The sequence below is a fragment of the Hyaena hyaena genome, unplaced genomic scaffold (genome assembly GCF_003009895.1).
Source record: "Hyaena hyaena isolate Hyena2069 unplaced genomic scaffold, ASM300989v1 scaffold_171, whole genome shotgun sequence".
Lineage (NCBI taxonomy): Eukaryota > Metazoa > Chordata > Mammalia > Carnivora > Hyaenidae > Hyaena > Hyaena hyaena.
In genome coordinates, this window is record NW_024080803.1 from 1,538,414 (window position 1) to 1,682,592 (window position 144,179).

At 43.2% G+C, this 144,179-nt stretch overlaps 1 protein-coding gene across 1 annotated transcript; it reads left to right on the forward strand.

Annotated features, from left to right (window-relative positions):
• Nucleotides 1–42,587: 42,587 nt before the first annotated feature.
• Nucleotides 42,588–119,502, forward strand: BARX2 (BARX homeobox 2). The gene is made up of 4 exons (XM_039240240.1): nt 42,588–43,140; nt 105,224–105,524; nt 110,178–110,262; nt 118,495–119,502. Exons 1-4 carry the CDS (start codon nt 42,954–42,956, stop codon nt 118,759–118,761), a joined length of 840 nt encoding a protein of 279 aa, XP_039096171.1. The 5' UTR covers nt 42,588–42,953; the 3' UTR covers nt 118,762–119,502.
• Nucleotides 119,503–144,179: the final 24,677 nt, after the last annotated feature.

Here is a 144,179-nt window from a genome sequence, read left to right on the forward strand (position 1 = left end):
TTGTGTGAAACTGATGGAAGGAAGACTCATTTTACAGGGAGTCAGAGGGGCACCTGGGTGGCTCAGGCGCTTCAGTTAAGCATCTGGCTCTTGCTCTAAGCTCAGCTGTTGGTCTCAGGATTGTGAGTCAAGGCCCACATTGGGCTCCACGCTGGGCATGAAGGCTACTTAAAAAAAGAAAAAAAGTATTGTGGTGTTTGGGTGGCTCAATAGGTTAAGTCTCCGACTCTTGAGTTCAGCTGAGGTCAAGATCTCACCATCGTGGGGTCGAGCCCATGTCAGGCTCCATGCTGGGCATGGAACCTGCTTAAGATTCTCTCTCTGCCCCTTCCTCCTCTTGCACTCGCTCTGGAATGTTCTCTCTCTCTCTTTCTCTCTTTCTCAAAAAAAAAAAAGTTTTAAAAAAAAGCAAGACTTGGAAAGTCAGAAGTGGGAACCCTCACACCCAATTTGGCCACTGCAGAGCCCAAGAGAAGCATACCTTTCATTTTTTCAGTAAGAAAATGCTTATTTTACTACCCCAGCAGGAGGAAGATTTTCTCCCTTTGGCCCAGCCAATGAGAAACTGACACAGCTCAGCCACTGGGAATCATCACCACCTTGGATTCTCATTTTCCTCCCACAGACTTTCATTCAAAGCAGCACCTCCCAGCTTCCTCCTTTTCTCTATAACATAGTGATTCTTTCCTTTGTTCTCCTGACTTGCCTATGATTTTGCCATGGCTTGCATGTCTCAGATTGCAATTCCTCTGCAATTCCCAAATAAACCCACTTTCTTGGTAAAATAACTGGTTCTTTTATTTTAAGTTTAGCAGCTGCATCTATTCAGCCACTAAAATCAGACTCTGTTTTTCCAGCCTCCAAGTCTCCTGTTTGGCTTCATCCAGTAGTCTCCAATCCTAAACCAAATTCCAAAACAGTTTCCGATCCCAGCTGTGATTATAATTCTGTAGTTCATTCTGTAATGATTGCCATGATTTTCTGTCCTTAAGCCTCTCCTTTTGCTTGTTGGCCAGATAAGAAGACTTTATTCTAGGAGACTGAGAAATAACTGGAGAGGCACTTTAAAGGAAGCTAATTTCTGGAACATACACAGGTAGGGGTTGGTATTGAAATAATTTTACTGTGTAAAGAGTAAGTGTAGCCTTGCAGAAGATATGACAAAGGTAAGATGTCAAATCACTAGTACACTTGAAACTAATGTAACAATGTGTGTCAACTCTACTACTAAGAAGTCAAAGAGTAAGTGGAGTCTTTATTCTTTTGCTGGTGACGCCAGTGACATGAAAGTTACTTGCAATGTTACTTGTTGATATCTTTTTCCTTTTCTACTAAAACCACACCTTAGTCAGCTTTACAGCCCCAGAACCTAGGCCAGTGCTTAACAACAGAAAGTGTTCAATGGATGGTCATTGGACAAATTTCCCTCTTCAAGAATAATTCCTCAGTGGGACTAGTTATCCTTGACTTGATTATTTTCAGCAAAGTGCAAGCTTCTGACCTCACAGCCTAATAGTTTCCACCAATTGACACTACTGACTTTTTAGGAGATTTTTCTTACATGAAGTTGAAATCTGCCTTTCTGTTACTCAAATAGTCTTCCTACTTCACTCAGTAGGGTCAAAACCTTGTGGCAAATACCTCTGCCTGTGTGATATTTGGTTTCTTAAGTCTCTTCTTTTCCACGTTAAACATTGCTAATTCCCTGAATTTTCTTAGATGACAGTTTTCTTAATGCTCATTGCCCTAGTGACTATTTTTAAATATTTGTTCATATTAATGAGCATATGTCAGAGTTCTCTGCCCTGAAGCCACTCCTGTTTATTAATAACCCTTTAAAGGTGAGCTGCAGGAATTGCCCTCCAAGCTTTGAGGGCAGTTTCATTGAGACAGAGTAGCCTGGGGCCATTTCCTCCTTTGTCACCTGCTTTCTTTTTCTCTCCTTACACAAGTAGAGCATTTAGTTTTAGGAGGCCATCACAACAGACTGCAGATTCTCAGGAATGTAGCTCTCAGGAAATGGAGACTATAGCAGCCTAGTTTTGATGAAAGCAGGATGGAGAAATATCCGGGGAATTGGAGGCTTGGGGGAAAGGCCAAGTCAAGCTGGGAGCAGGTAGTGAAATGAGGAAAGGGTCCAGGAACATAAGGAGAGCAAAGGTGCCGAGAGAGAGACACCTCAGTCACCAGGGGATTGAGAGGAAAGGCATGGGGTGTGGTAGAGAAGGGAGAGGGTGCAGAAGATGACCTTTCCTTAGCTCACAATTCTTCAATTGACCTATAATCCAGAGCTTACAAATTCTTTGCAATGGCAGCTTCTAAACTAAATCCAAGACTGAAGTTATTGAATTTAGCTGTCAAGGAGAAATGATTCCATTTAAATTTCATTTTCATCTCCTTCTATTCGATGAATTTTGCGTTGAAATGTTTTACATTTGCACTTATACAAAATGTATGATTAAATTCAGAATAAAAAATGAGAAATTATAGAGATACATGATAGATCTTTTATCCTAATGCAAGCCTATTAAACAAATTCAGTGGTGAAGCAAATTCAGTCTTCAATTTAATTAAAATAGACAAGAATTTTCACTCATAAAAAGCTGAAATATAAATAATCGTTTCACATCTATACTTCTTTTCTTAGTCATTTGGGAGGATAATTTGCTGTGAATTTGATCTCTTTTCATCAAGAGAAAGTAGTTAGGCTGCAATTCCCTACCTAATGCTCTTTCCTCTCCTTTCCCTTGAAAATTTCTCTTTCTTCAAAAAAGCCTCCCTGGGATGGATTAGCAGAATCAGGCTTCCGAAGTAGATGAGTATCTTGGAGATCATGGAATTCAACCCTTCTTTTGTTGCAGATTAAAAAACAAGAGAGGTTCCTGATTTGCTTGTGGTCACACAGCTGGTTGCTGGCCAATTGTTAGTCCTTTCGAGAATGTTCTACTGCCTTTTTTTTTTTTTTTTGGACTTCTGCTGCTGAACTTTGAGTAATTTTTCTTTTTCACCAGAACTCAGTCCTTCTCTCCTCCAGAACTCCAGTGTTGTCTTTCCTAATTATAACAAATGTCCACACTTGGAATGAATAGCCGCTTTCCTAAGAAAAGACTCCACAGACCCCAGACTTAAGGCCAATTTCTAACCCATCATCTAAATCAGGTGGAGAATATTGTGTAGAGGATGCTCGAAAGAAACATACAGGATGAGTATGGAGTAGCCTGGTTTGCAACTAGGAATTGCTTTATGTCTCTGATTAGTCTCTAGGTATATCTTTGGTGTGCGTGCAGGGAGAGGAAAGAGCTGAGAGAGGGTGAATGAGACCATTTTTAAAACATTTTGTAAGTTTATTTATTTTGAGAGAGACAGAGACAGTGTGAGGAGGGAAGGGGTAGAGGAGATGGAGAGAGAGAGAATCTCAAGCAGGTTTTGCACTGTCAGCACAGAGTCCGACACAGGGCTCGAACTCAGGAAACCGTGAGATCATGACCTGAGCCAAAGCTGACAGTCAGGCGCTTAGGCGACTGAGCCACCCAGGTGCCCCGAGACTGTTATGTTTTTAATTTGACCACTGGATGACTGATAATGAATGTAGTGCTGACCCCATCTACCTTGTGGTATCCTTTGGAGAAGGGGCATTTGGGAATATTGTCCTACCTTTAAAGTAACCTCCTTGGCACATTCTGAAGTAAAACAAGGTTAGCCTCTGAGACAGAATGGAAACATGGAGCCCTGAGTAATAATTTAGAGTTCTTTGTGACTGAGGCCAGGTCCTGAGTGGATATATTGCATTGGTTTAGATTTCCCAAGGCGGAGTATAGTTGCTGTTGGGGTCCTGCTAAGTGAATGAATACAGGAGATCTATGAGGAACAACTAACTTGACCTTGCTGGTTGGTATTTCCATCCAGTATTCTAAGAGTCTAACGTCTTTTAGCTGCCCACAGAACATGTCTGGATGGACAGCCTTAAGCTCATCTGGGACATGGCCTTACAGACTACATTTACCGAATTTTTTTTAAAGTTGTATTTATTTAAGTAAGCTCTACATCCAACATGGGGCTCAAATTCATGCCCTTGAGATCAAGAGTCACACACTCTTCCAACTGAGCCACTCAGACACCCCCAGAATTTTGTTATTTAAAACAAATGGAAAAGGACTTGCTCAATGGCTGTATGCTTGACATTGAAATTCACTACAAACATGAGGTGCAGCAATGTTCCAGTGCCCACTTTCTGTCTGCTCTCCCTCCTACCACGTGTTTTCCCTGTCTCCCATTCTTTCTCTTCCATCTTAATCTGCTTTGCTTTCTTTGATGCTATTCTCCCCATTCCTCTTTTTCTGTTTCTTTCTGTTTTAGGTGAGATGACAGGCAGAAAAGCTGGGAGCCAGGTGAAAGTAATATAGGAAACTATGGAGAGGAGTGCTAAGTATTCTGGCTCTGGACTAAGGTTCAAATCCTGACTTTGACCTTTAATGGCTACAGAATCCTAAGCCAATTATTTAAACTCTCTGAGCTTATTATTTCTCTTCAGCAAAATGAAGACAAAAAGGCAGCCTGCTTTATTAGTTTTTGTGAAAATTAGAGAAGATATTGCACATGAAGGCCTTAATATAGTCGGTAGCTACTTACTAATAGTAAGAGAAACAGAATATGTATTATCAAAGTTATGTTTGTAGCCTCTGTGTATAGAGAGTGGAGCATTTAATTCTTAACAAACCTGAATGTCTCAAATGTGAACTTTTAGGCCTATAGGACAAGACCTTCCATTTGTGTGGAGTTCTTTCATTAGAATGGTTCCTAGGATAACTGTCCCATTTATCTATCTGCTCCTTTCCTCTATTTCCTGAAACGAATTGGATTAAAGACCAAAAAGAACACAGGAGGAAGGGCACTTCTAAACCTGAAGCTGAGATATGCATGTTAGTTACTATAAGTCTTAGGAGTCATCTGGACCAATCTCTTCTGTCATTCAGAATCCCCAATGATTGACCTGTGCACTTGATACTTTGTTTGTGCTTGAGGACTACAGGCTGGAGAAAGGATGCAACAGGGGATATAATGGTGAAGAGAGGAATGGAAAGGGGAGACATTGCTAGAAGGGAAGATTCAATAAAAGTCCTGTGTTAGGCTGAAGAAATAAGATGGATAAGAAGTGGTCCCCGTGGAGGTGACTTGTGCCTGTGTGGCTCAGTTGGTTAAGCATCTGACTCTTGATTTTGGCTTAGGTCATGATCTCAGGGTCATGAGATCGAGCCCCACATGGGGCTCAATGCTGACAGCATGGAATCTACTTGGGATTCTCTCTCCCTGTCTCTCCCCTGCTCACTCACATGCACTTGCTCTTTCTAGAAATAAATACATAAACTTAAAAAAAAGAAAAGAAATGGTCCTTGTCATCAAGAAGTTTGTTGTCTTGTGAGATACAGACATGAAGACAAATACTAATTATAAAACAATGGTGTAGAAGTTACTGTGTAATGTTTGCTTCAACTTCTGCAGTTGGACTGTGTGGCTTTGCATCCTTGTTCTATCACTTTTAGAGTAAACTCAGACATGTTAATTGACCTCTTTGTGCCTCAGTTTCTTAATCTGTTAAATGGGACTAATAACAGTATCTCTCTCCCTCAAAGAGTAGATGTGAGGATTTCATGAGCTGTTACACATAAAGCATGTAGACCTCTGCCTGGCACAGAGTAAGTGCTATGTACATGTTGGCAGCTATTACTATTATTACAGAAAGTAAACCATGTGCTATACAGCCACAGAGGAAGGAGCAGATGACTCTCTCTCAGGAGGTCGGGGAGAGAAGAGGACATTTGAGTTGAGCTCTGATATGGTTCTTTGCCCAGAAGAACTAGAGTAAGAGTAAGTGCAAGGGAGTATAATCTACACAGAGAGAATATCACTCACATGGACAGGGACTCTTGAAAGAGGTTGGGATAAATGGCAAACTAACAGGAGACTGATAGCTTGTGAGGTCCTTAAATAGATTTTTTTCTTTCAAAGATGCAATAAAGGGGAAATTACCAACTAACTTGGAGAAAATATATTCTTTTTTTTTTTTTAATGTTTTATTTATTTCTAGGAGAGAGAGAGAGAGAGAGAGCGTGAGCAGGGGAGGGTCAGAGAGAGAGGGAGTCACAGACTGAAACAGGCTCCAGGCTCTGAGCTGGCAGTCAGCACAGAGCCCGACGCGGGGCTCGAACCCACGAACCGCGAGATCATGACCTAAGCGAAAGTCGGACACTTAACCGACTAAGCCACCCAGGCGCCCCAAAACATATTCTTTTTTTAAAAGGCATTTATTTATTTAATTTTATTTTTTAAATGCTTATTCTTGAGAGAGAGAGAGAGAGAGAGAGAGTGAGCTCATGCAAGCACGTGCGTGAGTGGGGGAGAGGCAGAAAGAGAGAGCTGTCAGCACAGAGTGGATTGCAGGCTCAAACCCACGAACCTTTAGATCATGACCTGAGTGGAAGCTGAACACTTAACCGACTGAGCCACCCAGGTGCCCCATTATTTCTTTCTTTCTCAAGTTTATTTATTTCGAGAGGGAGAAAGAGATGTTAAACAGTGGGGGGAGGGTGGGGTGGAGAGAGAGAGAGAGAGAGAGAGAGAGAATCCTGAGCAGGTTCATGCTGTCAGCTCAGAGCCCAACTTGAGGCTCCATCCTACTAACCGTGAGATTGTGACCTGTGTTGCAATCGAAAGTCGGATGCTTAACCGACTGAACCACCCAGACGCCCCGGAGAAAATATATTCTTACTGTGTTTTGTTCTGAGATGTCCTGAAAGCACTGAGTACATGTGCATACGTGGAAGATGGCCTCTGTAAGTTAACGAAAGCTGTTTTTGTATTTATAAGAGTACACAGACACACCTGTGTGCATGTACATGTTCATTTCCCTGTGTAGACGTGACTGTCCTTTGTGGCTGTTTGGAGCCCATTCTATTCTTAGTCTTGCAAAATTCAACTTGTATTGGTTATAATAATCATAGACTTTTAGACCACAGAGATGACATAATCTAACAACTGCATTTTATAGCCAATAAGCCTGAGGTCCAGAGTTGCTTGGTGTTACTACATCACCGAGTTAGTGGGAAAGCCAGTACACAAATTTGGGCGTGTTAAAGGCTGAGTTTTATGCCCACCAAATTCACATGTTGAAGTCCCAACCTTCGGTACCTCAGGATGTGACCATATTTGGAAAGAGAGCCATTAAAGAGGTAATTAGATTAAAGTGAGGTCACTAGGGTGGGCCTTGATCCAATCTGACTGATGTTTATAAGAAGGGGACACTAGATACAGATACCTGGAGAGGGAAGACCATGTGAAGACACAGGGAGAGGATGGCCATCTAGGAATCCAAGCAGAGGCAGAAGAAACCAACCTGTTGACATCTCACACTTGGACTTTTAATCTCCAGAATTGTGAGAAAACTAAATTCTGTTGTCACCTAGTCTGTGGCAGGTTGTAAACAGCAGCTCTAGCAAACGGCTACAGATGTCCTGACCGCAAGACCCGTGCTCTTGTAACTGCCTCCACTGGTTAGTAGGAGGCTGTGATGTCAGACAGGAGCTCCTGCAAGTTCTCAGCTGCTGATGGGAGGTTGGGGCTTGTGCTTGGCACAAACAGAGGCCTCTGTCTCCACAGCACTTCTCCAGCCCTCTCCCTACACAATTTACAGCCTCACCCACTGAATTAATTTCCATTCACAAGACTCAAAAGTCTTTCACCAGTGTGAGCTCAAAGAAGAGTCAATACCAATGCTATTTTGTAATTGATAATAAAGATGATGATAATTTAATTTGTATATGGTGACAATAAATATGGCTGGTTTATCTGCATGTCTTAACGACCTGACTGTAGTCTTACTGGGGGCAATGACAATAATAATGTCCTCATTTTGTATTCTTTGCTGTGGATGACAAAAATCCTCATTAGACGAGAAGAAAAATTATCAGCGTTAATCCAAACAGACAATACCCCTGCTTTGGCATCAAGACAAGTTCATTTAATTGGGGCCTCGTAGAAACGCTCTTGCCGGCTCCCCGTTGACATACTGCCATCTGGTGGAGTGGGGCCTGTGGCTTGGCTTTCACAGTCTGATGTTGCCTGTGTCCTGACATATGTTTGTTCCCATTTCCTGCTGGTATTCTTGACAGCTGTCCAAATTCAGGGGCGAGAACGATGCAGGCCCAGGTCTTTGCAAACTATTGCAGGAGGCGCAAATTGTCTTTGATCTTTCTCTTGCTTTGCCTTCTGATGGTGCTCGTAGCCTGGCATTTCCCCCACTTCTGGATGACATCTTGACTTCCACTCACCAAATTAATATCTCTCTTCCTCTTCCAAATCTCTTTTATTTGCCTAGAATTCGAAGTTCAGAAATTGCTTCAGACACTACCCTCTCATTTGATTCTCAAACAACTTTTTGGAGTAGGCTGGTCTAGAATATTAACCACATTCAACAAAAATTTATTGCATATTGGTTGTGCTCATACTAGAGAACCAAGGATATGAAGATGGAAAGACTAGGGACAAATTAATTCAATGGGCACAGAAGGCCTAGGTTTAGAGTCCACAGTACCTTCAGGAACCCACGAAAATGTTTTAATTTATTTTAATACCAGAAGAAAAAATAAACGTTAGATGGAAGAAAATGTGTTACCCAGTAACATTAATATACTCATCATTATGCCAATGAGAATTTTAAGTACAATTTTACTACTTGTAAAATACAATTTTTCTGGATGAAAAAGTCCAAGCAAGAAGGCAAATTGCCTAGGACCCACTACGACCATAATGCAGTCCTAGAAAAGACAGGAATAAAATTAGTCAGCGACACAAACAAAAGTTATATGAGTAGAGATCTTAGTTTGTGTCAAAATAAGATTGAATGTGTCTGACTGAACACAATAAGAAAGCCAGAAAGTAATTTGTATGTGAGTTTAGAAAATGCCAGCGAGGTAACCAGAGGTATGGCCGGGGTCCATATGTGCTGAGGGTAGCTGGTGAACGGGTTGTAAGGCCTAGAGGAGATTCATTATTCCAGGGATACCATGCAGGGGAATTATGAGGAGGTCTGGAAAAGAAGCCATCCCAAGACGAGACAACAACCACAATGTGCCTGACCCTCCATGGAAGTTCCCATTTACCCTCCTGAAGGGAGAAATGATTGAAAGGATGCCTGTCACTTGGATTTCTTGCTTGCCTGGTTCTATGGGGAGAATTAAGATGATCAGTCTATTGGTGAGCACTTGTGAAATCCTGTTAGCGCCCTCACAAGCACTTTGGATGGGGAGACCTTATAGGGCAGGGCTGATCTCCTAGTGGGTGTGATGTGGTATCTCACTGATTAAAAATTTTAAAAAATTTTAAACATTTATTTATTTTTGAGAGAGAGAGACAGAGCAGAAGCATGGGAAGGGCAGAGAGTGAGAGAGACACAGAATCGGAAGCAGGCTCTTGGCTGTTAGCACAGAGCCTGATGCAGGGCTCCAACCCACCGACCACAAGATCATGACCTGAGTTAAGCTGGACACTTAACTGACTGAGCTACCCAGGCGCCACTCCCATTTCTTTTTTTTTTTCAAAAGAGAGAGGGAGTGTGAGCTGGAGATGAGCAGAGGGAAAGGGAGAGACAATCCCAAGCAGGTTCTATCCCCAGCGCAGAGCCCAATGAGGGACTTGATCCCATGACTGTGAGATCATGACCCAAGCTGAAAACAAGAGTCAGATGCTTAACCAACTGAGCCAGCAGGTGCCCCTCACTGTAATCTTAATTTCCATTTCCCTGATGACTAATGATATTGAGCATCTTTTCATGTGGTTGTCACTTGTGTATCTTCCTTGGCTAAATGTCTAGTCAGATCCTTTATTTTTTTTAAGTTTATTTATTTTAAGAGAGAGAACCAGCAGGCTTGGAGCAGAGAGAGAGAGAGACAGAAGATTCACAGCAGATTCTGTGCTGACAACTCGGGTTCGAACTCATAAACCATGAGATCATGACCTGAGCCTAAGTCGAATGTTCAACTGGCTGAGCCACTCAGGTGCCCCTCAAATATTTATTCTTTTTTCTTGTTGTTGTGTGTGTAAAAACACTTAAGTCCGCTAGCAAATTTCGATTTTACAATACAGTGTTATCAATTATAGTCACCATGTTTTACATTGAATTCTCACAACATTTTCGTCTCCTAGCTGAAAGTTTATATCCTTTACCAGTCTCCCTATTCTCTACCACTTCCCCTTCCCCAGTCCCTTGGCAACCACTTACCTTCTCTCTGTTTCTATGAGTCTGAATTTTCTTGTTTTCAGATTCCACGTGTAAATGGCTTATTTCACTTACCAGAATGCTGTCAAGGTCCATCCGTGTTGTCACAAATGGCAGGTTCTTGGGTGCCTAGGTGGCTCAGTTCGTTGAGCAACTGACTTCAGCTCAGGTCGTGATCTTGAAGTTCGTGAGTTCAAGCCCCATCCAGTTCTGTGCTGACAGCTCAGAACCTGGAGTCTGCTTTGGATTCTGTGTCTCCCTCTTGCTCTGCCCCTACCCCGCTCATGGTCTGTCTCTCTCTTTCTCAAAAATAAATAAACATTTAAAAAACAGCAGGTTTTTCCTTATGGCTGACTACCCCCTTATACACACACGTCACATTTTTATCCATGCATCCATTGATGAACACTCAGGTTGTTTTCTTATATCTTGGAATTTGTGAATAATGCAGCAACAAACATGGGTGTGTTCATATCTCTTTGCTATCCTATTTTCATTTCCTCTGGAGAAATATCCAGAAGTGAGATTGCTGGATTATCGAGGGGTTTTAAACATTTGTCGAGGAAATCCCATAATGTTTTATACATTGTGCCAACAGGATTCTTTTTTTTCTCCACATCATCAGCAAAATTTATCTCTTATCTTTCTGATGATAGCCATTCTGACAGGCGTGAGGTGATATCTGATTATGGTTTTGATTTGTATTTCTCTAAACATTAGTGGTTTTTTTTAATGTTTTATTTTTGAGAGAGAGAGAGAGGGTGACAGAGAGAGAGACAGAGAGAGAGAAGAAGCGTGAGCCGAGGAGGGGCGGAGAGAGAGGAAGCCATAGAATCTGAAGCAGGCTCCAGGCTCTGAGCTGTCAGCACACAGCCTGAGGCCAGAATCAAACTCAAGAAACACAAGATCACGACCTGAGCTGAAGTTGGATCCTTAACCACCTGAGCCACCTAGGCACCCTTCTGAATATTAGTGTTGTTGCCCACCTGATTTATACCTGTTGGCTTTATGTATATCCTCTTAGGGAAAATTTTGATTTACCTCCTCTGCCAATTTTATTTATCTATTTATTTATCTATTATTTTCATTTTTGTATTTTTGAGAGAGAGATAGACAGACAGAGCATGAGCAGAGGAGGGTCAGAGAGAGAAGGAGACACAGAATCTGAAGCAGGCTCCAGGCTCTGAGCTGTCAGCACAGAGACTGACGTGGGGCTCAAACTCACGAACCATGAGATCATGACCTAAATTGGAATCAAGAGTTGGATGGTTAACCAACTGAGCCTCCTAGGCATTCCTCCTCTACCCATTTTAAAATCAGATTGTTTGTTGGGGCGCCTGGGTGGCTCAGTAGGTTAAGTGTCCGACTTTAGCTCAGGTCATGATCTCATGGTTTGTGGGTTCAAGCCCTGCATCGGGCTCTGTGCTGACAGCTAGCCCAGAGCCTGGAGCCTGCTTCAGATTCTGTGTCTCCCTCTCTCTCTGACCCTCCCCTGCTCACACTGTCTCTCTCTCAGAAATAAATTTAAAAAATTTTTTAAAAAGTATAAAAAGAATCAGATTGTTACTCATTTGTATTTGTATATATTTTAGATATTAACTCCTTATCAGATATATGATTTGTAAATATTTTCTAACATCCTGTGAATTGCCTTGTCATTTTGTCAACGGTTCTCATGCAGAAGGTTTTCAGTTTGATGTAATGCCATTTATTTATTTTTGCTTTCGGTGCCAAAGCCAAAAACCATTGTCTTAATTTCTCTTTCTGATAGTTCATTGTTAATGTGTGTTGGAAGTCTTTGAAAGGATGTGACCATCATTGACCCATGAGTTGGACCCATGCAAACAGAAGATCCTCACCCCCTTTCCTGCACTTGAAATGTGTGTTCTGTTTGCCTTCCCCACACTAGAAGCTGCCTCAGAGATATAGCCTTGAGATGGTATTGTGTTGTTGCGCCCATATGGATGGTATACATGAATGAACCCAGTTAAAGGCTCTATATACACTTAAGATTCTGGTGGGTGGGGTGGGAATCTACCCTTCTTGTGACTAAGGTAAGTCTCATATTAAAGTTCCCTTGCTTATTAAACGTGCTACCCACCAATCTGGAGTGGTCTGCTTTCCTTGGGTCTGTCCTTGCCCTCCACGCAGGGGGGCCAGTTTGCAAACCAACAAGTATTTAGAAACGCAACTGATTTTTCTGTATTGCCTTTATATTCTGTAACATTACTGAACTCATTTAATAATCCTAAGAATTTTTTGGTGGAGTTTTTATAGTTTTCTATATATAAGATCATGTCATCTGCGAACACGGACAATTTTACTTTTTCCTTTCTGATTTGGATGCCTTACATTTTTTTTCTTTTTCTTTTTTTTGCTAATTGGTCTGGCTAGGACTTCTGGTACTATGTTAAATAAAGAGGCAAGAGTAGGTATCCTTAGATGAAAAGCTTTCAGCTTTATATCATCGAGTAGGATGTTACCTACAGGCTTATTATATTTGCCCTTTATTATGTTGAGATATATTTGCCTTACACCTAGTTTGTTGAGAGTTTTTATCATGAATGTATATTGAATTTTGTCAAATGTTTTTTCTTTGTCTGTTGAGATGATCATATGATAATTTGTATCCTTCGATTTGTTAATGTGGTGTCAATTGATTTGCAGATGTTGAACCATCCTTGCATCCCTGCAATTAATTCCACTTGATTGTGTTGTATGACCTTTTTAATGTACTGTTAAAATCAGTTTGCTAATATTTTGCTAAGGATTTTTGCATCTATGTTCATCAGGGACGTTGGCCTATAATTTTCTTGTAGTGTCCTTGTCTGGTTTTGGTATTACGGTAAACCTGGTCTTGTAAAATTAATTGGATAATATTCTTCCACGTTCTGTTTTTTGTAAGAGTTTAAAAAAGATTGGTATTGGGGTCCCTGGGTGGCTCAGTCAGTTGAGGCTCTGACTTTAGTTCAGGTCATGATCTCGTGGTTTGTGAGTTTGAGCCCCACATCGGGCTCTGTGCTGATGGCTCAGAGCCTGGAACCTGCTTCAGATTCTGTGTTTCACTCTTTCTCTGCCCTTCCTCCACTCACGCTCTCTCTCTCTCTTTCTAAAAAATAAACATTAGAAAAATTTTTTTTTAAAGATTGATGTTAATTCTTCTTTAAGTGTTTGCTAGAATTCATCAGTGAAGCCATTCATCCCTGGACCTGTGCTTGTTGGGAAATTTTTGTTCATTTGTTTGTTTTTAATATAACTTATTGTCAAATTGGCTTACATACAACAGCCAGTGCTCATCCCAACAAGCGCCCTCCTCAATGCTGATCACCCACTTTCCTCTCTCCCCCACCTCCCATCAACTCTCTGTTTGTTCTCTGTATATAAGGGTTTCTTATGGTTTGACCCCCTCCTTCTTTGTTTTGTAACTTTTTTTCCCCTTCCCTTCCTCCATGGTCTTCTGTTAAGTTTCTCAAGATCCACATGAGTGAAAACCTATGGCATCTGTCTTTCTCTAACTTATTTCACTTAGCATAATACCCTCCAGTTCCATCCACATTGCTGCAATTGGCAGGATTTCATTCTTGTTCATTGCCAAGTAGTATTCTATTGTATATATAAATCACATCTTCTTTATCTATTCGTCAGTTCATGGACATTTAGCCTCTCTCCATGATTTGGCTATTGTTGAAAAGGCTGCTATAAACATTGGGGCACATGTGCCCTTATGCATCAGCACTCCTGTATCCCTTGTATAAATTCCTAGCAGTGCTATTCCTGAATCATAGGGTAGATGTATTTTCAACTTTTTAAGGAACCTCCATCCTGTTTTCCAGAGCGGCTGCACCAGTTTGCATTCCCACCAACAGTGTCAGAGGCTTCCCATTTCTCCACATCCTTGTCAGCATCTATAGTCTCCTGATTTGTTAAATTCAGCCACTCTGACTGGTGTGAGGTGGTATCTCAGTGGCTTTGATTTGTATTTCCCTGATGATGAGTGATGTTGAACACATGATGTTTCATGTGTTGTGTTGGCCATCTGGGAGTCCTCTTTGGGAAAGTGTCTGTGCATGTCTTCTGCCCATTTCTTCACTGGATTATTTGTTTTTTGGGTGTGCAGTTTGGTGAACTCTTTATAGATTTTGGATACTAGCCATTTATCTGATATGTCAATTGCAAATATTTTTTTCTTGGGAGGTTTTTGATTACTTATTCAATCTCCTTACTAGTAACTGGTCTGTCCAGATTTTCTATTTCTTCCTAATTCAGTCTTCATAGGTTGTATGATTCTTAGCATTTATCCATTTTTTTCTAAACTCTCTAATTTGTTGGCAGTCTCTTATAATCCTTTGTATTTGTATCTTACCAGTAGTTATGTCTCCTCTTTCATTTCTAATATTACTTATTTGAGTTATTTTTCTTTTTTCTTGGTAAGTCTAGCTAAAGGTTTGTTTACTTTGTTTATCTTTTAAAAGCCAGCTCTTAGGGGTGCCTGTTTGGCTCAGTTGGTAGAGCATGCAACTTGATCTCAGGGTCATGAATTCAAGCCCCATGTTGGATGTAGAGCTTACTTGAAAATAAATTATTAAATAAAAAGAAACCTGACCCTTGGTTTCATTGATCTTTTCTATTGTATTATAAATTTTCATTTAATTCATTTCCTCTCTGATCTTTGTTATTTCTTTCCTTCCACTAACTTTGGGCTTAGGTTTTTTTTTTTTGTTTTTTTTTTTAATTTGTTTAATTCCTTGAAATGTAAAGTTAGGTTGTTTATTGAGCTCTTTCTTTTTTTAAAATTTTTTAACTTTTAGAGAGGAAGGGAGAGTGTGTGCATGAGTGGGAGAAAGGAGCAGAGGGAAAGAGAGAGAGAGGATCTTAAGCTCCACACGGAGCATGGAGTCTGACATTGGGCTTGATCCCACAACCCTGGGATCATGACCTGAGAGTCACTGACTGACTCTTTCTTTTTAATTAATGAGGTATTTATTGCTCTGAACTTCCCTCTTAGGACTAGTTTTTCTGCATCCAATACATTTGTTATGTTGGTATATTGTATTTCCATTTTTATTTGTCTCAAGGCCTTTTTTTAAAATTTCTCTTGCTTCTTCGACTCATTGGTTTTTCACCACGTATTTGTTTGTGTGTGTTTTTTTTAGTTTTCTAGAATTGATTTCTAGTTTTATATCACTGTGCTGAAAAAGATGTTTAATACAATATCAATATTCTTAAATTTATTAAGACTTGTTTTGTGACCTAACATATGACATGTCCTTCAAAATGTTCCATGTGTACTTGAGAAGAGTGTGATTCTGCTACTTTTGGATGGAATGTTCTGGACGTATCTAACCCCATCTAGTTTAATATGTCATTTAAGTCCACTGTGTTCTTGTTAATTTTATGTCTGTATTATCTACCTATTGTTGACAATGGGATATTGAAGTCCCCTAACATTATTGTATTGCTGACAATTATGTGCTGGGTGCAAAAATGTTTACAAATATCATATCCTCTTGTTGGATCGAACCTTTTATCATTTTGCAATGACCTTTGTGTCTTATTACAGTGTTCGATTTGTTTTTTGTTTTTTAAGAGTTTATTTTTAAGTAATCTCTACATCCAACATGGAGCTCAAACTTAACAGCCCTAAGAGAAGAGTTATATGCTATACCAACTGAGCCAGCCAGAGCCCCTACAGTGTTTGTTTTAAATACTGTATATTTTTTAATATATAGACATAGCTACCCCTGCTTTCTTTTGTCTTCAATTTGCATGAAAAGTCTTTTTCCATCACTTCGCTTTCATTCTGTATGTGTCCTTAGAGCTGAAATGAGTCTCTGGCAGTATATAGATGGTCTTGTTTTTCAATACTTTCAGCCACTCTATGTCTTTTTTATTACAGAACTGAGTCCCTTTACATTTGAGGTCATCATTGATGGGTATGGACTTACCTGTTAGATTTTGCTACATGTTTTCTGGCTGTTTTGGAATTCTTTTAATCCTTTTTTCTACTGTTGCTCTGTTATTTTTCGAATTGATGATTTTTCATAGAGGCATGTTTAGATTCCTTTCTATCTTTTGTGTATCTACCAAGGGTTTTTGGTTTCTGGGTGTTTTGTTTTTTTTTAATGTTTTATTTATTTCTAGGAGAGAGAGAGAGAGAGAGAGACAGCGTGAGCAGGGGAGGGTCAGAGAGAGAGGGAGATACAGACTCAGAAAAAGGCTCCAGGCTCTGAGCTGGCAGTCAGCACAGAGCCCAACGCAGGGCTCGAACCCAAAAACAGCGAGATCATGACCTAAGCGAAAGTCAGACGCTTAACCGACTAAGCCACCCAGGCGCCCCATGGTTTCTGGTTATTATGAGGCTTACGTAAAACATCTTATATTTATAACAGTTTATTTTAAGCTAATAACAACTTTATTTTTTATTTTTGCTTTTTTTTTTGAGAGAGAGAGAGGGAGAGTGTGTGTGTGCACGAGTGGGGTAAAAGCAGAGGGACAGAGAGAGAGAAGTCTAAGCAGGCTCCATATTTAGTGCAGAGCCCAATGTGGGGCTATCTCACGACTGTGAGATCAGGACTTGAGCTGAAATCAAAAGTCAGACACTTAACCGACTGAGCCACCCAGCCACCCCGACAACTTAACATTGAATGCGTACTGTAAGTCTTCAGTTTTACTCTTTCCTCTGACATTTTATGGTTTTGGTGTCACTATTTACATCTTTTTACCCTGCATTCATTAACAAATTATTGGCAACATAGTTATTTTTAACTGTCTTTTAACTTGTGTCTTTTAACTTTCATACTAGATTTATAAATGATTTACCCGATACGAATACACTATTAGAGTAATCCAACTTAACTACATTTTTACCTTTATCAGTGAAATTTATACTTTCAGATGTTTTCCTGTTACTAATTAGAGATTTGTTTCAGCTCAAAGGAGTCTCTTTAACATTTCTTGTGATACCAAAACTCCTTTGGTTTTTGCTTGTCTAGAAAACTCTTCATTTCTCTTTTAGTTCTGAAGGGCAATCTTGCCTTGTAGAGCTCTGGTTATAAGTTTTTCTCTTTCAGCACTTTGAATATATCATGACACTCCCTTCAGGACTCTGGAATTTCTTCTTTAAAAAAATTTTTTTTTAACTTTTATTTATTTATGAGAGATAGAGAGAGACAAAGCGTGAGCATGGGAAGGGGAGAGAGAGAGGGAGATTGAATCCAAAGCAGGCTCCAGGCTCTGAGCTTTCAACACAGAGTCTGACCTGGGGCTTGAAGCCATGAATAGTGAGATCATAACCTGAGCTGAAGTTGGATGCTCAACTAACTTTGCCCCTTGTCCTCTAAAGTTTCTGATAAAACATCTGCTGATAGACACTCTGCATTGGTTTCTGTACATCAGATAATACTAGCTGTCAGTCTGATGGAATGGTCAGAGTAGGAGATAAACTTATTATTTAGGTTGGCCTGGGGCAGGAGGAGGGAGGGATCTTTGTTTTCTCTACCTTTGTGATTTTCCAAACTGCTCTCTTTGTTCTTAGCTGGGGCTTCTAATAGTTGTGGGTGTGTCAAGGCCTGTCAGCCTGGGGGGGGGGGTGTCTCAGTCAGCACCTGTATGCTGGCTGATTTAAACCAGACATTTAGGCAACAGCTTTTAAAATATGCATATAAGCCTTTTTCAAGGGAAGATGGGCATTTCTGTCTGCTCTTTCTGTGCTAATCCCTGGTGGGGGGGGGGGGCGGGGAGGGTCAGAGGAGAGCCAGTTAGCAACTGTTTCTTTGTTTGCTAAAGTCCTGTGAAACTTGGAAACACTACCTCCTGCTGACCACCAGAACCAGCTGATCTAGGAGTGCTACTTTGGGCAGGAGCCCCAAGGCCCAGCCCAGGGACCAGATGTGTGCACTAGTTCTTTCTAGTTCTTTCCAGGGAGGCACCTGCATCCTGGAGCGGGGCACGGGGAGAATGTGGTGATAGCAGCTACTAACTTTGACATTCCCCCGGGGAAGATCCCAGGCAGCCTTTAAATGTGTCCCACTCCCCTGCCCTCTGGCAACCATTAATAGTTATGGGTCTGTTTCTGCTTTTAAGTCGGTTTGTTTGCTTGTTTTGTTTTTTAGATTCCACAGATGAGAGAAATGGTATGGTACATGTCTTCCTTTGTCTGACTTATTTCACTTAGCATAATACCTTGTAAGTCCATCATGTTGCAAATGGCAAGAGCTCATTCTCTTTTATGGCTGAATAACAGTACATTGTATAGATAAACCACATCTTTATCCATTCACCTATCTTAGCTATTGTAAATAATGCTGCAATAAACACAGGACTGCATGTCTTTTCAAGTTAATGTTTTTGTCTTCTTTGCATGAATACACAAGAGTGGAATTACTGGATCATACATTTCTATTTCATTTGTATGTATTTATTTTAATTTTTTAAACGTTTATTTATTTTTGAGAGAGAGACAGAGTGTGAGCAGGGGAGGGGCGGAGAGAGACTGGGACACAGAATCTCCAGATAGCAATCTCCACAGAGGCTCCAGGCTCTGAGCTGCCAGCACAGAGCTTGAGGTAGGGCTCGAATACCAACTGTAAGATGACCTGAGCTGAAGTCAGATGCTTAACTGACTGAGCCACCCAGGTGCCTTATTTCTATTTTTAATTTTTTGAGGAAACTCCATACTATTTTCCACAGTGGTGGCACCAGTATTCTGTGTAGCCTTGAATGTTGAGGACAGATATATCACACACGTCATCGATGCTGTGTTCATCTCCTACTGGAATTCCATCAGGGGCTGATTTGTTCTATCATTGGTGATGTTACTTTGGCCACATAACTAAAGTGCTGTCTACCAGGCTTCTCCACTGTAAAATTACACTTTCCCCCTTTATAATTAATGTTAATTAATTAATTTGTAGCAAGGTATTTTGAAACTATGTAAATATTCCATTACTTATCCAACTTTATTCCAGTAGTTTAGGATATATTCATATTTCTTGCTTGAATTATTACTATGATGTTTTCTAAACAGTGATTTTCTTATTTCGCCATTTCTTCTATATTTACTACTTAGCATTGGCTATGGGGAAAGGTTATTTTTCTCTCTTCTCATTTATTTATTCATTTATATTTACTTTATTATTGGTTCATGGAATCCTTTTTTTACTCAGTGGGATATAATTGCTTATTTTCATTATTTTGGTTCTTAGTTTGCCCCAAGTTTGGCCGGTGGAAGCCACTTCATACTATCTTTTTTGTCCTTTTGACATGTCCCCATTGGTCTTTTAACTCCCTTACTTTTGGTCACAATAAGATGTTCCAGGCTCATCTTGAATTTTTCTGCTCCAATCCTAGAATTAACCATTTCTCCTTTTAGTGGAGAATGGTATTTGGAAACCAACGTCTGGATGTACAAGTTACACTCATTGCTATGGAGGCATTGCTGCTCCAACGCAGACTTAGGCCTAAGAATTATATGCACACCTATGTACACACACTGCTATGGACTGAATTGCATCCATCCCAAATTCACATGTTGAAGCCCTACTCCCCAATAAGTCAGTATTTAAAGATGGAGCCTTTGGACACTTCTCCAAAGGGGACATCCAGATGGCCAACAGACACATGAAACGATGCTCAGCATCCCTCCTCATCAGGGAAATACAAATCAAAACCACACTGAGATACCACCTCACGCCAGTCAGAGTGGCTAAAATGAGCAAATCAGAGAACTCTAGATGCTGGCGAGGATGTGGAGAAACGGGCACCCTCCTACACTGTTGGTGGGAATGTAAACTGGTGGAGACCCTCTGGAAAACAGTGTGGAGGTTCCTCAGGAAACTAACAATAGAACTCCCCTATGACCCAGCAATAGCACTGCTAGGAATTTACCCAAGGGTTACAGAAATGCTGATGCATAGGAACACATGTACCCCAATGTTCATAGCAGCACTCTCCACAATAGCTAAAACATGGAAAGAGCCTAAGTGTCCATCAATGGACGAATGGATCAAGAAGATGTGGTTTATCTATACGATGGAATACTACATGGCAGTGAGAAATAATGAAATCTGGCCATTTGTAGCAACATGGACGGACCTTGAGGGCGTTATGCTGAGCGAAATAAGTCAGGCAGAGAAGGACAAATATCACATGTTTGCATGTATAGGAGGATTAGGAGGAACTTAACGGAGGACCATGGGGGAGAAGAAGGGGGGAAATGGTGGGGGAAAGGGAGAGAGGCAAATCATGAGAGACTCTTGAATGCTGAGAAACAAACTGAGGACTGATGAATGTGGGGGGGAGGGGAGAGATGGTCATGGAGGAGGGCACTTGTGGGGATGAGCACTGGGATCTTTATGGAAACCAATTTGACAATAAACTATTTGTAAAATAAAATTTTAAAAAATCAGAAAAAAAAATAAAGATGGAGCCTTTGGGAGGTAGTTAGGGTTAGATGGAGTCATGATGGTGGGGCCCTCATAATGAGATCAGTGGTTTTATAAGAAGAGGAAGAGAGAGAAGATCTCTTTCTCCACCAAGAAGACAGTTAGATGTTTGCAAGCCAGGAAGAGGGCTTTCACCAGGAAATGAATTGGCCAGCATTGATCTTAGACTTCCCAGCGCTAGAACTGTATAAAATAAATGTGTGCTGATTAAGGCACCTAGCCTATGGTATTTTGGGTTTTTTTTTTAAATGTCTATTTATTTTGAGAGAGAGAAAGAGAAGTAGCATAAGTGGGGAAGGGGCAGAGAGAGTGGAGAGAGAGAGAGAGACAGAGAGGGAGATAGAGAGAGAGAGACAGAGAGAATTCCAAAAAGGCTCCATGTGCTTTCAGCACAGAGTCCAATGCAGGGCTTGATCTCATAAACCATGAGATCATGACCTGAGCTGAAATCAAGAGTCGGATGCTTAACCGACTGAGCCACCTAAGTGCCCCTATGGTATTTTGTTATAGCAGCTTGAGCAGACTAATACTCACATAAACACACGCACACACACACACACACACACACACACACACACACGTACATATCTGTATTTAATTCTTCTGTCCATATGGAAGACCCTAAGTTTATACCAACATCTCTAATTCCATTCCAACAACACCATGTTCCCTATTGATTTCTATCTTTTCAAATTTATGATTCCCTTCTCTCTGACAGTGAAAAACCTGGTTCCCACTGTCTTTGATATTTTTATGTATTTACTCAATCACCCTATATAACCAATCTTTTGACTCCACTGGATCTCACTTCTCTCTCTCTCTCTCTGTCTACAATCTCCTGCTAAGCCACCTTTCTGCTCAATCCTCCTCTTTGCATGAGCCTGCTTAATGGTTCTGTGGCTGAATTATTTAAGAAGGAATAAAGCTTGTGTCGTTTTAAAAATGTAAGTTAAGAAACTTATTTTGAAATTGAAGTTCAGTTCCCTTCTGTGAATTAGATGTTGACATGTTTTATTATCCAGTAAAGATGTTATTTTGTTTCCTATTCTTTTTCTTCTTGTGAGAATTTCCATGGGGTTTGACTTGGATATTTTTTTTATTGGTAATTTTTATGTGAAGTTGGTTTTCCCGAATTTTTAGAAGGAAGCATAGTTCAGAGTGGTTCTTGTAACTTCACAGTAGTGTTAAAAAATATAGTGGTTTTCTTTCTGAGATTTCCTTTCCCCCTACTTTATCTGGGTCTTTTTTCCCTTTGTATTTATTATCCTTGCCCTATGAAATTTTGATTTCACTGTTAGGACTTTCTCCTCTGTATGGGCCCTATTCTGGAAGGGAGTCTTTGAAGGTCAGTTTTGAGAGTTAGAGAGGCTAGGCTTTCCAGACCTTTCTGTCTTTACCTTGGGCTCCTTGTGGTCGCTTACCTTGGGGTTAGGCAAAACTGCTCCATTTCAGCTGCCATTCTTAAGTTAGATCATCACACTTTCCAGGGAATACTGCTTGCTATTTTGGGGTTCACCTGTTGTTGGCTTGTCAGATAAGCCACTGCTGCTCTCTGCATTCTCTCACACATACACCAATGCCCTGCTCGTCTTGTACTGTTGGTAAAATGCTCACTGCTTGCATTTTACAGTTCATAGGGACACTTGTCATTTGGTGTTCCCTGTAAATATCGTCCATGGGTCTTTGGCTCTTCTATTAGTCATTTTATTCTATTAGAAAGAGTGAGAAATTATACGATCATTACATAATCTTTTTCTTGTTTCTGAATTCTTTTCAAATATTCCTATTTAGTTTGTGCAAGAATCAGATGAATAGTTGCAAGCGATTATAGAGGAGGGTAAACAGAATCAGGTAGTGATGTTCATCACGGCTGCATTTCTGGAAAGAGCATCCTTACTGGAGCACAGTAACAGGCCTTTTGGCTCCTGTTCTGCAACTATTGGCCAAACACATTTCCTGGCCTGCCACTCTTATCAGAGAAGGTAGTCAGAAGCAGTTTGCCTTCACATGGCAGGAATAATCGTATTGCCTTTACTTTCTTGTCTCAGAGCCATGTCATATCTCCTGTTCTCTGGCATCATATGGTCTGGAGGAACTTGATTATTCTGTTATGCCACAGAATATCACACTGGCTCTTGACATTGATGTTGCTTTTCGGTTTGTATCTGGAAGAAGGCATTAGAACACTCTAGGTGCCTTACTATGACCCAAATAAGCTAAAGTGCAGGAGCTCAAACATGCTTGCTACAGCAATGAACTCACTAGGGTCCTGTGGTCTGAGGCATGTCAGGATATCCACTTCTAGGTGAGGCACAAGCTTCTCCCACAAAGGAAGGGCACAGGCTGTGGGCCTCTTTGGATTTTGGAAGATTGTGTGTGATGTTTGGCTGTGCTGGTCTGACTCACGCATTGGGAAACCCATAAGGTTGCATATTTTGGGTGGGGCCCAGGATGAGAAGTCTTGGCAGGGCTCCAGGCTTTATTTCAAAACCGCCCCCCCCCCCCCAATTTTACTTATAAAACCCAGTAGACTTAAAACTATTATAAGTATCTCTGGCCGACAGAGATGCTATGAAACTTCTGGCAAGCTCCAATAGGAGACCCCAGGGCATGGCCATGCCCTCTTCTCTGGACAACTATTCTCCATTTGCCTGCTTGCTACTGGGCCTTAGCAGAGACAGCACATCTGGCTACGGGACACCAAGTAATTATGCAACCTGAATCACTCTCCCTGAACTGAATCTTTTTTTTTTTTTTTACAAATAGTTTATTGTCAAGTTGGTTTCCATATAACACCCAGTGCTCATCCCCACAAGTGCCCTCTTCCATGCCCATCTCCCTCTCCCCCCCACATCCATCAGTCCTCAGTTTGTTCTCAGCTTTCAAGAGTCTCTCATGGTTTGTCTCTCTCCCTTTCTCCCACCATTTCTCCCCTTCTTCTCCCCCATGGTCCTCCGTTAAGTTCCTCCTAATCCTCCTATACGTGCAAACGTATGATATTTGTCCTTCTCTGCCTGACTTATTTCGCTCAGCATAACACCCTCAAGGTCCATCCATGTGGCTACACATGGCCAGATTTCATTATTTCTCATTGCCATGAAGTATTCCATGGTATAGATAAACCACATCTTCTTGATCAATTCATCAGTTGATGGACACTTAGGCTCTTTCCATGTTTTAGCTATTTTTGAGAGTGCTGCTATGAATATTGGGGTACATGTGCTCCTATGCATCCCTGAATTGAATCTTAACTGCTTGGCTAAACTATGACACTGGGCCTACAGAGCAGTATGTCATTGTAGGATGTCCAAGGCCAGATCTGAACTTGTCCAGAAGGCACAAGTGCTTCAGTTATTTATTGCTGTGAAACGAACCATCCTAGACTCAGTGGTTCAGAACAATGACTTGTAATATCTAATAATTCTGTGGGTCAGGAATTTGGGAAGGACTTAGGTGGGCAGTTCACCTGCCACCCGCCTGAGCTCCATGTTGTGAGGTCACCCACTTGACTGGACCGGATAGTCCAAGAGGGTTTCACTCACAATACCTGACTCCTTGGGGCTCCTCTTCGTGGTGACTGTCTTGCCACAGGGCTGGATTGGGTTTCCTCACAGCAGCGTGGCTTCTCAGGGCAGCTAGACTTCTTACGTGACAGCCAGTTCCCAAGAGGGACAAGTGGACCTGCTAGTCCTCCTAAGTTCCAGGCCCAGAGCCGTTCCAGGGTCACCCATGCTGCAGTCTACTGGTTGAAGTCAGGCAGAAGGCCAGGTCAGAGCCCCCCCCCACCTCTCTCTCTTTTTAAGAGGGGAGCAGGGGGCCTGACACAGGGCTCGATCTCAGAACCTCAAGATCATGACCCAAGCTGAAATCAAGAGTCAGACAACCGACTGAGCCACGCAGGCACCTGTTGACTCCACTTTTTTTTTTTTTTTTTTAACTTTCTTCTTAATGTTTATTTAGTTTTGAGAGAGAGAGAGACAGAGCGCAAGTGGGATAGGGGCAGAGAGAGAGGGAGGCACAGAATCTGAAGCAGGTTTCAGGCTCTGAGCTGTCAGCACAGAGCCCCATGCTGGGCTCGAACTCACGAACTGTGAGATCATGACCTGAGCCGAAGTTGGATGCTTAACCAACTGAGCCACCTAGGCGCCCCTTGAGTCCACTTCTTGATGACAGAAAACGGCATAGAATTGTGGCCACTATAGCAAGTAAATTCTATGAACAGGTGTCTCAGATTCCCATGTTTTTTGTTTTTCTTTTAATCATCAGCCATTGTCACAATTAGCTTCAAAACACTCCGAAGCTTGAACCAGCCATGGTTTATACATGTGGGTTAGCAGCTTGGCCGAGGGTTGACTGATTTGGGCTGACCCTGGCTAGAGTGATTTTGTTTTCCTACGCATGTCTCTCATCTTCCTTCTTGGGGAAGTGACCAACCAGGTATATTGTTCTTATGGTGACTTCAGAAGTGAAACAGTGTGAGTACATACAGAAAAGGTCTCAAGTCCACACAGACACAGAACAGACACATCACTTCTGCCTCATTCTATTGGCCAAACGAGTCACGTTGTTGAGTGGAAAGGTGCTGATAGATTACATGACAAATGGATGGATACAGGGAAGGATGGAGAATTGGGGTAAACAATACAATCTATGACAGCACTTGAAGAGAACAGTAATAGAATGTGAGGTATGAGATGTAGGTACAAAGACCTAAGGGGGTTGAAATTTACTCCATATAAAGAGTTTACATTTTTTAAATGCCTGTTTATCTGTTTTTAATGTTTTTTTTAAATTTATTTTTTAATGTTCTTTTTTTAATGTTTTTATTTATTTCTGAGAGAGAGACAGTGTGAGCAGGGGAGGGGCAGAGAGAGAGGGAGACACAGAATCCGAAACAGGCTCCAGGCTCTGAGCAGGCAGTCAGCACAGAGCCCGATGCAGGGCTCGAACCCATGAACCATGAGATCATGACCTGAGCTGAAGTCAGACGCTTAACCGATTGAGCCACCCAGGCACCTCTGTTTATTTTTATTTTTGAGAGAGAGAGAGAGAGAATGAGTGGGGGAGGGCTAAGAGAGAGGGGACAGACGATCTGAAGCAGATTCAGTGCTGACCTCAGTTCAAGCCTTATGTGCGGCTTGAACTCACAAACTATGAAGTCACAACTTGAGTCAAAGTCAGATGCTCAACCAACAGAACCACCCAGGTGCCCCTGCCTCAGTTTATCTTTAAAAGCATTTTTAAAAAAGTAATCTCTGTACACATTGTGGGGCTGGAACTCACAACCCCAAGATCAAGAGTCGCATGGTTTACTGGCTGAGCCAGCCAAGCATCCCCCAATAATGAAGGTTTTAAGCAGGAAAGAACTGGACCCTGAAGACCTGACCATCTCTATCTCCTATTTGCTCTTCATTGACAACACTCTTCACTTGAAGCTCTTTGAACATGGACCTTGCTGTTCTCTGCTTCTCACTGGTGACTCAGGCTGAGGTAACTTTCAAACTGATTCATCAGTGTCAACTCAGAGTCTACTTTCTCGGAGGAACTTTTCATGAATCCCTCAGAGAGATTTAGAATTGCCTTCTCCCAGGGCACCTGGTAGAAACATCTTCATTATAGTCATTATCTTGTAATTGTTAGTTTACATGGTAGTAATAGCCACCATTGGTTGAGTACCTTCACTGTATTGGTGTTCTGTGTATATAATTTCTAAACCTATGACAGCTTTCCTAATTAGTTTTCTTTCGCTGTGTAGCAAATTACCACAAACAGCTTTCATGTGTTAGCAGCTCACAGTTCTGTAGGTCAGAAGTCCAGGGTGCCAAAGATAGATGATCTACTCAAGGTTAAAATCAAGGTGGTAACTGAATTCATTTTTTTCAAGTTTATTTATTTATTTTGGAGAGAAAAAGAAAGAGTGTGCACTCCATAAGCAGGGGAGGGGCAGAGAGAGGGAGAGAGAGAGAATCCTAAGCAGGCTCTGCACCATTAGGGCGCAGAACCTAATGTGGGGCTCGAACTCACAAACTGTGAAATCATGACCTGAGCCAAAATCAAGAGTCAGACAATTCTTTTTTCCTTTATTTTTTTTTAAGCCTTTATTTCTTTATTTGAGAGAGAGAAAGCAAGTCAGGGAGGGGCAGAGAGAGAGAGGGAGAGAGAAAGTCCCAAGCACAGAGTGTGATGCGGGGCTCTGTCTCACAAACTGTGAGATCATGATTTGAGCCAAAATCAAAAATTGGATGCTTAACTGACTGAGCCGCCCGGGTGTCCCACAACTGAATTCTTTTCTGAGAGTTCTGATGAAAGTTTTGCTTCCAGGCTTAATTAATCTCATCAATGCCAGAATTGAGTTCCTTGCAGTTTTTTAAAAAATATTTTTTAAAAATTTATTTCTAAGAGAGAGAGAGAGAGAGAGTGAACAGGGGAGACACAGAATCTGAAGCAGGCTCCAGGCTCTGAGCTGGCTGTCAGCACAGAGCCCATCGCAGGACCTGAACCCACAAACCGTGAGATCATGACCTGAGCCCAAGTCGGACGCTTAACCGACTGAGCCACCCAGGCGCCCCTCCTTGCAGTTTGAGACCTGAGACCCCAGTCTCCTCGCTGACTATCAGCCGGGAGCCGCTCTCTGCCTGCAGAGGCTGCCCGCATTCCTCACTAGGGGTCCTTTCAATCCTCCAGCCAGCAACGGTGCATTGAACCTTTTTGTGCCTTAAGTCTGTCTCTGACCTCTACGCCCCAATTTAAAGGCTCATGTGATTAAGCCAGATTATCTCCTTACCTTAAGGTCAGCTGACTGGAAACTTAATTTCATCCGCAAAATCCCTTTTGCCATATCATCCCAGGAGTGACATTTTATCATAATCACAGTGCAGAACATGAACGCTATCACTGTCCAGAACATGTATATCAGGGGACAGGGATCTTGGGACATCTCAGAATTCTCCCACACCTGCTAAGGATTATTTTACTTTCTTGTGTCATCTTGTAAATATCCCTGAATTTATATGAAATGGATCATTTGGTTCTTTCATTTTTCCCCAGGCTGTTTTTAGATTTCTCTAAATTCAGAACCTAGCACCACTGCCAAGGACTAAACTGTATTCCCTCTCAAATTCATCTGCTGAAGTCCTAACACCCAATGAGTTGGGATTTGGAGATGGGGCCTTCAGAGGGTAATTAGCTTTAGATAGGGTCATAAGGGTAGGTCCTTATGATGAATTAGTATCCTATTAAGAAGAGACAACTGGGCTGGGGCGCCTGGGTGGCTTAGTCGGTTAAGCGTCCGACTTTCGCTTAGGTCATGATCTCGTGGTTCGTGGGTTCGAGCCCCGCGTCGGGCTCTGTGCTGACTGCCAGCTCGGAGCCTGGAGCCTATTTCAGAGTCTGTGTCTCCCTCTCTCTCTGACCCTCCCCTGCTCACTCTGTCTCTATCTCTCTCTCTCTCTCCTAGAAATAAATAAAAAAAAAAAAAAAAAAAAGAAGAGACAACTGGGCATCTGCATGGCTCAGTCAGTTAAGAATCCGACTTCAACTCAGGTCATGATCTCCCGGTCTGTGGGTTTGAGCCCACAGGGGCTATGCTGACAGCTCAGAGCCTGAAGCCTTCCTTGGATTCTGTGTCTCCCTCTCTCTGCCCCTCCTCCACTCATGCTCTATCTCTCTTGCTCTCTCTCTCTCAAAAAAAAAAAAAAAGAGAGAGAGAGACAACCAAAGGAGACAGCTCTCACCTGCTAACACAAACGTACCATGGTGTTGAACTTCCAGTCTCTAGAATTGCGAGAATAAATTCCCATTGTTTAAGTTACCCCGCCTACAGTATTTTGTTATGGGGGCCTGCACTGCCTACAACAACAATTTACAGTGAGCATCAGCAAGGTCAACTGTCGATAAAATTAACGCTGCTTTCCCTTTCTAGGATATTTTGCTCATTCTAAATTATTTGTCTAAATAATCCAGTCATTAACTTTAAAGGGCATTTTAAAACATTTTTAAAAATTGAGATAAAACACACACAAAGTACACAGTTCTTATGTTGACAGCTACAGGAATTTTTATAAAAGTATAAATCTATGTAGCTCCCATGCAGGTCAGGGCATAGAACATTTCCAGCACCTCAGAAGGCTCCCTCGGGCACTGCCCAATCACTACCTTCCGCCAAAGGTAGACCTCATTCTGATTTACTTCCCTGAGGATTAGTTTGGCTGTTCTTAAAAATAATAGAAATGGAATCATATTTTATTAATCTATTGTGTCCAGCTGCTATCACTCAAAGTTTTTGTCTATGGAATTCATGAACGCTGTGTGTCTAGCAGTTGTAATTTATTTGTAATTGCTGTGGTAGTATTCCACTGTATGAATCAAACACCATTTATCCACTCTCTGCTTGAGGAACATTTGACAGTTTCCATTTTTTAGCTATTATGAATAATGCTGCTATGAACATTTGTACATAAGATTTTGTATGATTGAATATTTTCAATTCTCTTAGGTATATACTCTGTTTAAACCCCTGTTTTGAATTATTTATGGTATATGTATCTAGGATCTGAACTGCTGGGCCATATGGGAATGCTATGTTTAGATTTCTGAGGAACTGTTTTCCACAGCAGCTGTACTATTGTATATTTCCACCAGCAATGTACAAGGGCTCTAATTTCTCCACCTCCCTGCCAACACTTGTTATTTTCCATTTTCTTTGATTATTGCCATCCTAGGAGGTGTGAAGTGATAACTCATCGTGGTTTTGATTTGCATTTTTCTAGTTGCATTTTGCGACTAATTTTCTCTCGGCCACTTGTATATTGCTTCTTAGCCACTTGTATATTGTCTTTGGAGAAATATCTATTCATGTCCCTTCCCTAGTCTTTAACTAGGTCATCTGTGTTTTTGTTGTTGTGGGAGTGCTTTTTATTCTGGATATTAAATGGATCTCATTCTTTACTTTGACTTCCTTACTTTCCCCCATCTAAATAATCCTTGAGTCTCATGGATTCTATTTTCTGAAAACCACTTCAATCTCTCTCTTTTTGTTTCCACATCACCATTGCTTTGGAAGTCCACTACCTCTCACTTGGGTTAATATCGTAACTTCTGACTCAGTTTTCCTGCCTCCAGTTGAATGTTCCTGCTCTGCTCTGGTCTGCACTCTGCAAAGGTTGTGGCCAGGGGCTTTCAGAATCACAAGTGTGGTCATTCTCCTGCCATAAACCCTTCAGTGACTCTCACTGTTTTCAGAATAAAATGTCAATCAATAACATAGCTTAAGAGATGCTTTGTGATCTGGCCCCACTTCTCTTCTCTCACTTCCTCTTAACACGCAATCTCCCCTCTCAGTCTGCTTCAGCCACACTCAGATCTCAACAAGACACTTCCACTTGTCTCTAGGTCTTAGATGTTTTCCCCACCTGCCGTGCATACTCTCCCCCATTCCTTTACCCCTTGCCAACTCATACTCTGTCTTCAGGCCTTAGCTAGGATGACAGTTCCTCTTGAAATCCTTCCCTGATCCCTCTTGACATTGAACCAGGTACCTCTCTTTTGTGCTCTCATAGTTCCCAGTACATGATCTTGGGTATCAGTCTGCCTCTGTTATGGGTATATTACTCTGAGGACCAGGAATGTGTATTTCTTTATACAAACACGATGCCTGGGGCAAAGTGGATGCTTAAATATCCATAGGATAGATGATCTCTATGTTCAATTTGCATACATTAGATATATCACAAAACCACAGTGCACTGCCACAATTAAGACAGTGCAGTGCAATGCAAAGAAGGAAATGCTGCCATTTAAGGCTGGGTTATTAAATATATTGAAATATAACAAAATCTTGTCTCCAAACTCAGTTATCTGATTGGCTGAACAATCATTACGAACACAGCCCTTCAGCCAGTTCTTAATCACTCTCTATGGTGTCATGGTAATTTAGGCAAGTCACACGAACTGAAGTCTTGTTTTGAAAATTTGCTTGCGGACAGGGGGAGTTGCTGTAGTTATGTACAAACTCATTTTTCATGCCTGGCAAGACTGATTTGCTCAGGATGATCCATTCCAAGAAGAGAGAGGATAAAGAAATATGGGTTTTTGTTAATACATAGCAAAATCAGCTTTGAATTTACAATTTTTGGGGTCAGGGCTTTTTCTCCTGGCAGGAAATATTGAGTTCTTTCTACTTCTATTCTTTCATATTTATCTTGTTATTAATATTTTACTTTTTACATTTTTCCTCAACCAGACCTTCTTTTTTTCAAAAGGGTCTATGAGCAGAGTTAAAGGAGACCAGGTGTTATCTATGAATTCGGAGTACTGTTAGTGCACCAGACCAATAATTAAAATGTAAAAGTATGTACACATTGCTGGATACATGAGAGATCGACCAACATCAGCTAATTAGATCTTGAGACAAACAAATTTGGGAGAGCGAGCCTTTCCTTAGGGTTGAGGCCCCCAAACCTATATCTTAGGGGAGCCGCATCTCACACGCTGGTGTGGGAGCACAGTCGGGGATATTGTAGCTGTGTGCTTCAGACTTTATCCTTGTATTATGTGCTTTCTTCGTATCCTCCCTTGTTAAATGGGCTTATTAAATAGAAGTAGAATTAAGTTGTATAAAATTATTTTAGATGGAGAGTTTAAATCTTTGATAGTGAGAATATTAGGACTAAGACTAGGGTTTAGGACCAGCCAAGGTAAACGGTGTCCCTTGATCTGCTTCACTATTTGAGGAAATAATAGCAACTCCTGACACTTCTGGCACAGAACTGGGGTTAAGGGGACCCCAGAGCAGTGAAGAAGAGAACCGAACTCTGTGCCGTTGGCAGTTATTTAAATATCTGCACTGAGCACCTATCGAATGATAGCTGCTAAATTCCGCCTGAGCTTGTCTGCGTCGAGATAATGCTTAGAAACTGGGAGATAACGGTGAGCACCAATTCACCTCTCTAGGGCTGGTCTTCGGTGTAGTAATTTATTCTGCCAGTAGAGGGAGACGGGATTCCACAGCACAGACGCTGCACTTCCTCTTCATCCAGGAGAGGGCAGTGTCAGCCACACCGCAGCCCAGAATCAAAGCAGCTCCCTTCGAATATTCCCCCGATTTCAGGCGCGGTGGAAAGCCCAACTTGCTAGGCTGTGAAGCTCCGTCAGACGGATAGCTAGGAGCTGAGAAACCACTGAGAACTCAGAGAAACCCCAACAACAGTCTACAGTCTGTATAACTGTCAACTTATTTTCTTTGCTCATGAAATTTCTGTTAACTTTTAGCAGGTGCCTGGGACTATCTCTAGGGGATTTCTTGTGTCCTCCAAAAGCTGCAGGGTGCATGGAATGGTGAGGTTTGTATCAGACACCCGACTTTGATATTTGTTTACTTTAATGTTTCTGTGTCAGAATTATTGGTATTAGACTTATCTCAGTTTTATTGGGTGCTTAGCATTCTTTTTAATGCAGAGGATAAGAAAAATACACATTCATAAAACTAAAATCTTATTAAAATATTTTTATATTATTTTTAAATTAATTAATTAACTAATGAGAGAGCGAGTGCGAACCAGGGAGGGGCAGAAAGAGAGGGGGACAGAAGATATGAAGCAGGCTCTGTGCTGAGAGCAAAGAGCCCCACGCAGGGCTCAAACCCACAAACAGGGAAACCATGACCTGAGCAGAAGTCCATGACCTGAGCCAAAATTGGATGCTCAATGACTGAGCCACCCAGGTACCCCCCCCCCTTTTAAAATATTAACTGGGATCAGTGAGGGAGCATTGTCCCCTAGAAGGTATGCTGTTGGGCTCAAAAGACCTGAGTTTGAGGGTCTCCTGGATGGTTTAGTTGATCAAATGTGGGATTCTTTTGGCTCAGGTCATAATCCCAGGGTCCTGAGATTGAACCCCATTGGGCTCCATACTGGGCATGGAATCTGCTAAGATTCTCTCTCTCTCTCTCTCTCTCTCTCTCTCTTTCTTAAAAAAAAAAAAAAGAAGAAGAAGAAGAAGACCTGGATTTGAGACTAGGATTTGCAAAGTTAGCAGTATGTGGGTATAAGTAAACGACTTACCTTTGGTTTCCTTATCTATAAAAAGGAAATATGACATGCCCATTTTCATTCACAGGGGCTATGTGAGGTTCACATGAAGTAACATTATTGGAGATTTTCTGTGAAGGGAAGTGTTATACAAATGTAAGACATTAGTAGAGTACAATTTATTTTTTGAACTTAATGTAATGATCTTTAACAAGGTGTCAACCATTGTCTGGCTTTTATGTGCAATCTTTATTTAATCTCACAGCAATGGCAGGGAGTATGTATTTTTACTGTTAAAGACAGAGGACTGAGGTTCAGAGATGGAAAGAGACTTTCCCATTCTTGCAGGTTTAAGGATTTTTACAATTAACACATTTGCTTCTGCATACAGCTTTTCCTGCTTTTATTATTATCTCATTCTCACCCGTTTGTTAGATGGTAGCAAAATTAAGAAGGCTGCTTGTTTAAAAATATCAGTTCTCACACCTCCAGATTTCTGTCTGAGAAAAGAGACATAGTCGTCCAGGATTCTTAAACAAGCTCTCTTACAAGGTTGTTGTGTGTACAATCATGTCTGAGAGCCACAACCTTGGTTTACATTCCTAGGTTGGGCTTTACCGGATTGATTCTGAGTTTGAGACAGAATGCCAAACGGCCTTCCAGAAATGTCATACCAACTTTACGTTCCCACGAACAGTGTGTGACTAATTTGGCCGCTTTTGTTTGGATCTCTCTGTGTTCCATAATACTACCTTGTAAATTACTTTTTAGTTTGTCATCAAGACAGTCCCCTACTTGTAGGCTACTGTGTGTGTGTGTGTGTGTGTGTGTGTGTGTGTGTGTGTGCGTGAGTGTGAGTGTGTGCGTGCCTGCACGCACACACTCACGTGTGTGTTCTAAAGCTTGAATTCAAGGTCCAGCACTACTCTTCAGGCATGCTATTCATTTTGCAGTCCTCAGGAACATATCTGCATATTCTGTTCACAAGACCCAATCTGTGTCTCAGCTCTTCACCACCCTCCCTTCTGCCCCCCTCCTTTTCTGGTCTCCAAGGCAGTAAAACCTACTTTTCCAAAATTATACCAGATAGATGAAGGCACAAACGCTGCATAATTAGTCCTTACGGATGGAAAACAAAGTCTGGTTCTTTCCACAAGAAGTCAACTAGAATCTACACTCCTCCTCATGTTTGATCTTCCTCATCCATCCCATTCTTAGCTCCAAAGTCTTTCTGCCTAATTCTCCAAAAGGTCCTGATCCTACCAACCTCCAGCCTCCCTGTGTCAGAACTAAAATCCTCCCCCTTGGCCACATGAACATCATTCCTTCACTGGACCCCGGATTTTATTAAGCAAGATTCAGTTTGAACTTCTAAATACAACTTCAGATTGTAGTTCCAAATACAAGTCTTTTTCTCTTTCAAAAATTATCTTCCTCCTACCTGGGAAATTAGATTTCTTTTAATGTCTTCATCCTTGAAGTAAAGATCTATTTTCTCCTTTAGGAGACATAAAGCCCCTCCCTTTTTTAAAAAACTAATTCATTGACAATTAACCCTTAACAATTAAGCTACAGACATTTAACAAGTTATACACAGACATCACCCTAAGAGATCATGTACTCTGGAATATTCAGTGGGTGGGTGAGTCATCTCAGACTATTCAGTTATAACAATAATTATTTCTAATTGTCCATGGCTTTAAAAAGACTTCAAATAAATGCACAGAGAACAAAGCCATATAAAATTGGACATGGGTAGGGTATCTGTGCTTAATGTTGCCCAAATCGAATGTAAAAAATGTTCTTCCAATGCATTTATATGAGCAGGAGTTTGCATTCTCATACCGATTTCTGAACTAAATCATTCCATAGGACGTTTCAGATCAGAGGATTTTTAGTCCATAAGTGAGAACCCCAATGTGAAAGGAAAATGGAATACTATGGGCAGAATGTTGGGCTGGGATCCCGAAGTGAGCTCACATCATAGAAACACAAATAAATTCCAGGGGAATACACACTATTCTGTGATTTCTAGTATTGCTACTTTTGTTTTTCAAAATTTAGGAAACACTAGTCTGGCTTACTTCTGGCATGGTCCCAACCTTGAAAACATAGAAATCAAATGAGCACAGAATTGCCTCCGAAATGTGGCTAAGTCATCTTCATACCCATGACATTTTGGACAGAAATTCTGTCAGAACACCTCCCAAACATTTTCTTGATAAAATCACAACCTCCCTCAAGAACTCTGGACTGTATTCTGGTTTCAGAAGAGAAAACCAAAAACTTTTGAGCTGTATCCATTAACTGTCTTCCCTGAGAAAAGAATCCATTGTTCTGACTATACAAAGGACTAATTTGGCTAATTTTTTCCCCTGGCTTGGCAGAACCTTTTATCGAACTGATTGAAATGACCAGATGTTTTGGCAGCTTATGTAGACATAATCTAAGAGACTCAATAATTGACTTAAGTAGACGTATCAGGATGCGGATTGGCAATCATATCGGGGATTCTCTGTTCTGTGATGACTTCAAATCCCTTTTAAAAAGCCAGGCGGCTTGTGTAATTGAAATACACAGAGATTGGCATCATCCCATTCATTTACTTCGGTAATTTATAGCTTACTTATTTAGATCTTAGCATCCCTGTAACTTTTGAAAGTAAGCAAGGAAAAGCATTAGAAATCTATAAAGTTTGTCCCTGAGGCTGTCTGTTCAAAATGACATGAACTATTTCTCTGCATAAAAGTCTCCTGATGAAAAAATTGAAGCAAGATTTCATTAGACTCAGATTATCTAAAAAATGATGTTTGCATTTTTTCTTAGTTTCTGGATGTTTCAGATGACAGTGTTTTTAATACCAGAACTTTCAATATTCTTTTTTGATGCTCCATTTTGCTTGAGCACATTTACCGCATTGTAATCTCTACTGATAATGAAAACATTCACTCTAAATAGCTCACAGAAGTCAATTTTCTCCTACAAGGCTGTCTTCATAAGAAATATTTCAAATTGGGATTTATTTCTTTAAAAAGGAAATGGTCTACATGCTGTTCCATGCATGAAGGCCTGCGTTATAACCTAGGCTGAACCCAGGACAGAAGGGTACTAAAAATGTGAAGTTTTAGCCGGGCAACTTGGCTCCTTTTTCTTTTTTCTCCTAAGATTATGGATTTCTCTTGAATTAGTTTAGCCAACAAGTTTTTAAATGTCTCTCCTTTCCCACTTAAAAAAAAAATTTTTTTTAACCTTTATTTATTTTTGAAAGAAAGGCAGAGGCAGAGAGAGAGCAGGGGAGGAGCAGAGAGAGACACACACAGAATCTGAAGCAGGTTCCAGGCTCTGAGCTGTCAGCACAGAGCCCGACACGAGGCTTGAACCCATGAACTGTGAGATCAAGACCTGAGCTGAAGTCGGATGCCTAATTGACTGAGACACCCAGGCACCCCGTCTCCATTCCCTTTTTTAAAAATTTCTTTCTTACCCATCTCTTCATTCCTCTTAAAAAAACATGTTTACAGACTGTGAGCCCAGGCAGGCATGTACGCAAACTCTCACACCCTCTCTGCGTAGACCTAAGTGGGTGATTAGCACCTATGTCCACGAGTTTGTACAAGCTTCCTCTTTCTTCAGAACCTGGAGCGCACAAACCATTACGATCTCTGACTGGCACACTGCACCCGGTGTCCTCAGTAAATGTTTTTCTGTATTCACAAATGACAATCATACCAGCCAATGTCTCTAACCATTCAAAACTCTCAGGAGTGTTGTTTTACCTTCATGGGTTCAGAAGGCCGACTGGCCCCACGAGACTTTCCCTCTGCTGGCTGACACAGGAGCCTGCTCGTCCCCGATAACAGGCGATGTGAATGTCCGACTGCTAACTGCTTGTTAGCTCTGAAATCCTGCCTTGCTGGGGTTGCTGACCAGCCCTGCGTCAGGGAACGTGACAAAGAATTCATGAGAAACCCAACTGAGGCCTGCTTGAGGCAAAGGAGAGAATAAAAATACTTTACGAGATGATCTGAATGGGATGTCACTCCGTGGGTGCAGGATCATGTTTTGTTTGTTTGTTTGTGTGTTGTTGTTGTTGTTGTTGTGGGATTTTTTGCTTTTTGTTTTTTTGGCAGACAAGAAAACGTAACAACTACAAATGAGTCAGTCTCTTGTGAAGTGCTGGTTAGAATGATTGACGCCTGCAGATGTGCTGAGTCTGTGGCTATAGGTGCCAGATGTTAAGTAGCACTTGGGGACTCTTGGTGGCCAGGCCATTTCCTTTAGTGAACAATAGTCGCACGGTCCTATGCTTCCTCCTCCCACTTTTTATCTCTCGGTGGATCCTGGGTTTGGAACATTGAGCAAAACCCAAACTGAAACACAAGTAAAATAGCAAAGGCTCTGATGCTTTTTAAAAAGCAGGGTTTCTAGGTGATGGTTTTTGGTAGCCAATTGCTTATTTTATTGAACTCAAGGTAAAGGTGGTGGGAAGATTGGCATTGCACGGCTGAGTGCAGTGCACACCATCTTCCATGGAATCCTCCAGCAAACCTCTGAGCCGTCTATCATCACCCACACGTTACGGTTGGAGACCAGAGGTCAGGGGGATTACTAAGTGATTGGCCAGGGAGGGAACCCAGATTTGCCTGGCTCAAAGTTCTTTCCATTTACCCTAGGGGGCTGCCCCACTACACATTGAGAATTGCCTTTTCTCTCTGGTTGAAGCTCTCTTCTTGGTGAAGGGTTATCATGTGGATAAAAATGATGTCAAAGCCAGGGATGCTCCAAACTTCCATACTTATTTTCACCACATTATGACAAAGATAGGAGAGATTGAATTTATGTTCCTGGCTATGTCACTCAGTTGAGATAATCGAGGCACACAGGCTAATGGCAGGAATAGGGCTGTTTGAGGTCAGGATAACACCAGTAAAAAAAGGGAAAGGAGTAGCAAAACAAGTGATTTTATTTAAACATTTTTTTTTAATTTTTAATGTTTTATTTATTTCTGAGAGAGAGAGAGAGAGAGAGAGAGCAGGGGAGAGTCAGAGAGAGAGGGAGACACAGAATCTGAAGCAGACTTCAGGCTCTGAGCTAGCTGTCAGCACAGAGCCCGATGCGGGGCTCGAACCTACAAACCGTGAGATCATGATCTGAGCTGAAGTCGGACGCTTAACCGACGGAGCCACCCAGGCGCCCCTTAAAAATTGTTTTTAAAGTTTATTTATCTTGAGAGAAAGACAGTACGATTGGGGGAGGGCCACAGAGAGAGGAGAGAAAAAGAGAATCCCTAGTAGGCTCTGAGCTGCCAGCGCAGAGCTCAACTCAGGACTCTTACCCACGAAGCCATGAGATCGTGACCTGAGCAGAAACTAAGTCAGGCGCTCAACCAACTGAGCCACCCAGGCGCCCCACAAAACAAATTATTTTAACCTGTATACCGAACTATTAAAAATTTGGAAACATTTGGCTGATTAACTGCATTTCCACTCTTCATGTAAACATTCAGTGCTCTGCAGATAGTTAATGGTCTTAGTTTTGGGGGGTTTGTTTTTGTTTTTTTTTTTTCTTAGTTTAAACTTTTCCTCCAGAAAACTGTTTTGAGAAAGGACAGAAAGACTTACTCAGATCTTCCCAAACCCATTTGTCAAGTGGATTACATTTGTGCCCTCTCTTAAAAAGATGCCTTACAGGGTATGAGAGCAGTTTTTGTAAATGAATTAATCATCATTACAAATAAGCTAGCCTCCTTGCACACCACCTTTAACTTCTTGTTGTGCAAGGCTGCCGTGCTGGGCTCCACAAAGAGCACTTTGGGCATGGCCCTGGAGCCCAGGGGAATATTCACTTACAAGGCTTTCCCTATTTTGCTTTTACGTGTCTGAAATGATTTCAAAACCCAGCAACTGAAATACAAGTTATTAAATACACTTTACTAGAATATAAAAAGTTCTTTTGTCCCCCTTCCCTTCTCTGGAGAAACGAGATCGGGAAGGTACTCCTAAGGCCTTTGGTGTGGCTGCTTCTGACGATCTACGTTGACACATAGCCCAAGATTATAAAAGGATAAACTAAAAACCAAGCCGAGTTCATCTGGGGTTAGAGCCTGCATGCAATTTAAATGCTGCCCTAGAATTTTTAAAAACCATTTTGTTTTATTAAATTTTATGAGTTCTAGTTGAGTGGAGACACCAGGTATGAACTGAAGTCGGAAAGAGGGATTTCTTGGGTTTTGACTGGTCAGAGGCTCCTAACACTGCAAAGATGTCTCTGTCCCCTTCTTTCTGGCTGGGCTCTATCCCCAGGAATCAGGTGCCAGATGGAAGGGGGGGGGCTGATTTCCTGCATTTATATCCCCTTCCATGCCTGCCCAGGTGTGGCTCAGTGCAGACGGGCCTGTTCCTCTCTGTGTGTGTCCCCCTCCCTGGGCACCAGGGCAGACACTGCCTGGGTAGAGTCACAGGAGGCTGGGAAGTGCCTGTGTGTCTCCAGCAGCTGGAAAAGGTTTGAGTCTCTTTGGCAGATGTTTGCTGTTCCAGCCACTTCATTAATGTTGGAAACTAAACCCCTGGCTATTCCTGACCAAAGCCCCACTTCGTGATTGACAGCTGGGGTGTGCTTCCTCCCACAGAAGCCCTTTACAGTCTGAGAGAAGGAGAGAGGGAGGGAGAAGAGAGAGATGGGAGCAAAATGGGAATTGGGCTAGATGCCATTGCTAAAAAACCAAAAATATCGAGGAAAGAGAAAGGCAAAGACTCATTTGAGGAGAAAGACCAATTCAGTACGACAAGTTAAGATTTCAAGTCCCATTATGTGCTTGGGTCTTTCACACGCATTATGTAATTATCCCAGCTTTCATGCATTCATTTATTCACCACACGCTTACTGAGAACCTACTATGTGCCAGTTGCTATGCTGCTATTGGTTATGTAAGAACAGTAACACACCAGGAGTTCACTGTCCAGTGAGTGAAATAAACATGTAAAAGATAATGCAGAGGTAGGAATCAACAGCCCTGGGGAGTGGGGAAACGTTTCAGAGGAGGTGACATTTGAGATAGGTCTTGAACTAGTTTTTCAGGCAGTGATGGAGGGAGGGGGTGGGCTGCGGAGGGCATTCCCATAAAGCGAAGGGCTTGCGTAAAGGCATGGATTATGAAAGGGCAACCTTGTGAAGTAGGTAGGTATTACGATTACCATTTATAAATGAGAAAACGGAGGCTCAGCTTTGAATATAAGCGACAGAGAGCTCGAGAGGCTCCAGACTCCGGGATCTGGAATCTCTCTCTCTCCACTACATCTGGGTCTTCTGCCCTCAGACCCCCTCTGAGAGGTGGGATAAGTGGAAAAGCCAAGGAGTTGAAATTCTTTAGCTAGTTAAAAGGCTTTAGATTTCAAATCAAAGGACAATGTGCGGGAGAGTGTGAGCAACTTTTGAGCCCGAGCGGCGAGCGGGGGTCCGGGGGGGGGGGGGCGCGGCCAGCACCGGCCAGGGCTTTGCACGCTGTCCCCTCCGCGCGCTGCCCGCAGCCCCCAGCGCGGCAGCGCCGCGACGCAGGGACACGCGAGCGCGCTGCCGATCCGGGTTTGAAGAGAGGAAGGAAGAAAAGGGCAGAAAGAGAGAGAAACCAGGATGGAAGATGGGGTGAAGAAGAGAAGGAGGGCCGAAGAGGAAAGAGAAGGGAGACGTTACACAGGGGAGGAGATGCAGAAGTGCTGGGAAGAGCGAGGAAAGGGAGGAATGAGAAGAAGAAGAGAAAGGAGTTGAGGCGGCTAAACGGACGGAGAGAGCTAGACCGGGGTGGGGGTGGGGCGGAGAATACGTCTGGAAAACGAGACAAGAGTTGCAGGGGAAAAGGGTCTGGTGTCCTGCAAAGACAGGCCCCGGAAAAGTAACTCGGAGTCAGCGCTTCCCCAAAGCGTCCGGCAGGACCGGACTGTCCCCACGGGTAATGCTCAGTCCGTCTCCAGGGTCGCCGGTCACAGGAGAGGCTACCACTCAGGTGCAGCCCCCCAGGCGCTGGAGTCCGCCTGGCGGTCCACGCTGCCCGGGGGGTCGTCCCCGCGCCGCGCGCTCTCCAATCCCACCAAACTCTCGGTTTCTCGGCGCCGGCCAACAACTTGGCGCTCGCCAGGGGGAAAGTATACCCCCCCACACACACCTAAAATTGTCCTCGGCGCGAGCGCCGCGCCCCTGGGACTCGTCCCCAGCTCGTGGGGCAGCTGGGCCCCGATGCGCCCAAGCCCTGGAGAACCCCTCTGGGCTGGCACCGGACGACGGGGCCCGAGTCGAGCCGGGAGCGGTCCTCCGCCCGGCGCCGGGCAGGGGACAGGCGACGGGGACTACCGGCCTCCGGGGCCCGGGGCGCTCCGGGGCCCAGCGCGACGACCTACATACAGTCCGTGCGGCGGGAGGCGCGCCGCCGCCGGGACACCCAGCCGCAGTCGTGGCGCGCCCTCGAGCCGCCTGTGCGTGGAGAAGCAGAATGAACGGAAGCCATTGTAAATGGAGAGGAGGGGGCGAGTGGGGATCCCGGCACACGTGAACACCTCGGGAATGAAGGTCCTCAAAGTCGCCGTGCGCGCTCTGATACTAGGCTCTGATTCGGTTTCTTGCTCTCTATGTTCTCGAAGCGCCTACTTAGGAGTCCTCTGGGTGTGTCCCCTCCGTCCGACCTGATCCACCCGCCCGGGGGTGCGCGTCCACTTGCCGCCGCGGCGACCCGGACTCCTCGGCGAGCAGCTCCGCAGCGAGCCCGCCGCCACTCCGGGCCGCTTCCCGGTTCCGAGCGGGACGTCGCGAGCCCCAAACTCGCGGTCTGGGAGAAGCCGTCCGCTTCTGTAACTCGCCGTCTCCCTCTCGTGCGTTTTCCTTCTGGCCCCACGCACACCAGTTCGCAGACAGAACCGTGGGAGACCCGTGCCCCCGGGCTGCTTCGGCCGCCCGCCGGGCGCGGTGCGAGGGCGCAGGCGGTGGGAGCCGTCCCCGGCGCGGAGACTGCTTGGGGGCCCCTCGCCCACCAATTCCAATGGAACACGAAGTTCCGACAGATACCGGTTGGAACAGGCTTGGAGGTTAGGAGCCCAGCAGGAAGAAGGCAACCTCCCACCCCCCAAGAAGCACGTGTCCTCTCGGCTCTTCGAACGCTAAGCGTCTCGAGGGAGCCGCGAACGAAAGCCGCGCCGCCGCGAGTGGGGCCCGAGGGTCCGCCGGCACCGCGGGACCGCGCCGCCCGGGTTCTTCCGGCGGCCAAAGCGGATTATACCCGTTAAAACCTAAAAAATAAAAAAAACAAAAAAATAAATAAATAGAAAAGCACGCCTTTTGGGGATTACTTTTTTTTACAATGGATTTTTACAATTCATTATTGGGATAACGGTCAGAGCGAGGGTCATTTACAAGGTTTGGGATCTCTTGTGGGCGGTCCAGTTTGCGGCTCCGCGAGGGGCAAGCGCGTAGAGGGAACTCGAGGAAGGGCCGAGGGTCCTTGGGAAACAGGGGAGGGGGGGGGAGAAGGACACACGGGTCCTCGGGGCGCCAGCCCTGGGGCCCGCAGGCTCAGGAGCCTCAGTAAGGACTCGACTTCTTTCTAGCGGGAGACCTAGCCGCGCCCGCCCCCTCCCTCTCCCCACCCCCCGCTCCCGGGTGGCGGGTGGAGAGTACGGGACCTCCATGGAGGTGCGCGGGGTCGCGTCCCGCAGGGGCGGCCGAGGTCTGGCCCGCGGGCGGGGGCGGCGCGCGCTCCCCGCACCGCGCGCACACCCGAGCGCGCACACCCGGCACACACACCTGGAGCTCGTCCCAGGAGGGGGGCGGGGTGGAGAGCCAAAGCGAGTGTCTTAAAATAGAGAGGCTGGCAGAGGAGCGCGAGACGCCGCGAGGCGGGAGGAGGCGAGCGAGAGAGGCGGGCTCGAGGCGGGCAGGTCCGCGGCCGGCTCGCAAGGGCGGGGTGGGCGCCGACGCCCCTCGGCGGCTGGCCCTCTGCGCGGCTCCGCACCGGGCGCCGCAGGAAGCACGCGCTGATTGACAGCTGCGCTGTCCCAAAAAGGCTCGGCGAAGATGCTGATCTAGACGCGCGGCCGGCGCGCCCGGTGCCCGCTCCCCTCCGCGCGCCTCCCGAGCCCGCCGCCTCCCCGGAGGCCGAGGAGCCGGGCTGAGGTCCCCGCCGGCGCGCCAGCCCCCGCGGCCCCGGCCGGCCGGCGCTCGCCCCGGCTCACCATGCACTGCCACGCGGAGCTGAGGCTGAGCTCGCCCGGCCAACTCAAAGCAGCCAGGCGGCGCTACAAGACTTTCATGATCGACGAGATCCTTTCCAAGGAGACCTGCGACTACTTTGAGAAACTTTCCCTCTACTCCGTGTGCCCGTCGCTGGTCGTGCGACCCAAGCCCCTGCATTCTTGTACCGGTAAGACGCGCCGCTGCGGAGGTGGGGGGGGGGGAGGTTAGTGGGGGTGAGGTAGCTTTCGCGAGGGTGTCGGGAGCCTTCCCGCCTCCTACCTCCTGCCGGAGGGCGAGAGGAGGGGTCGCGGGTATTCTCCGGTGCGCGGGCCGGGGGGCTGGCGCGGCATCGGCGGGCATCGCGAAGGCGTCGGCGACCTGGGAAGGGCCGGGCAAGCCGTGGATCGCGAGGTTGGAAGTGGAGGGGAGGTGGCGGGCCCCCAGGAGCGGCCGGCAGCTCGTGCAGCGCGGGCGATCCTGCTCGCGGGAGAAAAGCTTCCCCCTTCCCAGCGCCGCTGTGGTTTTCGGTCGTAACGTTCAAACACTTGACCCGGTTCAACGCCGAAATCGTTGTTTCGGGACGTGGTGTTGCTGCTCCCCTGCAGTTAACACGTCCAGCCTCCTCTTGTCACCCCTGGGAATTTTACGAGCAAATCAGTATCCTGAGGTTCTCCACAAAATCCTGAAATCCTTGAACTTCACTTAAAAGGATCTCCCTCGGGGGCGGTAGTTCTGGAATATGTCGCCTTGTGGTGCATGCAAATTGAGGAAGTCACCCCTTTTTGTTTTCAGTGACTAAGAAAACAACAGTCATAACAATAAAAACGTTCTTCACGTCTGGTTTCCTCTATCCACAAGAGTTAACTCAGGACAATAAAAAAGAAAAAAGAACATTTAATAAATACATTGAGAAAGTCGTAGATTTGTGTGGAAAGTAAATCCAAAGGCTTTGAGTGCATTAAGGGAAGTTCCAAGTTTCAGAGTGCCCCCTGGCATTATAAGGATTTAGGCTATCGAAAAGCAGGCATAGGGGGAAAAATGGGGGGGGAGGGGGGAAGAAAAGTTGAAGTGATTTTTGTAAAAAAAATAAGTTGTGGTTTCAACTAGAGGTGAAAATTTAGTATTTCCCAACGAAAAGGAACTTTGAGGTTATGTTTGTGTCATGGGGGCCATGAAACAAATAATTTAATTATACTTATATTGAAAAAGTAAAGCAAAGAGCTAGCAGTGTTTTTATTTACCTATTTATTTATTTATTTGCTAGCAGGGTTTTTAGGACTTTGTTTTAGTTTGTTTGTTTGTTTTTAACTTTAAGGCCAGAAGCTTCTAGTACCCAATGCTAGGAATCCTGTACTTGGTTTTGTGGATTGTCCCTATAGGACATACGTACAGCAAAGTTGTTCCCCCGTGTATTTGATTCTAAAATGAATACTATATTGAGTTGTACCTTCATAAAATAAATTTCATGTGTAAGGTGGAATTGGGCCTGATAGCCCATCACAAGACTTGCAATCCTGAATTTTAAAAGACTCAAGAAGTATATGAGACAAGATACAAATAAGAAACTTTAGAAAGAAGGTAGATATCCTTGATGTTTATATTTTTACATTTATGTGTCTGTCACGTAAAAACCCTCCAATGAATAGTCTACGTATATATGGGATAGGGGAGGTAGGCAGAATCACGTATTGAGCATAAATAATCACGTGTTGTAATAACTCAAACCCCTTTGAGGAGAAAAAAGATTTAACCACAAATTTCAATGCACCCTGCGAAGACACTGCCTTCCTGCAGGACCCTAGGACAAAAGCGAACGAATCTGAACACCTAGGTATGACGCAGAGCCGGCACGGTTTCTATTGACTTTGTGCTGTGCATTGTCCTGAAGGCAGTTTTCCAGGCTTTTCGCAGTCACAGAATTGGATCATAGTAAAAACATGCTAAAAAATGATAATAAATAGCCTCAGAAAAACAGTGATCCAGTCATTAATAGGGGCTGAGTGAATTCTGTATTTCACTAAACCTTGTATGGGAAATAAGTCAGAGGGAAATAAGATGATTCATATGTAGTTTTGAGACTGTTAAGGGTGAATTGTACATATGTCACGAGCTAAAAGTTTTCTTAGTCTTGTGCTTTTGAAGTTCATTGTCATTTGTATGAGAAGGTGGTTGTCGGTAAGGGTTTTCTTGTCTTGTCATTTCAGTGTTTACTTTCTTTAGACTGTTCTTTTGAAAATGTCGTGATTTTGCTCTTGTTGAGATTTAAAATCTAGAAACTGGGATTTGCCAGTGGAATTAAACCCATAAAGACTGGCTACAATAGTCCATACTTTCAGATCATAAGCCTTTAGTGGGTTTACAATTACAGTTAAAGCCTTACATGTATTAGATCATGGGAATCCCATTAGTGACTTCTCAAGGGTTTTGCAAATATCACACTTTCAAAGCATTTTTGTTGTTTTCAACAGTTATGTTCAAGATCAAAAATCTTTGACTGGATAAACCTAATCTTTTTTTTATTAATTAAAAAACTGGAAATAAGTTGCTGGCATTCATAATACAACTATACATATAAATATGTGTTTGCTGGATAGAACTAATTATTTAGTGCTTTTGATAGAACTGATGTATAAAAAGTTCAAATCAAGTGAAAGGCACCAATTGGAATTAAAATTACTGAACTTTCTCATCCTTTGGTTTGCTGTTCTTAAGATTTAACTAACAGAAGTGAACCTTGCCCAGTAAAATAATGAAGTAAGATTAAAAAAAATTACCACCCTGCACAATAAGTATATAAAATTGGGTTGGAAAAAAAAGCTACAGCATTTAAAAAGCCTCTGCATAATTAAGTAGTCTTTTGTTGTTTAGATTTAGTAATCCAAATGCCAATTTATGATCCTGAATCTCCTCAGGCAGAAGAACAAGTAAACTGAGAAATGGAAACATTTTTCATCGGGCAGATCACCACCTGACAGTAATTTATTATTAGACACTCTAACCTTGATGGAATACTCACCTCCAAAAAAATTGTTTGTTTTAACAGGCCCTTTCTTATTGCAAATGCAGTAATTTTAGGCTTAGGAGGCCGTCTCTAAATTTATTTTAAGCTTCCCAAAAGATGTTCTACATCACATAATAGGCAGTGAGAAAGGGAATCCTATCCTTTGAGGCCAAGCTAAAGGAACATTTGTCATTAAATTTAAAATAAAATTAAAAAACAAAACCAACTAAGCCCAAAGAGAGACTCCATTTGAATAAAAGTTTGTTATTCAGACCATCCAGGAGGGGGTGAAATATATTTAGAATTTATTTAATGTGTAACATTAAAAAATAATCTGGTAACAACAATCCCCAATTAGAATGGTACTACATTGCCATTTAGAAATCAGTTAACAGTCTCTCATACATGTTAGAACATTGACAGATTAAAAGTAAAAAATGATTTTACATCTGCAGTGGAGGATGTCATAAATACTATTTAACTCTCTAGTACATTATTTCACCTTTCTGGTTGTGATTAGCGTTTCTTGGTAGAAGAGTAACTTGAAATCTGGCTTCTCAGGCTGGAGTCCATTGCAGAGACACTGGCAGAGGCGTTTTTGAAGGCTCTCTCTTTCAGTTTGAACTTTAGAAACAGGCAGTTTCTAAATTTGAGGATTGTTTAGAAAAGATGAATAGCCTGCTTCACAAAAACAAGACACAACAGTGTATCCTAAGGGTTTTCATGGGGATAGGGAGAAACCAAGCTACGGAGAAACCAACCTCCTGCACTAATTACTTAGAGTTTTATTATAATTATCTATTCTTATAAGCTAGAATTGCCATAGACGTGCACAGGCACATTTTGAGGGGAAGGTAAATGTAGGTATTTGGACATTTTACAGCCTGTGACCAGCATAAGACTTTTAAATAATCCACCAAAACCTATAGGCTAATTCCCTTTCTCCTTCCCCGGTGGAATGGTTCTGTCTGATTTTCCCGTGACCTTCAGTGGCCAGTCTTGTAGACCTGACTGTTGAGGGTACAGAGCTGGAAGGAATCGCAGAGGTCACAGTTAGAATTATAACCTAATCTCCGCAGTTAGAATATAGTTTTTGTTTTGTTTTGTTTTGTCTTGTGAAGTGCTGGGGTCACATCAGCTCTTTGTCCACGTTGTGCACTGCTGTCCTTCTCGTTAGGGGACTCAGAAATCAGAAAGACTTTTCTAGCTTGGTTACACACCCAGGGTAAATCCGTGCAGTCACACCCAAGGGACAGTCAAACAGCCAATTAAAAGGGGCATTTGGGGAAGGGTGTTTAGCCTAAGAAATGGCATTGAGAACATTTTATCCTTTGGTGGGCCCAAGAGAAACAAGTTCTTTGGGGTGGTGTCCTTGGGTTCATTTTTATCACAAAGATTGGGTGTCATCCCAGTGAAAAATGAAATGAGGTGGGGACATGTGTAATGACTTCTTTGGGAGTTAGGCAGCCAACTATTGCTTCATGGAGTTGGCTCCCATGATTCCCTAAATCTCAGCGTGGTCTGTTAGTCTAAGACCAAAACCCATAGGATCTTGGGAACCTGAGCATTCGGGATTGACATGTTAGTGGAAAAATGTAAACTGGGTTTGGGAGAATGATCATTATCAACAAGCATTTGTATTTCTGCCAGAGGCAAATAGGCTTTTATTAGCAATTACTCATAACTGCTTCTCCTGTTCCCATTCTAAAGGTAAATAAAATGAGGGGTGCGCAGGATATAGGATTCATCCAGTCCTCAGCCGTTGTCTCATTTACTCCATAAATTTTGTAACTCCTTTGTTAAACAGAGAGGCTCAGGGGACCCTTATGAGTCCATTTGAACTAGTGAATAGAGTTCATTAGCAGTTTTGATTTTCCTAATAACCCATGGGAGAGTGTTTAGTTCACATGTTAAAATGCTTCTCCAAGTGTCCACAGTGTTTTGTATCATTTAATTTCATTCAACAGATATTTACACTTACTTGGTGATGGCATAGTTAACTGAGTCCATTGTGTTTAAGTGTGTTCTAAATCTTGACTCACAGTTGGGATACTTTGTAGACTGGCTCTTCTTTGTTCTTCTGTAGAACATATGATGGATAGTTTGGAATTGGGAAAGGGGAACATTATGACAATTTAATACTTTGCTTCCCATGTGGAATTTCATCTTTGAACTACACCTAAAGGGTGTTTATCACCAGTCAAACTGTCATATTAACCCCGTTAAATACAACCAAAATGAAATGGTGTAGACGGTAACTCTTTAAGAAAGCCAATCTGCTCAAGTCTTGTTGGTTATACCTCTGGATTCAAACTGCATTTGGATACAAGTGCGGACTGCAAAGTTGCTAGCTTTATTCAACCCACCTCGGGAATCTGAGTGAAAAGACTGTTAGCTTGAATAGATCTATCCCAGGAATCTATAGGAAAGCAGTAAGATTGTTTAAATTGTAAGGAGGGATTAAAATGAAAAACAAACAAACAAACAAACAAACCTAAAAGGAAGGTGTAGGGAAAAAGAAAAAGCAGATCTCCCTGGAACTCCTGATGCTTCTGCATTCAGCCTTGCAGGAAGCCCCGTGTCGCGTCCTTCAGCATCCCACCCCCCACCCCCGCCCGGGGCAGAATTCAGGGGGCTTCTGAGACACTTGTCGGTGACGGATAGTACATGGCTAAAGTTGATTTTGCTTCGACACATACTGGGCCCCTTAAAATGAGCCACCCAGAGCCTGGGCCCTGCCCAGCACTCGGCATCCACTGTAGGGAGACTGAAAAAATGTTAAGCCAGAAGCATTTTTAGGTGTCATTTGCACGTCGCTTTGTGGTCCCAGAGAAACAGAGATGAAAAGCTTAGGTAGGCCACGCGATCTGAGGCTCCCGCCTCTGTACTAAGCCCATGAACGTTGGTGGGTGTCCCAGAGCCCACCCCGCCGCTGTGCCGGCAGCCCAAGTCCAGCTCCAGATCGAAGTTAACTCGGGGCCTATGGCTGAACTCGCTGATGAGCTCTTCGGTGGAATGTGGGACCAGAGGGCTGGAACAGAGAGGGCCGCAGGGATTGGGCTGAGATGTACAGATTTAAGCCTCCTTTGACATCGTTCTTTGGGGAATGCTGGTTTACAAATTTGGCTCGTGGAGCTGGTGCCCTTCAGTGTGGCACCAAAAATGAACCCTACCCTCATAGCTAGATCAGCCTCTTCACCGAGGGCTGCCCAGAGCCCATGGGTGCTCCAGACTGTCAGGAATCATGCCTGCAAGTGGCCACTACCCTCGGAAGCAGCATGACAAAGAGGGAAAAAGAGAGGGACTGTGGCTATTCGGGTGAAGGCTCTCCCTGCCTAGACGCATGTGACAAGTCTCCCTCGGCTGCCTCTCTGGTGCCTGTCTCTGTGTTAGCTGCCTGTGAGACAGGAGTGGTTATTTCTTCTCTACAGCACAGAGGACGGGATTAAAATTGGCATCAGAATGTATGGGGCACCTGGGTGGCTTAGTCGGTTAAGCGTCCGACTTTCGCTTAGGTCATGATCTCGCGGTTCGTGGGTTCGAGCCCCGCGTCGGGCTCTGTGCTGACTGCCAGCTCAGAGCCTGGAGCCTATTTCAGAGTCTGTGTCTCCCTCTCTCTCTGACCCTCCCCTGCTCATGCTGTCTCTTTCTCCTAGAAATAAATAAAAAAAAAAAAAAAAAAAAAAAAAGAATGTATGAACAGTGGGGTTCAGCTCAGAACCTTGTATAAACTTGGTGATATTAACAAAACAGTTTCAGAATGAGAAGTTTTTGTTTGTTTGTTTGTTTTTAACCAGAAAACCTTTGCAAACTCTCAGGGTTTAATTTATTTTTATTGCAGCTTAATAACAGTTAGAAAAAAAAGTCTTGTTAAAATTAATGCTCTAAATAAAAACACAGTTAATTTTCCATTACAGTGTCTAATTACTCATCATCACCAGGGCATTTTTATATGGCAATTTAACTTCTCGAAAGTGGAAACTTGGCATACGTTTAAGGAAGAAAGCAGTGCTCCTAGATAGGTATCAGAAGATGGTCTAATTATGTTTGGGCTAGAGTAGACTCTTACACATGACTGCTCTGGAGGAGATGGGAGGGTAGAGGGCCTCTTGCTTTAGTCGCAGAGGAAAGTCTCTGGTTTCTTTAGTGCCAGTTGAAACTGAATACAGAGGGAGATAATTCTGAACGTTAGATGATGTGCAAGTACATCTGAAAAGGGACCCTGCCAGTCACCAACTGAAGCTGATGTCAGGACTACTTGATAGGCCTGGAGGACGGCTATATATGCTTTCTGACTCCACTGGCAGAGTTCATGAAGATGAACATGGCCTTTCTCCAAGGAAAGGTCAAGATACGACTGAATAGAAGCCAATCTGGGAGGATCTCACCATGAAACTAAATATATTAAGAGTCCAAGTAGACAAGCTTACGTGATACCTTTTTACTGCATCCTTCTAGCTTACCAATATGTCCGTAGCACCATGTTCTTCTGGATATTGGGGACAGATAAGTGTGCGTCGGAAAGGATTGCCTGCCACCTTGGTGACGTCAGTGTCACGATTTAAAAAACACCCTTAGGTGTGATAAGTGATATGATGATTGTCCTCTGGCTTCTCTCATTCAAGGATCGCTTATGACATGTGGGAAAGTGGAATGGCCTTGGGCTTGGTGCAGTCTTATGAAGTCGTGGCTTTATTTCCACCCCAGTAATACCCAGCAAGTTCCTAATACTAATGAACCTGACAGCCTCCACCACCCTCTTCCCTCTTCTCAGAGTACTTTTCATTCTGTAGCATAACCTTTGTTGAAATTCAGGATTATGGTCATTTCACAGACAGGAGCACAGCCGCTTATAGACTGAAGGAAGTGCAAGGTGGATGTTTAGTTTAAGCAATATCTAGAGGAATCAACTTTGTACGCTTTCTTCATGGTAGCTTACAAAGAACAGAGTCCTGGTTTTACCTCTTTTGTGATGGGGAAATAGCCTGGGCACAGAGAGTTGCCCGGACTCCTCTTCCTGAATCCTGTGTTATTTATCCCAAAGGCAGCTATAAACTTTGGATAAAAGCTAGAAATACCCTGAACCTTCTTATTCACATTCATAACAGTAATAGAAAGAGTGACTATTTTTTTTGAGTGCCTAATGTGTAATAAGCACGGGACCGAGTGCTTTATGATCAGCTTCAGATCATCCCTAGGAGGTAAGTGTTACTATCGCCACTTTACCAATGGGAAGCTGAGAAGTAATTTTCCCAAAGTCACAGGACGCAGAAAGATCTCTTACAGTGCAATAAGAAAAAGGGCAGGTAGAAAGATTCGCTGTTCATAGAAATGAGTATCCAGATGGTGAAGATGAAAGGATGTTCTGCCTCCTCAGTAATCAGGAAAACACACATTAAAATGAGATACCATTTCACACCCATCAGATAGGCGGAAATCCAAGAATCTGAGTCTATTGATTGATGACAGCGATGCAGAGCAGTAGACATTCTCATACACGGATGTTCTGGGAACGTTTCTTCGGTATGATTCCTTCTGAGAGCAGTGTTCACAACACCCATAAAGCAGCAAATACACACGTACTTTCCAGCCTAGCCACACCCTCTCTGGAGTGATGCCTTGTATGTGTGCAGAGGGACACCTGTTTAAGAATGGTCATTTCTGTGTTGTTTGTGATAGTGACAAATCTAAAACTGCCCTTCAGAAGGAAAAAGGATAAAATTGCATGTGCTCCATTCAAGCAGTGAAGTTCTATGTAATGAAAATGAATGGACCAGATCTACTTGCGTGAATACGGCTAAGTTTTAGGAATGCAGTGTTGAGAAAGAAACAATTTGTAGAGTGCTACTTAGAGTCTGATACCATTTATATGCTGCTTGAAAGCACGCGGGCTAATATATATTACCGGAGGCAAAGGCATGGGATTAGAAAGGCGACCCACAGGTTTTTATTGTCGTACGTTATACTTTATTAAGGAAACGAAAAGGCCTAATGTAAATATGGCCAAACATTGAGATTTAACAAAGCCTGCTTGTGGGTATACAGATGTTCATTACATTATTCTTTTCTGTATGTTTGAAACTTTTCATAATATAAACATTGAAAAATGATAGTATGGGAGACCCTAGATTTCCATGAAACTCTTAATCTTGTGGAACTTTTGATGGCTTTCTTAATAGCTTTTCTGCCCTGAAACAGAAGCTTTTAAATGCAGACCTTGTTGTAAGAGTCTCACGGTCGGGAAATAAGAACACTTTATAATTAGATACATGTGTACAACTCTCACTAAAACAACCACCATAGCTTCTGTAATTGGCTTTTGGATCTCACTTACCTCCCCTGGCTGGCTGGAGATACTGTTTATCACCAGGATAGCTGCTGTTCCCCTAAGTCATACTTTGGCACATGAGTAAACGCTCTCTGAGCTGGGCACTCGGACTAGAAGGGGATTGCTCCAGGATGTGTTTGTTTGTTTTAAATATACATCTATAATCATGCAAGCAGGAATCACTAGGTTTTTTTTTTTACCCTCTTCTTAATGATGTTTAAAATCACAGTAAGTTGTCTTTTATTGCATCTTGCATTTGTATGTATTTGTGGATATGATATACCACCCTTGGCTTTTGAGCAAGGTTTCTCCATTGCTAGTGACAATTTAACTTTAAAATGTCTAGGGACAGCTGTAAATACCAAAGAATCTAAATTAAAATGTAGTTTATTTGAGGGAAGAATGATGTTGGTATTGGCATATAAATAATGGCTGAGTTCTCCTTATATTTTGGAGCCATGTTTTGATTTGATTTGGTTTTTTATTTTTATTTTTTTAAGTTTATTTATTTCGACAGAGAGAGAGAGAGCGAGCAAGTGAGCACAAGGGAGGGGCAGATAGAGAGGAGAAGAGAGAGAATCCTAAGCAGGCCCCACACTGTCAGCATGGAGCCTGGTGTGAGGCTCAAACCCATGAACCATGAGATCGTGACCTGAGCAGAAATCAAGAGCTAGACACCCAACCAACTGAACCACCCAAGTGCCTTGGAACCATGATTTGATTTTAAAACTTTGACATGGGGTCTCAAGGCTTCTTAAGAAGACATGAGAACTGTTACCATGGAAATCACGCAGATAGCTGTGTGTTAGGAAAAATAAATGGCCGTCCTGTGGTTTGGAGTAGTTAATCTAGACCATATTACTCTACAGTGACAACTGTGGTGGCAGAGGCTTTGCTCAGCCTGTCTTAACATCCAAGACCTTTTTTCTTTTCGCTGAAAAATAGTTCCAATTTAGAAATACTGCTTTTAAGATATTTGACAAAAATGGGGCCTTTGGGGGCCTTATCTTTCTGCACCCCCCAGAAGGAAAATACTCTTCAGTGTGGGCAAAACAAGAGTTGGCCAACACGTTTCCCCTTTCTAGATCACCCCTCTCTGCCTAATACAGTTGACTCTCAAACAACATGGATTTGACCTACACGGGTCCACTTACACATGGATTTTTTTTTTTTTTTTATAGATACAGTACAGCCCTGTAGATGTATTTTTTCTTCCTTATGATCTTCTTACTAACATTTTCTTTCCCCCAGCTTCCTTGATGTAGGAATATAGTACATTGTATATGTAACATGTAAAATATGTGTTAACCACTTAGGTTATGGGTAAGGCTTCCGGTCAGCAGTAGGCTATTAGTAATTAAGTTTTGCGGGGAGTCACAAGTTAGAAGGTGATTTTTGGGCACACTCCAAAAGCTTTATTGTGCAAGACTCAACTGTACATACAGAAAAGCAAAGAAATCTAAGTACTGGAGGGCCCACATCCCACCCAGACAGTCTGCAGAAAGTGCCACTGGACTTTTTTGGTGCCCGGCTGTGCAGCCACAGTCAGCAGGAATTAATGACCAGGTCTAGAGGATTGTGGCCAAATTGGACGTGACTGAAGGGACGGTGGATCTGTCAGATTTGTTGCCAGTGAACAGACTTTCACGAGTTGCAGGAGCAAGTCCTGCAATTTATTTTAACCCATGTAGACACATGCAGTGGCTGAAGTAAATCAGATGAGCTGAAAGTTTCACCGTGTCTTACTCAGTCAACCTTTCAGATCTTTTCAGTGAAATCTTATTCCTCATAAGATGGACAAGCTGAGCTGGAGGCAGTGAATGGGGAAAACATTATAAAGGAAAAGTTCCAGAGAGCTGCTGTGTGATGCTCTAAGTAGAATAAAATGCAGAAGGACCTGTTCTTGCAACCCATGGAAGGCTGTTGACTGACAAATTTGACAGGTCCATCTTGGATCTTCTGTTTGGAACTCCTTGGAAAAAGACGGGCGAGGATTTAGAGTATTTACGGTCACTTTTCAGCAAGTTTCACTGAGAGAGAGAGGTAGGAATCCTACCAGTTCTCCAGTCCAGCTTCCTTTTCTTCTCATGACTGAACATTTTACTGAATTAATTGGTAAATCACCCCAGAGGACATTGTTTTGGAGGACGTTGTTAATTGTGTTATCCCTGGATATCACAGCAACTCATTATTGCTCTTAGCACTTTAGACAGCTGTGTATCCTAGAAGCATGTTTTCAATCCTCAGTTTAGAGTACAGCATAAAGGAACATTCTGTGGGAGCTCTGGTTTTGTTTTTTTAAACTGGGACATTCAGCCTTGGCAGTTAGAACAATTAGCTGCATAAGCAGTGTTTCACTTTTCAGGTAACTGCAAAATTGAAATAGCAATAATTATAAATGGTAACTGTGTGGCAGACATGAGGTGCCTGCCTACATTTAGGCATTTATGTTAAAGGGATACCCTCTCTGCAGTAGTTGGTGCGATCGCTGCTTTTCCAGTGAGAAAGGTAAAACTCGGGGACACTAAGAAAGAGCAACAAGGTCACATGAGTAAGTGGCAGAGTTGAGATTGGAACTCAGTCTGTTTCTTTCAGTACAAAGCTCCATACTATATATGATCATACCAAAGTGCGTAAATTGGAAGTCACGTCTGTCCCTTTCCATGGAGTCCAGGGAGGGTCCGTACTTTATTACATACAGCAAGGTCCGATGAATGTGAAGGAGTTTACTTTGAACCTGGTAACTCCTTTACACATATTTCCAATCATTTAGTGTGTGCCAGTCATTCCTTTCCTGTGATTATTTGGGTCTCTGAATGATTCTAGACAAATTCTAGGAAGCTATAAGGTCTTTGGAGTGAGATTATGGACCTACTGCCCTCTGGCTGTGATTCCGAACACATCTCCTTGCCCCTGGATGCTAGTGTCCTTATCCGTGTGACATTCCCAAGGCGTCTTTCCTTAAGGTGTTTCCATGAGCTATGGTTCTCTGAATAAAGCTTTTATGTGGAAGTCAAAGGTGGAATTCCTATTCATTCATTCATCCATCCGTTCATTCATTCATTCATTCATTCATTCATTCTTGTAAACCAGAGAGAATATGCTTAACCACTAAATGCCAGTCAGTTGCTTTGCGAGTTAAGACTTGAAATATTTTTCGTGAACTACTTCACTATTAAGTTTAGTGGGAAACAAAATCTGGCCATTGGTTTGGCATCACTTAAAAGAGAATAAGAGACTAAATTTTTTTCATGTTATATCTAGTTGGGCTGGGGTGGGTTCTAGGAATCTCTGTTTTCAAAAAGAGATTATAATGATTTTAATGCAGAGTCAAATTTGGGAACCACTGTAGTGTAAATGCCAGCTTAAAGGTGAGATTGATGTGATTTGTACCCCCACGACTCAAATAAAGGAAGCCGTTTAGTGGAATGATCCTTGTGGATACATTTTGAGTCAGATGGTACTGAGTTTGTTTGCATTTTATTGTCTCTTTGACCTTAGGCAAGTTATTTAAACTCTCTGACGCTCAGTTTCTTCATCTATAATGGAAAGATAATATTAACTGCCTAATAGGGTTAGTCATGTAGGTTAAATGAGATAATGCATGTAAAGCTTTTAGCATAGTTCCTGGAGCGTAAGTGCTCTGTAATTGATAGCTTCGATTAAAAATAATACTCTTATAATCATGTCTTGGTTGTCTGAAGCACAGCCCTTTAGAGAAAGATCACTATTCCTGATGAATTAAACTCACAAAAAATGAAATACCCTTAAAAAAAACCACTTCACTCCAAGGCATTCTTGTGAATTATGTCACTTCACTAACTGCCTTTTGAGTCCTCCTGCAACCTGGGTGGCCTGGGAGCCAAGGCATGTTTGATTCCCTCACCTTTCTGTTTTGTAATATAAATTCAGAGTTTTGTAAATTCCTAAACGAGTGGCACAAACAGGTCAACACAACATCGTCACACACTGTGCTTTGTTACTTCATTTTTTACAAGACTTGCTCAGGATTAATTACCTGTAGGAAGCGTTTCTCATACAGCTGTGTATGTTTTAGAAAAGTGTCAGAATTTCTCAACAAATTTGGATGCTTTTCTTCTTTGAAGAGTACAGTTAGGGACAGTCTTTTCTTATATAAGAGAAAGTGAATATTCTTCTCTTATTTAAGAGTGCTGAGAGAGAAAAAAGAATTTACTTGTGATCTTTTTTGAGGTGATGTGGAAAAAGGTAGCAGGTTGGGAGACAGTTGTTGTCCTAGTATATTGGTCTGTGATTCACAGGGATTTCCAAATAAAGCCCCTGTTTCACAGCTTTTAAATTGGTAGAGGGGCTAGTTTAAGATTGCATTCTAAGTGGTAATGGTGACTATTGTGTGGAAGGGGCTGTGTGGACAAGGGTTTTATGTGGATTTCTCCTGGAATTGTGTTTCTCAGCTAGTCACTGGTATCTTAGGAGATCAAGTAACTGCTAATGAAATACCTTAATCGGTGAATCCCCTCCGTGGTGTGAGAAAAATTCTCGTGGTGAGGAGTTCTCTCCTTCCATGGTGTGAAGGAAGCCCCACTGAACAGGGTGATACCTCTGTCCAGCCATTTACAGTGATGACTCCTACAAGCAATGTCCAATGACATCATTCAGGTTCAGTGGTGTGTCAGGGGCTGAGTGGAAGCAGGTGGAATGGGATGAGTTGATGTGTCATTATGGCCACCATGGAGAGGCACTGACTGGTTCCCTAAATTCCTCAGAATCGTTGTTGAAACTGGACGCAGTTGGAGATACTCAGTTGAAACAGGACTCAGTTTGGCAGCTTGTTGAGAATACCCTGTAAGGCTATGAATTCAGAAAAGCAGTGTGTACGCGTGTATATTACAGTAGGAGGAGCGTAGGCAGAAATGGGTGGGGGGTGAGAAGGAATGTTGGCGAGTGGAGAAAGGAAGAGTCAGGGGTCAGGAAACCGGTTATACTACTGAAGCCTGAAGCGTGGGTCCTTAGACACCTGTTCGGCATGTATTGTCCCCAGCAGGAAAACAGATTTAAAAATGAGAATGGAATATTTCATTTTGGAAATTGCCCTGTGAGTACGTGCTTATTACCAGAGGCGTTCCTCATCACCGACAGCAGTTAATGACTTCTGATTGGGCAGTGGCCCGCCCAGCCACTCATGTTGCCTAATTATCATCTATATTAATGATGCATTAAAGAATTTCATCATCCTGGGTCACAAAAAGATCATTATTACATGATAATACAGTACACATGCAATGCCAGGCAGGAAATCGCATGTACTCGATATAAAGAGGGTGTGTGAGAGCAGGGTTCAAAGTGGAAATCCTGTCGAAAACCTTTCTTGGGCCCTCCACTGCCTCAGTTTCTGCTCTTGATAAAGCAGTTTCTGCTCTTGATAAAGCAGACCTACTCCCCCATGTGTTGGGAAAGAGTGATTGATTAAGGAGTATTAATTTAGTGCTTTGCAGAGATAAAGGTGTGGTGAACATGCACGGACTTCATACAAGATTAGCCACGTAGTTTCAGGGTAGTAACATGCATTATTACTGTGTTTCTCTAGACAGCTAGGCCAGCGGCGAGCCAAATTTGGCCTGCCACCTGTTTTCCTACTGCTATGAGCTCAGCATGGTTTTTACAGTTGTAAATGAAAGAAGAGAAATCAAAAGAAGAAGAATATTTTGTGACGTGTGAAAATTACACGAAGTCCCGATACCGGTGTCCAATTAGTTTGATTGGGGCAAAGCCATGCCCGCTTGTTTCCATATTGTATTCTGTGGCTTTCATACTTCAGCAGCAGAGGGGAGCAATTTCAGCAAGGACAGTATGGCCCACAAAACCTAAACTATTTACAGGAAAAGTTTGCAGACCCTTGAACTAGACTACTGGAAGCAGAGTTCCTCAGTTATGTAATAAGGTTATAACTGATCCACAACATATGAAGTCATCTTAGTTATTCCAGGCCGCAAAATACCTCCTTTGATTCATCACAGACCAGGGTTCTCTAGTCATCCTGTGGTGTGTGAATGGCCTTGGAAGTGGGAGTTTAGTGGGGAATTTTGCAGGGACTCTCTTAAATTGAGACAAGGGCTCTGAGAACTAAGGTTGAGTTTCTGAACCTTTCTAGAAATAACGCAAGATTTTTCTGCACCAAGAGAGGGATTAACAATATTTACAATAAAGTAGTCAGGATTCAGTTGAATTTTCTTTGCTCTCCTAATCCTCAGTGGGTTTTCCCAGAAGAAACCTGAGGATGAAAACTTTTTAGAGGCTGGGAGTATCAAAATTACCGACATTTCTCAGTTTAAGGTTTGGGGGACGTTTTTTTTTCTTTTCTTTTCTTTTTTTTTTTTTTTAAGATTTTATTTTTAAGTAATCTTTACACTCAACATGGGACTCAGACAAGTCCAAGATCAAGAGTCGCAGGCTCAGGGCACCTGGGTGGCTCAGTCTGTTAAGCGACCAACTGTTGGTTTCAGTTCAGGATGTGATCTCACAGTTTGTGAGTTTGAGCCCAGTGTCGGCGTCTGCACTCAGAGTGCAGAGCCTGCTTGAGATTCTCTCTCTCTCTCTTTTCCTCTCCCGCACTCACATGCTCAGACCCATTTTCTCTCCTTCTCAAAATAAACAAATAAACTTAATAGAAAAAAGAGTAGAATGCTCTTCCAATGGAGCTGGCCAGCAGCCCCTGGGAAAAATTTTATATTCTTCTAACTTGACTTTAACTTGTTGTCTGTCCCTGAAAACAATAGCAGTAATAATACAAGTTCTGCACTTACGTGGCCACAGCCCTGCCAGGGAGGGTTTGCATGGCTGGATCAAGTACATGATTGTGGTCACACGTTCTGCCTTGGAAACGGACGCCTTTCTATTTGTGCCTTTGGAATTTTCAACTATTCAGGGTCAGGGGGCCACCAGACCTTTCAGGAAGGACAAAGTATGATTCTCCTGGTGCCTCAGTGCACTCTTATTTTGTTTTAGGCACTTGGGTTAGCTTGAGGCTTCTAATGTCAGAGGCAGCCTTTGAGCTAATGGAACCCAATGGGAAGTGAGAGGTATGAAATAAATCTGACTTGTGATAACTTCCTACCCATTGTGTTTATCCATTCACTGGGCTGAGAATCCTGCAGATGTTGCCCTTACCACTAAAATGGAATTGGAGAGGGGTGTGTACACAGGAACGTAGGTTAACTCAAGAGGTAGAAATCACTGATGTCAGTAGGCACAATTGGATCTCAAAGGGAAGCATATGTTGTACACACTACCTCTGATTTTTTAACTCCAAATGGAGATGAACTTGATAAAAGGACAGTAGTAAAAAAATGAATATAAACACAAAATTAAATATAACAGCAAACACATTTCATGCTATTAGGTTTTGCACTTAAAAATGAGGGAACAGAGAAATAGACCTCTTCTTGATGGGATAGTATGGCAGAGGAGAGGAAATCACATTTTAGGTGGTACAGAGATTAATTATATTAGGACAGTCTCTGATTCCTGCAGGGGTAATATAGAAAGGGTGGGGGGGAATCCCTACTCAAAATATATGGGTGGAGGAGCAGAGGGGAAATCTCAACTTTGTCACACATAGGGAACTCTGTTGCTTAATGTGGATCTTAGACTCCTGAAGAATTTCTTATTTTTATTTATTTATTTTTTAATTAAATTTTTAATGGTTGTTTTTTTTTTTTTTTTTTTTTTGAGAGAGAGAGAGCTAGAGTGGGAGGTGCAGAGAGAAAGGGAGACACAGACACAGAATCCCAAGCAGGCCCCAGGCTCTGAGCTGTCAGCACAGAGCCTTATGTGGGGCTTGAGCTCATGGACTGTAAGATCATGACCTGAGCTTAGCCAACTGAGCCACCCAGGTGCCCCTCTTATTTTTATTTTTATTAATTTATTTTAAAGACATTATTTTTACATAATCTCTACACCTAACGTGGAGCCTGAAGGGCCTGAACTTTCAACCCTCAGATCCACAGTTGCATGCTCTACTGACTGAGCCAGCCAGGCTTCCCCCAAATTTCTCTCTCTCTTTTTTTTTTAAACGTTTATTTATTTTTGAGACTGAGACAGAGTGTGAGCAGGGGAGGGGCTGAGAGAGAGAGAGAGAGACAGAGCCCGAAGCAGGCTCCAGGCTCCCAGCTGTCAGCACAGGGCTCTATGTGGGGCTGGAACCCATGAACGGTGAGATCATGACCTGAGCTGCAGTCCGATACTTAACTGACTGAGCCCCCCAGGTGCCCCCCACCTCCGCCCAATTTTCTTATTTTTAAAAGTAGTGCTGGATGGGTACAGAGCAAGACTAGATCTGTAGCCATATTTTAAGAAAATTGCTGATTTTCTCATTACAACTCATTTGATTTTCCTTACCTAGTTCTTTATTTCTAGGCTATAAAATTGTCTCTGGAATGACCAGGATATATTTTTCCCCAAGGAACGGTGAAGTCCTGGCTGAAGTCCTAGGGAATCTATTGGTGTCCAAATTTGCAAAGTGAGTGAAGGATGGGCACTGTTTAGTATTTTACCCATTATACTTTACTGTGTTAGGTCCTGTTCCAGGATGGATATAATTTAGCTTAATCTTATTGTTAAGATTAAAAAATTAGATGTGAATAGATAAAAATATTTATACTCTATATGTACAATATAAAGAATAGCAATATGGTGAACACCTGTGCGTAGCTGCCACTCAGTTTAAAGAAAGGACATTTCTTCTGAGGTTACCCTGTGCCTCTCCCCGACACTGCCCCATTCTTTTCCTCCATTAGAGGTAACCAGTATCTCTATTCTCTGTTCATACCCTATTTTTTCTCTGTAGTTTTACCATGTGTTTGTATCTCTAAATTACAGATTGCTTAACTTTGCTCATTTTTGAACTTTATATAAATGTAAGCATGCTGTATTTTTTGCGACTTGTGTTTGCACACAGCGCTGCATTCCCAGGATTCATCTATGTTTTATGTGGCTGTGGTGCATTTAGTTTTTCCTGGCTGTATACCCTCCAGTGTATAAATACGCATTTACCTATTATATTGGTGGACTCTGGGGTTGTGGCCAGTTCTTGTTAGTGATATTGTTGTTTTGAACATTCTTGTTAAATTCCTTTTCTTAACCTAGTGATCAGGAAGATTCACTTAAATAGTTTTTCTATGAAAAGGCTAGTCTCACAGTTTAATGAAAAGTGTTATATGTATTTTTTAAACAAATAGATGTCTTTATATTTGGGGATGCATGTTGCATATTAAATAGATTTATTTTTTATTGCTTTTTTGGTTAACTTTTTTCCAGAATTGACAGGGATTTGTGCATTTTATTTTCTAAATGCATTGAAGCATTTATTGGAAAAAAAATCACTGGAAAATAAGTCTATCCAGTTTTACAGTGGAGGTTTTATATATATTTCTAAATAATTTTTTAAATGTTTATTTTATTTTTGGGGCGCCTGGGTGGCTCAGTCGGTTAAGCGGCCAACTTCGGCTCGGGTCATGATCTCACGGTTCATGAGTTTGAGTCCCGCGTCGGGCTCTGTGCTGACTGCCAGCTCAGAGCCTGGAGCCTGTTTCAGATTCTGTGTCTCGCTCTCTCTCTGACCCTCCTCTGCTCACACTGTGTCTCTCTCTCTCTCAGAAATAAATAAAATATTTTTTAAAAATGTTTATTTTATTTATGAGAGAGAGAGAGCACGCATGCAAGCAAGTGGGAGGGGGTAGAGAGAGAGGGAGACACAGAATCTGAAGCAGGTTCCAGGCTCTTAACTGTCAGCACAGAGCCCAACGTGGGGCTTAAACTCACAAACGGTGAGATCATGACCTGAGCCGAAGTCAGAGGCTTAACCAACTAAGCCACCCAGGCAGTTTTAAAAAATTATATATTTTTTAATTAGATAAATCAGGTTGTAAATACAAAGTAGTCTTAACTAGAAGGTGAAATAGTTTCCTTTCTAAATGAAACATTAAGTAAGCTTTTTGTCACCCAGAGCAACTGCATTATATAGCTAACGTGGTCTTTGCCCCACTCTTGTTTACTTGAAGACTAGAAAAGAAATGTTTAATTTTGACATGTTTTCAACCTAAAAAGATAGTCCTTAGTAGCTTTCTGAAATAACCTATAGAGTTGTACAAAGGCACAGAGCTTTAAAGCAGGTATGAATCTACACTCTGCTCCGATGTTTTTGACTGGAAAGAGACCCAAAGCCCAGAGTAATTAAGTTACTTAACCAAGATCACAGAGGGGCCTGTCATGCCTTTTAAATACAGCTTCTCTCAAAGAACTACAGGAACCTCCAGTTTCCTTTGTAAATTAGGAGCCATCAGCGGCTTCTCAGGGTCCTGTTTTTTGCCTCAGTGCTTCTTCACTTACTCAGGATCATTTAAATGAAATCGTTAATCAAACCTCTCATGACAGTTTGAGGTTTGATTTTTAAAATTGCTTTTCCCCACCCTGTCAACTGTGCTGACCTTAGATTTTATTTACTTCCCGGAGCCTGGTTTCTGTCACTGACAATATTTCCATTGTCTTGCAACTCAGCGGCCGCCATCGGTGTTGGAAGACAGCACTAAGCTTGAAGAATCCTGCTGTAGTGTCAACAAATACTGGCACAGCGTCTCTTTATCAGCTTGTCCACAAACTGTCCTGGGGCTTTCCCTCTTAAGGAAACGGCAGCTTTGCAAGAGAGAGCTTAATGAGGTCATTTGGATTAGAGGAGGGTTAAGGGGCACTGAGTTCCATGCATTTAGGGTTGGGTGTGAGGCTTTTAATGTTCTTGGAATCTCCCCGGGCCCTCCCGTCACACCCCTCCAGTGCCCTGTCCACCCCTCTCCCTCTGCCCCCATCCTGAAATAGCCATGGTTCAGCATGGAAGAAATTTGCTCCTCTAATCTTCCTGAGCTGGTGAGCTCTGCATTTGCCAGAGGGGCGGGGGGTGGCCTTTGACTTTGTTCTCCTTAAGGACAATCTCTGAAAGCTTAAAATCCATTTTAAGAATGGAACAGGAGCGCCACAGGACTTAGGGACACACTGTGCAGAAGGAGTTGGTGACCGAACAAGCCACTGTGTGTTTCCGGCTTCTCCCTCCTTGAGTGGGAGAACAGCTATGTCAGTAACCAGAGGTATTCAGAGGTACCAGTGCTCCTGGGTTTGCTGTAGAGACCGAGCTGAGTCTCCTGAATCTTACTGGACACAGGAATTTACCTCTGAAGCAAATCTTTAAAAATAGATCTATTCTCCATGTTTCCTTATGTTTTCTGCATCAGAAAACCAGAGAAGGCATCTACGGAAAGTCGGAGGGAGCAGTGGTTGCAAGATGCGTGGCACGCCCCCGCACTGTCGCACACCTGCCGGCCCCTTCCGCCCTGCAACAGCACCTGGCTCAGCTGCTGTACGGCACTGAAGTTTTTTGTTTGTCTGACTATCTGCCCTGTGGGCCCGTGAGCTTCCATCAGGCGAGCATTATGCTTTATTCTTCTGTGTGCGCCTGGCGCCTAGCATAGTTTGGCACTTAGTAGGTACTGAAAACAGTGTGGCTTTGGACCTTGCTAAGACTTGCTAAACGTGCTGTGATTTCTTTCTGCCTGGTGTTGCCTTCCAGCCCTTCCCTTACTGTGGACAGTGTAGTTTTCTCTTGCTCAGTTTCTCCTCCCTGCCGTCTCCCTACGGTTCATCTTTCTCTGATCTCGGAACCATCACACTCTTCTTATACCTACAGTTTTCAGCTGCTGCTGCCCCTCCCCGGACCCACTTTTGTTTTTTGTTTTTTGTTTTTCTTTTTGGTCTCAGAATTTATGATATATGTAGCTTGTCACACTTGGCTAATAGACTTTATTATCTGGAATTGTCTGCTCTAGTGCGAGAATCCTTAAATTTGAGGCCTGTCATTAAATGAAAGCGTCTGCTGCTCTAAGTTCATATTGATTGTACTTCCCCACGAGGGATGATGGTTCATTTCAAGTTAATCTACAAGACTAAAGTGTAACTTACTGGGGTGGAAGAGACAGGGGCTAAATGGCAGCTGTTAAACAGTGCATAGCAACTCCTCACAACGGCTTAAACATGAAACGGGAATTGGAGTAATAGAATATGCTGGAATTTGATGAGGACACCGCGTGCTACAGGACATGGGATTGGAACTTGCAGTTGTAGACAATGACTATGCCTCATGAGACCAGAGCCCCTGAACCGTTAGCCCCGCGATGCCCCAGAAGAAAGCCTGGTGGAATCACCAGCAAGGCTCCAGTATAGCTCGGGGAGCTTTACCCTTCATTGGCATGCAGCATCCGTTCCTTTCTTCCTTAGCTGAAACATCCAATTAATCGAGACATACAGTTCCTGCCACCTTAGTGGCCTGTAAAGTTGATGATCAGAATAATTGCAGAACGTTTTAGACTTTTCAGAGATTGAAAAGCACTAAGAAACTGAAAGAATTAATTCACCCACTATATAAAACTGGTATGAAACATCTTTGCACGAAAGAATCTGGCCGATGCTGGCAGTTACTGGAAGATGCCCTAAAATGTTCACAGCATCACTTCTGAGTGTGACCCATCTGGAGATAAAATTATTCATGAACTTGCTTTCCTTCCTTTGTGCACAGGAAATTGTACAGACTGCTGTGATTTTTTTTTCAGATTTTATGCAAATCAGATTCTAAACAAGTTTATCAAAACTTAAAATATCTACAGTAAAACTTTAGTGAGTTAACAATAAGATATCACCTCACACCTGTCAGAATGCCTAAATCAAAGCCACAACAAGTAGCAAGTATTGGTGAGGATGTGGAAGAAAAGGAACCCTCGTGCACTGTTGGTGGGATGCAGACTGGTATGGAAAACACTGGAAAACACTATGGAGGCTCCTCAAAAAATTAAAACTAGAACTACCCTATGATCCAGTAATTCCACTATTGGGTATTTACCTGAAGAGTATAAAAAACACTAATTCAAAAAGATACGTGCACCCCTGTGTTTATTGCAACATTATTTACAATAGCCAAATTACGGGAGCAGCCCAAGTGTCCATCAGAAGATCAATGGATAAAGAAGATGTGGGGTGTGTGTGTGTGTGTGTGTGTGTGTACAAAATGGTATATGACTCAGCCGTAAAAATGAGTGAAATCTTGCCATTTGCAAAAACATGGATGGAGCTAGAGGGTATGATCCCGAGTGAAATAAGTCAGCCAGAGAAAGAAAAATACCTTATTTTTTCACTCATAGGTGGAACTTACGAAACAAAACAAATGAATAAATAAAAGAGACGAAAAAAAAGACTCTTAAATACAGAGAACAAACTGGTGGTTGTCAGAGAGCAGTGGGTTGGGGATGGGTGAAGTAGGTGATGGGGATTAAGGGCACAGGTATCATGATGAGCACTGAGTAACGTACAAAATTATTGAATCATATATTGTACCCCTGAAACTAATATGACACTGTACATCAATTACACTGGCATTAAAAAAAAAGCCTTCGTGAATAAAATTTAACTCTTGTATGGTGGAGTGAACCACATTAGCCTTTCTGATTAAAACAAAGGAAAGGTAACAGCCCTTACTGTTTCAGCTAAAGTTCTTTAATTAAAAACCTTCAAGCACTTCTCCCCCGGGTGTTGTGCCAGGACAGGAGGTAAGATGGTGACGGAGGGTCCAGGTTCCTGCCCTCATTCTTGTGGGAAACACACAGGAGTAAACCCACGTCACCAGTACAGTATCACGTGGCAGATTCCAGGATGGGGATAGGTAGGTGTGCTGAGGGGCACCTGACCCAGACAAGGACTTGGGGCAGCAGTTAAGGAAGGCCAGGGAAGGCAACCTCTAAGCCGAGGCCTCCAGGATGAACAGCAGGCTCAGAGGAATTCTAACTCATTTCTAAAATGAGCTCCTTTTCCTGAATGCTATGGCGAATAGGAATGAACATGATTTTGATGGTTGAAGATCTCGTGACCTTCAGGATAGTTATTTTTATCACCAGTCTTTATACAGAGTTGTAAATGTAGTTGTAGAAAATGTTAGTGGAATATTAAAGATACTACTGTCTGAAAGGCATCTTTGGAAGTTGTATTTTAAGAATCAGCCCACATAAACTCAACCTAATACTTGTGTAGTAGGACAAGGCAGAATGAGGACAAATTGTGTGTTGTTGAATCATGACCATTGTTCCTTTTTGTTCTTTATAGTTTATTTGTTTATTGGGGGGGGGAGCATGTGCGTGCACACAAGTGCGTGAGGGGCAGAGAGAGAGGGAGAGAGAGAGAATCCAAAGCAGACTCCACACTGCCAGTGTAGAGTTCAACACAAGCTCAAACCCATGAGCCACGAGATCATGACCTGAGTCAAAGTTGGAAGCTTAACTGACTGAGTCACCCAAGTGCCCCCAAATCCACCCTTTTTCATCTTTATTGCCTTGTAGGGTCAGTATAGTATCCATGTCTCTTCACGAAATTAGGATTTGTTTTACCAGAATGGAGGTTCATTTGATGTACTGAATTTACTTGTAATTATGTAATGAGCTCCTAGAGTGACTCACACTCATAGAATAAGTTGTTTCACTTCTTTTGAACTTTTCTTTTGAACACAGAACCATGCTCATTGGTGGAGTACTTGAAGGTTCTTAAATATCAAATAGGAAACTTAGGAAAATGCAAATTGTAATTATGTCCATACACATTTGCCTGCTCCAAGCAGATGTTCAATAAATGTTTGCTGAACTAAATTTAATTTAGAGCTTAACCATTCATGGTTCACCACAAAATGTTAGAATCCTAGTTGCAACAGGCGAATTTAAAAAAGTGTGTACTTGCTGTTCCCATTGGAATTTCAGAGCTCCACGTGCATTTTTAGATTCTGGTTCCTTCATCATTTGGTTGGCTGAGTTCATCAAATCTGCATGGGAGTTCAGGAAATGTGTTAGTTCACCTTGTACAGAACACAGTCTGGCACTACTGGCAAAAGCTGTGTTTGTTTGATCTCAGCTCCAAATACTTGGTTTATAAAACCTTGACAGAGCGAAGAGCCAGTGATAGGGTTTGTGAGAGAAGAGGCCCATGTAGTTCTGAGTTTCCTTGTCCTCAGAAGGGTTCGGATAACTGTATCCCTTAGTGACAGTGGCTCTGCGAAAATCCCGCCAGACTCCTGTACCTACTGAAGCTACCATTTTGGGATTGTCATTCCACTGTGGTGATATTTTCAGAAAGAGGAAAAACATAATAACTTTTGTCAGTAGCTGCTCAAGGAACATCATGACAGACTACCTCTATGGCGGTCCATGTACCTTTGTGGTCATCCCTGAACCAGCTCCTATCTGCCCCCCAGATTAGCCTATCTGCCCCCCAGATTAGCCTATCAGTATTGCATTTGTAACACAGAGTGCGTCAGCATTGTAATCTTTCCAGGAGTGTAGTTAAATAGCCAGCTTATCATTTGGATTACGGTGAAACCTTGGTTTGTGAGCATAATTCGTTCCAGAAACATGGCTTGTAATCCAAAGCACTTGTATATCAAAGCGAATTTCAAAAGCTCAGTTGTGATCATGTGATGTTCGGCATCATGTACTACTCGTATTGCAAGACACTGCTCATTTAGCAAGTTAAAATTTATTAGAAATGTTTGCTTGTCTTGCGGAACACTCACAGAACAAGTTAGTTGCAATGCAAGGTTTTATAGCACTGTTCTCCTGGGAAGACCTTCCGATTGGGGCAAAGTGAGAGGGCAGAGTGGTCCTGGAGAGCCAAGAAAACAAATTTGACTCTATGTCAGCTGCTGCTTCTCTTGAATCTAGAGAGATAGTCCTTTGATTAGAATCCTTGACCTTTAAAGCCAGAGGGTACTTGTGGCTGCTCATCTACTAAGCACCTTCATTTAACACAGGAGAAACAGAGATTTAAGTCAGCTCAGAAAACATTCATTGAACACCCACTCTTTGCCAGGTTGAGGAGCAGCCGCAAAGATGAATTACCCCATCAGAGCCTATTGAGTAGTAAAAGGATACAAATATAAGTCAATTAAGTACTCTGGGGAGAGCGCTGTGAAAGGTAAGCATGGAGGCCCCGTGGGAGCACAGAGGAAGGGATTTAGCTCCGTCTGTGTAGGAGGCAGCAGGAAGAGGCCGGGGAAAGTTTTATGGATGAGAAAGCCCAAGCTGAATCTTAAAGGATGAATAAGAATTAGGCAGGGGAATGAGACACTTGGGGGTGAAGCCGGGGGCATCCTGAAAAGAGGGAAAATATGACCAAGGGAAATGTGGCTTGAGACAACATTGTACATGTCTGGGAACTGCAGGCAGGTTAATATTAATAAAATGTGAAATGGTGCTAGGAGATGGTGTTGGAAAGGAAGGGCCCCCATGCCAGTGGGGGTTTTATTATGTAGGCCCTGGAGAATCACTGCAGGAGTCCAAGCAAGGGACTAACACTTGAGTTTGGTCTGGGGGAGAGTCATTTTGGAGGATGGATTTGCCAGGTGCAAGATTGATGGTAGGAGAACCAGTTAGGAGGCTTTTGTCATCATCCAGGTGAAAGATGATGAACTAGGGCAGTGGTATGATTGGGCTAAGGAGGGAGACTTGGGGAATCCCAGCATTTAATGGGCAGGAGATAACTAGGAGCCCAGTCAGAGAGATGAAAGAAGAATCAGAAAAGAGTGTCAAGAAGATAATTTCAAAAGGAATACGTGTTCAGGGTGTTAAGTGGAGCTGAGGAATCCAATTAATTCAAGACTGAGAAGTGTCAGGAGCAGCACTCTCCAAAGCATGGTCCGTGGGCCAGCAGCACCAGCGTTATCTGGGAGCTGGTTAGGAATGCAGACTCATGACCCACACTTCAGAGACCTTGTCTGGATGTGGAAGTGGTTGTTGCTGACCTTGACATGCAATTTTCACTCAATTTGTGGAGACAGAACCAACATTACGGTGAATTTGGGGGTGACTATGAAATGAGAAGGTGAAGATAATACAGTCTTGCTGGAAAGTTGACAAAGATGAGAAAGGAAGAAATTTATAGAGATGGGGATAAGTCAAGAAATGATGTTTTCAGCATGCCAGAGACCTATGCACCTGTGTTTTGGCTTAAAGGAAAGTAGAGAGATTGAGGTTTGTGATAAGGAAGGTGGATAGAGTAAAAACAAATATGTAGGAGACATAAATACCCTTACACAGAAGTGATCGAACAAATGTAAGGTGTTGTTGTGTGTGGGATCGAGGGCTGTGACTGCTGCCTTGCACTTGTGAGGCTTGGCTTTCAATGCCAGTTCTGTTTTCAGGGTTTTGTCGAGAGGCATCATTGTGTGTGAATAAGAGCCTACGGCTTCTTAAGGAACAGACTTGGTTTGAATTCTCAGCCCGGCCCCATTAAATGTGTAAGTTTGGGCAAATTATTTTAGACACTCTGAGCATTTGATTCCTCTTCTTCAAAATGGGCATAATAAGGGCACCTGGGTGATTCAGTCAGTTGAGTGTCCGACTCTTGATTTCAGCTCAGGTCATGATCACAGGATTGTGGGATTTAGCCCCGCATCAGGCTCTGCATTGAGCATCAAGCCGGCTCAAAATTGATTCTCTCTCTTTCTCCCTCTGCCACTTTCCCCCGCCTATCTCAGATGATAATAATAATTTTAAAAAAAGAGTAAGGCCTTCGAGTTGAAGAGGGCTATATTAAAAAAAAAAAAAAACAGCATAACTATACCCACTACACAGTATTATGGTATTTCATGAGATAGTGTGTATATAAGCTCTCAGGAGTCACCTGCTAATAAGCACCCAGCAACTGTTTGAATGAATGATTGAGTTGAGTGTGTAGATGTGAACATTAGTGCCTGACTAGGCAAGCTGTTTAATATTAGAATATTGCAATTTCCTTTTCTGTGAAAAAGGGCCAATAATAGTGCCTTGTATATAGAAGCTATTTGTGAAACACTTTTATGACATTTTAACACCTTTAGAAGCTAAAGGAAACCTTAAACTACGTTAGTGAATACCGGGACTGTAGTGATCAGAGCATTAGCTGGTTGGTTAACTCCTTTTGTGACAGGTTCCTAGTAGACCCTTCAATCGAGAAATCAGTCAGCTAATAAATCAGGCGACAACCTGCTAATTGAATGTCTGAAGTATGTAATAACATTTTAGACACCAAGGGAGATCCAAAACAGACAAACAAACAAACAACACCAGTAAAAACCAGGAGGAGTGAGAAGTCTATCAAGAGAGAAGATGTTCAAGAAGGGAAGTGGTTCAGGGGCGCCTGGGTGACTCAGTCAGTTGAGCGTCTGACTTCAGCTCAGGTCATGATCTCACGGTTTGTGGGTTCGAGCCCCACGTCGGGCTCTGTGCTGCCAGCTCAGAGCCTGGAGCCTGTTTCGGATTCTGTGTCTCCCTCTCTCTCTGACCCTCCCCTGTTCGCACTGTCTCTCTCTCTCTCTCTCTCTCAGAAATAAATAAAACATTAAAAAAAAAAAAAAGAAGGGAAGTGGTTCAGTCCAAAGTGAGGCACTCAAACAGTGCACGGTAGAAAAGTTGGACAGAAGACAAAGAGTGTTTGCAGATCAATTCTTTTACTTTTTTTAGTGTTCATTTATTCATTTTGAGAGAGAGAGGTGAGCGAGCAGGGGAGGGACAGAGAGGGAAGGAGAGAGAGAATCCCAAGCAGGCTCCGTGCTGTCAATGCAGAGCCTGAGACAGGGCTTGAACTCACAAACCATGAGATCATGACCGAAGCCACAGTCAAGAGTCAGATGCTCAACTGACTGGGCTACCCAGGTGCCCTGCAAATCACTTCTTTATGCAGGTGTGCAGTATTTGGAGAACGTGCCACATAATGAGAGCAGCAGTGGAATGCCCACAGTGTCCTTGGGAGAGAGTGTTGCAGTGCTTGAGGTGAAATGGCCTCCCTCTAAGCTCCGCGGCTTTCTGAGCCTCTTCAAAGTTTCCTGGTCAGTATGCCTGTTGGCTGTCTGGAATGGAAGTCTCTGACAGCCATGTACTTATAAATTGTTCCTTCCTTTCCATTTCTCCTTGCCTAGAAGCACAGCAGCGTTGCAGACATAATTTTTATCATGGAAATTGGGTGATTCTTGTGCTCCTTCATGCTTACAAGCGGAGGTGAAATCTGGATCTGTTGCCGGATGTTATTCCCAGTTCATCTGTGAGGCTCCTGTTGGCTTCTCCACCATCAGCCTTCCCATGAGCAGCCTCCTTCCTTGGGCCCCACGTGCCCCACCGCCTTTGGTGTAAACGCTCAGTCAACGTGAGTGTTACCCCAGCCAGTGGTGATTGTGCAAGGCATATCCCTCTACCGCACATGACTGGTCTGGTTGACGTTTATCATACAACTGAGTGGCATTTTTTGCTGTAGATTTGATGTCGAACTGCAGGTACCTGGACACGAAAGCAGGAACTTAGGTCCCCGCCTTGTTTCTGGCTGGGATACTCCTTCATCGCTTCTACTGCAAGTGGATTTTGGATCAACTAGCAACTTGCACTTTTCCTGAAGCGCAGAAATGTCACTAGGGGTAAGGACAGCACCAGAACAAGGGTGAGGGCGCTGCTGAGCTAGGAGCCCATCCTAAATAATTTGATCCCAGTTTCTCTGAGAGCTAGTCTCGTATCCACTTCACCCTGAAATCTCCCGGAAGGAGAAGTATTGAAACACACACGAAATCGCGCATGCAGCCACACGGTCATTTTTGTTACAGTTTTGACTGGAATTGCCACATCCTGAAGTAAACCCCAGTCAGGTTGGAAAGGGCTTCACGGGAGGCCGCAGGCTGACGTGCCAAACAATGCTCTATTCACAGGTTACAAGGGCAGGCCTGTCTCATGTGCCAACCAAAATGGTGCCGGGAATAGATGTCACTCTATAGTCTTGCTTCAGGTGATTAGAACCAATTAAGAGGGTGACACATCGTGAAGATGTGAAAGAAAACACAGAGGGCGTTGACTCCCCGCCCCCCCCCCCCCCCCCCCCCCCGTGGCCCAAGAGAGAAAGCAAGTGTTTGCCATCTGCCGCTTCCCGAGTCCACGCATAGACCGCTGGATACCTTTCATTTGCCGATTGGCCTTTCCTACCTCTTGTTCCCCTTGGTTCATAAAACAACAACGACACTACCTGCTCTGTGAGAGTCATGTTGTCTTAATAAACCTGATGAGAAGTGCTTTTCTCTTTGGAGAGCCTAGCTGTTATTTCACGTTCCGTTCCCAGGAAAACACAAAGCCTGTCCATTTGGTGTGAGCAGGGAAAGGAGGGTTCCAACAGGTGCCATGGTAAGCTTGCCGGTGGAGGAGCCGCTCGGAGGGCAGCAGGCTTGTTTTGATCTCCGCTTAGATGGAAGGCTTTAGTGGAATACCCTCTCAGGCCGGGAAGGGGACTCTTTGATCTCCCTTTGTCTAATAGGCAGAACCCTCTTCTCTGTTTCCTCTAAGGACAAAAATAAACAGAGAAGCTGAGTTTGTGAACAGCTGCATAAACAATGCAATTTGGAGGTATGCAAAAAATATGTGGGTTATATATACATTCATACATAGATCCTCTTGATCCGTGTTTTGCTTCCTTGTGACCATCGCGTGATCTGAGAGAGATTTCCATCGGATGCAGTGAAATCTAGTCTCTTAATGCTCCGAGGGGTTTGAGGCCTCAGAGCATTTGGGCAGAAGCATTTCTTTCCTCTCGACCGGAAGCAGTTCTGAGACATTCCAACAATAGTATAATAAAACAACCCTCTTTTATATAGACAAGGCTGTGCACCCTCCAGGGGCCGGTGACTTGAGTTGACTGTCTTGTGGAGGTGACGAATTTACGCTTGTACCACAGAGTCTGTGAGTCTGAAACCAAATTCATTTTCCTTCCTGTGCCTCATCCTTCCAAGGAGGTCTTTTCTTTTGACATTTCTCGTGCATTTAATGGGATCACCGTTTGCCTGCTCACAGCAACAAGCTCTGGCATGAGACTCCCTGATTTCTCCTTTACCCTCCGCCTCGGGTCTGTCACAATAAAGACTGTAGTTTTTCTCTTTTGCCTGTCTCTTCACTGATACTCTTAGTTCAGGCCATTATTACCTGGACTAATGTAATAGTTTCTTAACTGATAATATACATTTACATTTGAACATGATAAATAAAAATCATTTTGGTAATGTGATAGGTAAGGTGGGCATATAGCCCGTATGGACTCCCAGGAGAACATAGAAGAAACAGTGACTTTCCAAAGACAACAGAGGTTAAAAGTATAGAAACTCGGGGCGCCTGGGTGGCTCAGTCGGTTAAACGTCTGACTTCAGCTCAGGTCATGATCTCACGGTTTGTGGGTTCGAGCCCCGCATAGAGCTCTGTGCTGACAGCTAGCTCAGAGCCTGGAACCTGCTTCAGATTCTGTGTCTCCCTCTTTTTCTGACCCTCCCCTGCTCATGCTGTCGCTATCTCTCTCTCAAAAAAAATTAAAATTTTTTTTAAAAGTATAGAAACTGTGTTTCACATTTGAATGCCAGTCTCTAATTCTCCTTCATGATTTTTCCTCCCTAACCTGTCCTGCATGTTTTTGTCTTTTTATCTCAGTCACTTTGTGCCTTCTGCCTAGAATGCTTACATTCCTTCCATCTGCTAACTCGGTGTGCAGCTTACTGTCATTCCCTTCCCTGAACATTCCAGACAGATTTTCACTCCCTCCACCAAATTTCTAGAGGTCTTATATTCTTTACTCCGCATTTAATTGGATGCCTTGCTTTGTAGATACCTATGTGTATTACTTATCTGTCTCTTTCCTAGAGTACAAATTCCTGGCAAAAGGCTTCTTTTTTCCTTACATGTATTTGTTACTACAGAGCAAAGCTCTATAGTAAGGTACTCTGTAGTAAGATACTACAAAGTTCTGTAGTAAGGTAACTTTAAATAAATACTTTAAAAAAATAAATGGAACATAGTAAACCGTGGTTAACCACACATGCATCTAATATCCTTAGTACCCACTATTTGTTTCCAATTTTATTGAGGTATAATAGACAGATACAGTTTTCAGATTTTTCCAGTATACATGATGAGTTGATGTATGTATCCACAGTGAAAGGATCCCCCCATGGAGTTAATTAACACATCCATCACCTCACATATTTTCCTTCCTTCCTCCCAACCTCCCTCCATTCCTTCTCTCCCCTCCCTCCCTCCCTCCCCCCTTCCTTTCTCTCTTTTTTCTCTGTGTGAGAGAACATTTAAGTTCTGTTTCTTTAGCAATTTCAATTATACAGTATGACGTTATCAATCATAGTTACCATGTTATCCATTAGATCTTCAGAACTTATTCATTTGATAATGATGGTACCCTTTTACCAAGTTCTCTTATTTTCCCCACCTTCTAGCCCCTAGCAACCAACCACTTTTCTACTGTTTCTATAAGTTGGGCTTTTTTTTTTTTTTAGATCCCACATGTGAGATACCAGGCAATATTTGTCTTTCTCTGTCTTTGTGTCTGTTACTTAAAATAAACTTTTAAAATATTTATTATTTATTTTTGAGAGATAGAAACAGAGCGTGAGTTGGGGAGGGGCAGGGAGAGAGGGAGATGCAGAATCCAAAGCAGGCTCTGGGCTCTGAGCCATCATCAGCACAGAGCCCAACATAGGGCTTAAACCCACAAACTGTTAAATTGTGACCTGAGCCAAAGTCTGACGCTTAACCAACTGAGCCAGCCAGGTGCCCCTTCTGTGTCTGTTATTATATATATAATTATGTGTATTATATTATATTATATTACATATATTACATATATATATGTTATATATATGTAATATATATATTACATGTATATTATATATATTATATATATATTATATATATTATATTATATATAATGTGTATGTGTATACACATAATTATATATATAATAAATACATATATATATAATATATGCATAAATATTTTAATGTTTATTATTGAGACAGAGACAGAGCATGAGCAGGGGAAGGGCAGAGAGATAGGCAGACACAGAATCCAAAGCAGGCTCCAGGCTCGGAGCTGTCAGCACAAAGCCTGACGTGGGGCCTGAGCTCATGCTCCATGTGATCATGACCTGAGCTGAAGTCAGATGCTTAACCAACTGAGCCACCCAGGGACCTCACTGTGTCTCTTATTTTAAACAAATGTTTAAGGAGTACTTTATCAATAAAACTCACAAAACTGTCAATGAACTCCCAAATAATCCTGTGGCATAAATATTACTTTTGTCCTCATTTCACAGTTTAGAAAAATGGAGCTCAAAGAGGTTAGTGAATTCCATCAGGACCACCCAACTTGTTAGTGGCAGGGTCTGAACTCAAATTTAGGTCTGACTCCAAAAACATACGTTTATATTCGGGGGCCATGTTATCCCTCAGGTGTCCCATGCAGATACAAGGCGAATAGAGCCATGTTCCTGCCTCCTGGGGGCTGGCAGGCTGGTGGCGAGACGAGTGTGCAAGCCACAGTCTCACTGCAGCAAGATGGCTGCTGAAGGAGACTCACCTGCCATCAGGCACCGTGGGGCCAGGGGCAACACTTCACGAGAATCAGTGGACTGTGTCAGAGGGGCCTCTGAAGAGGATGGACACGTGGTTTTCCTCTGTGCTGGGATAGATAACCAGTCTCAACAGGGATTGAATGTGTAACTGTTCCTTAAGGTTTTGGTTCAATTTAGCATGCATTTCCTGGTAAACAGTGGCCTTTACCCTCAGTTCTTGGATTTGTATGGCTTCTGAGGTAGTGGATAAGTCTATAAAATGCATAAAATAGATGAAGAGAAAGAGGGAGAGAGAGGTGCGGAGAGACAGGTGCAGTGAGACCACTGGAGAGCCTACAGGAATTTGTTTTAAAAATCAGGTAAATGGGCAGAAATAGGGGAAAGGGATTAAAAGGTACAGATTTACAGTTATAAAACAAATAAGACATGGGTATACAATGTGTAGCATAGGGAATACAGTTAGTAATATGTAACAACTTTGCATGGTGACAGATGGTAGCTGTATTTATCACTTCATAACATCTATAAATGTTGGATCACTATGTCATACTCCTGAAACTAATATAAAATTGTATACTAGTTACATTTCTAAAATACAGTAAGTGTTTAGTAAAGAATTTTTTAAAAATCAGGTAAAAGAAAAAAAGCAACTGTGACTTTCTGTCATTTTCAAGCCTTCGCGCTGTGGAGAAAAACCAAGGAAGCACTGAGTGGGTCTCATGAGAAAAACTGACAGCAGTTTCTAGGCAGAAGATACGTATCTTCCTCGTGTTCAAGTGTAGACTTTCGGAGGCCTATTGGATGGGACGTGAGAGGCCACTTGGTTGACCTCCCCCATGCTGTAGGGCTGTCCTCCACAAGACTCCACAGGCTGTCACAGCCTTTGCTTGCACATCCCGTGGGGAGGAGGTCGCTTGCTGCTCTGCTTGGCAGCTCCTTCCCTTGTTGGTGTTCATAGAGTTAAAGCCACCTACTCTGAGTCTTCATTTCACACTCTGGAGCCACGCATTAGAAAATACCTCATGTTCCAGGTGAAGGCCGTGCAGATATTTGTAGGCAGCTTCTTATAGTCCTGCTAAGTCACATTAGATTAAATTTTCTACACCCTTATCTAAGTAATGCAGCGGACCTACAAGGAGCATTTATTTTGTGTATTTATTGTCTATAAATACTTGTATAAGTAACACAAAATACTTGCTAGGGATACAAAGATGATATGACACAGCTTTGCGTCCTGTAGAAGCTCATACTCTATTCCAGCAATTCTGGAAATTGCTGATGTGATATTGTTTCCATCGCACAACCCTAGAGAGGTAAGTTGCATTTAAAGGGTGGTTTCAACTATTGGACCCAATGCTCTATGCACGTACTATGTACTTCATTAAGTGATGCCTTGGCTGGGCTCTCTTTGAAGTGTGATCAACTCAAATCCCACTTTCCACCTGTCTGCACTCCACAAACAACTGTTAAGTCAGATGGTCACCAAGTTGTATTTATTTAATTCATTTATTCATTCAGTAACCATTGAGTATCTACTAAATACTTGGGACCCTACTAGATACTGTTTCTCAGATGCAGTTCTAGACCAAGATGTAGTTTCGGAATCAAGCTCAGTCTAGTGGGAAAGACACATAGATAAACGGATATTACCAATATGGTGGGAAAGTGCTCTTGTAGAAAGGTATGCAAAATACTATGCAGTCACAAAGGAGAGCCACTGAACCCTCTCTGGGAATGCAAGAGTGCGGGGAGAGGGCCAGAGGATTCCTGGAGGATTTGGTACCTCTGTGAACTCTTGAAACACAAATAAAAGTAAACCAGGTGAAGGAGAACCAGGCCAACAGCACAAACTCTGCAAGGCTGTGGGGCGTGAAAAGGCCTGAGGGTATTTGGAGATCTGGCTTGAACAATAGGCTCCCTGATGAGGGCGGAAACTGCAGGGGTGGGGAGGGCTTCTCCTGCCTTGCTAAAGAGACTGGATTTTGTCCTGAAAGCCACTGAAGGATGTATTTAATACCTGTTGATTTTAGCCCCTTCCAAGCTTTAAAAATCCTGGTTATGTCACGCAACATCATTACTTTTTTGTGACATGAGAGGATTTGGTTAGAACCCCTACTCTGTTGATAGACAAATTTTGGATAATAAAAAGGGATAATGAAACAAGGTCTTAGCACCTTAACATGCCTTGGAAAGTAGCTGTTAAATAACACTGGACAGGATGGTCAGCAGGCAGTGTGTACACCTTACAAAGCCCACTGCACCCTGTCTGACCCGGCCCTTGCCTGTCCCTGGGAACTTCTGTTGTTTCAACTACGTCTTCTTTGCTGCTCTTGGAACACGCTAAGCTCTTCCCTGGCCCCCTACATATGCTGTTTCACTACCTGAAACATTCTCTGTGGCTGGCTCTGAAACCTTCAGATTTCTTCTAAAAGATCTTAGCCTCCCTGTTCCCCAAACCACGCCCATATGTTCTCCATCCCTCAACCTGTTCATTTCTTTCATAGTACTTGCCACGAGTTATGATGATAGGTTTGTTTCCTTGTTCTCTATATTATTTATTTATGTTCTCCCTGTCTAGATTGTAAGCCCTCCCAGAAGAGAGACCATGTCTATCTTGTCTGCTGTAGGAGCTCAGGAAATAATCAGGCAATATTGAATGAGAAGGTTTGTGTGTGATACCAGTTGAATATGGTTGAACATGAACCATAAGAGAAGTGTAGTGACCTTTGCTGCCCTTAGCTAATCAAAGGGGAGTCTAATACACTCTCCAGAATCCAGAGTAATGGTCACATTATCAACAAGCCTGAATTGTAACAGGATTCCTCCCAAGCACATTCTTGGACAGGCTTGAAATAGGTCTGTAATACAGCAGATTGCGCAGTCTCGCTGACTGTGCTATGGTGACCCTCCATCTTAAGCTGAAAGTCTATAAAGAAAGGCAGAGAGTGGATGGAAATGAGAATAATATGGTCACAAGGAAGATAATGCTCAGTAAATAGCCCTTTAAATCTGTGGGGAGCTGGGCTTATATGGAAATTCTGTAACTAAATTTTGGGCTAACGGGCTAGGTGGAGTCAGGAACCAGTGAGGATTGGGATGAGGCTCATGTAGAGCAAAGATCACAGAACATGGCATTCACTTAGAGACAGGAAGCCTGGGAGGCCTTATAGTCCAGCAGGCCTATCAATCAGCAATTCAACAAGAATTTGTTGGCCTGTAGTTTGTATTTGGTTGAGTGACTCTCAACATTGGCCACACAGTAGAATCCCCAGGCCCTACCACAGTCCCACAGTCCAGTTAAATCAGAACCTCTGGGGGCACCTGGGTGGCTCAGTCAGTTGGGTGTCCGACTTCGGCCCAGGTCATGATCTCACGCTTCATGGGTTCAAGCCCTGTGTTGGGCTTTGTGCTGACAGCTGGAAGCCTGGAGCCTGCTTTGGATGCTGTGTCTCCCTCTCTCTCTGCCTCTCCCCTGCTTGTGGTCTCTTTCTCTCAAAAACAAATAAGCAAGCATTAAAAAAAATCAGAACCTCTAGGGATGAGGGCTGGGAATTAATATTTTTTAAAAGCTCCCAGTGTCATTTTAATTTGCAATTGGAATCGACGCTCATAGGAATTGAGTCTCTGTGGAAGGTCACCAAGTATAAAATAGGACTCCTGTCCTTTTTTTTTTTTTATGTTTATTTTTGAGAGAGAGAGCGTGAATAGGGTGGGTCGGAGAGAGAAGGAGATACAGAATCTGAAGCAGTCTCCAGGCTCTGAGCTAGCTGTCAGCACCGAGCCCGACACGGGGCTCAAACCCACAAACCACAAGATCATGACCTGAGCCAAAGTCGGACGCTTAAGTGCCTGAGCCACCCAGGCACCCCTAGGACTCCTGTCCTTGAGGTGCTTGATTGGAGCTTGAAATTTAATGCTGAAATTAAAGTGATAAAGTAAGGTTTGCCAAATAAGTAGTTTATAAAATACATGTAAATGAGCTCGGAATAGGGAGATATTTCGGGGCTTGGGCTAGCTGGGAACTCTTAATTAAGTGCCAATTATGTGCCAGCCCTGAAAGAAGTTCTCAAGGAGACATAGAGGAGACTAGCACACAAGAGACTTCTGTTTTAGGTAGGGGAAAACAAAAACAACAAAGATGACAAGAAACAGTTATTTGCTGCTAGGTTATGATTGGAAATTTAAGTGCACTAAGAATTCAAAGAGGTATCCTTAGTTATATTTGGGACAAGTTTCTAGTTGTAGGTGGAACAACCTACACCTTGAATTTCACCTTAAAGAATTGCAAAGAATTAATTTAGTTTTATAATTTATAAAGGAAACAACAAGAGCATACTTCTCTTCCCAGATACCATGAGAAGCACTTTACATGGATTATCTTCACAGTTTACTTCAGAGTTACCTGTTGTTATTCTCTGTATTGCAGGTGGAAAAACCAAGGCTTATGAAGTTAAAGAAATTCATCAAAGGCCACACAAGTTATTACGTGGTGAGGGCTCTCGAGCTGAGCTTGTGACCACCATCTGTAGGATCAGTGTGAGCAGAGGAGGGAGGCCAGAGGAGCAAAGTGTAGTTTTGTACGTTGACTAAGTAGCAGGTTGGGTTGGGTAGCTGTTTGAGTCTCAGGAAAGTAACCTGGGGACCAGTTCAGGTTGTCAGGGGTTTTGATGACCATTTCATGGAGCTTAACTTCGTCTTATGGACCCCGGGGGGGTCCTTGAAGATTTTGGAGGCAGGAAGTGGCAGTGATGAAAAGTTGTTTTTAGGAAGACCTTTGAGCCTGAAGACATGGAGACCAGTGAAAAAGACAGCTCAGTGGTCAAGGCACGAAGCGCCTAAACAATGTCTTCAGGACGGGCAAGGGTGGGCACTTGGAGAGTGAGGACTCTTCTTTTTGTGCAGAGATGGCAGAGCATGTGGGACTGGGCAATAAATACCTCAAGGGTTATTTAGATTTGATGTCAGTTTGAATTTCCTTACATTACAGTAAAGTAGAGAGATTCTGGAGGTAAGAGTGCATATTTTCAGGAGACTCTTGAGAGGAAGGCAAATGGTGATTTTTCTGGAATTACATTCTTGCTAAATTAGTGCTAGGCTTTGTGAGGATAGTATGACCTTTGATCTAGTTCAGTTCTGGCTGTTATTTAATTTGGGCCCTGTGACTAAGCTACTTTTTATCTCTCTATCTCTCTATCTACTTATTTATCTATCTGTCAGTAGGCTTCACACCCAGCACTGAGCCCAGTGCCAGGCTTGAACTCAGGACCTTGCAATCCAGAGTCAGATGCTTAACTGACTGAGCCACCCAGGAGCCCCTGAGCTCTATGGCTTCCTTATATGGCTTCTCTAAGAGCTTCTGAGACAGGACTGATTCTGATGCAGGACTCTGCTTGGCTGCTTTCTTAGCTTGCCAATCATTTCTCACTCCCCTGCTGTCTTTTCCCTAGTTTTAATTATGGCTACTGGGTACAGATCTTTCTTTTAACAGCCTGAGACCTTTCTCCACCGAATGGGACATTCTCCAAGTCTGGGATGGGAAACTTCCATAGATCCTTTACCTAGGCTTCCGCAATGCCCTCTTGATACCTGAGTCTTCAGTCACATGCTGGCATTACACGGGAATGCCGGCAGTGGGAAGACAGAATGAATCCCAGTTGGCTTATAGCTCTCTTGTGATTGTTGCTTAAGAAAGACCCTGTGCCTCGATTACAAGTATCCCAGGTATGTGAAAATACTACCTGAGCGAGGTGTGAGAAATTGAAGTGCATTATTACTAATGATTTTCATAAGGGCTAAAGAGTTTAAGCCAGAAATATTGAGGGTGAACAATAGAGCTGTCAACAAATCTCCCAAATAATGAGATAGCAATTAATGAATGGACTCATTGTTCTCTTTGGCTCTAGGGAATTAAGTGTTTCGTTTTAAGTCATGATAAGTAATACAGCATTGCTTCTGTATACCTTTGTTTGATACTGCTCATTTCGTTTTAATTGATTTTTTTACTTATAACTTAATATTTAATCTTTTAATTTAAAAATTAGATGATTCCTCCCACCTCAACCCCATTATAATCCTTATGAGCAAATGTGGTTTTGGTGCAGTTCACTCCCTATGATAGGCCCCATAATTAGGCTCTTAATAAATGTTTTGATGATGATGATGATGCGTTTTAAGTGTGCTCGTGTTGCCTACTAAAACAGGCTCTTTGATGTTTTCTCTGACTTCGTGGTGTGGGGCCGGGCTGGCCAGTTGCTCTCCTCATGGCCCTTTTCCCCTTTTAGACTGAGGAACATCAGGAAAAGCCATTCACCTTATTAGTATTTATTTATTATTTTAGCAGAACCCACAGGGTGTCATGGGAAATTCGCATAACTGTTCTAGGCAGCAAGCTTTCCTTCCTCCAGTTGTCCAGAGATTTCAGATAAGCAATATTGGTTGCTCTACTGAGCGCATTTTTTATAATTTGTATATTAAATGCATCGACCATCACCTTCAGCACCTTTCTCTTTTCCTCGGGAAAGCCCAGATGTCTACAAATCATTTCCCAGGTCATGGACCATTGGATCCTGGCACATTTTGACTCCTTCTTATAACTAAATTGTTCAAACAGTCATAAGCTGAGGAATGAGCATATCCTTCATTGCACAAGATATGTTTAGACATTTATCAAGACTTGGTTTAACAAACTCCTTTCCTCTTACCCCGATTGTCCCTTATACCCTTCCTTTTGAAGAACAGTGGTGACCTTAGATGTTTTTGAAGTGTGGGGGTGGCTTAAGGTCCCACCAATTTCCCTATATCTCCCATGATACTGTTTCTGGAGACTTCTTATTATGAGGTCTGGCATCATCTGGGCTTTCAGCCCCCTTGTTAGCGTTTTAAGAGTCCATGTCCAGAAAGACCCATCCAGTTTCAGAGTTGTGGACTTCCTAAGAATCTCCTGCTCCTTGCTTTATCTTTTTCTTTCATGGGAAGGATTGGATTCGATGGTCTGGCTGTTCTCCACGTGCGCACTAGGCCTTCCCATGGTCTGCAGGTGGGTGGTGGGTTCAGGGCCAAGGGCTGGTACAGGAGATAAGGCTGAATGTGAGTTTTAAATCTTCACTCTGACTCTGAATTCTGCCACTTCATCTCTCAATGGTTGGGAATCGGGCCAGTGTCTTGGTCCTAGATTGTTTACCCAGCCTTGAAACATGGGTGATGCTCAGTGGTTGTTGTGGAGAGAGTAGGGTGTGGTTAGGGGTGGAGGTGGGAATGTCGGTTAAGAAAGACTAGCGAATGCTAGTGTGTTGAGAAGTAGGAAGACCGGTGCCGGGGAATGGAGACATTTGGCAGGACATCCTCTTTCTATAGAAACTTTCTCAGAAATGGCTCAGGAGAAATGAATTGGCTCAGTGTTTCTGATTGATTATCTTTGGTTATAATGCACAAAGCGTTGTGAAACTAAGGATTGTTGTAGATCCTTGCTAGTTAAGAACAATAAGAAATTGTTCAGTACATCACCTGTACTTGGAGTTGACATGTTGGGGCCGATAATTTCCCCCTTGAACTGTGACCAGCCAGAAGCCTTAATCCGTAGGTGAGCAGGTTAACAAGTGGTCACCACTAGTTTATATTTAATTACTACCATGGAAAAGTGATGACTTGAGACTGACTCTGATAACTTCAAGATAGGCCTAAAAATGTAAAGGATCAACTGTGGTTCTTCGTCTCCTTTGTGAGTGGATGGCTTCCACTGAGATGTTGGTATGGTATAATTTGGCTGCTACCCGAGGCTATTTTTGGAGGCTTTTGGAGTATCCTAGGAGTCTGTCTATCCAGTGGATTTATTTATATAAAATAAAAGACATTACAACACTCCTGCCTTCTACCAGATCTTTGCTGAGTTGTGGGGTAATGATGCAGGCACAGCTGGATCAGAGAGAGACACTGCTGTGTTCTGACTCACTCACAGCCCCATCCCCCAGGACAGGGAAGACTGATGCCCTGGAGTGGCCCTCATCTCATGCTCTCTGCTGTGTGATGGGAGAGGGAAGGCAGAGTCTGGCCTGAAAGGTCCTAAATGGGCAGCTGAATGGAGAGGATGTGGAGTTGGGCCACTTGAAGAGAGCTAACACCCAGTTAAAGGGGTGTGAGCCTGCAGGGCATATTGCACGTTTAAGCTCCTGTCTTTTAGGGCCAAACAGTTGCTCTTGTCAAAAATCCTCTTTTAGGGGCGCCTGGGTGGCTCAGTCGGTTGGGCATCCGACTTCGGCTCAAGTCATTATCTCACAGTTTGTGGGTTCAAGCCCCGCATCGGGCTCTGTGCTGACAGCTAGCTCAGAGCCTGGAACCTCCTTCGGATTCTGTGTCTCCCTCTCTCTCTGACCCTCCCCTGCTCACGCTGTCTCTGTCTCTCTCAAAAGTGAATAAAACGTTAAAAAAAACATATAAAAAATCTTTTTTATGCTGCATCTGCATAGCAGAGGTGAATACACATTGCAGGTATTGGAAGGCTGAGGGCCTGTTGCAGAATCATACTGTGTCTGTGCTGGTAGCTAAACTTGGTGTGGGAATTGGGTTCTGTAATATTGACAGCAAGAAGGGAGATATTCTGGGAAGGACTGTGCTTGCCGAGAGGTCCCTGTCGGATGATGACAAGAGCCTACATATGTATTACCCCTTTCAGCTTATAACAATAGTACATATGAAGTGCTGTTACATTAATATTTCTATAATTTTCGATTTTCTGATTACATTTTAAGACCTTATTCTGGTGTCCATCTTATTGAGTAGGCTAAAGAGATCCTAAAATTTAAAGTGTATACTTATTTTAAAAATGTGTGCCTAGGGCACCTGGGTTGCTCGGTTGGTTAAGCATCTGACTCTTGATTTTAGCTCTGGCCATGATTACACAGTCGTGAGATCAAGCCCCGAGTTGGGTTCCGTGCAGTGTGGAGCCTGCTTAAGATTCTCTTTTTATCTGTTCCTCTGCCCCTCCCTTGCTCACATTCTCTGTCTCTCTCAAAAAAAAAAAAAAAAAAAAAAACCAAAATACTGTGCTTTTGATGTAATCTTGATACAATTTTACACTGCAGTTTTTTACCTTATTTTTTTCTGTTGATGGAATGACAGTTTTTTTCATGTTTATTTTTGAGAGAGAGAGACAGAGCACTCATGGTGGAGGGATGAAGAGAGTGGGAGACACAGAATCCAAAGCAGGCTCCAGGCTCTGAGCTGTCAGCACAGAGCCTGACTTGGGGCTCGAACCATCGAAGTATGTGATCATGACCTGAGCTGGAGTTGGACACTTAACCGACAGTCCCCCAGGCACCCCTGGAATGATAATTTTTGAGCCTGTAATTCTGAGCTCAGAACCTAGTCAGGAAAGGAAACGTTTGTTTTTCTCCTTACTTTTCTATAGCATTTGCTAACTTGTTAGTGAGGAAAATAAATTTGACTAATTAAGTGGAAGCCAAAGCAATATTGATACAGATCTCTGGGAGTAATGGTTGCAAGTTCTATAAAAAAATGCCTCTCTACTTCTCACATGGTCAATGGGGAAATGGCTCATGGAAAATGAGAAGATACCTGGACATCTGGCTACAAATCTGAATTCTTTGCCCATGTGTATGGCTTGGCTCACTTCTTTGGTCTTGGTAATAGGGTCATTATTGCTGTATTAGATGGATTTCAGAATGTCTTCTGTTGTTTCAGCCCAAGCTGTTCCACAGGAATCACAACTATTTGTTCTCTTTTCTGGCCTGGGCTAAAACCATGGTGCCATTTTTCTTCCATGCAGAGCATCTCCAAATAGGATCTCCTTTATCTTTCAGAAATCTGTGAACTTCACTGGTTTTTATGTACGTGGGAATATACTTTTTTTGGTGTCTGTATTTCAGTACATTTAAATTTTATACATTGAAACATGTTGCTTCCTACTGGGAAAAAATTAATGTGATTTAAGAAGAAACAAAAGCTTGCCTTTTTCTTTTGGGAATGGGGCACCATGTCATGAAAATTGGGGGATCTTGGGATAAGTACTGACTATTCTTAAGCAATGTGAGCCAACACCAGTGCATAACTCATTAGTATCCTCTGGAAGAAGCGGAAAGTTTTAACTGTGTATGCACGTATGTGGATTACCTGGACCCCTAGAATACCAGAAAAGGAAGTTCCTGGGAAACCATAGTTTAGAATTTTGGAAGGCAGGATGATGTAATGAAAAGAAATGGCCATGAATCAGACATATCCATTCAGATTCCAGATATGTGCCCAAGTCATTGATGATTTTTGTTCAGACTAAGAGATAGGTGTGTGCAAAGTCTAGCCCATGGTAGTGCTCAATAAGCTTTCCTTCTTTTGTCTCTCTGTCCATTGCTTGTTAGATATGGGTAGAATTTAAGAGGCATCATTAAGATAAGTGGCTTGTTGACCCTCTCTTATTTTAGAGAGATTGACCCTTCCTACGGCCTTTGACACAAGGTGAGTTACTATTTTTTTTCCTTAGTGAGCAAATCATTGCCAATGGTGCAGACCATCAAGTTGAAATATACAAATTAAAGGTATACCTTTACATTCCTCCTCTCTTCCTAAATGTATATTTGCCCAATTTAAGAGAAATTTCCAAGGAAAAGTCTTTCAGATTGGCTTTGTGACATATTAGATTATTAGCTGTTAATCTCTAAAACACTCAAGCTTCCTTGGGGTACTAGGCTGGCTTAGTCAGTAGAGTATGCAACTCTTGTCCTTGGGATCATGAGTTCAAGCCCCATGTTGGGCATAGAGGCCTCCTTAAATGAATAAATGAATGAATACATGTATACATACATGCATACATACACTTGAGCTTCCTTAAAAAGAGGCCATATGATTATAGCCACTGTTGAAAACGGTATGGAGGTCCCACAAGAAATGAGAAATAGAACTACCATACGATCCAGCAGTCCCACAGCTGGGTGTACGTCCAAAGGAAATAAAATCATTATCTCAAAGAGAGATCTGCACTGTTGGCGTTCATTGCATCATTATTCACAGTAGCCATAACATGGAAACAACCCAAGTGTCTATTGACAGGTGAATGGATAAAGAAAATGTGATGTACACATACAATGGAATATTATTCAACCTTAAAAAGGAAGAAAACCCTACCATTTGTGACAGCACGGTAAAGCCTGGAGGATATTACGCTGAGTGAAATAAGTCAGACACAGAAGGAGAAATACTGTATGATCCCACTCATATCAGCAGTCTATAAAAGTTGAACTCCTAGAAACAGAGAGTAGAAAATAGTTACAAAGAGAGCTGGTGGTTGGGGGAAATGGAAGATGTTGGTCAAAAAGGATAGACTTTCATTTATGAGATGGGTATGTTTTGGAGACCTAAAATACAGCATGTGATGACTATAGTTAATAATAATGTATCGTATACTTGAAATTTGCTAAGTGTGTTCTTGCCACACACAAAAACAATTATGTGAGGTGATGGCTGTGTTAATTAGCTTGATCGTGACTAATCATTTCACAATGTGTACATAAATCATCATGTTGTACACTTTATACATATACAATTTTTATTTCTCAATCATCCTTCAGTAAAGCTGGGGGGAAAAAAGGAAATTGCGGCCCTGAAGTTTCCAAGGTAGTATTTATTTACCATGTCCTCTCAGATTATTAAAATCACAGTGGTCTGTAACACTAGGTTGCAAATTGAGAGAGTTAATGATTGAAAAGAAAAACAGAACACAGGAAGGAAGGCAGTTGGAGGCCAACCAGTACTCAGCATTTTGGTAGCTCTTGTCTAGGAAGGCAATACAGTGACATGAATAGAACATGTGTCTTTACCTCTAGGGGTGGTGCGACTTTGGTCCTGGTTCAGAGCCTGACCTTCTGTGTGACTTTGTTTAAAACCATCTGCCTCATACATCAAAGACTAGGTTAGAAAAAGTAACCCCTGTGTTCTGTTATTCAGTGTGTCATTAGCTATAAATCACATGGCCACAGAGTCTTAATTGGACATGGTTAGATTTTATGCAAAGATCGTCTTTTGCCTTGAGTAGTTGCAGTCTGGATCACCTGTGGGAAATATGAGATGAGTACACAGTTGATCACTCTACTTCCTTGTGAACTGAGAATATTTAGTAGTTCTAGAGAAGTTTATCTTCGTGCATTAATAGTCTTGTTCTCAGCATACTTGTTTAATTCAGCTAAAATTTGTTCAGTTGGTATCTTGGCAAAGTATGGGAAGTACCATGTGAGAGACAGAGATATAAGACAAAAGACTTTACAATCGGGTTGAGAAATGTAAGAGAGACACACTGCCTCTGAGTGTCATAACTGCTGATAAAATTATTGCATCTTGGTACCAAAAAGGGACCTTATAAACCATCTAACTCTTCCATTTACAAATGAGGAAATTTTAGAGAAAGACCTTATTATGCACTGAAGACTAAGTAAGCTTAATAGCCTTGTTGAGGATAGAGTTGGGTCTTAATAGGCAGGATTTGATACCATGCAGGAAAGGAGATGGCCATCTGGCCATAGGGAACAACTCTTTGGTCCTGGTTGGCCCGTTGGGTACCCATGGTCCACATGATTCACATTCACTGTTTTACAGAATCTTATCATTTTTATTCCTACTATGATCCCTTATTGCTGTTATCTTTTACATAAAAGAGCAAGACTCATTCACGAGTAAGTATTGATGTGCTGCGGTATAATTTTCTGATTACTGTTTGATCCTAATGACTTGAGTAGAAGAGAAAGGGAGAGGAGCTCATGCATTCTATCCAACAGGATCCTTCTACCAAATACACTGGTTCTCTTTCATCTTCTCTTTGATAAAGTGCATCTCTACAAAGTTTGAGTCCTTTCTGCCACGTAGTTCTGTTTCCTGACTTCATTCGCTGTATAGCCTTTAAGGATGCTCCTTTATCAGAAGACAAGGGGATATCAAGGAGAGGAGACTTGACCACAGAAATGGTATGACTGACTGCATGATCCTGAGACATCCTGATGAAAATGTCCGTATTATGCCAATCATTATGGCAAAGGGAAATATTCTGATCCCTGACTATATTTGGGGGATCTTACCAGACCCTGGTTTGCTTGAGACTTGCCTTCTTGTTCCAGCAGAGAGCTTCCCACTGGCCCTGCTCAGTGGAACCAGTTTCCACATTAGAAGCTCTTTAGGTATTCTCTGGTAAGGCCCAAATGCCTTTTCCTCCTATGTTTTTTGTTTTCCTTAATTTTTTTTCTTTTACAATAAGTGTTTGGCAAATTTTTATACTTTTACCTCTTTTCTCATCTTGGATTAGAACCTCAGCTAATCTCAACCTTCACATCTCCATTTAAAAGACACTCTTTTTGGAGCATGCTGACCACCTATATTTGGTTAAGTCCTCTTGCTGAATGCTCTTTATAGCACCCTGAATTACTTCTTTCTTAAGTGTCTGCCATCTGGCCAGACCATAAGCTGGGCAGGGACCTGGTCTGTCTTGTGTACCGTTTTATCCCCAGTTCTTGGCACAGCGTCTACGCGAGGTATTCCATAATTTGTTAAATTGAATTGAATTTTATTCTCTTTTATCCCACTTTGCTTCTATTCTTTGCAACCAAAGGCAAGCTATAGAGAATATATTTAAGCTAGGATTAGAATGCATAGGGAGAAGGAGGAAATTAACTTGAATTTAGAAAATTACATTTTGACATAAGATAGGTTCTGAGTTTGGCAGCTGATTTTCCTTCTGGGTAATCAGGAGTTTGCCTGTGGACCCATGGGGCCACTTGCAGAAAAGTAACTTCCTGTGGCTTTTTCTAGAAACTTTACCTGGGGACCTGGCATTACACACATTTCCTAGCTTGCCTGGGAGAGAGTCATATACTGTGAAGATAGGTCTGGATGTGTCAGAAGGGGGGGAAATTTTAGAACTTAAGTCAAGTGATTTTTTATAATAAATGTTTATTTCTTTATTTTTTGAGAGAGAGCGGGGGGTGGGGAGGCAGAGAATCCCAAGCAGGCTTCACACTGTCAATGCAGAGCCCAACACTGGGCTCAACCTTATGAATAGTGAGATCATGACATGAGCTGAAATCAAGAGTTGGATGCTTAACCAACCGAGCCACCCAGGCACCCCCAAGTCAAACGATTTCCTAGTGAGTAAACTCACTGAAAGTTAGTCATTCTTATAATTCTCTTTGGCCATTTGGAGCCTGTGCTCCTCTATTGTGCTGCTTGCTTCTTAGGCAAGTTTTTCTTGTTTATTATTCTTTTCTCTTTTCTAGCCCCATTGATAACGACGCACCCAGGGCCCTGTCCTTGGTCCTCTGTTGCTCTTAAGTGTTTCTTTTTGGGGGATGCATTTGACCTTTCACCCTTCAAGTCTGGTTCTCTGCATAGTCTTCACATCCATCTCCAAGCGCTTCTGGGGAGTATAGTTTGTGACTGTTCCTGCCTGTTAGGTATCATCACTTGGGTGTCTGATCGTCACCACAAACTAAATGAGCCTCTGTAATACTTAATCTTTCCTACCAGGACATTCTCCCACAGCATAGACGCCACAGTTCCAGCCGGGACCACTGGAGTCTTTGAGTCTTCCTGTGCCTTCCATATGCCTGCACCTGTCTCCCGCCCCAGGCTAGTGGTTTTCCAGATCCTGTTGGTTTTTCCTTGACAGTGCCTCTGGAATCCATTCCTTCCTTTCTCCCCACAACCCGGCTCCTCCTCTTTTAACGAATCGGCCTGTACTCTCTAGAACACAGCCATCTGTCCTGAATTCCTAGGGTTTTTATCCCACCCAGCATGTGCTACATGCTTTTGTTTTCTTCTCTCCTTTTCATTTTAGTATCTCATTTTCCCAATGAGATAATTTGCTTCTTGAGGGCAGAGATGAGGAATTGTCTCCCTTCCTGCCTCTAGCAGTTAGTGTAGAGCTGCAGAGCTGTTTGGTCATGGTCACTGATGATAGTGACAGTGAACACAGGACTCTTCCTGGTTGGCTTTGTGTAGACCGTGTCCATGGGATGCCAGGAACTTAGGTAGAAGTTGCAAAGCACAAGGCATGAAGCAAAGGGATGGATTAGGTTAGCACAAGAGAGCAGTGTTGTGACTCCTGATGAATAGAAGCGTCTCCAAAATAGTGAACGTTAGTGCCTGTTGAGTGTCTGGAAAACTCAGCGCCTTTTTTGGTATGGTCTTCACTGTTTAAAAATATTTCTTTTCAGGGCACCTGGGCGGCTCAGGTCGTGATCTCCCGGCCCATGAGTTCGAGCCTCACGTTGGGCTCTGTGCTGACAGCTCAGAGCCTGGAGCCTGTTTCAGATTCTGTGTCTTCCTCTCTCTCTGCCCCTCCCCTGCTTGTGCTCTGACTGTCTGTCTTTCTGTCTCTCTCTCTCTCAAAAACCAATAAAAACAGTGAACATTAAAAAATATATTTCTTTTCATGCTCATTATCTAATGTTAACCTTTAGCAAGCCTGTGGAGAAGTATCATTGTCATTTTATGGAATAGGAAACAGAAGCTTGGGAATATGGTTTGACTGAGGCCATAGAGCCCAAAGGTGTCAGGAGCACCTGTCCCTGATCTTCTGATTCCAGGTGAAATCAGTTCAAGTAAGGCATGAAGTTAAACACTAGGAAGATGCACTTTGCGATCGTGTCCTAAAGAAGTTTGCAATCTCGTGGGAAATAGATGGGTAAACAAATTAATTCTTACTCTAAGGTTTGAATTAAGTAAGGGTGAATAAGGACACAAACAAAATGCTGTGGGCGCGTGAAGGTAGGAGTGATTAATTCAGTCTTTGTACTAAACAACAGCTGCTCTGGGACGCTTTCCGTCAGTGAGTGATTATGAGGTATGGATGAAAGCAGGTGTGGGTGTATGTAGAAAACAGAATGGCCATGGGGAGAAAGACAGTGCTGTCTCCAGTATGTTCCTTGGCAGAAAGTGACGGGGAGTGGGGGGTAGAGAAGGCTAGAGGGTGGATGGTGACCACATTTGGGTAGTCTGACATTCTAGGTAGACGGGGAAGATCCCCAAACCTATCAGCCCCAACCAGCTTAATTGATTTCACCAAGCTCTCAGCGTAGCCCAGAGTTTTTTTTGTGGGCGGCTGCAGTTTTGATGACATTGCAGGTTGGCCGTGATAAGACTGAGCCTGTCTCTTTGCAAACTCAAGAATCTGAAAAGATGGCATGATGCAATCAGCCTGCTGAGGTTGCTGTGATGCCTTCGCTTGTTTTCCCAACTTCCTACATTTCTCTCAAGCCCCCCAAATGTTTTCTCCCTGCTTTCTGTATTTTCCAACTTTTGTGAACCTTATTAAGTTTTTACTTAGATGCTTATTCCAGAGTCTACAGCATGGCAGTCTCATGTAGATTTTGGAATAAATGTATCCCACATGTTTCTTTTTTAAAACTTTTTTTAATGCTTATTTATTTTTGAGAGAGAAAGAGAGAGAAAACAAACAGGGGAGGGGCAGAGAGAGAGGGAGACACAGAATCTGAAGCAGGCTCCAGGCTCTGAGCTGTCAGCACAGAGCCCGACACAGGGCTTGAACTCACGAGCAGTGAGATCATGACCTGAGCTGAGGTAAGATGCTTAACTGACTGAGCCAACCAGGTGCCCCTTATCCCATATGCTTCTAGTTCATTTACACTTAACCTATCAAAGCACTCCCCTCTCTTTTTTTCATGAAGTAGTTCATGGCTAAGACATTTTTGTCAGCCTTTGTGTTGGCCTTTTAAAAAAACGTTTCCTTGGGGGCGCCTGGGTGGCTCAGTTGGTTAAGCTTCGGACTTCAGCTCAGGTCATGATCTCACAGTTTGTGAGTGTGAGCCCCACATCCAGGTCTGTGCTGACAGCTCAGAGTCTGGAGCCTGCTTTGGATTTGGTGTCTCCCTCTTTCTCTCTTCCCTTCCCCTGCCCTGTCTCTCTGTCTCTCTCTCAAAAATAAACATTTAAAAAATAAAATAAAATAAAAAACATTTTCTCTTTTCTTTAGTCGTACAAAACTATAACCTGTAAAGGATACATCTGTTTCACTAGCTCTTGCTAGCTAGAAACGTGGTATGTCACAAAGTGAAAAGGCCTTCAGAGCGTCTGTATTTGCTTTCACCCCCCCCCCCCCACTTTGCCATGCTTACAGATTATCCATCTAGACACACAGTGACTGAATTTTCACGTCTGGTTTACCACTTCCCCTCAGCCCAGCCTCTCCTTAGCCCTCTTTCAGCCTAAGAAAAGCCAAATTCATTTTCACCACCTGTAACAGCTTTCCCTGCAGTTGTTAGAAATTGACTTTGGTCCGTCTTGGGTCTCCCATCGTTGCCCCCATCCGTCTTAACCTTGGGAAGAGCTGTGCTTTGGGCCTCTTTGAGTGTTCTCTGAATTTTTACATATGTCTGCAAAGCCAGAGTAATGATTTCTAGAGTCTTGACAGTGTTTAGGAGATGGCCAGCCGGGTCAGCGCTCCCACAGATTTGCTTTGCTCCTTTGCTGCTGTCTGCCTCTCTACACAGCTGTAAGGGCATTTGAAGACCTCTGTTTGGCAGATTCTGGGGTTGCTGTCTTGCTTTGCATATGAAGCCATAGATGACGAGAAGCCCCACGTGCATAGTTCATAAGGAAGTGTGCTTTGTTGGTGAGAACATTTATCTGCTTTCATTTGGCTCACTCACAAGAGCATCGGGCAGCTCCGGGGAAGACAGGAAAGGAAAAGGAGGGAACAGCAATTAAATGCCCACTGGGCACTTCACATATGGTAATGCATTTAAACTTCACAGTAATCCAGAGGGGTGAACTATTATTAGCCCTACTTTATGGAAGAGGAAATTGAAACTAAGAAAGGGTTGGTAACCTGTTCAAGATCACTCCACAAGTCAATGGTAGAGACCCTATTCTTTCCACTACTACAGGTTAGCAGCCGATTGGTAGGAACGTGAGCCTATGGGAATAATTTGGTGTGGGTGATTTTATGATTTTTCCCAGGAAGCTCCACTAGAGCTACCCAGTTGTCCCATTGAGTCTGTCAGGTTATCTGAGTATTTCTGCAACCTGTCTTTGTGTGTGTTGCTTTCGACCCTCGGAAACTTTCAGCGGATATATAGGTCACACATTCCTGGAACATAAATCAGTCAAGCAGGCAGCTTAGAGATTCTTATCCACTCAGACCTTTGGCCCTTGCCTGTGTCAGTCGGAAACGTGGGTGTGGAAAGTCAATTTGGGGACTGGTGTGTTGGAAGCATGGAAGACAGAAGCCCACAGGAGATGTGTAGGAACAAAAACTGTTCTTCAAAGATTCTGCTCTGAAGTTCAAGTACAGCTGTAGTTGGAGGGGATGGGCTTCTGCCATGAGAGGGGATTTCTGATGAGGAGATGTGTCTGGAGTCGACAACCCTGGCCCGTGCCTCTGCCTGGCCCAAATGTGTTCCCATGCATGAGTTTACAGTTTTCAGAATCACCGCAACAGAAAATGTTCTGTTTAGCCTACCGAATGTTCTGTAACATCCCAAACCCTAGGATGTCCCATGGCCTGCCCATCACTAATGCACTCAGATTTTCTAATCCAAAAACAGATTCTCAAAATGGTCAACCATTTGGCAGGGAATGACTTCTAGGTATACAGTATGCACCGTTATGTGGTATCCATCCTGCAGCAAGACATTGGTTGGGGGATTGGTGGAAGGAAAACAACTATTAGAAAATGCATTCATTGTGGTCATGTTTACACCCCTTTTGTCAACTAAAAATGCATTTGTTTAAACAATGTTTTTGGTTTATTATAGTCATTACCCTCTCGGTAGCAGATAACGTGCTTGAATTTCACAAGTGAATGTAAACGGTGCAGCGCAGCAGGGCAGCTGCCTTCAGTCAACATTTTCACATAGTGATAATTCCCAGGGAAAGAGAAAGACATACTTAATACATAGCATTCTACATCATCTGACTTCTCAGTAACCGCAGTGCCCCCTAACGTGTGTGTTCATTTTAAATGTTTCCTTGCTATTTTTAAAACCTAAATCTGATTTTTAGCCAAAATGTAAAAATAGGGCTGGTGATCTCACAGTAGTTTTGTGGGAATATGAAATGAGAGTTGCAAATGCTTTGTGAAATGAAAGCTTGGGGCCAGTGAGGTTTTGTTGGAAATCGGGTCATATATTAAAACAAGAAAAGACAGCAAACAGCTGGCTCAAGTACATCTTGTCTCACTTTTCTGCTCCCCATTGGTTTGCCTTTCAGGAGACTCCGTGCTCTGGAGCACGCACATTACCCACCCTGACTTCTGTTGCATCTGAGTTTGTGCTTTCCAAGTAACCAAAAACTCAACATAGTGCCTCGCTGCAATTACATGATTTACAAGGGCGGTCCTGCTGAAACCCCCAAGCATTCATCACTATCACAGTGGCCTTGTCTGTGTACCTCTAACATCACACGGTGCTCTTAGCCAGTGAGTAGAGTACAGCTTTGTCGCTGAACTTGCATTAGAACATCGGGTCAAGATTCCTGCAACTACAGGCTTTGGTGAAGGATGTTGCCTTAGGTCACTGTCATTCACTGCAAGCATTTTTTTTTTTCTTTTTTAAGCAAGCTCTGTGCTCAACATGGGGCTTGAACTCATGACCCCAAGGATCAAGAGTTACATGCTTTCCTGACTGAGCCAGCCAGGCGACCCTGTTTATTTTGTTTTCAATGGAGGTTTTTTTTGGTTGGGTTTAAGTCTTTTGGAACCAAACAACATAAATTTCCAAAACCCATTTTTGTTGTTGTTGAGTATAGTTGACACACAATGTAATGTTAGTTTCAGGTGCACAGCATAGTGATGTGACAAGTTCATACATTGTGCTGTGCCCACTGCAAATATAGCTCCCATCTGTCCCCATACATGATATTACATTATCATTGACTGTATTCCTTAGGCTGTGCCTTTTATTCCTGTGACCTATTCATTCCATAACTGAAAGACTGTATCTCCCACTCCCCTTCACCCATTTTGTCTCCTCCCCACACCCCCCTCTCCTCCAGCCATCATCAGTTTATTCTCTGTATTTATAGGTCTGATTCTGCTTTTGTTTATTAAATTTTTTTTAGATTTTACTCATGAGTGGCATCATATGATATTTGTCTTTCTCAGTCTGATTTATTTCACTTAGCATAATCCCCTCTCGGTCCATCCGTCTTGTCTCAAGTGGCACAATCTCATCCTTTTTATGGCTGCATAATATTCCGTTTTATATGTATACAAAATATGATCACACATACCACCTTTTCCTTCTCCATTTATCTATTGATGGACACCTAAGCTGTTTCCATATCTTTGCTATTACAAATGCTACAGTAAGAGTAAGGATGCATATATCTTTTTGAATTGACATTTTCATTTTCTTTGGGTAAATGCCCAATAGTGGAATTCCTAGATTATATGGTATTTCTATTTTTAATTTTTTGAGGGACCTCAATATTATTTTCCACAGTTGACTGTGCCAATTTACATTCCCATCAACAGTGTATGAGTGTTCCTCTAAAAGCCATTTTTAAATGTTTATTTATTTTGAGACAGAGCATGAGTGGGAGAGAGGGACTGAGGGACAGAGAGAGCATCTTAAACAGGCTCAGTGCTCAGTACAGAGCCCAATTTGGGCCTTGATCTCACAACTGCGAGACCACAATCTGAACTGATACCCAGTCAGATGCTTAACTGACTGAGCTACGCAGGCACCTCTAAAAAGCCATCAATCTGCCAGAGGATAGGATCATCCAAAGAACAGTTTTTCCCTAAATTAATCGATAAGGTTAGTGTAATTTGAACAAATTTTTAGTGGGATTTGCCTTTTTAGAGACTAACAAGTTGGTGCTGAAATTAAACAGGAAAAAGACACTTTTGTTAAAAGAATAAAGACTTGTTCTGCCAGATAACAAAACTCCCTTAAAAAAACATAATAATTAAAGTGGACCGGTTAGCTCATATATTAGTTCCGTAGGTCAGAAGAGTCCAGAAACAGACACATATATACATAATATAGCCTGTTTTTAGGGCCACATATTGCCCAGTGTATGTACAGAATTATATTCAAAGACAGTAGAAATCTGACCACAGAAGCCTTGAACATGAAGATCTTTAGTTTTTCTGAACAGGTATATTCATGGATTATACACAGTGTTTTTCAGAAATCTTCTCTAAATAGCCTTTGCTCTCTCCAAAGCTGCAGACTCAACAGCAGCCTCTAGAAATTTACCCCTCTCTCTGATTTCCTAACTCCTGCCTCTCCCCCCTCCATCTTTCCCATATCCCCTGACTTCATGTAGCACTACCGCAGTTGTGTTCCTTACTTGTGACCACCTCCCCAGAGGGCGGCCCTTGGGAAGGGTAGTCCCACTTTTCTCGAGAGCAGGAGATTCTCAGAATTCTGGTCGCCAAAATTCCCTAACAGGCTCCCAGAATTCTGATGAACAAAAATTCCCAACTTCCTTTCTTTAGGAACTTAGTGTGTCTTAAAGCTGGCATTTCAAGCCACTGGACTGGTCAATATATGGCGTTGACACTGTTGGCTACCCATTTAGAGAAAATAAAGTGATTTATATTTCACAAAATAAACACTTTTAACTACGAGCCTCAGTAGATGAGCATACATATTACTAGATTTGAAACATCTATCTGTATGTTTGTGCTGGATACATAGGAACAGTTATGGAAGTTTCTCTCTAGATTTGACAGTAATGAGAGGAGACTTGTACTTTATATATTTTTTATTTGTTTTCAATTTATTTTATAACAGATTGTGTTACTTTTATAAGAAAAACAAAATAGCATTTTCATTTTCTTTGGGTAAATACCCAGTAGTGGAATTATTGGATAATAGGGTAGTTCTATTTTTAATATTTTGAGGAGCCTCCATAGTGTTTTCCACAGTGGCTGCACCAATTTCTGTTTCCATCAACAGTGCATGGGAGCTCCTTTTTCTCCACATCCTTGCCAACATTTTCTATTTCTTTCAGATTCTAGCATTTCCTTGTTGAAGTAGATGTGTTACGCACACACACAAACACACACACACACAAGATGAGATCTTGCCATTTGAGACAACGTGGATGGACCTAGAATGTATTATGCTAAGTGAGATAAGTCAGAAAGAGAAAGACAAATCCCATATAATTTCACTTATAAGTTCAATCTAAAAAAAACGAAACAAATGAAGAAACAAGGAAAAAGTAAAATCAGACCTATAAATACAGAGAACAAAACCTTTGGTTGCCGGGAGTGGGGGGAGGGGATGGGCAAAATGGGTGAATGGGAGTGGGAGATACAGGCTTCCAGTTATGGGATAAAAAAGTCATGGGAATAAAAGGCAGAGCCTAAGGACTATAGCAGGAGGATTGTAACATGTATGGTGGCAGATAAGGGCTACACTTGTGGTGCATACAGTACAATGTATAAACTATGTTATACACCTGTATAACATTGTGTGTCAAGTATACGGAAATTAAAAAAAAATTTTAGCCCTAAAAAACCCAAAATAGTACCTAAAGTATTTATTGACTGTTTTGGGGGCTTTAAGTTTTATTTTTAATTTATATTCAGTAAAAATTCACTGTTTTATGTATAGTTATGAGCTTTGACAAATGCCACAATCAAGATACAAAACAGTCCCATCACCAGATGGTAGCTTTGCATGTGGTGAGCGTAGTGTAACGTATAGTGTGGTCTAAGCACTGTGTTGTACACCTGAAACTAACTGTCTGTCAACTATACTTTAATAATAATAATAATAACCTCCAGCCCTGTCATTTCATCCCTTCACCCCCAGTTATTTTGTGTTACCCCTTTATAGTCAAATTCTTCCCTTACCCGTAATCTCTGAAAGCCACCAATTTCTAGATATCATTTCTCCATCTCTGGTTTTACATTCTCCAGAATGTCATGTATAGGACATTAATTCCACAGTGTTTGAGTCTGACTTCTTTCATTTAGGATAATGCATTTGAGATTCATCCACGATGCTGCCTGTATCAAATAATTTGTTCACTTTTTTATTCCTGAATAATATTCCATTATTCCACCATATATGTGTATCACAGTTTGTTTATCCATTCCAGTTGAGGGATATTTGGATTGTTTCCAATTTAGGGGAAGTAATTACAAATAATGCCGCTATATATTGTTTGCATATAGGTTTTTATATTTTCACTTGGATCAGCACCTAGGAGGGGGGATTACTGGGTTATATGATAACTGTAAGTTTAACTTTATAAGAAAATGCCAAACCGCTCTTCAAAGATTCATTTTGCATCTCATCAGCAATGTAGGAGAGGGTTCCAATTGCTCTGTATCCTTGTCAGCACTTGATATTGTCAGTTTATAAAAATTTTTAGACCATTCTAACAAATAAGTAGTGGTATCTTATTGTTGTTTTAATATGCATTTCCTTAATGACTAATCATGCCAAGCATCTTTTCATATACTTACATGCTGTCTGTGTATCCACTTTGGTGAAGTGTCCAAAACTTTTGTTCATTTTTTTATTGGGTGGTTTTTTTAAGTTGTTGAACTTTGAGAGTTTTTTAAAATGTACATTCTGGATACAAATCACTTGTCAGGTGTGTGATTTGCAAACATTTCTCTCCCAGTCCGTAGCTCATATTTCCATTTTCTTAACATTATCTTTTGCCAATAAAAGTTGTTAATTTTGATGGAAACCAGTTTTTTGACTTTTTCTTTACTGTGTCATTCTTTGGGTGTCATAGCTAAGAATACCCTGCCCGATCCAAAGTCACAAAGATTTTTCTCCTGTGTTTTCTTTGAAAAGTTTTACTTTTGGATCTAAAATCCTTTTTCAGTTGATCTTTTAAAATAAGTTACGAGTTCTAAGTTAACTTTTTTTTGGGGGGGGGGGCATATAGATATCTAATTGTCCCAGGAACACTTGTTAAAGACTATCACTTCCCCACATTAAATAGTTTTTATTTTAAAAGAATATGATTCTATCTAGCATGAGAACTCAAACATCTTCTATCATGAAGAGAGAAAATTCCATAGACCTTTTGGCTCGGAGGTGGCTGGGAGAGAGTCCCCTTTGTTCAGAATACCACATTATTTGCTTTACTCTCAGTGTCATATAACAAACTATAGAAATGATCCCTGAAAGTATAGTCTTTATCAGTGTCATATAAAGCCAGATATATTTTAAACTCCATTGCTGGAATTTCTAGTTGGTGGTTGTTGTTTGCCTAGCTTTTGGGAAGTTTTAATGATTTATGGGTATGAACACCAATACATGAAAATTCTTTTTTGAAAAATTCAACCTATATTAAAACTTTCCAATGAAAACAAAACTGAAAGTTTGTTTTCAGGTTACAGAAGTAATATGTGCTTATAGTAAAATGTAAATACAGTTGACCCTTGAATAGTACACTTCACTTCTACACAGATTTTTTTTCAATAAATGTAGTAAAGTACAGTAAATGTATTTTCTTTTTCTTATAATTTTCTTAGTAACATTTTTCTCTAGTTTGCTTTATTGTAAGTATATGTATGTGTGTGTGTATATATATAAAAATATATATAATACATGTAACGTACAAGATATGTTTTAACTATTTATCAGTAAGGCTTCTGATCAACAGTAGGCTACATTTTGGAGGAGTCAGAATATTGAACAGGGATTTTCTATTATAGGGTCAGTACCCCCAGCTTCCCCCACCGCCCGGATGTGTTCAAAAGTGAATTGTACTATAGAAGTATCTTATAGGGATTGGGAAGCCATTGGGTAGTGGTTTCCTATTTTTCCGTTTCCTTTTCTTGCTCCTTTGGCAGGCTTCTCCTCCTTTTTATGACCTCAGATGTTGGCAAACCCGAGGGCTCCATCTTTGGGTCTCTATATTTCTTTATTCCACTTGCTCTGTAGGTGATATCATTGAATCCTGTGGTTCTAGGTACCACGTATACTCCCATGAGTCAGGGTTGTATTCTCCAACCTAACCTCTTCTCTGAACTCAAGACTGGTGGATGTAGCTGCCTCTTCAGCACATCTACCATCTTTGTTTCCCCACCAAGTCCTGCTCTTCACCCAGTCTTTCTTAGTAAATGACACCATGGTTCCTGTAGGTGCTAAGGCTGGAAATCCATCTGTGACGTGGCGACTCTCTAGCTCAGAAATGATACCCACCCTTCCACAGGCTCTTTCACCCCTAACTGTACAGCACACACGGACTCGACCACCTCTCACTCCCGCAGCTGCTACTTTTCTGGCCCATGCCACAGTGCCCTCTGGTCTGGAATGTGGCCTTGCCTCCGAGCTTACTCCTCTGCTTCCCCTTCACCCCTATAGTCAGTCCCCGGCATGGCAGCCATAGGGATCTTTAAGACACAGATCACATCATGTCCTTCTCCAGCTCAGATCACACCACTGTTTTTATCACATTCTGAAGAAAATCCAAACTCTTTGGCCTGAGCTTGAAGACTTTATATGATCTGACTGACCTGATATTTCTCCAAATTTTTAATTCCTGTGACTCCCCCGCCCCCTTCCTCCAGCCATTTTCTCACTCTGACTTTTTGCTCATCTTGAACACAGACCATTCCCACTTCAGGGCTTTGCTTGAGCTGGTTCTGGGCCCGGGGCGCTCTTCTCAAGGTTCTCCTCTCCTCCGAGTCACTTGTCTGCCAAAACTGCCATCTCTTCCTAGCCTTCCCCTCGTGGAAGCACCCGCCTCCTCCTCACCTGCCCCATCTTCATAATCTGCTGTGTTTTTCTTCACAGAATTTCTCACTACTTAGCATTATGTGTGTGTCTGTGTGTGTGTGTGTGTGTGCACATACATACATACACATATATGTATACATATACTTTTTTAAAGTTTTTATTTAATTTGAGAGAGACAGAGAGAGAGCAGGGGAGGGACAAAGAGAAAGGGAGAGAATCCCATGCAGGCTCTGGACCACCAGTGCAGAGCCTGATGCGGGACTCAAACCCCACACTGTGAGATCATGACCTAAGCTGAAATGAAGAGACTGACGCCACCCAGGCACCCCTTTAGCATTATATATTCATTTGTTTGTTTTCTGTCTGCCTCCCTGACTGAAATGTAAGCTTCCTAAAGGTGGGATTTTATGTTATTCACTGCTATCCCCAATGTCTAAAACAGCACAGCCCATGGTAGATGCTCAGTAACCATTTATGGCAGGATTGACCCCAGGATTAGATTAATACACGGAGACCACTGTCCATATCATTCCACTCCCACTCCTTCCGTAGATGCAGTCACTGTTAATAGTTTGGTGACTGACTTCCCAGGCTTAAAAAAAATGCACTTATAAATGCAGACACACGTCTAGATTTTTTAATAGAATGCAAGTTGTTCCACACCTTTATTTTCTCTCAATAATATACTTTAGAATTTTTTCACTTTAGTTTGTCCATCTTTCCATGTAACCTATCAATCAATGTGTCAATAGCTAGCTAGCTAGCTATCTGTTTACATAGCTTTTTTTAGTCGTTACATTGTAGTCCATACTATAGATGTACCACTATTTAATCATTTTCCTATTGATATGTGAGTTGTTTCCCTTTTTCACTACTATAAACAAGGCTGCAGTGAATGATGCCTATACATAAATCTTTTTGTATATGGGCAAATTGGCCTCAAATTAGAGAATTGCCTTGTCAGTAATTTGAGAGGCGCTGCTTAGTTTGTCCTTTTGCCCTTTTTTTTTTTTTTTTTTTTTTAGAGAGAGAGCAGGGGAGAGGGACAGTGAGAAAGAGGGAGAGAGAGAATCTTAAGCAGGTTCCATGTCCGGTGTAGAGCTTAATGTAGGCCTTGATTCTACGACCGGGGGATCATGACCTGAGCCTAAATCAAGAGTCAGACTCTTTTTAAAAAAAATTTTTTTTAATGTTTTATTTGTTTCTGAGAGAGAGAGAGAGAGACAGCATGAGCAGGGGAGGGCCAAAGAGATGGAGATACAGAATCCAAAACAGGCCCCAGGCTCTGAGCTGTCAGCACAGAGCCTGACGCGGGGCTCGAACCCATGAACCGTGAGATCATGACCTGAGCCGAAGTCGGACGCTCAACTGACTGAGCCACCCCGGCACCCCACTGAGAGCCAGACTCTTAACCAACTGAGCCACCCGGTTTGTCCTTCTAAAAGACTATACTGGTACATCACCAACAACATATGAGTGTCCGTTTCCCCATATCCTTGCCAACACTTGAGATTAGCACACTTCCAAAATATTTTTTAATGTTAAAGTGAAAAATGTTTAACTCTCTTAGACAAGAGAAAGTGGAAACTCGAGTGATAAAAGCATTACTGACAGGTAGGTAACTAGGCACGTCCCATACTGGTAAGCTCCGCAGTGTCTAGAGTAGAAGTTAGCCTGTTTAATAAAGACTGTTTCTTTTAAAAGAAATGTGTGAATTAAAGGAATAAAGTGATTTGAGATGAGAAATACCTCGTGCCGGTAAAGAAGCTTTCAGATAATTTTTTTCGAGAAGTGACATTTCATAATGTGTGCTGGGAGATCCAAAACCACAGACCCAGGTGTCCTCATTTCCTTGCTAGAGTTCATTCCCAGATGATTTTTTTCCCCTCAAAAAGAATCCAGAACACAAAACCTCAAGTGTTATTAGCACTGGCTGGAAAGTTCATGGAAGTCACAGCCACTGGTGATTTATGGTCTAACAATTTTGTGGTTTGTACTGGGCTTTTCTAGAAGAACAAGAGAAGTTATCTGTCTAAATAACTATGACTGGGGTCCAAAACAGAAGCAAGGAAATGAATAAGAAGAGAAAAGCCAACTCAGAGGAGGGTCTACACAAGTAGACACCCAGATGTTTCTTTCACATTGGTTGGTTTTAGCCCAGGACTGGTGTGAGTGTTTGCTGGCTCACATTCTTGCTTTGCCCTTATAATGAGTTGTTGGGGCCAAGTCCCCAAGGGCAGCCCCTGAGTCTTCTCTGTAGTCATCAGATATCAAAATGGGCTTGGGATGAGAGGTACTTCTCTGGCATCAGTAAATTAGAGTTTGAAGAATTCCTTCAAATTATCTATTTTACTCACTATATGGATGGCAAGACTGAGGCCCAGAGAGCTTAAATGCCATATAGGTAAGGATCATGACATTTTAAATATAATCCTGTTGAATAATGAAAAGGAAGAGCTCTTTTACTTGAACTTTAAAGATATAACAGATTCTTGGACAGAAAAGTACTTTTTTGCCTTGAAATTCCTAAGGTAGGAGTGGCACATAACTAGCATATATACTACCATACGCCCCCGCAGATGCCCACGGCGTTTCCACAGACTTCGGCAATCAGCCTCAGCTCTCTTTTCTCAGCCATGCTCCGACCCAGCCTCACACAGTGCTGTAGGCAGCCGCTCATAATGGATCTGAGTTTTTAAGTAAATTAAAATCTCTTTCTGTGTGTCCCCCTTCTCTAAATGACATATCCATATGATTCATGATGTGATAAGAGTGGACCTCAAGCCACAAGAACTTGGTTTGACTCCTGGGTCTTCTTGCTCATAGCTCTGTATTCTCTGTGATGTTAGGCAAGTCACTTAGCCTTTCAGTCAGCGTTGTCTCTGAAAGAAACAGTCTCTTTCTTTCTAAAGTTATTTATTTTGAGAGAGACACTGGAGCAGGGGTAGAGAGAGAGAAGACAAAGAATCCCAAGCAGGCTCTGCACTGGCAGCGCAGGGCTCAAACGCACGAAACTGTGAGATCATGACCTGAGCCGAAAACCAAGAGTCAGACGTTGATCTGAGTGAGCCCCCCAGGTGCCCCTGAATGAAATAATCTTTAAGCATCCTTCTAGCTCTGAAAAATGTTATGATTCAAGGTCTAGAGACCTCTCAAGAGGAATTCATAGTGATTCTGAGTGGTTTGTATATTACAAATCTATTTGTATTCTTAAGTATGTGTTTCTAGCTTTTTCTGACTGCTTCTTTTCCTCTGCTCAGATGATTGATCCATATTTCTGAAACCAGAATTTAAAGGTTTAAAAGAGACAGGGCGGTGCTTCCGGATGGCTCAGTCACTTACGCCTCTGACTCTAGATTTTGGCTCGGGTCACAATCTCACAGTTTATGGGATCAAGTCCTGTGTTGGGCTGTGCACAGACAGGGCAGATCCTCTTGGGACTCTCTCCCTGTCTCTCTTTCTGTCTGTCCCTCCCCCACCCCCCTGCTTAAAATAACTAAATAAACTTTAAAAAGAAAATAAAGAGAAGGGGGGAAATGTCCACATAACACCAGAGGAATTGCAGGACCCTCTTCCTGGCTGTGGGGACTTGACTGTTCTCACACCTCAAGCTGAGCACAGCTCACTGGCCCACCCAGAAGTTCTAGATCATGAGTTGCTGCTTCTCTCCGCTTTTCCATCATAACCTCCTCATGATGCAGAGGCCCCACCAGTCAGACGGGTCTCTGCAAGTGGTCGTCTGGGGGCGCCTGGCTTCCTTCTACCTGGGATCCTCCCGTGACCCGCCTCCCTGTTTGTCTTCCAGGCCCTGCTTCCCTTCGGGCATACCCTCTGCTCTCAGTGATCACCCGACAGCCCACGGTCATCTCCCACCTGGTCCCCGCCACCCCGGGAGCTGCCCAGGCATTGTCCTGCCACCCGGCCTCCGAGGCCACCTCTGTGGAGGTCCCTGGGGGCGAGGCTCTCGGCAGCAGTGAGTCGGAGACTGAGCAGCCCACGCCCCGGCAGAAGAAGCCCCGTCGTAGTCGTACCATCTTCACTGAGCTGCAGCTCATGGGCCTGGAGAAGAAATTCCAGAAGCAGAAGTACTTGTCCACCCCAGACAGGTGAGAACCCGGGGAGAGGACTGTCCTCAGGGAAGGCCCTTGGGAAGGGAAGACCCCTTTGGCTCTGAGTGTGGGATAGATGGCCACAAAACTGTTTTAGAGAGGTCCCACACCCCGCCAGGACTCTCGTCCTTGACTCCTATAATTCCAACCTGTTCAACAGAACCCAGCCCACGTGCACTCATCACACTTAAGCCCCGGAAGCCTGTGTGTTGCTGAATTTATGCTCCCTGCTGTATTTAACATAACTATGCCAGTATAACAAGCAAGGTCAAGTTTAGGAAATGGTTGCCCAGGTTCTGAGCCAGAAAACAAGTTTGGCTTTGAAAAGCCACTTACACGTAGGCTCAGGTGCAGTGGAGTCCAATGTGCAGTTGGGACCTGGGACCTCCTCGGCCTTCTCTCCACCCTCCGACTCCCAGCTGCCTCAGTGTGCTGGCCTGGCTCTTGCATGGAAAGGCCTGGATTAATTTGGTTGAGGAGCTGTTAGATGTCCTGGTGAAGGTGAGAGATCTGAAGTCAGAACCACGTGGCTGAGAGGAGGACCTGGATGTGAAACCCTTTTGAGATCCAGATGAGTGAGCTGTGACCCCTGCTTTACTAAGATCCTCACCTTATTTCTTTAATTTAGTATCTAAGTTGCAGAATATGCAAGAATGTATGCCTTGCCTTGTTCCTTCAAACTCACTCGGGAGATGTGGAAGTGGCTGAGCTAATGTGTGATCTCTTTATTGGGAGGATTTTCCAGGTCCTTTCTGCTCACTTCCTGGTCTGTATTAGGTTTGACCCTAGTCCTATCAAAGAGAAAGGGAAGGGAATCCCAGTGCATCTCTTAAGCTATTAGTAGCTATTTGATACAATATAAGTGAGAGAGGAGTCTATAAATCACTGGCCAAGAGGCATGGATTCAATTAATGGAGCACCCATCACGGTTTGCTTATGCCGGGCACTGTGGCAAGAGTTACAAGTCTAGAAAGTCTGGATTACAGGGAAGGAGACCACAACAAATAACTACAACACAGTGCATGGGCACTGGTGCTGGTGTATTACCAAGTGCCGGAGGAGCACAGAGATGTTGCTGAGTGTGTCAGATGGGGATCCGGGAGGCTTCTCAGAGGAGGCAGCATTTATGAAGAGCTTTGATTCCAGAGGGAATGGCACACAGAGGCAGAGCCACGTATCCCTGGGCATGTTGAGGGAAATGCAGGTGGTCAGGACATCTCCAGATGAAGGTGCACATGTGGGCATGGCCTGAGATGAGGTGGGAAGGCTCATGGGCCTGGCTTTGTCTAGGCTGTCCTTCAGCAGCCACCAAGCACTGCAAGTGACATGGTTAGGTTGACATTTTATTAGCACCACGCTCTAACCAACTGAGCTAACCGGCCAGCTGCTAGGTTGACATTTTAGCCTTCTTGCTTTGGTGGCACCATAAGTGATTGGTTTGAGAGGGAAGTGATGGAGCTGGAGAATGGGGATGGAGTCCAGGGATAGCCACTGAAAACCTGAGTTAAGGCAGTGATGGTCGGAGCTCAGAGAGGAGAAGAGACTGGAGAATGGTTTTGAAGGTGGAATGGACAGAACTGACGCTGGCGTGAAGAACAGAGAAGAGAGCCGGAAGTCTCTGCTTCCTGGATCAGGCTACTGCTGTAACTGCAGGTGCGCAAGGGAGAAGAGAGACTGGGTTTGGTGGGGAAAGAGTGAGCTCTGTTTGGACTTGAGCATCTGAGGAGCCTTTAGGCGGACAGTGGAGATGCGGCTGTGAACTGGGGATTAACAGAAGGGATCTCCAGGTATCAGCAGCAATTTTGGTGTCCCTAGCATGGAATGGAGAGCCTCAGGGACTTGGGCAACTTGGTGAGGTGGGCACATTATTTACGGCTTGTTGGTGGTTTACCAGAAGGGTTTCAACAGCCCTGGGTAAAATTTTAGACTTTTTTTCTAGAAGCCAGAGAATTTTTTAAGAGAAATGTTAGTTCCTAGTAAAGCTCCTGACTTCCGGATACCTGCCCGGGCACCTCTCAGGTGACCTACGTAGGATTGATTCACTTGCCTGGGGAGAAGGACACCATCTGGCTGGCATGGAAAGCTGCCGCCTTAACCCGCCCTCTCCGGTGTTCCTCACCTCCCTCTGTACGTGACCAGGGCCATGAGCACTCCCTCCTCCCACAGCTTTCTCCCTCTTCCCCTTTGTTTGTTTCTCCGGTTTCCTAGGTGACCCCATTTAAGCGAATATGCAGGGAAGTGAGAATTTGTAACGGTGGCAGGTAATGAGAGAAAGCTGATGACAGTGAAGTGTGTTTCTGTAGCCAGAGTGAGTCAGGGGTGCATTTTTCCCAAGTGAGCTAACGCCATGTGCTAACACAGCGCACAGAGCTGCGAACTGAGCCTTCCATTGACTAATGCACCTGATGGCCTCAGGTGAACCGGGCTGGACGGCCGTGATGGGAGCCTGGGAGACCAGAAGCCTGCGGCATGGCCCCCTGGGTTCTTGGTTCTTAATGAATGGCTGCCTGGGAAACAGCTCTCCACTGGGAGTGGGGGATGGCAGTGGGGGCAGAGAACTAAGTGCTGTTGGCACCGGCGATTTTTTTAGCTTCAGTCTGTTAATCACTTTCAATAAAACTGTTAGCTTCCAGTAGCCCTTTTCCTGGGACGGCCAGACTTACGTGAATGCAGATTTAAGACAGGTTCTGAAGTTCCTTGGGGGAAGATTGTGTTTAGTGACGGAGATTTAAATTGTGCGCTCTGGTCAGAGCAGGGGGCTGGGCAGCTGGACCCGGAAGTGCCAGGAATTAGCACCCGGAACCTTCATTTGCTGATACCCGTTGGCCCCCATTGGCCTCCCTGATGGTGACACGTTGCTCATCACTCTCATGGGAGAGAAAGTTGGAGCTGAGAACTCACCGCTGGGAGTCTTTAAGGCTCAGATTCATGGCTCTGAAGGTTTGTGTGAGATAAGGGACCTTAGATTCACAGATTATGATCCTCAGAAACCTCAGAATTATAATCCTCAGAATCCTGGGACCCTTGAAAGTGGTGACCCCTGCTCACTTTGTCAAGGGTGCTCATCCCAAATTACTACTTTAGAAGTCCATAGTGCTACAGTGACCAGGTTTGGAGCCACAGACTGACAGCTAGTGTTGGCTCAAAGAGGGGGTCCATCCACTTGGTGCTCAGGTAGACCTTGGGTTGATTGTAGGTCAAGAGTCGTAATCTTGAGGACTGAGTTTGGCAGCGTGGTTCTTTTTCTCACTTAATATGCTCCAGTCAGGTTGTTTGCTAGACCTTGTGGTGTGGCATCCCTACAGTTTTCTCCACATCAGCCTGAGCAAGGGCTTCCCTTTGACAGATTTAACTTGTACAAAAATATGGCGGGTGGAGAGGAGGCCCTATACAGGAGCAGGGCTACAAGTCAGACATAAGTAGGTTTGGATCCTGGCCCCACTTTTCACTCTAGGATCATCTACTAAGGGTGAGCAAAGTTTTTCTTATACAGGGCCAGCGAGAAAATATTTTCAGCTTTGTAGTCTTTGTCTCAACCACTCAGCCCTGAGGCTATAGCATGAAAGCCGCCATGGGCAATACATAAACAAATGGGTGTCTGTGTCCCAACAAAATTTTATTTACAAAAGCAGGTAGCATACAGGATTTGGCCATGGCTAACGAGAGATTCTAATCTTTCCAAGCATCAAATCTCTAATCCATAAAATGGGAATAATTATACCTGCTTCATGGTGTCGTGAAAGGAAGAAATAAGACAGCCTATGTCAGGGGCTTAGCACAGGGCCTGGGATGCTCTGGTACTCAAGAAATAGTTGCTCTGTTGTCAGAAGTAGCTCCAACCTCACACCTCCCAGGAATGGCTTTGACTTTCAGGACTTTTCAGAAGGCTACAGAAAAATGTAGAACCATGGTTAGCAGCAGAATGGGAAGCAGGAGGGGCTACTAATTGAATGTTTCTTTTGGAATCCACCATTATAGTAATTTAGGGAAGCTACAAGGAATGAATCAATCCATCAGAAAGTACTCTTGAGCCCTTGGTCTGCTTTAGAATGTGCTTCATACAGTTAGAGAACACTTGAGAATGTGGAGCCACCCAGGTGATGGCTGACCATTGGGAAGGTACAGAGGGGTTAACCTCTGGAAGGTGTTATGGGCATGGGGAGGCTCACCTATGTGTAGGGGGTAGGAGTGGCTTGAGCTAGACCTGGGATGATGAGCAGGATGATAGGATAGGATAGGATAGGATATGATATGAAGCAAGGATGATATGTCTTTACTTTTCCTTTCCAGGATGGATTTGGGGTCAGAGCCCTTATTTCGTGTGTGTGTAGGATTGCAGTAAAGACTGTCAGGTCAGAAAGAGGACTTTGCAGTCAAAGCTGAGAAATCCTCTTTGGGTCCAGTGTAGACAGTGAATGTTTCCAGGATGATTGCCCTAGGTGTCCTTGGGTATGAGCATCTGTTTCTTAGGTTCCCAGAGTTTCATCCATGAGATTCTTAGAAGGAAAGTAGAGCTTTTTGGGGAAGAACTGATTTAACGGGGGACATCCACATGTTGATAGTAGTTCCCAGAGCTGGTCAAAGGACCCTATCTCTACTGCCCTTTCCCTCCTTCCTTATCATCCTTCTTTTGCATCTCATGCCTTCTAGGTTGGACCTGGCCCAGTCCCTGGGACTCACTCAACTACAGGTGAAGACTTGGTATCAGAACCGCAGGATGAAGTGGAAGAAAATGGTAAGAAAGAAGACAGTGAGTCTTACCATGTACCCATTATGATGGGAAAAATCCTTCTACAGGCCTGGTAAGGAGGCAGGAAGGACCATTTGGTGGTTTGGACTCCAGAGAGTGTGAGACCTTCCGTGATGCTGGCTGTTGGGGGAGGCAGTTTGAACAGTCAGATAAGCCATTCCTCCTGACCTGGATTTCCTGACCAGAAGGATATTCTTTTTCATAGTTTCCTTAGAAATAAAAGAAAGCCCACAAGCTTCTCAGTTGCTAGTTTTAACCCCACCTGCTAGCCTTTTCAAAGAACTTCCTTCCCCTTCCCACCAGTAGCTAAGAATAGAAGTCAGTACTCTTTGTTTATAATGACATATAGGACCCATCTGTTCCTGTAGCTCTGTGTCCTGTAATGCAGTGATTCTCAAACTTTAGTGGGTGTCCGAGTAACCTAGGTAGCAGGTAAAAATGCAGAACTCTAGGCGCTTCCCTACCCCTTGGTTGCAGAGATCTGTGACAGGGCTGAGAATGTGTGTGTTAACAAGCTCGCAGTTTCCTCTGATGCACTTGATGTAAGGACTACAGTTTCCTGAATACTGCTTTACTACCTAGCTAATGACTCATTCCATCTTTGGTTTTGAAATGCATAAACATCTCTCGAAACAAACCCAGAAAAACAAATCTACATCTCTATATTTTGGGGAACTCAACTTCCTAATAGTTCACCTTTCAAAAAAAAAATTTTTTTTTGAAAGATGTGTTAAATCCAAGCTTCCCCAAGTACTTAAGTGTTTCTTTTCCAGTTTTGTAAACCGCGAGGGAAAAGGTCAAAGCCCAGAGAAAAGAGGTGAGCTGGGAGAAGAGGGTGGGAAGCAGCCTGCTGTTTTCTTTAGGGACCAGTTATACCCAGAAACCTCAGAATTGTAATCCTCAGAACCCTGGGACCTGGGCCTGTGTCAGTCCTGAGTGAATCTGACTGATCCTTTCTCTTGTGGCATGGACCAGGGGGCCCAGGCCTGCTTGGTTGACATTCAGTAATTTTTTTTCTGAAAACTTTAGTTCTTGCCATTGTCTACTAACAACGAGAAAAAGAAATACAAGGTAAATTAATATTAATGGGAAACATTTTTTTTAAAAAAGCCAACAAGGCAGCATTTATTATATTCCTGGAAGGGAATTCCTGGGCAAATCTTATCATTTCCTCTGGGGAGGCCTGAGCCCGGAAGGAAAGGATGTTCATGAAAGTAGAGGCAGCATGGCTCACGGAGTGTCACTGAATATACAAACACACATACACTGAGTGAATCAACACATGTGTGTTAGCATCTCTTGCGAGCCATGCCTTGTCCTCAGCACTGTGGGAAGTAACGAAATAAGACGTTAGCCTGCCTTCGTGGCATTTGTGATCTAGCTGGGGAATCGAGGTCCAGGAAGCAGCCAGGGAGCACATGATAACGAATTATAATTACTGGCGGTGTATAAGCCCACAGGAGTTCAGAGGACAGGTATGTAAGAAGGGTGCCGGGACAAGCTGCAAGGTAAATGGGATTCAATTGAATCTGTGGTCATCCCAAAACCTCGAGAAGGCTAACACACACATGAAAATGACGGCAGAAACCTCCCGGGGGACTGAGCTCGGAAAGAACCAGATCTGGGAGTTAGAAACTCTGGGCCAAGTTCCCATGCCTGTCCCTCCCTGGCTGACTTTGGGCAAGTCTGCCACCCACCTCCTTCCTCGTCAATCATCGTCATGGAAATCAATGTTTCCTGAGTGGCAGAGGCATTGTTGAAATCGGTTATCAGCAATCTCTTCATGAGTCAGACGGTTAATGAATTGACAGCTTGCCGTCCCTGCCAGCACCACCCGATGCCTGTGGGACAAGCGTGTGCCTTTGTCTCTGACATCACTTGCTGTTCACTAGCCACTGTGCTACGGGCGCAGTGTGAGCTGGTTGTGGAGGGCTATCCATGCCGTATAAGGCAAGATGGAAGTAAATTGCAGATTTCACCTCAGCATGCCACAGGCCCACTACATTCAGGTCCTTAGGAAGCAAGAGCACCAAGCTCTCTGTTTACCAGTTATTTATTGAGCATATATTGGAGCACCAGGCAGTGGAGATGCAAAGGTAAGTCATGAACGTGTCCGTTCCAAAATAAAATTAGAACAAGATACTCAGCCAAGTAGAAGGAGACCGACCTGTAAAACTAGTAATTATTCAGGGTGATCAGGGCCAACAGTGGGATTTACTGGGTTCCAAATCAGGATAGAGGAGGGAGGGCTTCACGGAAGAGGTGCCGCCCAAGTTGGTTTTAGTGGATGAATAGAAGTGGGGCCAGGCGAAGGTGGGAAGGGTATCACGGGCAGAAATCCTTGGATCACTGGAACCACTTCAGAGTGGCCAGAGCTAAAATGAGAGAAAGGGTTGCTGCTAGGTTTGTGGGTCTGAATTCTGCCTCCCCCAGTACAGCGAGGCATTGTTGCGAGCCTGCTTGCCTCATATGTTTTCCTGGTAAAACTCTTTCAAGGCTATCTCTTCAAGTCCTGGGAGGAAAAGAAAAAGCTAATTGGGTAATAAAGATGTCTCAAGGCTAGTAACCTAATTGGAACTGGAAAAAGATTAGCACTTGATTCCGAGTTATTCACAAGGCAGCCAGGGATAGTGCTGCCAGAGGCCAGATAAGCATCTCTGACTAGTTTTTACCGGTCAGCATTTGTAACCTATAGCGGGTTGGGTAAATTTAATCTTGCACATTAGATGGGACGCTCACCCTCCATTCCATTTCTCTTTGGCTCTAGTTCTAGGAGGACCCAGAATGTTTTGCAACAGACTGAAAGTGCCTCATTATTCAGTGATCTCTTTCAGCTCTAACACGCAATTCTGTTCTGTGAGAGGATCCAAATGAATTCCGCCTTCCTGCCCCGGTCCCAGAATTGGGTGGGCCACATACCATGCGCCATCATCAGCAAGTCTACAGATAATCAACAGTTCCATGAAATGGCTACCAATTACTGTCTATGTAATCTTGAGCGGGTTACTTAACCTCTGTGCCTCTGTGCGCCTGTTTCCTCATTAGTACAATGCCTAATACATATGTACCTTATAGGGTTGTGGTGTTACTGAGCTAATCCCTGTAAAGCTCTCGTGCATAGTATGCAGCTGAGAAATGTTAGCTGCCACCTTCCTTCTCCTCCTTATTTACCTCTCCATGCTTTCGGAGGCCAGGAGACACAAGCTGAAATTTCCAGGGGCCCTGAACATTTCTTTTGGATGAAAGCAATCCTGGCTGTTTGTTCTTTCTCACTGAGCACTTGCTGGGCTGTCTCCCAATCAGGGCCTTCGTGTTTGGGGCCCTGCTTGAGGTAGCGCTGCGCCTTCAGGGACAGAAAGGCTGCTGAACAAGGTGCTGGGAAGAGATTTATGCTAGAGAATCTGAACTTGATTCTCAGCTGCATGGGAACCGTCGTCCGTTTAGCAGACTCTCACTGCTCCAGAGAGCTGCAGACAGAGAAGAATGGGCCAAAGCTCCCCAGTTAATGAGTCTGTGGCCCAGGGTCTGATGGGAAACTGCGTAACTGCAGATAAATACTAGAAATAACAGCAGCACAGGGCACCTGGGTGGCTCAGTCCGATTTTGGCTCAAGTTGTGATCTCCCAGTTTGTGAGGTCAAGCCCCGTGTTAGGCTTGCTGCTGTCAGTGCAGAGCCCACTTCAGATCCTCTGTCCTCTCTCTGCCTCTCCCCTGCTTGCACTCGTTCTCTCGCTCAAAAACAAACAGTTAAAAAAAAAGAGCAGCGGCACGTTTTAGGTATCCTTCATACATTATGCACAATGAGCATTAAGTCAAATGGGCAGGGTTTTGTGTTCAAATCCAGCCCTGCCCTTGGCTTGCTCTTTGACCATGACAAACTACTTCTGCCTGCTGGGTTTCCTGTCTGAGTAATGGAGGAGGTAGAAGGTTCCTCCCTACATTGACATTCCATACTCTGCTGTCAAACTGCCTGTCCCTGACCCAGGCACCTCAGGAAGGAAACAGAGGCCTGTCCTGACATCTTCAGCAACAGAACATTTGAATGTCTAGTTTTAGAGTTCTGAGGGAGACTGGCAGCAGGCACAGCTAATAGGTATAGATGGTGTGCTAGCTGTTTTTCTGAGAGGCATGTGACCTCGAGTGCAGTGAGTTGTCTGGACTCTCCCAACCGAGGGGACTAAATTGGCTTTAGGAGTAAGTGGGAAGGAGGGATCCACGGAGGAGGGCCACAGGGTGCATGAGAATGTGTAGCTCCTGGTGTGAGGTGGTTGTGAGATAATTACACCTGAGTGTGCTGGGAAGGGGGGCGGGGCAGAGGTCGAGTGCGGGAAGCAGCCAAGAGGGTAGTTACCTCCTAATTGTTGCTTGTGCTGGAATGTTTTATTCCGTTTAGAAAATGGTCTGATTGTTTTTATTTTGTTATTTTTTCATGCAGTAGGAAAACAGCCAGGTGGGGTCTATCCAAGTTGTGTGGGTGGTGTTCTCTAATTGCCGGGCTGGACTTTCTTTTGCCAATTAGGTGGCTTCCTTAGACCTGCCCTTTTATAACTTGATTACTAGATGGGGCAACTTAATTTTGTATAACCTCTTTCATACCAAGTGGAGCTGCTTTCAACATGTCAATTCCGTCTTGGCACATCTGGGTGCTTTCAACAGCCTGCACACAGACTGAATTAAAAATCAGATGCTGACTAATACGAAAAGGAATATATAGGGACGCCTTCTCCCCAGAGGTGGATTCTGTCAGCATCTCTTCCTTGTTAGAGGTCCCCTTCATATCTGCGCATTAGCTGTTTGTGTGGAAAGTGCGGTGGCCAAGCAGATTCCCAGAGAGAAGGAGGTGTTTAGTGAGAACTAATGGGTTTCCTCATGCCATATACAAAAAATAACTCAAACCACAGAACTAAATGTAAAAGCTAAGACTGTAAAACTCTTAGAAGAAAATTTAAGAGTAAGTATGCAGAGCCTTGGATTCGGCAAAACCCGCTTAGCACACCAAAAGCACACGCAACAAAAGAGAAAATAAACTAGGCTTCATCAAAATTGAAAACCTTTGTGCTGCGAAGGACATCCTCAAGAAAGCAAAAAGACAACACACAGAACAAAAGAATGCATTTGCAAATCTTATATCTGATAATGGACTTGTATCCAGAATGTTCTATAAGAAGCTCTTACAACTCAATAATAAAAAGACAACCAAATTTTCAAATGGGCAAAGGATTCTTCTAAAGGATTCTTCTTCTAAACAGATATATAGCTGGCCTATAAGCACAGGAAAAGATGCCCAATCTCATTAGTCATCAGGGAAGTGCAACTCATACCCACAGGATACCACTTCCTACCCACCAGGATGGCTGTAATCAGGAAGCTAGAATATCAGGTATTGGTGAGTATATGGAGAACCAGAACCTTCATATACTGCTGATTGGCGTGGTGTAGCTGCTTTAGATAACAAGTCTGGAAATTCCTCAAAAAAAATGTAATTACTGAATGACTAGCAATTCCACTTGTAGGCATATACCCAAAAGAAGTGAACAGATACTTCTATACCCATCTTCATGGAAGCACTATTCACGGCAGCCAAAAGGTAGAAGCAACCCAATTGCCCGTCGACTGATGAATGGGCAAATGGAATGTGGCATATCCCTACAGTGGATATTAGTTGGCCGTAAAAAGGAATTGAAATATTGAAGATGCTACAACCTGGATAACCCTTGAAAACATTACGCTCACTGAAAAGAAGCCAGTCACAAAGGATGCTATATTGTGTAACTTACTTCATATGAAATGTCCAGAATAGGAAAATTTGTAGAAACAGAAGACAGATCAGTTGTTGCCTAGGATTGGAGAACAGGGACTGGGGAGAAATGTAGAGTGACTGTTAATGGGTATGGGCTTTCTTTTTGGGGGGCAATGAAATGTTCTACAATTGGATTCTGGTGATAGTTGTACAATTCTGACTGTACTAAAAATCATAAAATTGTCAGTATGAATGGATGAAGTATATGGTATGTGAATTATATCTCAGTAAAGCTGTTTTGTTTTGTTTTGTTTTTAAAAACGAGCCTATGGTTAGTTGGATAACAACATTCAGTCTTACATTTCGGCACCTGGAGGCCCTGTTGTTCTCTTAAAGGAAAGAGTCAGTAAGTATTCAGTGACTGCATAGACTTAGTTGAGCCTGAAGCAAGGGATAGATGCAGGATTTACCTTTAAGGAGCCTCTGTTCAACTATAGTAGGTAAGAGTAAGCTAGTTATATACGTAGCAAAAATTTATTTTGCTCCTAACTAACCATGTTAATCTAGGTCCTCCTGAAGCCCTCTCACTAGCTGCCCAGAAAATCACCAGCTAAACCATACCAGAGTACAGAGCCAGTGGAAGAAGGACTGTCTTTATATTCTAAAGTAACATATAGATATTTTTAGAGTTACCCCTTCATAAGTCATGGTACCCCCATGGACATCACATACTGGGATAATAAATGTGCGAGATCAATAAAGGCCATTTAGGGGTACTTTTATTTTGCTTGCTTTATATCTTTCTTCACCTCTAGGGAAAGGCTTGTTGTTCAGTACCAGTTATTGAATGCCTACTACGTGCAGGGGCTGAGTGGGAGGGACAGGCAAGTAAACATGCAGTGACAGTGGTTTATGAAAAGTGTTCTCATGGAGGGAGTGTAAGAGCTCATAGGACATATGGTGGAGGGTGTTGGACTTAGATGTGGGAGGTCAGGGAAGGCTCCCAGGAGAAACACTGTCTAACATGAATTAACCAGGTGAGGAAGGTGGGAGTCCTATTCTGGGCTGAGGAAACCTGCCATTCAGGAAAAATTCTTGCTCTTCTTTATCCATTCACCAATCAATGGACATTTGGGCTCTTCCCATACTTTGGCTATTGTTGATAGTGCTGTAAACATTGGGACGTGCGTGCCCCCTTGAAACAGCACTCCTGTATCCTTTGGATAAATAAGTAGTAATGCAGTTGTTGGGTTGTAGAGTAGCTCTGTTTTTAAGTTTTTCAGGAACCTCCATTCTGTTTTCCAGAGTGGCTGCTCCAGTTTGCATTCCCACCAACAGTGCAAAAGGGTTCCTCTTTCTCCGCATCCTCGCCAATATCTGTTGTTGCCTGCGTTACTCATTTTATCCATTCTGACGGGTGTGGGGTGGTATCTCATTGTGGTTTTGATTTGCATTTCCCTCATGATGAGTGATGCTGAGCACTTTTTCATGTGTCTATTGGCCATCTGGATGTCGTCTTTGGAAAAGTGTCTGTTCATGTCTTTTGCCCATTTTTTCACTGGGTTATGTTTTTGGGGTGTTAAGTTTGATAAGTTCTTTATAAATACAATTCTGTATTACATTTTTTTCTGATTACAAAAATATATGATTATTGTTTAAAAAGTTAGAAGATACAAAAAAACTAAGAAAAAATGTAATAATTGTTGATGAACATGACACTGCAAACAAGGTGATATATAGTTGTCTGTCTTCCAGATTGGATTATGCTGGGTTATAGCCCGTTTTCCACAAAAGCATATTAATATTTCCCATGTTATTAAACATTCTCCTACATAAGAACTGTAATGATTATCAAGTATTCTCTGTTTGGGATATACTGTAATTGTCTACCCAATTAGAGATCAGAAATGTAAAGTATATTCCCCTGTTTTTGCTGTTAAAACCAGTTCTTTGATGAACATTTTTTACAGATCAATCGTTACCTCAGTTCTTTGATGATTTCCTTAGGCTTGATTACTAGAAGTGGAATTTCTATGTCAAAGTGTACACATTTTAAGACTTTTGATTTGAATTCTCAGATTGCCTTTTGAGAAGGTTGTACCTTTTACACTTCCACACTAGAGTATGAATATGTCTCTTCCTGCTTGCTATGAATACTGTCTTTTTCTTTTAACTTGTCAACTTGATAGATAACTGCAGTAATATTTTAATTTTTTATTTCTTTCCTTACTGTTGAAGTTGGATTTTTTAAATGTGTTTGTGATCATTTTAATGCCAAGATATGTAATATTGATGGAAAGTGTGTAATGAACATTTAAAGAATGAGGATGTCTTTATACCCTTAGAGGTGACAGGGTGAAAATCCTTTTTGCCAGGCCATCACTGCTGGGAACAGATGGTATAGATGCTCTTAAATGGGAAAGCAGAGGGAGGAAGTACTTTATTAGGTGTAATTACCATCCTTTTCTCCCATGTAGGTTCTTAAAGGTGGACAGGAAGCACCCACAAAACCCAAAGGTCGTCCCAAGAAGAACTCCATCCCCACCTCAGAAGAGATTGAAGCTGAAGAGAAGATGAACAGCCAGGCCCAGAGCCAGGAGCGCCTTGCACCCTCCCAGAGGCAGGAGGACCTCTGTGACACGCAGGAAGCAAAAGCATGCGATGTCCCCTTAGAGGTTCCAGAGCCCCCAGGCCAGCCCCAAGAGTTGCCAGTAGCCTCTTCGGAACCCCCACCATCAAGCTAAAATAAAACTGTTTGGGGGGAAGGGGGAGACGGGGAGGAATGGAAAGAGAGAAGGCAGAGAGAATAGGGAACTGCTTCCCAAAGCCTGGTAAACATGGGGGGACCAGAGATCTGCATCCCTCTCCCCCCCATGGGTCTCAGTGGTTTTCATCACAAGCGTTTGATGAAGACTTGGCTTGCCTTAGGCCTTTCTCTTCCTGAAAGGCTGCTTTAGCCACGGGATGCCCTTGATGAAGGGAGCCAGTGCCTTGGAACTGCCTGCCCCCACTGGGGTGGTGGCTTCGGGGCTGAGTGCAAGAGGCCTGCCCACGTCGCGAGCCCCACCCTGGCGTGGCAGAGGACTGCTCTCACTCTCTCCCTGCCAGCCTCTGGGCAGCCCGGCGTGCAGGCAGAGAGAGATGGAGGAGCTTGGGCAGCATGCCTGGCTTCCTTGCTGACTCAGCACTTATTTCTGTAGTTTTAAAAGAGAATTTAATGTTTTTGGTTGTTTTGGGGGGGGGATGGGGCCGGTGAGGGCAGACAAAGAAAAGTTGGGGGAAGGGAGTTCTGTTATTAGAATTGTTTCTGAATAAAGTTTGTTTGAAGACTCGTGTGCCTTTGTACCCATTACAAAATGTCAGGTGACCTGAGAACGGCTAAGCCTTGTTTTTCTTGCTTTTTCGAGTTGCAATCCCTGAAGCTGCAATGCAAATATGTTAAGATAACTTTTATTTTTTAATGAAAAATAAATCTTTCCAAAGGATTGGGTGTTCTGTTTCTTTGGGTGAGTATATTTAGCCCTTTCTGAATATGTCTTCTGCAAAGAAAGACCCAGAGAGCTAGCCAGCTCCCCGGGCTTTAATTTCCCCCACCGTCAAATAAAAGATTGGGCTCTGCCCACCACCCCTCCCACTGCCTTCTGCCAGAGCAGCTCTGCCATCAGCCACTTTACACAGTCGCCTTCCAACTTTAAAAATGCCTTTACTTTTTTGAAGAGATAATAAATGTGTGTGATTTCAAAAGTCCAACAAAAAGACTTGCTCCCCTCCCCCACCCTCCACAGGTAACCATTTTTATTGGTCTCTTGTTTATCTTTCTTTAAACATAGATGTTCTCATCCATTTGGATGATGGGCTCCCCACCCTTTAACAAAAAGAGATTCAAGAGCTACTTGCTAGATGTGCTGTGCAGTTTGAAGTTTAAAATGATGCCTCAACATTCAGTAAGACCAGGAGAGAGGGAACTCCAGACTCGCTGAAGAACTCTGACCATCTTTGGCTGTCGAGTCACAGAGGTCCCCTTGATCTGCACTTCCCTGTGGGCTCACTGCTGATGTCCTGCTGGGCAGAGCGCCCACCCTGCACACTGGCAGTTCATGATCCCATAGTCACTCTGGGCTCGGGAAGCATAAACCGGCTTTTAGTCATGGCCTCAACTACGGAGCAAAATGTGGTGCTAGTTCTGTAAAACAAATCACGTAATTCTTTTCAAAGGTATGTGGGAATGATCTTCTTGTTTCCAGTAATGCGGCTGCCTGCTTCCCTCCATTAACACTGACACTCAGAGTGACTGCGATTTTGACTTGGCGGGGCAATGCCTTCATCCCCTTCGCTATTGAGATCAGCAGAAAGAAAGCAGTCTTTTTCTTACGTCTTGTGAACAAAGGAGGTAAGGATTTGGCCTCCGAGAACCAGTTTGTGCAGACCACACCCAGCCAGCCGTGTGTGAGGTTGCTCGCGCTGTATGTGCAGAAGGCTGCCTCCTGCACATCTAGCCCACCCCACGGTACAGTTTTATGATCTGTTACCGTGCAGTGTCCCAGTGAGCCGGAGAATACACATGGCCACAGTAACCGGGAGGGCCTGTGCCAGTCTGATCTCACTCACTCCTGAGGAACTACATTGTCCTGCTCAACCCCATCCTGGAAAGACTTTTCATTTGGATGCTGTTTTCCTGTGGTGGTTCTCAGGCTCTTGTCTGGGGCTCTCATACTGTCCTTTTCTTAGGTGTCTGGGAGTGACTGTCATCAGCAGATAGGTGTGTACACAAACACAGGCACTGTTTCTTTTTTTTAATTTTTTTTTTCTTTTTAATGTTTATTTTTGAGAGCGCGAGCGGGAAGGGGCAGAGAAAGAGGAAGACATAGAATCCGAAGCAGGCTCCAGGCTCTGAGCTGTCAGCACGGCATGCCTGACGTGGGGCTTGAACTCATGAACCGCAAGATCACGACCTGAGTCAAAGTTGGAAGGTTAACCAACTGAGCCACCCAGGTGCCTCACACAGGCACTGGGTCTAACTTGTGGCCTTGAGTCCCTGGCCTGTCATCTCTATTGTTTCTAGGGGTTGGAGGTGTTTCAGTGAAGGGTTTAAGACCTCTGATTATCTTTCCTGCTATTTTGGAAGCCCTGAGCCCAAGGTCACCTCCACTTAGGAGCTCTGGGCTTGTCCTCTGGCCTCAGCTCTGTGTAGTCTTGCCCTGTGACTCCAAGATGGGTCAGGGCTGGGCCTTGAGAACAGTGGGCATTGATTCTACACCAAGCCCTGATCTCCCTCCATCTTTCCCTTTTCCTTCTAGTCTTTTCCATTTTACCTCTACTTCCCAAGACATGTGATGGTACCCAGAAACCCAACTCCACAAGCTGTCTGAGGCGTGGTGACTAAGAGGCTGTGTGGCCCTTGCTAAACAAAAGCATTCTCTCCCTTGGCTGGTGACCCCATGAGGGTCCAGGGTCTGATTCTAGGGTTTGGTCACCTGATGCTTTCTGAAGTTTTCCAGAGGAAGGGACAGAGCCGAGGCCAATTGCCACACAAGGAAGCAGGCCACAGAGACCTTGGCTCTTTTTTTCACAGTGTCTCTGAGCATTGGAGAATGCTTTCACAAGCACTTTTAGCTGACGCCGCCCCCTCAGGTCGTGACATGGGCTGTTTCTTCCAGTTTTATAGGAAGCCTGTTAACCAGAGAGAGGTTAAGTTGTCTCTCTCTCCCTGGGTCACAGAGCTGGTCAGGAGCCATGCTGAGAACCAGGCCGGGGTCAAGTTCCCTGTCCGGACCTTCCAGGTTAGCAGTCCCTCCCAGGGCCACAACAGAGTGGTGGGGGTGGGGGTACTTTCAGCAGCAGTCTGCCCCACAAGTCAGCCTGGTCCTGGGCAGGGACTGGGAGGGGCTGGGGGCTTTCCTGGCTACTAAGTTGAGGCTGCCGGGAGCCACCTCCTCTGCTCCAAAACCTTGCATCTTTTATGTTAGAGAGCAAGGATTCCTGGAGCAGATTCTAGACTCTCAGTAAGGGTCCCAAGTGTGTGTACCTAACAGTGGGTTGGGGCTCTGGGTCACCATACCCTCTGGTTTGCTTCTACATAGATTACTACAAAGGTTGGCTGAGACACAACACTCAGACCTGGCCTGACTCAAACAATTTAAATGGATTTCATGCTGTGAGCCTATAGTCCTTAAATTAGCCCTCACTAGGCTGGTTTTAAGTTTTCCTCAGAGACTAGTCCTGTCTAGAACCTGTCTTAGAGATGGACACTGGGGACCTCTTCCCCTCCTCAGGTGGTTCAAGTTCCTTGTCCCTTTCATGACCTTTCAACTTGGCTCCACCCGGCCTTGCCCCACGCCCTGGGCTGGGCTGGGGTGGACTTAGGGTATGAAGCTCTTTCCTCAACAGGTTGTGCTTTGTCAGTCTGGTCACGTGCTGTCCACTCAACAGAAAATGGGCAGGGACTTTGCAGGACCAGATTAAAGACTGTGCCAAGGGGTCCTCTCCCATCTCTCTCCTGCCTGGGCCAGCCACTTAGGGTAGGTGACTGCCTGATCCTCCGGCCAGTTTCTGTAGATGCCACCTAAATCTTAACCCCTATCATGTCTGAAGGATCTTTGAAGGGCAGGAACTATTGGGTTAGAGGGCTGAAATGCGCTTTGCGGAAAAAAAAAAAAAAAAAAAAAAAACTTGTTTCTCAGGATTTCTGTGCACTGAATTGTTCTTCTGTTTGCCTAAAGCCCTGAGGAGCTGCTGGGTCTCTTTGTCTGGGTAGGTACCCCCTTCGCTATTCTCCGTTGCATCTTCCAGAGAGAAGCCACTTCCCCCTCTCTCTCTTTCAGTCCCACTCTGAGAGGCTGTACCCGAGCTGCTCTGTGCCTGGGAGACGTCCTCTCTCTGAGCTGCCTTGGCTCCCCTCTCCTTTCCCCTTCTCAGTCACGTCTTCCTGCTCCTTATTTACCTTACTCCTTCTCCAGTCTAACCTGTTAATTCCTTTCCACCTCTTCGTCTTAATGTACCTTTTGTCATTACCACCATGGTCCTGCCATATTTCCAAAGAGGACATGGATTAGCCCAAATTCCTTGAGGCTATTTTTCAGTTTATGCGTCCTGAGTTCCTTTTTCTGTGCGAGGCTCCCAAAGGCCCATAGGTAGGTCATGAAGACGATCTGAATGTTCCTGGTCTCCTATTGACATCTTCCTTGGATGTCCAGAGGCTTTGGGTTCTTAGTGGTATGGTGGGGACAGCTCACTGTCACGAAGCCTTGAGGTCCCAAATCATGAAGCAGCTCGCCTGGTCATTGGCCATTGTTAGAGCCACACTCATTGGCTACAGGGCTTAGGGATGCCAGCGCTTTTCCAACACAAGAGGAAAGGCAGAGGAAAAGACCTTTGGTGTCCATGGAAACATTCCCATCACCCAAGGGAAGCAATGCTGGGCCCATTTCCCCAGGACCAAAGAGGGCAAAGAATGATCAGGAGCCCCTACCTGACTCACCGTCAAGGGTCAATCTCCTCCCTACCCCCATTTTGCTAATTCTTTTGGAAGAAGTACTGACAGGGCTCTGAGGAAAATGCCCTCGGAAGAATTTTCCTCAAAGAGATCACAGGCAGTGTTGTGGCGGGGTGGGGGGACAGTCTGGGAGGAAGACAATGCCTACTGGGACATTGGTCTAAAACAAAAATTAAATCCTATCTGGTAGCTGGTGGTGGGTCGGTGAAGTTTTGACCTGATTCACAAGGTAATATGGGGAAGGGGCTGAAGGGAGGGGAGTTCATCCTACAGTATGCCTGCGAGGGCCATGGTGGGAATGTCTCAGTGTACCCAGGGGCTCAGCTTTGAGGACTGCAGCCACATCTAAAACTTCAGGATGGGCGGGGGCCAGAGACATCCTTTCTGCCCACAGAGGGGGAAACCGGGAAAGACAGCAGTCACTGGAGAGTCGCCCTGGGCCAGCCGGGTGGGAGGCCAGTGCGGGGTTCCTCCGCCGTCTGGGAGCAGAGTGCTCCGGGCTTCTGTCTCCATAAGCAGCACTGGCCACAGTTCAGGTCCACAGATGCTTGCTTAACATCTATCCTGTGCTTGACACTGTGCTAATGTGTTGGCACAGTGGCGGGGGGAAGACGGGGTCAGAGTAACAGGCCCCTGGCCACAAACAAGCTAAAATCATGTTGGAGAAACTCCTGCTTTGCTGCATTTGGAACAGCAGCAGGGATTCCAAAAAAGGTTTTCGAGGTATTTACACCTGCCCTTCCCTGCGAGGTGGCGTTCTTCCAGGGCAAGAAAGTGATTTAGTGTCCTCACCAGGCTAGTCCCACTAAGGGGGGGCGGGCGGTGTGTTATATTTTAAGTAGGCCCCTTGTTCACCCGGAAGGGTGATTACCGCTAGAACAACAGGTGTTTGCTAGATTCACCTGAATGTGCCTCTAATCCCAGATCGTCACCCAAATCCTGGGTGGTTTGGGGCAGGCAGAAAGATGCTGGTCATTCCACTTGTAATCTGGGTGCCATGCTGAAAAGGAAGGTGCCTGACTCCAGCCTGCCTCTGTCTCCTTGCATTCCACGCTTGCCTCCCCAGTCGGCAGTGGATGCCAGTGGCCTTTCCTGTGTCTTCTCCCGCCCACCTGGCTGTGCCCACCTGGCACCTGTGTCCTGGAGTGGCCTCGACCCGGGGCTCCCCATCAGCGTCTGGTATCTCCAAGTCGACTGGGCGGGGTCGAGGCCGCCACTGCCTGCTGGGGGGGGGGGTGGTGGTGGAGGGAGATGGTGGTAAATCACTGTGACAGGCTCCTTTCATACCTGACCTCCTTTCTTTCCCAAACCCGCTCCCCTTCTGTTTATTTTTGTTGCAGATTTATTAGACACGCAGTTAAGTGCCCATTTAGCTCTGCAAACTGTCATCACGCCTGCTTTATGAATAAGATCATTCACTGACAAAACCCTTTAAACATTTTTTAAAAAGAAGGTGGGGAGGAATGGGGCCGAGGAGAGGAGGAGGAAACAGTGCCCCAGGTCAGTGAGGCGGCCAAGAACAACCGAAACCCAAGCCGCGGCCTCTCCTGGAGCTCAAGAATGTAACAAGGGCCCTCAGAGTTGCCTTTAGTTCACCCTGTCCGTCAAGACGTGTCATCTCTCCAGTGGAACTCTGGGGTCTAGAGTTCATTCCTTTGTCTCCGCTGCCCTGGAGCAGACCGCTTGGGGGCAGGCTGAGTGGCGGCTGCGCACCTGCTCAAAACGGTTGCCGGGAACCTCCAGGCATGTGGAGCGAAGTCCCTGCCATCTGAGGATCCTTCGACAATGTCCTTGATCGGAGCCCTCCAGGTTATGCCGGGGTTTCTTCCCAAGCACCGGGCTCCCGGCACACACACATAGCTTTGCTGAACGTAGCGAGACTCTGGCCTGGCGTCTTTGTGCACCCTGACTATTCGCCAGGCCCTGTAACCAGAACGTTTACATCATCATGTTGCATCATCTCAGTAACCCGGCGAAGCAGGCACTATCACCAGCTCTAGTTCAGAGACGGGAAAGCCGAGACAATGTGGCGGAACATTTCGGGCAGCTGCCTAACACAGCAGGGAGTGCTTCTCAGCCCTGAACTGGACGGCCTTACTTAGACCAAGGCTCAGTTGACTGAGCCTGATCTCAGGGCAAAGCGTGGAGGTAGGCAGACTCCTTTGTCCCTCGGCCTCCCCCTACATGCGCCTTAACCCTGTTCTCACCCTGCTGTAACCTGGGGTATCTTTCACAGCATGACCTCATGGTTGGGGTGCAGACCATAGACGTCAAATGTGAATGGTCAAGCCCTGCATCTACCCACCCACGCCAGCAACAAGTCCAGCCCCCCTCCTACCTTGTCTGTTGTGTATCCACAGGCTCGGGAATAGTCATCGTACCGCCTTGTCATTTGCAGTGCCCTTGGAAAGGGATGCTGGCACCAGGAGGAGGCTCGGAGGAAGGGGTCACGTCTGAAGCACACTCACTATGGAATGGCAAGGGGTGCTAGATGACATTGGCTTCCAACGCAGAATGGGAGCCTTCCAAGGAGAAGCTTCAGGACGCTTGGTAGAAGCTGCTTGGAAGACAGAGTTCTCTGTTCTAGCTCTGAATGTGGCTGCTGCTTTTTCAGCAGCTCTTAGAGTGACCTCTGAGGTCAAAGCCAGCCTTGGAGCCATGGCCGTGGACCCAGATCATGACGCTTCCGCCCCTCAGAGACCCTAGAACTGTCTGCCTTTTCCTGCTCCTTGCTGCCCTCCTCTTCTTCTTGGTTTCTCTTTCAGCCAACTACTGGTTTTAAATTTGATACAATCAAAGCAGATGTTAAGCATGCAAACATGAAGAGGTGTTCATTTACCCATACAAAAGCTTGAGCTGTGTTGGAGCTGGTTGTTTTGTGTCCCTTTCTAAGGATGGCAAACATTTCCTTTTATTATCAAGGCTGCTGTGCCTCTTTGGACTCTGGAGCATGTGTGTGGTCATGACAGTCAAAGAATTCAATGAGCGTATATTTCTAAAAAAGGCTTCTGCAATACTGAAGCTGCTATTCAACACTTCCTTTCCAGAATCCAGCTGGTTTTAGGCTGTCAGGTTCTAATTATTTAAAACACGGGCTGATACATGGGGCACCTGGGTGGCTCAGTTGGTTGGGCATCCCACTCTGGCTCAGGTCATGATCTTGTGGTGTGTGGGCTCAAGACCCGTGTCAGGCTCTGTGCTGACAGCCTGGAGCCTGGAGCCTGCTTTGGATTCTGTGTCTCCCTCTCTCTCTGCCCCTCCCCTGCTTGTGCTATGTCTCTTTCTCTCTCTCTCTCTCAAGAATAAATAAACACACAAAAAGATTACACACTGGCTGATGCAGAATGTGCTCCAGAAGCAGCTAGTTTTAATTTATAAAGGTGCAAGAAAGTATTTACAGAAATAGCATAAGAGAATTTTTGTGAATTTAACTCACATGAGTCTCCAGTGTTCAACTTACCTTGTATTTTACATCTTTTGAGATTTATAAATATGTGATCAAAATGGATCTTTAAATTTTTTACATATTGTTTTACATATGCTAGAAAAAAAGTGCTAATTTAAAGTTACCTGGAGCCACATTCTTGTAGCTAAAAGAATCTTTGGTAAATGGGAATATATGAATATATATACCCAGCTTTTAACCTTTTTAGCATATAAATAGGGGTCTGAGTTTAAGAGCTGATGTATCCCTCATGCTCTTTTTTGTCTATAGGTTTCTCTTGCATCTCTTTTTCCTCACCTGCAATTTATTTGCAAATTGGATATATTGTTGCTACAAACGTATTGACATCAGGATGAACTCATGATGTATATTAACTTTTTTTAAAAAAAAGTATTTCCAACTGCTTTTGGAAAAGACCAAGAACCATGGTTAACCCGGTAGCGGTGGAAAGTCCTGGCACCAAATGATGATGTCAGAATTTTATTTTCCACTAAAAGGAACTGAGACTCCTTGGAAATGACTCATTCTAGGTCTGGAGCAGGAATTGCATAAGGTTGGTTTGGAATGTCTTGTATTAGAAGGCAGTGAAGCTTTCAAACATCACTGGGTCATGCCAAAAGGACACAGGGGCCGGGGCGCCTGGGTGATGCAGCTGGTTAAGCGTCTGACTCTTGATTTTGACTCAGCTCATGATCTCACAGTTCCTGAGATCTAGCCCCATGTTGAGATCTGTGCTGACGGTGTGGAGCCTGCTTGGGATTCTCTCTCCCTCTCTCTCTGCCCCACTCCCACTTGTGCTCACCCTCTCTCTCAAAATAAATAAATAAATATTTTTTAAAAAGCATCTAGGGGCTAACTTGAGACTTCCATTGACTACAAGTGGGGCCATGGGAGTGTCAGGCAGAATAACAATTGCAATGGATTGAAGTACATCAAGTAGGTATAAATCCATGTGTTCAGAAGTTAAAAAATAAAACTAATTCATCACCTTTGAAGGGATGCCAGGAAACCAACTCATGATTTTGAACACTGGTAAATAAAGGGAAAGCATCAAGCATTTACCCTATATGAATCATGCGTCTAGGTAATGTAATAGCTGATGAGGGAAGTTTGTCTTTAGAGAAAATAGTAAGTGAACAAGAAATGATTGATTTCGAATGTCACCATATTCACCATATTCAGAACCACCTGGATCAATGAATCTGGGTGAAGATCACCAATATATGCTAGGATACACAAGGAGACATTATGTGTATCCTGATATAAGCCACTACCCGTGAGGGAATCTTGCAAAAGACAAAAAAAATTGAATCTGAACCCGATCAAGCTCCTACCTCAAAATATCAATTTATAGGAAATAAAGAGACAGCGAACATGTGAAATGATGCTCCAGTGAGGCAATCAGCAAAACCCAGACAATTTCCACAATAACACATCCAAATAGACTTTTGTAACTTCCCCCACCAAGTCACTCTCACTGTTCTACCTCAACAGTCACATTGTGGGGGCGCCTGGGTGGCTCAGTAGGTTATATCTGACTCTTGATTTCGGCTCACATCATGATCTCACAATTCATGAGTTCAAGCCCTGCTTCCGGCTCTGCAATAACAACGTGGAGCCTTCTTGGGATTCTTTCTCTCCCTGTCTTTCTGCCCTTCTCCTGTTTGCTCTTGGGTGCTTTCTCTCTCTCTCTCTCAAAATAAATAAATAAAACTTTAAAAAAATCCAATCACATCGTGAACTTGTCAGCATTCCAAGCTTACCTACCTTGAAAGTGACTAATTCAAGCATTTTACTCTCCGCTCTCTGATCAGGACTTTCCATGCTTCCCATTCTTGTTTCGGCTCTTTCCCCCACAACTATTCTCAGATGCCAGCAGACTTCGATTCTGTACGTTTATTTTTTCACAAACTATTAGCTTCCTTCTTTCCTCCTTTTACTCCTTATTCACCTTAAGTTTCATGCTGCACTTCCTGAATATCCTGAACCCCCTTCCTATTTATCTTTTTATCATCACTGTTTAACAAAATCTGCAACCCCATGTGACTAAGCTCTCTCTACTTCCCCGATGTCTGCATGAGGGCATCAGATGCTGTTGGCAGGAAATCTGTGGAAGGGCAGAGACGTGCTGCCCTTCACTCGTGCGGAGCGACCTCGGGCAGTGCTCTCAACACTTTCCAGAACCCATTCTCCTTTTCGCAAGACACACTGTGTCTAACACATTGTGTCTAACAAAAAACCGGAGCCATTTAGGGGCACCTGGGTGGCTCAGTCGGTTAAGCTTCGGACTTCGGCTCAGGTCATGATTTCACGGTTCGTGAGTTTGAGCCCCGCATCAGGCTCTGTGCTGGCAGCTCAGAGCCTAGAGCCTGCTTCAGATTCTGTGTCTCCCTCTCTCTCTGCCCTTCCCCTGCTCACAGTCTCTCTCTCTCTCTCTCTCTCTCTCTCTCTGTCTCTCTGTGTCTGTCTCTCTCAAAAATAAACATTAAAAAACTTAAAAAGCCATTAGATGGGATTCCCCAGTACCCTGTTCCCAAAAGCACAAACCTCTGTCTCTGTCCCCAGCCTCTCCTTTCTTCCTCTGATTACTGAAGAAGTGTCCGTACTCTTCTGCACAATTACTTCTTTGACCTGTGTTTCAGAAGCCCACCTCACACTTCTGTAAACTCTTCATGTAGGTTATACCTTCTCGTTCTCAACTCTTCTATCTCTGCATCTATCATTAAATGTTTTGCTGAGACACAACTAACAAATAATAAGCTTCACATGAAGTGTATAATTTGACAAGTTTGACGTGTGCATACACATATAAAACCATTAGCACAATCAAGATAGTAACCGTATCCACCACCCAAAGATTTCCACATGCCCCTTGCTAATCCTCTCCTCCTGCCCCACCTCCCCAGGCAATCACTGATCTGCCTTCTGTCACTGCAGACTAGTTTGTGTTTTCTAGAGATTTATACAGATGGTATCAACCAACATATACTCAGATGCTTTTGTCTGGCTTTCATTCAGCATATTTATTTTGCGATTCATTCAGGTTGTGTATAAATAATGCATTCCTTTTTATTGCTAAGCAGTATTCCAATGTGATTCAAAACCAAAATTTGTTTATCCATTCATGAATTGACAGACATTTGGGTTGTTTTGAGGGTTTGGCTGTTATAAATATAGCTGATAAGAATATTAATGTACAAGGGGCTCCTGGGTGGCCCAGTCGGTTAAGCATCCGACTTCAGCTCAGGTCACGATCTCATGATTCGTGGGTTTGAGCCCCGCGTCGGGCTCTGTGCTGACAGCCAGCTCAGAGCCTGAAGCCTGCTTCAGATTCGGTGTCTCCCTTCCTCTCTGACCTTCCCCTGCTCATGCTGTGTCTCTCTCTCTCAGAAATAAATAAAACATTAAAAAAATTTTTTAATGAATAATAATGTACAAGTCTTTGTATGGATGACTGCTCCCTTTTCTCATGAGGAAATATGTAGGAAAGTCTCGATTATAAGGAAGGCTTATGTTTAGTTTTTTAAGAAACTGTCGAACTGTCTTCCGAAGTGGTTGTACCATTTTACATTCCAGCCAGCAATGAGTGAGAATTCCAATTCCTCCACATCCTCATCAACACTTAGGATGGTCACTGATGTGGAGGAAAAAGGCAAAAGAAAAAAAAAAATTAAGCTTTACAACTTAGTTAACTGACAAGTACTTGGGACAGGCAGGGTGACCTTCCTCCAGGAGCTCAATTGGCTCCACGTTAATACTTTGCTAGAGGCAAAAGGCAATCTTAGCTTGACATTAGCTTGAACTCAAAGATCCTGTAAAAATCCCTTTGGAAACCTCCTTTATCTCTACATTGGCAAGATATACATTAGCAATCATCCTTCAAGCATATGGGCCATTGATAATACATCTGAAGGATCTTGTGACTAAGGTTTTACTAGACAGTAGTGGATGACCTTTTCCTAACAACAGCTAGCCCCTCAAGGTCCTGAAAACCTTGCTTCCAAATTTCTAGAGACTTACACTATCCCTAAGCCCCTTGAAAGTACATAATCTGCAATTCCTCACAACCCTAATGCAGCTCTTTCTGCCCACAAGTCCTGTCCCTGTGCTTTAATAAAGCCACCCTTTTTGCACCGAAGATATCTCAAGAATTCTTTCTTGATTGTTCATGCTTTTTACTTTCAGTGATTCTATGTCTGTTTGTTTGTTTTTGTAGGCTTCACATATAGCATGGGGCTTGAACTCAAGACCCTGAGGAGATCAAGACCTGAACTGAGATCAAGAGTTGTATGCTTAACCCACTGAGCCACCCAGGCGCCCCCTAATTAGTGATTCTGATAGATGTGCTGTGATTTTTCACTGTGGCTTTAATATGCATTTCCCTAATGACCAATGAGGCTGAGCATCTTTTCCTGTGCTTACTTGTGATCTGTGTATCTCCTTTTGTGGAATGTCTATGTAAAACTTTTGCCCATTTGAATTGGGTTGTTTCCATTTTTCAATATATCGTTATCTCCAGCTTCTGACCTTTTTCTTCCTCCAGCCACAGTTTCTGGAAGAGTTGTTTGTATTCACAGTTTCCTCTTCCTTACCCTCCCCTCACTGCTCAGTTGACTCCAATCTGGCTTCTGCTCTCTCACTTCACTGAAGATGTTTTTGTTTTTGTTTTTTGTTTTGTTTTGTTTTTAAGTTTATTTAAGTAGTCTCTATGCCTAAGTTAGGGCTCTAACTCACAACCCAGAGATCAAAAACCGCATGCTCCATCTACTGAGCCAACTGGATGCCCTGAAGCAGTTTAAGCAAATTAAGAATAGCTAAGAATTGAGGCGCCTGGGTGGCTTAGTGGGTTAAGCTTCCAACTCTTGATTTCGGCTCAGGTCATAACCTCACAGTTGATTTGTGACTTTGAGCAGACTCTGAGCTGACTGCTTGGGATTCTCTCTCTCTCCCTCTTTCTGCCTCTTTCTCTCTCAAAAATAATTAAGTAAACATTAATAAAGAAGAAGAGTATCTAAGACGTTTATGTCTTTAAAGCCAGTGGACAATTCTCAGCATTCGTCTTACTTGGCCTTTCCACATACTTGACCATTCCCTCATTCTTGGATCCTCTCTCTCCAAATTTGATGACACCATGCTCTTCAACTCTCCCTCTTTTGACATATCTTTCATGAATTCTTTTGTAGAGCCATCCTCATCTATCAAAGCCATTACATTCTTTCATCTCTGGGTTATACATAGAGTCCCTATTTTCTCTATAATCTGTATTGCCTCCTTGATCTTTAAAGAGGACTTTGGCAAGACATCCAGGTGGCCAACAGACACATGAAAAGATAATCAACGTCATTCATCATCAGAGAAATACAAATCAAAACCACACTGAGATACCACCTCACACCGGTCAGAGTGGCTAGAATCGACTCAGGAAACAACAGATGCTGACGAGGATGTAGAGAAAGAGGAACCCTTTCGCACTGTTGATGGGAATGCAAACTGGTGTAGCCTCTCTGGAAAACAGTGCAGAAGTGCCTCAAAAAATTAAAAATAGAACTCCCCTATGACCCAGCAATTGCACTACTAGGAATTTATCCAACGGATACAGGAGTGCTGGTTCATAGGGGCACATATACTCCAATGTTTATAACAACACTTTCAACAATAGCCAAATTATGGAAAGAGCTTAAGTGTCCATGAACTGATGAATGGGCAAAGACAATGTGGTTTATAAATACAATGGAATACTACTTAGTAATGAGAAAGAATGAAACCATGCCATTTGCAGCAACATGGATGGGACTGGAAGGCATTATGCTAAGTGAAATAAGGCAATCAGAGAAAGACGGATATATGTTTTCACTCATATGTGGAACTTGAGAAACTTAACTGAAGACCATGGGGCAAAGAAAGGGGAAAAATGGTTACAAACAGAGAGGGAGGGAGGCAAACCATAAGAGACTCAAATACAGAGAACAAACTGAGGGTGGATGGGGGGTAGAAAGGAAGAAGGGACAATGCAATGGGTGATGGGCATTGAAGAGGGCACCTTTGGGGTGAGCACTGGGTGTTGTAAGTGATGAACCATGGGCATCTACCCCCAAAACCAAGAGCACACTGTACACACTGTATATTAGCTAATTTGACAATAAGTTATATTTAAAAAATAAAATAAAATAAATAAAGAGTACTTTGGCTGCCTCCATTTTGACCTCAAACTTTCTAATTGAGTTCTTCTTTCCAGGGGGTCTCCTGGCTCAGGTGGAAGATCCTGAGGGAACAACATCCCCTGATGGGAACCGAAACTACCCCCTTGAGCAGTAACAACTGTCCTGACACAGCAAGACTCCCTGTGACTGACCCTGAGATGATGGTCGACCTGACCTTTCCTGCCCACCTGCACGTGCCCACCCACCTTTGCCCCACATTTTCCTTATAGAAACCTGGAAGTATTCCTGGCACTTTGGAGACAGTCTTTGATACCCTGGTCTGCTGTCTTCCTTATACTGGTCTCCCTGAAATAAATTCCTTTCTTGTTTCCCCACCGTTCCTCTTTCTGCCTTTGGATTTTGTCAGCAGCGAGTCCTGGATCCCCTGTTTGGGGCCCCCTCCCCATGTGCTCTGGTGGCCCTGTGCCCTTGCCAAGGTCCATCTCATAAATAACTACAACTTCAAATATAATTCAGTTGTCTACTCAACATCTACACTTAGTTGCTGAAGAACGCATCCTAAACTCAACATACTAATTAGACTCATAATATTCTCCCAAACGTGGTCTTTCCTTCTTGGGAAAAAAAAAAAAAAAAAAGACCGTAAAGGTGGACTATGCTGTGTCTCTGTGGGTGGCATTATCATCCACCTAGTGATACAGGTCAGAAATCCAGAGAGCATTCTTGAGCCTTCCTACCCCCTCATGCTTCTTATTTCATGTATCACTTCTCTCCTATTACTTTGTGACAAACACCGTCTCCTATTAGCTTATTGTACTCACCCATTACGGAAAATGTTAATTTTGCTCTCTCCCCTGGGGGTGTTTTATTTGGTGTGGCTTAAAAATCATATAGTAACGATGGAAACCAACTTGACAATAAACTATTTGTAAGAAAAAAAAAAGAAAGAAAGGAAGAAGTAAAAAACTGTTTAAAAATTTAAAAAAAGATCCTCTGAAGCAAAAACAAAAAAAAACAAAAAACAAAGAAGCCAAACTGACATGAATGTTCTATATAAATCACGTGAGAAAATACAAACTTTTTGGTTTAGGCCAGTTTATTGTTTTCCATATGAAAATGCAGCAAGCAATTCTTTAAATTGTTTTTGTAGACATAAAATAAATAAAACAATAAAACATGAATCAAAATAAATAATATAGTAACAGTATAATATGATATTTTAAAGGAAAGAAAGAAACCTCATTACATAACTTTTATTTCAGTATATTATAATTATTTTTATTATTTATTGTTAATCCCTTACTGTGCTTAATTTATAACTTAAATTGCACCATAGATATTATACACAAGAAAAAACATAGTATGTAGAGGGTTTGGTATTATTTGTGGTTTCAGGAAGCCACCAGAAATCTTGAAATATATCTCCTATAGAAAAGTGGGGACTACTGTACAGAACTCAAATATTATTTACTTATTTATTTTTAAAAAGTGTTTATTTCTTTATTTTGAGAGAGAGTACATGCAAGTGGGGTAGAGGCAGAGAGAGAGAATCCAAAGAGGCTCTGTGCTTTCAGGGCAGAGCCTGACACAGGGCTCCATCTTATGAACCACCAGATCATGACCTGAGCCAAAATCAAGAGTCGGACGCTTAACTGACTGAGTCACCCAGGTGCCCCAGAACTCAAATTTTATATATTCCTGGGACAGGGGGAAAGGGAAAGAAATAAATGAAAGGCAAATAATTCCTTTTATTCAAGTGACAAAGAAGTTGTGACATCACCTCCACTTACATTTGACTGGTGGGAATGTAGCCATATGGCCATACTTAGCTATAAGGGAGGCTGGGAACTGTGGCCACAGACTGATAGGCTTTGTGCTCAGCTAAAAGTGTAATAAATTATGGAAGAAGTGGAAAAGAGATTTTGGACACAACTAGCACTCTGATATTCCTGCTACCAAAGGCTTTGCTCTTTACTCGTATATACTACAACTCCTTGACTACTCAGAGCATTGAATAACTTAAGAATCGCATGAATCATATGTGTTGGTTGGTGGATATGACATACTTGCAAAAGAATCAACCCAATCTTCTTTAGGGCATCTTCAAGAGCTAACATACTTCTATTTTTCCAAAGCTTGTATGCCTTTTTGTCCAACCAATGTCTCAGTTTTTGTCTCAGTTTTACTATTAGGATGGCAATTAACCTACAGATATTTTTCCAAATGGAAATAAAGAGGGTAAAATCATAAAATGATCTTTCAAGAAGAGGTTTTATGTAACTGAAATTTTCATGGAACCATTTAAAAGCATTCTCACCAGACCCAAGGACTGTTCTCAAATTCATAGCGGAAGGAATATTTAAAACATGAAGAATGAAAAAAAGATGAAAGAATATTTGATATTAAACCTGGAAAAGGAAAGTCAATGGATGGAGTTAAGACAGTTGTCTTCCATGAGTTGCCAGCTTGGAAGATTTATTATGTTTTCTGTGCAACTCAACAAGGCCTGATGCATGGAAGGGAAATGGATGCTAGTATGGTAAGAGTGAATTAATCAAGGGGCACCTGGGTGGCTTGGTCAGGTAAGTATCCTACTCTTGGTTTCAGCTCAGGACATGATCTCATCATGGTTGTGAGTTCGAGCCCCACATTGGGCTCCACGCTGGCAGTGCAGAGCTTGCCTGGGATTCTCTCTCTCTGTATCTCTCTTGCTCATCATGCTCTCTCTCTCTCCCTCAAAATAAATAAACTTAAAAAAAAAGTAGGTCCGGGGCGCCTGGGTGGCTTAGTCGGTTAAGCGTCCGACTTTCGCTTAGGTCATGATCTAGCGGTTCGTGGGTTCGAGCCCAGCATCAGGCACTGTGCTGACTGCCAGCTCAGAGCCTGGAGCCTGTTTCAGTCTGTGACTCCCTCTCTCTCTGACCCTCCCCTGCTCACTCTGTCTCTCTCTCTCCTAGAAATAAATAAAACATTTAAAAAAAAAAAAGTAGGTCCAACTTATATAGCAAACTCCTAAATTTTGGTAGCTTAATTGTAAATAAAAGTGTTATTTGGTATGGCAACAATTCAATGGGGCGCTCCTGGTTGGACCACTATTGTAGCTCTCATCCAGTGGCAGTGCAGGGACTCAGGCTCCTAAGTAGACTGCATCCCTTAGGGCTCCACAGTCCTTTCCTGCATGCCCTGTGCTTAGGCAGCAAAACCAGGAGAGGGACAGCTGTGGGAAATTGCGAGTGTAATAGACTAACCTTGAAAATGGCGTATATCAGACCTAACCACATTCTATGGGCTAGAAAGCAATCATAAGGCCAAAACTGATTGCAAGGAAGATGACAGAATACAGTCTAGTTCAGTATGAAGACGAAATATGTTTGTTCATTATTTACCCAGTCTCTGCCATGGACTGCCCTTATAGTCAGCAAATACTCTTTCATTCTTCTTCCCATACATAGATTATTCTCCTACCTCCTGAAAGAAAACAACCCCAAATCTAATTCGGCTATTGCATTCTGCTCCAATCCACTGTTTCCGAATATTGCATAGATCTCTCCCCCAGATACAGTTGAGGCTTCTTGTTTTGTGGAAGTCTATGAACTAAAAAGATGAGTTGTCTGCCTGCCCTCAGTCTCCAAACATCCATGCATACCTAACAGACTATGATGGAATGGTGACTGGGTAGTCTCAATCAGTTACCCTATTTCCAGAAGGAAGAATAGGAGACACACAGTAATCACCGATCTACAATAACAGTAAAAGCATGCTGAGGAGCCATTATGAAACCCCAGGGGGTTTGGAGAGGGAGAAATGTTCCTTTGATTGGACTTGATCTCCTTTGAGAGGGTCTCTCTTGTCCATTGTTTTCTGTACCCTCTGAATCCACCCCCAGTAAGGTTCCTCTGTGTCTGCTTATGTACATCTGAAAGGAATATTTTGGAGGATGATTCCTTGGGGCTGTACAGCCTTCAGGTACAGTTATTCTTGTGTAAGTTTTGAGGCTCAAGGACTGTTTTGCGTCAGAATGCAGTTAAAGATTTTTTAGTATGTTTTATGTCCTGTCTGGTAATACAATAGCCTTAAAAGTTTACTGGGATTCCATTCTATTTGACTAGTGCCATTCTAGTCAGTGCTGTGTACCAGTAACAATACTTAAATTTCTTCCCCCAAGCGTAATGCTCAACCTTGATTAGTTACTTTACATCCTCACCAAGTTTATTTGTTCCTTTGAAGCTAGCTGTGCTAATAGGCTTGAGTGAAAGCCACACAACCTTGATCTCGTCTTTACTAATGGTCTATTTCTTTCCTGAGTTTATCTCTTTCTTACAATATTTATTGAAGGGCAGCCCATGGTAGCCAGTGCAGACTAACACTTGGATTGATTCGAGCCATCACCCCTGGAGCTGTGCCCTTAGAACCCGTGGGCCTGCCTTCTGAGTTAGCACAGGCAAGTTTATACCAAATATTTTGCTCTTGTAAATACCCTTCCCAGCCTTTATTACTAGTTCTTGTCACTTCACTGCTAAGCCAATGTCACATATCATAGTGGGGTTTTTTTGGTGGGGGGGGGAAGGCAGCACTTTATTTCAAGGTACAAGGTTTTATGCAAGTTAAGGTGTGCTAGTTGCTCTACAAGACAGTCCCCAACTTTCTTTTTTTTTATTTTTTTATTTAAAAAAATTTTTTTTATTATTATTTCTAGGAGAGAGAGAGACAGCGTGAGTAGGGGAGGGTCAGAGAGAGAGGGAGTCACAGACTGAAACAGGCTCCAAGCTCTGAGCTGGCAGTCAACACAGAGCAGGACGCAGGGCTCGAACCCATGAACCGCGAGATCATGACCTAAGTGAACGTCGGAAGCTTAACCGACTAAGCCACCCAGGCGCCCCAGTCCCCAACTTTCTATTCTATGGTACAGTGAGATTTGCTTCTTGCTCCGCCCAATGTGCATATTCTCAGTCAGGTGCTTCTCCTGGGGGGCTTTCCTCCAAACTGAGCATCAAGGACTTCCTTCTCGGGGCTCTGCTATTTCTCCCTCTCTCTCCTTTTTTAATTTTTTGTTTGATTTTACTGTCTTATTCAAACAGATTTAAAAATTTTTCTTTTCATCATGGTAAGTATACTCTTTAATCCCCTACATCACCCATCTATCTACCCACCCACCTCCCCTCTGGTAACCATCAATTTGTTCTCTATAGTTAAGAGTCTATTTCTTGGTTTGTTTCTTTTTTTCCTTTGCTCCTTTGTTATGTTTCTTAAATTCCACATGAATGAAATCATATGGTATTTGTCTTTCTCTGACTGACTTATTTCACTTAGCATTATACTCCCTACCTCTATCCATGTTGTTGCAAGTGGCAAGATTTCATTCTTTTCTATGGCTGAGTAATATCCTATATTATAGAATATATATGTGTATATATATACATACACACACACACACACACACACACCCCACATCTTCTTGATCCATTCAATCCTAAGGTAGTTCTATTTTTTAACTTTTTGAGAACCTTCCATAACCGGTTTCTACAGCGGCTACACCAGTTTGCATTCCCATCAATAGTGCACGAGAGTTGCTTTTTCTCCACATCCTGTCCAGCATCTGTTGTTTCTTGTGTTGTTGATTGTAGCTATTTTGACAGCGGTGAGGTGCTATCTCACTATAGTTTTGATTTGCATTTCCCTGATGATGAGTGGTGTTGAGCATCTTTCCATGTGTCTGTTGGCCCTCTGAATGTCTTCTTTAAAGAAGTGCATGCTCATGTCTTCTAGGGCTCTGCCATCTCTTATTGCCTCTCTGAATCCTCTACATCCAGCTGGCAGAAGAGGGGCAGAGAACAGAGTAGAGGTTTCAGTGGCCCATGCCCAGAAGTGGGATATAGGTTTCTGCCAAAGATGGCTGGAACTTAGTCACATGCTGCATGTCATTGAAGGAAATCTAGGTTATATAGTCTTGCTACGTTCCAGGAAAGAAGAAGAAATGGGTTTTCTGAGCATCTAGCCAGAATCTGCCAGGTCAAGAACAATTTTCATAATTATTACAACTATCTGAAAATGAGAGCACACTGTCACTGAAATTTCTTGTGGCAGATAACCATCTATCTGAGAGCAGAGATAATTGTGTGTTGGGAGCAAGTTGGACTAGATTCTCTTGGAGGTCTTTACCAGCTTTGTGATCAGAGAAGACTAATAGTCAACTAGTAGCCACAGCAACAAAAGATACTTAATATGTTCACAGAAGGGGGCATCTGGGTGGCTCAGTCGGTTGAGCATCTGACTTCGGCTCAGGTCATGATCTCACAGTTGGTGGATTTGAGCCCCACGTCGGGCTCTGTGCTGACAGCTAGCTCAGAGCCTCGAGTCTGCTTCAGATTCTGTGTCTCCCTCTCTCTCTGACCCTCTCCTGCTCATGCTGTCTCCCTCCCTCAGAAATAAATTAAAAACATTTTTAAAAAGATGTTCACAGAGGTACCTGGGTGGCTCAGTTGGTCAAGTGTCTAACTTCAGCTCAGGTCATGATCTTATGGCTCCTGAGTTCAAGCCCGCATTGGGCTGTCTGCTGTCAGTGCAGATGCCACTTGGAATCCTCTGCTCCCCCCCCTCTGCCTCTCCCCCACTCTCAAAAATAAATAAGCATTAAAAAAATATGTTCAGAGAAGGACAAATATCATATGTTTGCACGTATAGGAGGATTAGGAGGAACTTGACGGAGGAACAAGGGGGAGAAGAAGGGCGGAAATGGTGGGGGAAAGGGAGAAAGCAAACCATGAGAGACTCTTGAATGCTGACAAAAACTGAGGACTGATGGATGTGGGGGGGAGGAGGGATGGGCATGGAGGAGGACACTCGTGGGGATGAGCACTGAGTGTTATGTGGAAACTAATTTGACAATAAACTATTTGTAAAAAATAAATAAATAAATAAATGCTACTCTACTGACAAAAAAAAAAATATGTTCACAAATCATGGTCCAATTTGTCCTTCTATTCTTAAGACCAGTTGCCTGTTTAAGTAAGGCTCTCACTGTGATTAGAACTGATAAATGTGTAGTGATCCTGGTTAGATTTGTGAATTTCAGGTATACTTGAGGAAATGTGAGTGCACTTTGGTTTATTATTCTCTATGATCAGGCCAAAATGTTTACTTAATAATTGCTTCTGGGAATGAAAATATAAACTAACACACAGTGAATACATTTACTAATCACCAGCCTCTGTTGGTCCCTTAGCGATGGCACTAATACCTTCCTGGGAGTGGCAGCTGCCTTAATATAGCAGTCTTTTTCTTTTTTTAATATGAAACTTAACTTTTATTTCAGTGACCAGGGATATGTTCTGAGTCAGACTTTTAATGCACACAAAGAGACATGTGAATGCATTTTCAGAAGCATAGTAGAGTGTTTGTTAAGCATAAAGCTATATCTAACTGCATGAGTCATATATGATTATCTTTACCATCTCAAGTTTTCTTTAAATGTTTATTTATGTTTGAGAGAGAGAGTGCAAGCAGGGGAGGGGTAGAAGGGAGGGAGACAGGATCTGAAGCGGGCTCTGCACTGACAGTAAAAAGCCTGATGCAGGGCTCAGACTCATGAACTGCGAGATCATGACCTGAGCTGAGGTTAGATGCTCAACCAACTGAGCCACCCAGGTGCCCCTCAAGCTTTTATTTAGAATGAATTTTGGCACTGTTCTTTAATACAATTATTGCAAACCTCTCAAAAAATTCGTTATCCTTCCTCGCATAAACTTTTCAAAGAAAACATAAATGTCTTCTGACAAGCAGGAATTAAAGTTGTAAATCTACAGATCCTAGAGAAAAGAGAAACAAAATTAATCTATCCAAAGTGCCAACGCACAGCAACAACACAAGAGGAAGGGTCATGTTGTGGGAGTTTTTTTTTTTTTCAATACTACGTAAGGGCTGGTGGCCATTTACTGCAGCAGTCTTTAAACTAACCAACAATCAAAAAATGTCAGGAGGTCTCACAAAAAGGTGATCTTTCCTCACTCATTCGAGGGGCTGTTTTCTTTAAAGGGTGGCCTTATCATTACAATTCTTACCTGAATTCTCTTTTAGCTAACTGCCTTTGTCAAGTGAAAACTTGGTCATTATACCACTCAGTAATTACAAACACAAGATACTGCAAATGGAGGAAGTTCATAAAAGGAATGGAAGGAGTTACTATCAGTTTTCAAAAAATTTATTTATTTACTTTGAGAGAGATAGAGCACAAGTGGGGGGAAGGGCAGTGGGTGAGAGAAGGAGAGAGAATCCAGAGCAGGCTTTGTATCAAAGTGCAGAGCCTGATGCAGGGCTCCATCTCATGAACCATGAGATCATGACCTGAGCGAAAGTTAGACGCTTCACTGACTGGGCCTCCCAGACAACCCATTACTACCATTTTTATAGTGTTTTACAATATATATTTTATATATATACATAATGTCTACTTACATTATAAAGCACATTCATTTTTGTGTCACTACACAGATATTTATTGAGTCTTTAGTTGTACTGAGAATGTGGAAGGCACTGGAACTTAACATGAGTAAGATATAGTTCTTTTCTCAAGGAGCTCTTTGTCTGGTAAAGGGGTATAAGCATGGGGAGGGGGGAAATGTGTTGTAAATCTCTACAAAGTACAATAGGGCATAAAACATGAAGTGATGATTTCCAACTATGGGATCAGGAGACTGAGAACAGAGAAGTTTCATAGAAATGATAAGAGTTGAGCTGAATCACTCATCCTACCCAATTATAACAACACCCCAGGTAAGCAGATATTATTCCCATCATTCAGATGAAGAAACTGAGGCTCTGTGTAGCCATGTGACCTGTGAACATGGAGCTGGGAGGTGAATCCAGGCCCCCTGCTCTTTCTGCTCTGCTACACTTATACAAACTATACACGGGTTACTAGATTATAGAGATGCAGCAGAGTTATAGAGCCCAGTTTTTTAAAAGTCAGTGATAACACTGATATTTGCCTTTATTTCCCTTCTAATTGGGTCATTTGGGGGGGAGGGGGCAAGGCTAGTGAAGTTCTCTCTTAAGGAGACAAAATTCTTTTGGACTGGGGATTCTCATGCAGACTGCCCCCTCACCATCACATCCCTCTCCTTCCTCCCTTCGGTTCATTCAGCTGCACCCCACCCATGCTGTAAAGTCCTCCCTTGTGGCCCTGGCTCCACAGAGCCAGCTCTGGCTCTGACCTTCTCTAGCACTGATGGAAATAGACTTGAATTGTTCTTCAGTTTGATGACTCTTACCCTGTGTCCCCCCACCCAACCCTCCCAGGCTATAGACCTCTCAGATAGAGACCATCCTAAAGTTTCCCCCACTCCCCAAGTACTTGGGCAAGGGCTGGGCCCATGCTCAAGTCCCACCAAGTAATGCTGATGGCTTCATGCAGGAGACATGAAAAGCAATGTGCTTTTCTCCTGATGTTTTATAATATCCTATTGAACAAAATATAAAGTTGGCAGCCTACTCTGAGTCTTTCGTTGCATCTGTGTGTGTGTGCACACATACATGTGTAAATCTCATTGGCCTGTGAAATCCAGAAGCTTAGGATCCATAGCCCTAGTGGGTGGTTTCCTAAATGTGTGGGATGTAAGAATCATTTGGGAATAAAAAATGGATTCCTGGACTTTGTCACAGAACTAAGGAACTAGAAAATGAAAGCCTGGGGAATCCATGTTTTTACTATTTATTTTTATTATTATTTAATGTTTTATTTATTTTTGACAGAGTGTGAGCAGGGGAGGGGCAGAGAGAGAGAGGGACAGAAGATCCGAAGTGGGCTCCATGCTGAGAGCAGGGAGCCCGATGTGAGGCTCAAATTCACGAACCGTGAGATCATGACCTGAGCTGAAGTCAGATGCTTAACCAACTGAGCCTCCCAGGTGCCTCAGGGAATCCATGTTTAAAAAAAAAAAAAAAAAGACCTGCAGATTAATCTGAGAGTGGGTGGCATTTAAATTATGCCTCAAACAATTGAGAGGGTTTGGGCAGATGATGATGGAAAGAGAGGGATGGAAAACGGCCTTCAGAGCAAGAAAAGCGTGAGCAAAGTTGTGGAAGTAGAGAAGCAAGCGTTTGAAATGCCAGGTGGATGAAATGGGATAAATGACTCATAAAAGGGAGTAATGGGGTTTCTGATCAGAAAGGTAGGTGGTGGCTAAATTGTGACAAATTCGAACCTTCTACTGAAAATAGTAGAACTTTCAAGGAAGGATGGGGCAAGCCAAGGAGAATTACTGAAATCCTAATATACAGTAATCATTGTCTTTGGGCAGAACAAATAATGTCCCATTTAAATATGTATTATTTTGAAAAGATGTGGATGCTATTTGAATGAATAAAATATAACTTAGTATGCAATATTTCCTGAATATTACATAAGTAGTTTTCGGCTATTTTAAGCAGATCGTACAGTACAACTTCCATGTTGTGGCAAGCTGTAAATTTTTTTTTGAAAAGAAGATCGAGAAGCGCTTGTGGGAGCAAGGGGAGCCCCTGGAGGTTTTTGAGAAGAGTTACAGGTGCTCAGAGTGGGTGGAGGAAGGGGGCTGCAGAAGGTAGAGAAAGCAGGGAGGAGGCTGTTCACATAGCTCCAGGGTGAGGTAACGAGGACCTGCATGGAGGTGGACAGCAGTGGGTTTGATGTCAGCACCATATTCTGTGATCTGGCTGTGAGTCAGCTGTTCCTTGCTCTTCTTCATCATGTCTGTCCTTTACAGACCCGTCTGAGCCCCCATGTCTGTGCTGAGTTATGTGTCCCCAAAGTGGGGGATGTGCCCCCCTTTTTCTGCAGAAGCCAGAAAATCTGCAGGCAGAGCAGCTGGTAATCAAGTTTTCGATGAATGTGTCTGCTTAATGATGACCTTCCCACATAGCTCTCCTGGCTTGAAAAGATCCCCTTGAACCCAGAGATCTATTTCTCTGGATCAAATTATTGTCCTGAATGAATGATAATAGAAAATGGGGCCAAAGAACATCCTACTAATAAATCTGAGAGAGATCAGATTTAAAGAGGCGGCAATCCTTTAATCACAGGTGATATTG

Excerpts from the sequence above, each read along its gene's own strand:
- BARX2 (XM_039240240.1), top strand. The coding sequence starts at position 42,954 with ATGCACTGCCACGCGGAGCTGAGGCTGAGCTCGCCCGGCCAACTCAAA. Across the intron at positions 43,141-105,223 it reads GCCCCTGCATTCTTGTACCG|GCCCTGCTTCCCTTCGGGCA; the intron begins GTAAGACGCGCC and ends TTTGTCTTCCAG. Across the intron at positions 110,263-118,494 it reads GGATGAAGTGGAAGAAAATG|GTTCTTAAAGGTGGACAGGA; the intron begins GTAAGAAAGAAG and ends TCTCCCATGTAG.